Source organism: Microcebus murinus, chromosome 16 (assembly GCF_040939455.1).
Source record: "Microcebus murinus isolate Inina chromosome 16, M.murinus_Inina_mat1.0, whole genome shotgun sequence".
Lineage (NCBI taxonomy): Eukaryota > Metazoa > Chordata > Mammalia > Primates > Cheirogaleidae > Microcebus > Microcebus murinus.
Genome location: NC_134119.1, coordinates 49,669,502 through 49,794,718, shown reverse-complemented (window position 1 = coordinate 49,794,718; position 125,217 = coordinate 49,669,502). Strand labels below are relative to the sequence as shown.

Below are 125,217 nucleotides of genomic sequence, written 5' to 3'. Positions count from 1 at the left end.
TGTGGGGGGACTGCGAAGGGCTGGGCAGACTGAGGACCAGGGGCAGCCAGGGAGGGCGCCACAGGCTAGCAAGGATGGGAGGGGAGCGGAGGGAGTGGCAGGCAAGCCCTGGAGCCAACCTCAGCCAAGCCCTGGTGGCTGTGGCTGGGCCTGGAGGCCCCCAGGGGAGATTTTGAAGCCATGGCAAGCCAGCGCCAGCCGGGTGGGGAGGACATACAGGTGAGGGGCTGGTCTCTCCTGGGGCTGGCTGGGCCTCTACACCCACAAGCCTCAGCATGCTCCCCCAAGATGGGCAGAGTCGGGCACACAGCCGCCTGTGGAGCCCCAGTGGGGAGGTTGGGGAGGGAAGCACATGGCTTGAGCTGGCCTACAGGGGGCAGGCTGTCCCAGGCCCCTTCTGGAGTAAGGTCCCCAGGGCATCTCCTAGAAGCCTTTCCTGGGCCCAGGCCCAGGCACCTCCTTGCCCATCCTCTCCCCCAAGCCTGCCCAGCCCTTCCTGCCCCTTCTCCAAGGAGCCCATGGCCGGGAGGGAGGGGCAGATATCTCAAGCCTTCTGCTCAGGGGAGCCCAGTCACCCTACCCTGCTCTGGTGGGGACTATCTCTACCCCCACTCCTGAGCCCCCCTCCATGCACCCAAGCCCCCAGGACCTCCACCGTGCAGCCCTGCTGGACCAGCAACATGCCCCTCACTGCCCCATCCTCTAAGTCCCCAGCCCAGACTTAGACTCCCCCACCACCTGGAGTATTCTCCCTCACTGCCCTTTAGGGGAGCCCAGCCTCCCTGACCCTCCCTCCCCCCAGCCATGGGCTCCAGGAGAAGGGCAGGGCTTGAATCTAGAAGGGGCTTCCCCAGTTTGGGGTGGAAGGCCAGGGCTGGTAAGTCTTTCTTTTTGTTTTTTATTTTTTGAGACATAGTCTCACTTTGTTGCCCAGGCTAGAGTGCACTGCTGTCAGCCTAGCTCACAGCAACCTCAAACTGCTGGGCTTAGGCAATCCTCCTGCCTCAGCCTCCAGAGTAGCTGGGACTACAGGCATGCGCCACCATGCCTGGCTAAATTTTTCTATGTATTTTTAGTTGGCCAATTAATTTCTTTTTATTTTTAGTAGAGACGGGGTCTTACTCTTGCTCAGGCTGGTTTCCAACTCCTGACCTTGAGCGATCCACCCTCCTCAGCCTCCAAGAGTACTAGGATTATAGGCGAGAGCCACCGTGCCTGGCTCAAGGGCTGGTAAGTCTTTAGTCTGCCTGGACTTTCCCTTGCACCCCTGCCTGGGTTTTCCTCCCCCAGCCCCAGCCCTGCCTCATCTTCCCAAGCTGTAAAACAAGGTCTCTCCCTCCACGTCTGGGGGTACTAGGAGGATGGGATGAAGGATCCCTGGTTCGGCCTGGGAAAGGCTGCCTTACTTCCCTCCCCATGGGTGCTGTGAGGGTACTGACGGCCCTAAGGAGACCTGAGGGAAAGAAACCCCTGGAAGACTGCTTCCCCATCTTCCCTGCGCTCACTGAGCCCAACTTCCTTTCTCTGGACTCAGGATCACCAACCTCCCTGTTGCCATTGCACATGAATGTTGAGCACCCTGGTTCCGGAACACACCCTGTCCTCTCGGCCTATCTGAGGGCCTCAACACTCCACACTATGCCCCAAGGGTGGGGAGCTTGGTGAGGCCCACCCTCCTTCAGGGCCTGTTTCCCTGCACTGCCAGGATGCCTGGCGCCGGCCCCACCTCCTCTCTTGCCTTTGGCCTCTCCGGTCATTGGGGCAGATGCCCTGCAGCCTCGGCCCCCAGCCCACATTCTGGCCAGGAGGCTGCCCTGTGTGTCTCCTCCCCTGGCCTGAAGCGTGCCTCTCCTCAGACCCCAGGGGGTGGCCGCCTGGGCAGCTCCTTCAGGCAGGTCCTGGGGGACGGCCCCAGTCATCAGGCACTGGAGAGCCACAACTGGCCCCCTAGAAGCCTTGGCCTCCCTGCCCTGAGAGGCCTCCTTGTATGGGAACACCAGGGGGGACTCCTGGGGAGTTCTGTCAGGGGATCCCACCCTCAAAGACACCCTAGATTCTAGTCTGGCCATAAGAAGTTGAGCAACTCACTTAACCTCTCTGAACCTCAGTTTCCCTAGCTACAAAATGGGGGTGCAATGAGAATGCATGCAAAGCCCTGGGCTGCAGTGGGCTGGGCACAGGGGCTACCCAGGAAGTGGCAGGAACCTGAAAATCAGCCCCAAATCAACAAGTGCTTCTAGTGCACACAGGGCAATGGGGCCTCGGAGAGATGGGGCCTGCCCAGTCACAACTGGTTACAGCAGTCTCGGTCAGAACCTGGGGTGGGGCAAGGCTGCCCTGGCTGGCCAGCCGTGGGCACCAAGCCAGGCCTCCAAGCATTTGGGGGCCTTCCAAAAAGTTTAACACTCAGGAATACATCGTTTCCAGAATACGAAAAGAAGACAGCAAAATCAAAATAAATGAAGATGTAATTAAATATCTACATAATGTAATATCAGCATTTTTAAGCTTTAAATAAGAAACAGTTCATTATATTTGTGAACAATTAGTGGGGTAGACATTTTTCTCACTTTACAAACTTTTCTCTCTGTGCTGATGACCCTGGACAACCTAGACAATTGTAAATTAAATGAATTTCTTATAGCCAAAGTGTCCAAAAGCAGAAGAGTAAAATTTCCTTTCAAAAACTTTTACAGGGAAAAAAACATTATGAAGGAGGGTTGTGGGTACAGTTTAGACACTTGCCGTGGTGTCAGGGGTGGCCTCCCAAGTTGGTAGGGCCAGAGCCACTGACAGCTAGGCAGGCCTGGCTCAGGCCACCAGAGACAGAGGGGCCCAGCCTGGCGCTGCTGCTGCTCCATGCCCCCTGAGATGTGGAGGCCATGTCTTCTTCAGGCCTGGGGAGGACCAGCCTAGGGTAGAGAGCAAGTCTCCCTCCCACAGAATGGCAGGGGCTCTTCTGGGAGGAGGGGGGTGCTGCTATGGGATGCCTTCCTGGAAGAGGTGCATCTGGGTGGGCCTGGGAGCACCCCCAGGATTCTGGGGCATGGGGGTGGCATGGGGTGAGCACTTTGGGTCCTGCCTGCCCCCCTCAGCTCCCACTGCAGAGTCCAGGGAACAGGAAAAGCAAGGGCTGGGTGAGGCCGAAGCACTGGGCCCACACACAGGCAGAGCCGCCCATCCAGGGTGCTGTCAGCCATCAGCTCAAGCCTTCCCCAGCCTCCCCAAGCCCTTTGGGCATGGTCTGTCCTGCCTTTGGTCATTGCTGTGCCAGGCCTCTCTAGACCCTTCACCATCTGCAGGACCTTGAGAACGAGGGCCTAGCTACTGGGTCAGGCTGCGCTGGGGGCTCTGTTCAGACTTGGGGTGCCTGGCCATAGTGGGCAGCCCCTACATGGAAGGGTTCCAGGTGCCCCCAACGCAGCGGAACCCTGGCAGCCAGGCTCCCTAGAGGAGGCAGTGGGGTAGGGTGCCCCCTGGTGGCCCTTATAGGCTACAGCTCGACTCCCTGCTTCAGACGCACCTCCCCTTCCCCGCCCCCATCCCCGACTTGGCATCCATTGCCTTCATCACCAAGAAGGACACCTCTTGCATGCACGCCCACGCTGCCCCAGGGCCTTCTGCCCTGTGCTCCTGGCCTCCTCATCCTTGCTCAGCTCAGGAACCAGCACAGCTCAATGGTGTGGGCTGGGGAGACCTCGCTGCCTCCCAGACAGGACAGCTGGCTGCTGGCCTGGGGGCCCCCAGGGAAGGCAGGCCAGGCCACAGGCTGCTGTAGAGGTGAACCGTGGGGGACCACAGGGACAGTTCCAGAGGCCAGAGTGTGTGGGGCTGAGAGGGGTGCTCTGGAGCCGCCTCTGTGGTGGCCGAGCTGAGCCCACAGTGGAAGGAGCAGGACCCAGTGGGGCTTCCGCCTTCTCTACTTCGTGCCACCTCCCCAAGTTACAATGTGGCGATTTCTTCCCCAGGGCCTGCTCCTGAGCCCCTGGGACACCCGTTCTGTGACTTGTTGGCCTGTCCCTGGGAGCTGCAGGCTGCCTCTAGGGTCCTGAGCACCTGCGGGGTGGGCACAGCCCAGCCTCAGGCCCCTGCTTGTTCCTTGAAGCTGGGGTGGGGTGGGAGGTGCTGGGAACCAGAGAGGGTGGGAGGCGCCACCCTCAGGGCAGCCTCACCTCCCTCCAGCTGCCCCATGAGCAACCGGGTGGAGCCCCTGCCTCTCCAGACACCTCCCCTGGGAGTATTAATCCATCCAGGCTCCTCATGTCACAGGACGCTTCTGCTTCCACCTCTTGTGGAACCCTCCTAGAAACCCTCGACCCAGCTCTGCCACTTACTGACCTCTGTGAGCCTCAGTTTCCCCATCTATAACACAGGGATCCTGCTGCCTTGAGGGACTGTCATGGAAGCAGAGGGGACAGCATATGTGAAGCCAGGGAATGCAACATGCTCAGGAAACACCAGCAGAGAGGAACACGGTGGTGAGGATGGGGAAACTGAGGCTCAGGAATGCTGACCTGCATGTGGTCCTGAGGCTGGCCTGCAGGGGCTGACTCCAGATCCAGAGCCCTGGGCCCCCCCACCCCCACCACCAGCTCTCCCAGTCTGGAGCCCCAGCTCTTGGGCAGCAAGTCATCCCTTCTAGATCCTTTCTGAGCTGGATTCTGCCTGGGACCAGCCCTTCTCACCCCAGGTCCTGGCTCTGCTTTTATGGTAAGGATAGCCCCATAGTAGGGTAGGGTGACTGAACATCCTGAGTTTACTGTGCAACCCCAGAGTCCAGGAAACCCCTCATTTCTGTGTGAATGGGACAGTGGGCCACCTCGTGGGAGGGCTCCTGTGGCCCCAGGCCTTCCTGCAGGGCAGCTCAGGGAGGGGCTGCCCCCTTTTCCCTGGCCACATGCAGATCTTCCCATCTGCCACCCTGGGGCCCAGGCTCCACCCTCTGGGGGCAGACCCTCCTTCCTGGTCTCCACTCCCTCTCCCACCTCTGACTTGGTGGACAAGGAAGACCACCACCACATCTCAGGTGGCCTGTGTGGGTGCCTGTGAAGAGAGAGAGGGCCCACAGGGCAGATCCATGCAGGCTTCCCTGCGGGGGCAATTCCACTATGGCACAGCTGTCCAGTCAGTGACACAGGCCACAGCTGTCCACCAGAGTGGGGAGTGGGGAATGGGATGTAGGATGGGAAGGACCATGTCTCTGTGTGCTGTTCAGGTGTGGAGGGATGGTACCCAGCCTTGGGCAGCCAGAGACACTGAGGTTTCATGGATGCCCTCTCTTCTGCTCCCAAAGGCAGAGGAAGCCCCACATTCTAAAATGCTTTCTTACCAGACAGAAAGTGCCCCAGTCTCTGGCCCTCCAGTGCCCACCTCCAGGGGCTCAGGCCTATCACTGTGACAACCCTGTTCTCTCCAGGGCCCTCCAGAAGGCAGCTCCCAAGCTGCTGGGCAGCAAGGCCCTATGACCAGGGTCCCCAGGTGCGGTGGGCCCCAAGATGGCAAGAGCCAGGGGTCTGAGCTGAAGACGAGAAGAGGAACAAGGCAGGTGGGTAGGCAGCTGGGGCACGGAGACCTGAAGGCGTGGGGTGGGGCTTGCAGGGAGGCAGGGGGTGACCCCTCCTCCCCTGGGGGCTGACAGGGAGCCAAGGCCTGCCCTGCAGTTGTCCCAGGAGTGCAGAGGCCCCCAGCTTCCTAGGCAGAACGCACGTCAGCATGAGTACCGTCGCTTTCCAGACAGAGAAAAAAGAGTCGGTGTTCACAGAAAAAACAAAGAGTGTCTGCAATCCTTAAATAGATTTATGGAAATGGTTTTGAATTACAGCATTTAGAAAATAAATATAATCTCAATACATAATATTCTCTCCATTATATACTCTCCCCCCACAGAAGCCATTTTTCAGCATGTGTATTCCACTGTTAAGTAGTAATTGCATTTTATCCTATAAAAGAAGCAGTAGGTGTGTCATCTCTAAAAATAAAACTGCAATCATCATTGCAATGTGAAGCCTGAGATTTAAGCCTGAGGAGGTGTCCGTGCTGGGCCACTCTGCTGTGTCAGCTTGGGTCCAGGCTGCTCTAGGGTCTGAGGAAGTGGGCCAGGACCCCAGGGGGTACAGAGGGAAGGGGGTCATGGTGGCCATGTTGGCAGCCCCCACGGTCCTGGGATGCCTGGTGAGCCTGGGCCCAGGAACCTGAGCAACCTCCGCCTGTACAGGGTCTCTGCACTGCCCGGGCTCTGCCAGCAGGTGGACAGTGGAGGGGAGACACCAGGCCCCTGCTTGCCCAGAGGCCCACTGAGTGGCCTCCAGCACTTCCCCCGCCAAGAAGAAATGAGATGCATGAGGCAGGCCAGGGAGGGTGGGCACTGGGGAAGGCGGCGGGCGGCTGTGGGCAGGAAGGGACAGTCCGCTATTTCTGATTTGGTGGGCCCACGGGAAACCCTGCCGTGCCGGGGAGCCTGCCCAACTGCCCGTGCCTGCTTCTAGATTCACCGGACAGAAGAGGCCCTCAGGGAGGCCACTCTCCTGCATACGCCAGTTGTAGCAGAGCTCTTGTGGACAGCAGGAAAGCCTAGCCCACCTGCCAGGCCCCGTGCTACTGGGCTCCCTCCGTGGGTCAGGCTGATCTGTCACCCCACAGCCGGCCTGTGTCCCTGGGTGGCGTCCCAGGCCAGGGTGGGTGGGATGGAGGCTCTGAGCAATCTGGAAGTCTGGGCAGACCTAGGGTGCTGCAGCTGGATGAGACACAGGAAGACCCTCCTGTCCTGCCTGGGGGTCCTGCCTGGGGGTGGGGGCATGTGCCCTGGGCCGTGTCACAGGCCCGCCTTGTCACTGTAGAAGGGCGTGACGTGGAACATGTAGCAGTGCGTGCACACACGGACGGGCTTCACCTGCCCATAGCGGGGCAGCGGTGCTGAGTGTGAGGAGCAGCGGGAGCAGAAGATCTAGAACAGGGTGGGGGTGGCATGGGGGTTGGGGGAAGTGAGGGACGGGGCCTCGCCAGCCAGCCAGGCCCCTCCCATCCAGCCCCTGCAGGGCAGGTGGTGGGTCTGCCCCATCCCCAGCCCTACAGCTGTGGAGCTGGAACCTCCAGGAAACCCTGGCTAAGGCTTCAACCCTGAAGGCTGGGCTCTCTTAGGGGGTCTGGGCCCTGCACCAAGGCCACCAAGTCTCCTGTTCACCTTCGGTCTCCTCCCCGTCCCTGGCTCTCAAGTATCAGGGCTGGACATGAGCACCATGCAGACTCCAAGGGCCCGGACTTGGGGCCTCTTCACAGGAACCCAGAGACCTCACTACCCTCTCGGGGCATAGGTCCTGACTTCCAGAACCTCATGCTGCACCTGTGGACGGGTCCCTCCGTGACGCTGTTGGACCATCCTCTGGGGTGTGGTCCCACCTACCTTCCCGCAGCTACGGCAGTGGTGCTTTCGGCGGATGACAGTAAATGGAGCTTTGCAGGCAGTGCAGAAGCCGCAGGCCTCGTCTGGCACCCACTCAGGTGGGTCTGTCACAATGAGAGCCAGGGACATATGAGCAGTGGCAGAGCCAGGTGGGCAGGAGGCAGGGTCAGAGGCCTGGTGGGTGCAGGCACTGCTGATCCCTCTCCTCTTCTCTGTCTTCCCCTAGACCTCAGGTACTGGCTGTGATTTCAGGAAACTGATAGCATCACATGCACCGGTCACTCGTCACAGCTATTGGCAGTGCTGGGCCACCAAACCCCAGGCTGGGACACCTGCATTCGGGAAGCGCTGCAGGGAGCCTCCATCTGGGTGACCACACCCTGGTGGTGACCCTCACTTTTCTGAACTCTCCCTGACAGCTCTGTCCGTCCTGATAAGGCCTATCTGCTGGCATCTACTTTGGCACCTCTCCCAGATCTCCAGGGACCCACAGGCCTGTTTTCATATTCTGCCACCAGCCCCTTCCAAAGGTCGTGGGCAACTCCATCCCCACAAATGTGCTTCAGTGTCCCCCACCTACTCTGGACTCTCCTTCCTGACTGCCCAGCCACCTGGCCTCCAGCCGGCCTGCAGGCGAACAGGGAGTTGTCTCTTGCTGCACCTGCTCAAGTCCAGTGGCCTGAGGCCCTGCTCTCATGAAGAAGGCCCCCCTAACTCCCACGGCCCCCTCACAAGGAGGCCCTCCTGACTCCTGCAACCCCCTAGTGAGGAGGCGGCCCCCCACTGGTGTCCCGGGCAGTGTCTGGGGCTGGCTGTGTGTCCACCTGGGAGGGGAGGAGCGCTGCAGTGTGGGAGGCTACCCCATGGGAAGCCACACACCCAGACAGCCTCTGGGAGGGGCTGGGGTGGGGCAGAGAGGTAGAAATGTCCCGAGCAGGCTCCTGGGTGCTCCACCCAACATGCAGCATGCCATTCCTTGGCCCAGAGCCTCCCACACACCTTCGAAGTCCCCGTCTCGGGTCTTGGCTGCAAGTTCCGAGGATGACAGGGTCTCCTGGCACAATGCACAGTCCTCCAAGGCTGCACTCCGCAGGGTCTGGGTGACTGGCAGAAAAAGGGAGGCCATTGGGGGGTGGGGTGGGCGAGGTGATCGATGCATGGTCACCTGTCCCTGGTGGATATCCTGGGTGCCTCCAGCAGGGTCAGCTCCCCCAGACCCACCGACAGCCTCACAGCACACAGAGGGAGTGCCACAGCATGCTGATTCTGGCTGGGGCTCTTCCCTTCTGAGGTCCCTTGTGTGCACAGGGTGGTGGGCTCTGAGGCAGGTGGGTGTTCCTTCCTACACTGCACAAGTGTAGCCAGACCCCTCAGACTGCCAGTGTGAGTGCTCAGTCCAGGGCGTGGCCCCAGGGGCTCACAATCCCTGGGTGCAGAGCCAGTCTATGACACCACCTCTTCTGCAGTGAGATTTCCAGAGGGCAGCCCTGCTAAGAATCCCCTGGCAGAATGGTGTAGTGTGGGCCCCAAGGGGCAAGCTCAGTGGACACAAGGCTCCTCCCTGCTGGCAAGAACATGCCCTGCTGGGCCAAGGCTCCAGGACCAGGCAGGCTGTCCCGTGTGCCCAGACCACTGTGGTGAGGGGCAGCACCCCCAGAACAGGCACCTGAGCCCAGCACAAGGGGCTGGCGAGCAGGGGTTGAACCCCCTATCCCACTCCAGAATCCTGCAAGGGCCATGGGCCAAGCTCCCTGTGCCTAATCAGTCCTTGCTCAGATGCCTACTCCTTCACCAAATAACTGCTGTGTGCATGTGAGTGTATGTGCACATATGTGCAAGTATGTGTTGCATGCATGTGTGGTGCACTCATGTGCATATGTATGTGAGTGTGCACTTATGTGAGTGCATGTGTGTGTGCTTTGTGGGCATGTGTGTACACATGCTTGTGTGTGACTGGGTCTGAGAATGGACTCTTTTCCACTACCCCATAAGCAGTATGGCCCACATTCCCCCATGACTCTGTGCTGGCTTCTGCTGTGACAGACAGAATTCAGTGGAAGTGACGCTGTTCCAGCCTCTGTCGCAGTAAGAGTCAGGTTACCTTGCTACAGTGTGTGCAGGGGCCAGGAGCCACGCGTTGCTCACACAAGAACAGTGGGGCTGGCCTATCTGCAAACTTGCAGGGGTGGAGCCGCTTCTCTGGGCAGGTGGCCTCGCTGGGTGCTTCCCAGGCCCCACAGCTATGCACCCTTTGGTTGCACATTTGAACTGTGGCAGGTAAGCCAATCCTGGGTACAAGCTTGCCTTGAGGCCATGGCTAGGAGGGCTAGGGCTAGGAGGTGTGGTTTTCTCAGCATGCCCTCCCTGGGGGCAGTAGACACAGGTGGCTGGCGCAAGCTCAGAGCCCATTCTGAGTGGGCACTCACCCTTCCTTAACTTTTCCTTGTCATCCGATTCTGGCTTGGTGGCCATGACCTCAAACAGCGTCTTGAGAATACTTCTCAGGTCACTAGCATAGTTCGTCTGCAGCTGGTCAGCCACGCCTGGGGGAGGAAGACCGTGGTAAGAGTGACAGAGGGCGGATGCAAGGAACTTCAGAGGCCGGCGCTGCATGCCAGGTGGGCTGAGACCAGCATGTCCTCCACTCAATCAGGGAAAGAGGAGGCAGCCCAGCCCCGTGGGAGACAGCTCCTTTGACAGGAGTGAAAATGCAGGAGTCAGGAGAAGGCATGGGCAGGGCGGAGGGCCGCTGTGGCAGCTGCAGCACGAGGACTGCTATTTGTATTTGTTCATTTTATCCACAGGTCACAGCTGTCACTGCTAGGTGGTTCTGGCTGGGGGACACTCACAGAGCCCTGCACTGAGCCCACCCCTGGGCAGCTCCCCCAGCCCCATTTGCAGAGGTCCCTCTCCTCTACCTTCCTGTATTAGGTAGATCTGGCCCTCTCCAGGAAAAGGAGCAGACCGGGTGCTGTTTATAGCAACCTGGGGAGAGGCTGTGCACACCCCGCCAGAGCACCCATAAAGTGCACCCCACCTCCCACCTGGTGTCCTCAGCTGTCCAGGCCCAGACCTCGCACCTGAAATGCAGACAAACAGACGGTGGATCAGGTCGTGGCTGCCGTGGAACCTGGACCGGATCTTCTCTCTTGTGGTCACGGGGGTGACAGGTATGGCTGCCAGGGCCGCCTCTGGGCTGGTCTTGTCTGAGGAGCAGGAGCCAGTCATGGGGCCGCTGCATAGAGAAGGAGATACGGTGTATGGGGTGAGGGCACAGCGAGGGGCTCCTGGAGCCTAAAGGTCAGCAGGTTCAGACGAAAATCTGTGTCCTCGCAGGCCCCCATTCCACAGGGGTTGCATTGCCCAGACATATAGCGTTCCAGTAACTTAACTTTCAAATGCCACCTATGTAATACACGTGCACCCTTGAGCCAGGTGGTACAGCAGGGCTCTGGCCCAGCCCCTGCCCTGCCTTCAGCTGGGCAATCACATCCACGTCCTTCTGCTGGGTCCGCTGGAGGTGATGCTGGTATTGACTTAAAAGTCTTAGTTTAATATTATCTACTGACTTCCTCCTATTGGAGATTCACCCCTTCATGCCATTGCTAGTGGGCTGAGTGAAAGCCCTCCAAGAAGATATGTCCACCCCCTGACCCCCTGGAATCTCTGACCATGACCTTACTTGGAAAGAGGGTCTTTGCAGATGTCATTAAGTGAAGGATTGTGAAATGAGATCATCTTGGACCCCAATCAGCCCTAAATTCAATGACAAATGTCCTTATAAGAGACACAAGAGGAGATACAGAGACAGGGGAGAGAAGGCCATGTGACCACAGCGACAGAGAGTGGAGTGATGCAGCCACAAGCCAAGGGACCCCAGAGCCACCGGAAGCTGGAAGAGACAGAAAGGAGCCTCCCCTGGAGGCTCGGAGGGAACAGGGCCACATTCGGACCTCTGGCCTCCAGACTGCAAGACAGTCAATTCCTTTTGACTTAAGCCACCCAGTTCGTGGCACTTCCTTACAGCAGCCACAGGAAACTAACACATGGCCCTCCCCATAGCTTCCCTCTCCATCTCCTGGCAGCTGTATCCCAGTTTTTATCATAATACATTAGCTATTCAGGGGTTGCATTGTGACTATATAAATACCATTCACAGTCAAGCCTGTACCACCTCAAGGTATCTGCCTTGCCTCACTCCAGGCAGTGCATTCACTGGCCCTCCAATTTTAAAATAATTTATTTTCTATCTTCTCTTTGACTTATTGTCCCATGTTCTGGAAAATTTCCTCAACTTTTTCTTCCAATTTTACTCTGGACATTTTAATTTCTGCTATTAGGTTTTTAATTTCCTATTCTTACTGTTGTTTCATGGATGCAAAATCTTTTATTTATCTAGAAATATTCGTTACAATTTTTTAAAAGTTGCCATTGGCAGCCTGCACTGTCTCTGTTTTCCCTTTTTGGGGGGAGGTGGCTGTTCGGTCTGCTGCTCGTGCCAGAGGCTTGCCTCATGCTCAGGGCTCGGCTACATCCGTATTTAAGAGGATCGTGAGTGGGACAACAGGAACCTTCGCCTTGCTGGTGGGAGTGTAAATTGGTGCAACCACTTTGGAAAAATAATTTGGCACCATCTGAGTAGAACTGAGCTGCCTACACTCTGCAACCCAGTGACCAGTTGCAGCATGCACCCAAAACTCTCATCTTTGTACGTGGGCAGACACCACAGAATCTTCCAGGCAGCACTGGGCGTCCGTGACAATGGCACAGAAAGCCGGCTGGGTTCTAATCACGCCCAGCAGAGGGTGCCGCAGAAAAGGTGGCTGCAGCCCCTCGCTGATGTGAGCGGACCTCACGCGCTGGGGGAATGCACAGATCTGCCTGGCAGCTTATTTAGGGCTACAGCCCCATCATGTAGGACCGTTTGGAAGTATAGCGTCCTGCTCCAGTGGAGTGGGAGAGGACTGGAAGAGGCTGGAGGCTCACAGGTTCCCTTCCTTCAGCAGAGTGGGGTGCAGGAGGGTGTGCGTCACTATTCTGCTCTAACGGATAAATATACATCCGTGCGTGGCAAAGCAATGGGAGGCTGGGTGGCTGAGCCCGAGGGACTGGACCCTCTGCTGGGCCCTGATGGTGACCTGCCGCTCTTTCCTCCCAGGGGATCCAAAAAAAGCTTCTCATAGCAGGGATGGGCCTAGCTGCCCTCTGCCCTGGGAATTGGGTAAAGTGAGGGCATGGGGCCTTTACCATCTAGAGTGTCACCTTCCACTGGATACCCCCAGTCTCAGCTGACAGCCTCACCAAAGGAACTGAAAGCAGGGCTGAGACAGATGCTGGCACGCCCACGTTCACAGCAGCATGATTCACGACAGCCAAAAGCTGCAAGCAGCACATGTGTCCATCGGCAGAGCGGTGGATAAACAAAATGTGGTGTGTACAAACAGTGGAATGTTACTCAGCCTTAAAATGGAAGGAAGTTCTGACACCTGCTACAACACGAATGAACCTTGCAGAAGTGATGCTCAGTGAAATAGACACAAAAGGACAAATCCTGCATGATTCCACCCACGTGAGGGCCCTAGAGTAGTCAGGTTAGAGACAGAAAGAATAGTGGGTGCCGGGGCAAGGGGATGGGAGTTGGTGTTTAGTGGGCACAGAGCTTCAGTTTGGGAAGATGAAAATTCTAGAGATAGATGGCAAGGGCTGCACACACCGCAACTGTGCTTAATGCCGCAGAACTATATGCTCGACAGTGGTTAAACAGTCAATTTGTCATGAATTTTGCCAAAATTTTTTAAATGGAAAGAAAGAGAATCGAGACAGGGAAAGAACAGAGGAAAAGGTACTGAAGTGCCAAATATGTAGCAAAGAGGGTAAGGATTGGCATGGCATTCAATATGAAAGTTTCAGAGTGTCCACTATTTTTTTTATTTTTATTTTTTGAGACAGAGTCTCACTCTGTCACCCTAGCTAGAGTGCCATGGTGTCATCATAGATCACTGCAACCTCCAACTCCTGGGCTCAAGTGGTCTTCCCACCTCAGGCTCCTGAGTAGCTAGGACTAAGACACGTGCCACCACACCCGGCCCGGAATGTCCATTGCTAAAAACCATTGAACTGTACACTTGAAAAGGGGAGCTTTTAGTATGTATATTGTATATCAATAGAGATTTATTTTATAAATCATTTGTATTTAGATACGGTAGCAATAAAATCGAAATGAAACTGATAAAATGATCCTATTGACCATAGCATCCAAAAGATTAAAATACAAAAGAAGGTCCCCCGAGGTGGCTCACGTTTGTAATCCTAGCACTGTGGGAGGCCCAAGCGGGAGGATGGCTTAAGGCCAGGAGTTCAAGACCATCCTGAGCAAGAGTGAGACCCTGTCTCTGCTAAATATAGAAAGAAATTAGCCAGGTGTGGTGGCGCATGCCTGTAGTCCCAGCTACTCTGGAGCTGAGGCAGGAGGATCGCTTGAGCCCAGGAGTTTGAGGTTGCTGTTCCAACCTCAAACTCCTGGGCTCAAGCGATCCTGCTGCTAATCTCTGTTGCACTAGGGATTAAATTTCCAACACATGAACCGTGGGGGACGCAGCCATGGGCATGTTTGGACGCTGGGAGGCCCGGGAACGCTGTTTTGGGAAGGGTGGTGATCCTCCTGTGGGCAGTTGCTGGACAGACAGGGTGAGGCCATGGGGAGGCCCCAGGCATGAATCAGTTGAGTACGTCTGATTGCCGCCTGGGGGGTGTGTCCCCCAGAAGACTCGGGAACTGCACACTTTAACAAGACAGGCTGAGAGGCCGGCCAGTGTCCGGTGGGTCCATCTCCACAGTGAGGAGGGAGACAGTAAAGGTGAGATGTGGCCAGCACTCAGGACGCACAGGGACAACGAGCCATGAGAAGCAGCGCTGGAGGAGGAGGGGCAGCCATCCCACCAATGGCTTCCCATGCCTTGCCCTGGAGCCCAAACTTGTGTCACCAGCATGATTGACCCAGTGGACCGAGCTTACTTTAGCATGTGCACCTGGATGTCGAAAATCCAGCCACCTGCTGCAGCTGACAGACATTCCCGCTGCTGCCGCTCAATCCTGCTTCCCGACACTCCCTTTTCACAGAAGGCAGAGCAAATTCCCTGCAAGCGCTCCCCTTTGGCCCTTCGGCCAACTTCCCAAAGCGCACGCACGGTTCCCACAGCACATGTGGAGGACGACCACTGGATTTCATTGTTGGAGTGGAAAACGCGGTGAAGGGGCCTTTGAAATGTTGGGAACATTGGACTTATCTGGACTCAGCAATTTGATACAGCAGACAAGGGAGTTTTACTGAACTTGAAATTTCAATTACAATTGCCTTTTTAAAAAAGGACCATAGCAAAGCCCAAATGAATCTGATGCAGTAATGAATTTAGCAAGCATGAATTGTAGACAGAAAAAAGAACTTTGTCGGCTTAGACGTCTAGGAGTCTGTGAAGAGAGCACGTCAACTTGGAAGGACTGAGAGCATCACAAGATCCTTCTCACTATGACATCGGGTGGACTCATCTGTGAACACGACGCCCTTTGCAAAGGCCTAGTTAAGAGAAAAGCAGGACCAATAAGAGTGATTGACAGCTCCAGAGGCAAGGGTTAAGCGTGCCTGGATGTGGAGAACTGAAAGCTTGGACGTCAGCACAACCACACACCAACCCTGATGAGCCGCTGAGGGCCCTGAGACAGATGGTGGGCCGGGCGCCCCCTGCGTGTCACCCGCCCACCTGTCCTGCAGCATGCACTCAGCGCCAGCCACGGGCCAGGAGCTGCACAGCTCCGTGCTCAGGAGCTCACAGACTGACGGCAGAGTAGACAGGTGAGCTGGGACCTATCACGCAATATGGAAAGTGTGACAGGCATCATTATGGGAGGTCAGAGGAGGGCTCCTCCCTCAGGCTGCAGAGGGGTCCAGAGTGGTAGGGGACTTTCTGGAGGGAGCACCATGAGGACAGCTTTAGTGATGGCCAAGAGGCAGGAAGCAGCCCCCATATGTGGGGAACCCCCTCTGGTGACGCTGGAGAGGCCGGGGCGGAGACCCCAGGTAAGGCCTCATGAGTGTGCTCAGGGGCTTGGGCCTTGGCCTATTGGTCGGTGCTCAGCCTGCGGGGGTGGGGGGTATCAGGAGTGGGGATGGCCCAGGGCAGACTCATGAGGCAAAATTGCCCCAGGCCTCAGGGGAGCCCAGCACTCAGGCCCAGGCCCAGGAGCTGCAGCTCCTACAAGACCCCCTGGCAGGTCCGGGGCAGAGGAGCCTCTCAAACAAAAGTCAGAACACAGCTTCTTTGCACAAGGCCCCTATGCCCTGTCCCACTAACCTCCCCTCCCTGTCCCCTCCTGTCCCCCTCCTGTCCCCTCAACTCACTCCTCTCAGCCTCACTCCTTGCTGTCACAGATGAGCCAGGCATGCTGTGGCCACAGGGCCTTTGCACAGATGTCACCAAGTCCAGAATGCTCTTTATCTGGACACCCCCAGAACCCGCAGTTCTTTGGGGATCTGTTCCAATATCCTCCTCTCAGAGAGGCCTCTCCTGACCACTGGTCACAAACAGACCCCACCCCAGCCCTGCGTGCTTCCTGCCCCTACCCTGCATGACTGCTCCTCCAGCACTCATCTCCCGAACGCAGCGTGCGTCTCTCTCAGGAGAAAGCGAAGCCACCAGGGCAGCGCCTGCTGCCCGCTCTGCCCGCTGCAGCAGCCCTGAACCAAAGGCCGCTGCGGCACGTGCTAGCCTCGCCACATGTCTCTGCTGAGCAAACAGTAGGAAGTCATTAGACACAGGGAGATTGAGAAGTGGGCTCTCTGCAGGACGGAACGCGTTCTCCAGTGTTCTAATGCTAAGCAGGATTAGGGAGTGTCTCAGGCTTCGCCCCACTGACTCTTCCTCTCCTGCTGTGTCACATCTGCCCTAGTGGCTCTTCCAGGAGCAGGGAGGGCAGAGTGGCTGGAGGCACAGGACCCAAGCATCATGGGCCCCAAATGTGATATGTCCACATCAACACCAGGACCTGTGACTGGGACCTGTTCAGAAAAAGGTTCTTTGCGGATGTAATTAAGTTAAGGATCTCAAGGTGAGACCATCCTCAAGATTATCTGGGTGGACCTTAAATTCAATGTGCCCTTGTAAGAGACAGAAGAGGGGAAGACACAGTCTCAGGGAGGAGGCCACGTGAGATGGAGGCAGAAGTCGGAATTACCTGGCCACAAACCAAGGAAGTGCCAGGAGCCACCAGAGGCTGGAAGTGGCAGGACAGATCCTCCCCTAGAGCCTTCAGCTGGAGTGCCACCTGCCACACCTGACCTCAGACTTCTGGACAAGACTGAAAGAGAATCAATTTCTGTTGTTTTAGGCCTCCCAGTGTGGGGGTATTTGGTTACAGTGGCCCAGGACACTAATCTGGAATCAGAATCTGGAATCTGACCCTGAGCCCATCTCTCACCCATGGGTGATCCTGGGCAGGCTACTTGCCCCCTTTCCACAGAATGGGATTGGGAAATAGTGTTGATGGAATCAGGCAAGTAAGACCCACCCACGAGGTGCTGGTGCCTTGGGGGAGGCGGCGGCCCAGCAGGGAGCGGCAGCAGTTCATACTAGTAAAGTGTGTCTAAAGTATTCCAAAGAAACAGTTGTCCTCAACATAGAATTATGGCTTAAATCGTTTAAGGGTTTGTAAGTTTATAATCAATGTATAAACATGCAGGGAAAGTACTTTGCAAGGAGGTGTTTATTTGCTGAATTCCTGGGGGGCAGAAACAACCAGCCTATAATCTGAATCCCACTCGGACAGTCACTGTGCAGCAGGGGGAGTTTCCTGGAGGAGGCAGCCTGGCTGAGCAGAGGTGTGCCACACTTGTCCCTAAGTCCACAAAGGCCCTGGGGCCCACATCACCTCCCAGCTGTGGTCACTGAATGTGTGGCCTCCATCTCCTGGCCACAGAGCTGGCTCCCAGGAAGACCAGGAAGTGAGATTGGAACAGGGATCCCAGCTCTAACAAGGGCAAGTCCTGCTCTGTGGAGTGAGGGCATGGGTTAGGTGAGTATCTGCCATGGGCAAGGGGGACTCAGGCCCTGAGCTGGGTGATGGGGCCACAGTGGACCGGCATCACCTGCCTCCAGGGGTCCTGGGCTGTTGAAAGGAAGAGACCAAGGGGCTCTGGGCACATGGCTGCTGCTCCAGGGTGAGGCCCTGCCATCAGGAAGGGGTCCCAGGGCTGGACTGGGGAGTCACAGAAAGTTACACGGTATGGACTCAGGATCCTGGGCATCACCACCTAAGCCATCTGGCAGAGAGCTTAACCTCTCAGGGCCTCAGTTTGCCTGTCTGTAAAATGGGAAAGTGATACTGTCAAAGGCAGTGGAGGGGCAGGGCCGGTGGTGCTTGAGTCCTAATACAGAGAGGCCCTGTAACTCAGGGCTGATGCCCAGCCTCCCCAGACGGGTACGTGCGGCAGAGAGGCAGAGTCTGTGGGCCAAACCACAGGGCCACAGGCTCCCTCCACCTGCTGTTGTCAAAGAGGTCAGCCCTCCAAGGGTCAGGCAGGAGGTGGGCATTGCATCAGCCCTGCCCCAGAGTGCAACCCCATCACCCCCAAGCAGGGTCAACACTGTGACAGCAAACCCAGCCTCCTGGGGCCCTATGTCCCAGGCTCTGGGACAGTTGTGCACTCAGGGATCAGGATGTCCTGGAAATGTCTCTGGCCATCGCTACAGTGGCACAGCCAGGCACCAGAAGCCATGGGTCCTTCCTCACCCCAGGGACGAACTACATAGCCCTGAGGGACTGACTAGGTTCCAAGATGTGGGGAGGACCAATAGCAGACAGTGGACAGGCTTGAGGGAGCCCACTGTCCTGACACTGTCCTAGCCCGACAGCAGACAGACAGCACGGCCTCAGCAAGCCCTGAGAGACCCTGTGCAAGATCACTCTGGGAGGAAAGGCCGCCCATGCCGGTCTCCTGGGAGCCCAGAGAGTGCGAGCCACGCTCTAGGAGGGAGGTCCAGCAGCTCCCAGGCCTGCTGGCGCCCAGGAGACAGCCTCTCCTTGGATAAAATTGGGGCTCCAGGGGATCAGATGCAATGTTGCCTGGTGACCGACAGGTTGCAGGTCCTGGAGGTCACTTTCCAGGTTGCTATGGTGAACTGCCTCTGGATCCCACAGCCCTCCAATGGGACCTGTCTCAGTGAGGCACTGAGCCCACCCGCCCTGTCCAGCTCTGTCCATGCATGAGGCTACAACACTGCTTGCTGACAGCCCCAGGAGACGTGCCTCAAAGCCACAGGTCTGGGGGTGGGGGTGCAGCAGAGCCACACCTGACCTGCTGTGGGCCCCAGAGTAGTTGCTGACACCCATGGCTCACTGAGTTTTCAAGAAGTCAGCTCTTCCAGGCTGGCCTCACTCCTCTCCTGCTGCAGGCCTTGGGCCAGGCTAGGCATCACCTTGGGGTATTCACATGGCCCCGTAAGCCCCCCACTAAGGCCAGGCACAAATGCCTCCTCTCAGCCATAGAGTCAGGGGAGACGTAGAACCGATGGTCTGATTCCTCTGGGCCTAGCCCCACCTGGCCACGATGCAGGGCTCTGGGGACACAGCTGGGCACAGGCCTGGACACAGCCCAGCTCTTGAGAAGATCTCACAATGAGGGCATGGGAACCTAATCTCATACTCTTACTTCTTTACTTCTTTCTTTTTGGAGGGAGACAGACATCATCATAGCTCACTGCAACCTCAAACTACTGGGCTCATGTGATCCTCTTGTCTCAGCCTCCCAAGTAGCTGGGACTACAGGCACATGCCACCATGCCTGGCTAATTTTTTGTAGAGGTGGGGTCTTGCTATGTTGCCCAGGCTATTCTCAAATTCCTGGCTTCAAGGAATCCTCTTGCCTCAGCCTCTCCAAATGCAGGATTACAAGTGTGGGTGACTGCACCCAGTCACTATTACTTCTTAATTACATATGCAATACATGTATACTGTAAAAAAATTAAGAAATACAGATAAGCTAAAAGCATACACACACGTATGCATCCACATCACACCACATGAGGAGGGGAGACTTCAATCACCATTTTCATCTCACACATGCTGACCTTTTCTGGGCTTTTGTTACTTTTAAAAACTCTCAACAGAAGCTTCCACGGCTGGTGAATCTCAAGGCAGTGAGTGAAGTGGACTGAAGATGGCATCCTGGTCTCCCTCCTTGACTGTGGAGTCCCCAATGCCCAAAGGAACAGGGGGTTGGGGGTGTGTTGCCATGGTTCACAGTGACACCCCCTTGGAACACCTGCTGTGTGCCTCCCTGAGAACTGTCCAGAGGGCCGGGGCTGGGGGCTGGGCCTGCTCCAGGGATGGGGGAGGGGACAGACAGCTGTACCTCAAGGGGCAGCACTGCAGGCCTGGGCTCTGCTCAGCTCCTTCTTTTGGAAACCCCAAGATGGCAGCCCCCCCGAAGATCTACTGCTTCCACACACACCTGGCTGAGGATGTGGACCCTGCCTGAGGGGCCGACCGTGTCTGTGCCCGGGGAAGCCAGGGCTGGACTGTGACCAGCACATCCTTAGGCCTGCCCTAGGTGAGGGGCACCGGGCTGGGGCAGGGGCTTGAGCAGGCTGAGCTGCAGGGCAGGGGTTGGGGGCAGATTCCTGACTGGGACGTCTGCCACAATGGCCCCCGCTCCAGGACACCCTCGAGACCTTGCTCCTCCCCGCCCTTGGGGCCACCTCATTTTCACTGGCCCAAAGCCAGAGCTCCCCAAACCAAGGAGCCAGGCATGTCCCAGTGCTCTGGGGATGCGGCATGGGGAGCAGGGAGGACACTGCACCAGAGAACATGAGATGCCCAGGGTGGACTGGGGAGGGTCCTGCAGGTGGCTGGAAACCTGGGGTCAGATGGTGGGAAGGTGACTGTGGGACGCAACGAGGCCACACAGGCAGAGCTCCCACCTGCTTCTTCAAAGGCAGCAAGTGAGACTGAACTAGGGCTGCTCAGTGTAGAAGGGACAGGGACGGACAACACAGCAGGGGGGGACGATGGCCCAAAGAAGCCAATTGAGACCAGCAGGAAGAGAGCACAGGGCACATATAGAAGAGGCCACTGCAGGCATAAGGCCAGGAAGCCACCACTGGGAGAGGGGCTAGGTGAGCGGAGCCAAGTCCCGAGGGCAGAGGACAGGAAGCCCTGGAGAGTCCTGCCCGGAAGACCCTCTGGGAGCTCAGAGCACGCAGAAGAACCAAGGATCACGCAGCACAGCAGCACAGAAACTTGCCTGCTCGCTGAGCAGGAGATGGATACTCAAGCAGACCGCCAGTAAGCAAAGCATCGACCTTATAGTTAAAAATCTTCCCACAAAGAAAACTCAAGGCCCAGATGGCTTCACTGGTAAAGTCTAACATTTAAGGCAGAAATAATGAGAATTCTACACAAACTCTTCCAGAAAGTTGAAGAGGTGGGAATGCTCCCCAACTCATTCTAGGATCCCAGCACTACACTGATACCCAAACCGGAAAACGGCAATACAAGACAAGAAAACTACTGCCCAACATTCCTCACAAAATAGATGCAAAATTCTTAGCAAAAATATAGCAGGTTCACCCAAGATGGCAAGGTTGGCTGAACATATGAATATCAATCAATGTGATTTATCACATTAAACAGACTAAAACAGAAAAAACATACGGTTATCCCAAAAGATGCAGAAAAAGCATTTGAGAAAATCCAACATCTATTCTTGATAAAAAAAATTTTCAGCAGACTGGGACTAGAGAGAACTTCCTTTTTATATGGGCATCTGTGAAAATCCTACAGCTCACAGCACACTTTATGTTAGATACTGAATGCTCGGGAATAAGGCAAAATTTTCCTGTGTCATCACTCCCACTCAACACTGTACTGGAGGTTCTGGCAGGTTAAAAAAGCACAAGAGAAAGAAATAAGGGACATCCCATTGAAAGGAAGTAAAAGTGCCTTTATTGTCAGACAGTGTGATTGTCTATGAAGGAAAGCTGATGAAATCTTTAAAAAACCCACTATAATTAATGAAACAGGTATAGCAAGGTGGTAGGATAGAATATCAATGTACAAAAATCAATTATATTTCTATATGTTAGCAATGAATGATTATAAACTGAAATTACGAAACAATGCCATTTATAACAGTATCAAAAAATATAAATACTTAGGGATAAATATAATAAAAGATATTTAAGACCTATATAATAAAAACCATAAAACTTTGCTGAGAAAAATCAAAGACCTAAATATATAAAGAGATATACTGTGTTCATGAATCAGAAGACTTATCAGAAGATATTATTAAGATGTTAATTCTTCCCAAATTATATGTCGATTCTACATAATCCCTGGCAGGCATTTTTTTTTTTTTTTTTGGCAAAAATTGGCAACCTGATTCTAAAATTCACATGGAAACACAAAGGACACAGAATAGCCAAAACAACTTTGAAAAAGAAGAAAAAAGTTGGATACTTATACTACCTGACTTTAAGGCTTCTTATAAAGCTCCCGTATCAAGAGAGAGGTGTGGCACTGCCGACAATCTAGGCCAATCCATCAATGGAACACACTAGCAAGTTCATAAATAAACCCACCAGTATACGGTCAACTGAATTTTGATAATGATGAAAAGGCAAATCTGTGGAGAAAGGATAGCCTTTTCCAACAAATAACTCTGGAATAATTGACTTTATGTAAAACAAAACAAAACAAAAAAACTTTGATCCATGCCTCACACAATATATAAAAATTAGCTCCAAACAGAATACTGTATAGATCTAAATGTAAAACCTAAAAGCATAAAACTTCCAGAAGAAAACACAGGAAAATTTTTGTGACTTTGGGTTATGAAAATAATTCTTACATATGACACCAAAATCACAATCCAGAAAATAAAAATTAACAAACTGGACTTCATCAAAATTAAGAATTTTACTGTGGCTCATGCCTGTAATCCTAGCACTCTGGGAGGCTAAGCCGGGCAGATAGCTCGAGGTCAGGAGTTCGAAACCAGCCTGAGCAAGAGTGAGACCCCATCTCTACTATAAATAGAAAGAAATTAATTGGCCAACTAATATATATATAAAAAATTAGCCGGGCATGGTGGTGCATGCCTGTAGTCCCAGCTACTTGGGAGGCTGAGGCAGTAGGATTGCTTGAGCCCAGGAGTTTGAGGTTGCTGTGAGCTAGGTTGACGCCACAGCACTCACTGTAGCCTGGGCAACAAAGCGAGACTCTGTCTCAAAAAAAAAAGAATTTTACTCTTCAGAAGATAGTGTTAGAGTGAAAAGACAAGCCATAGATTGGAAGAAAATATTTGCAAATCCCATATCTGATAAAGGGCTTTTATCCAGAATACATAAAGGACTCTAAGAACTCAACAAGGAAACAAACAATCCAAAAAATGTGAACAGATGCTCCACCAAAGAAGGCAAATAGCCCGTAAAGATGTTCAACGACGCTGTTCCTTAGGAATATGCACATTAAAACCACAATGAGATACCATGGGACACCTATCAGAATGGCTAAAGTTAAAAAGGCTGACCACACCAAGTGCTGGGGAGGTTATGCAGGAACCGGAACTCAAATGCTGCCATTACTGTACACAATGTTTCATAAAGCTGTTAACAGCGATTTTTAAAATAGCAGACCGCTTTACCTCCATGTTTACCTGTTATTGCCTCTGACTCTGTTCCTGCCCACCCTTCCCCTCAAAGCTCTCTGGGTCCCTCCACCCCACCCCCTACCTGGGGCCCCTTCGCTCCACTCAGGCCTCGCATAGGCCATGCCTAGGCAGGCTGTCCGGCTTATCTCACTAAAGGAGCTGCCCCATTGCACCCTCCACCCCACCAAAGATCTGAATTTCTCCCTGGCACTGGCTGAAGTGCCACACGGCACAGGGGAGGAGCAAGGTGGGAGATGGTTTGGGTACAGTGCCAGAGGGGGAAGCCAGCGTCACCAGGGACCAGAGGGCTGGGGGACAGCTGAGGGGAGCTGCCGTGGCCACCCTGCGATTACCACCCACCCCTAGAGAGCACAGCCAGGCCAGGGCAGTCCCCTCGCTCCATGCTGGCTCTAGAACGGCGGCTCCTCCCGAGCTTCCCTGGCACAAGTGCGAGCGCTGTGCTAGGGCTCCGCGCGGGATTCCTGTGAGTCGAGCATCACTGTGCTCACTGAGATGGCATGGCCAGTGCCAGCGAGGGCCTCTGGCGGGAATCCAGCCCTGCCCTCTCACCCCAAGCCTGTGCTTGGGGCCCCAGCTCTGGTCTCGGGCCTGTCTCACTTCTGTTGGCCCATGAAGCCCCGTCACTTATGGATGATTGACTTGATGACAGCCGTTCCGCCTAATCTGCTTTTCAAGAGTCTGATGAATTCCAAGCCTCCTCACAGCCATTTTTAAACTGCTTATTCTTTTTTTTTTTTTTTTTTTTTGATACAGAGTCTCGCTTTGTTGCCCAGGATAGAGTGAGTGCCGTGGTGTCAGCCTAGCTCACAGCAACCTCAAACTCCTGGGCTCAGGCGATCCTCCAGCCTCAGCCTCTCAAGAATCTGGGACTACAGGCATGCACCACCACGCCCCGCTAATTTTTTCTATTCTTAGTAGAGACAGGGTCTCACTCTTGCTCAGGCTGGTCTTAAACTCCTGACCTCAAGCAATCCTCCCACCTCGGCCTCCCAGCGTGCTGGGATTACAGCCGTGAGCCACCGCGCCTGGCCAAAACTGCTTAATCTTATTTCTCGGTCCAAGGGTGTGGAGTGGGTGGGAGGCCTTGGTACTCCTTTCAGGGCCTCAGGACACTGGGCTCCCGGACCTGGCCCCGAACAGCTCGTATGCTCATATACCAGTGGGAACAGCAGGTATGCTCGTCCCAGCAGGGAGGGGCGAGGCCTGAGGGGCAGCACCTGCTGCCCAGGTTCACACGGCCCCACGGCGGGTTCCCGCCAAGCCCTGGCAGCCCTGCCAGGCCCCCTGTGCTCCCAATTGGAGGCTGCCGTGCCCCCCAAGCCTCAGGAGAGCCCAGTCATGGGGCCAGGCTAGAAACGTCTGCATCTCAGTCACTGAGTAACCAGTCAGCCAGGCAGCATGCTGTCCTCTCTGGTCCCACGCCTGGACTCAAGTTCCCTTACCTCTGGAGGGCCAGCTCTGGACTCACCCCAGGGCACCCCTGACTGCCCCGAGAGCTGGTGCCAGGAGTGTGGCACTGTTGCTGTGGAAATGGACTACCAGGGTGGAGCATGGCAGCGGCCCTTGGGAGAAGCTCCGCCAGGACAGGCTGGCCCAGGCATTGTGCAGCCGCCTGGTGACAGTGACTCACCACTTGGAGGCTCCTTCACTACCTTGCCAGCCTCATCCTGCCCTCCTGGGGCTGGGCACCGGGGACAGCTGAGGGCCACAAGGCCTTTTGTGGCATGGCCCGGAGAGACCAGGGGTCTCAAGCAGTTACCTCTGCAGGGAAGAGGGTCAGCTGGGCCTGGGGTAGTTGGAGCCGCCTCTGAGTCACACAGGCCTGGGCTCTTCTCTTCGGCCTCAGGGACCTGACACTTTGTGAGGATGGAGGACCTGTCTGGGATGACCCCAGGGCTGCAGTGTGGAGGAGGGGAGGAAGACGTGGCGCTCGGCCAGCCCCTCCTGCCTGTGGGTGCGACAGAGCCCGCTGGATGCTTGAAATCTCCTGAGCAGTCGTCCCGCTGCTGGGGAAGCTGAGGACAGTGGAAAGGAGTCTAGGAAACAGAAATGTGGAGGCGAAGTCAAGACTGATAACAGCACACAAGGCATGGAGCGAGTGACGGTGGTGAAGAGGGTGGTCAGGGGGAGTGCTGAGGAACAACAGTGAACTCTCCGTGTGCTGTGGCCTCTCTTTCCCTTCTCAAGCTGCCATGTGAGCTGGGGACTATTGTTAGCCCATCTTGCAGATGACAAAACTGAGGTTTAGGTCGAAAAGCCAGTCCTCAGGGCGCCGCCTTACCCCCATGCTAGCATAAGGAGCAGGACACTCCCCACAGTCACTCCAGCCCGGGAGCGGTCCTCCGAGAAGAGACACCCTCCCTGTCAACTGCCTGCCCCCACCATGCTCCACTCCAAGGAGGAAGCACACAGAGCACGTTCCATGGGTTTAGGGCAGAGGTTCAGCCCAAGGGCAGCCCTGTGAGGTTGCTGTCATTCTACCCCAAAGGACAGCCAGAGAGGCCTAGCGAGCATGTGACAGGGAGGGAGGGGTGTGCGGGTCACCAGCCGGACTCTCAAATGTAGTCACAGAGGTGAATAACACGGTGTAGGCCTGGCCTTCCAGTGAGACTCCCCAAGCCAGAGCCCAGGGTAATTGGGCCTGTGTGTCTGGATGGCCGCCCCGGCAGTCAGGCCCTGACACTTACAGACGCTCTGGGAAGGCAGGGTGGCCTGGACCGCTGGTGACGGTTCTGACGTGCAGCCTCATCTCTCACCAGGCATCAGGCTGCAGAGTTGATGGTAAAACATTTCTAAAACCAACCCAGGCAACCAGGAAATGAGGAGAGTCGTCCCTGGTCTTGGGGCACAGAGAAACGCACACATCACATGGGGTCAGCCAGAGGAAAGAGAAAGGCAGAACAAAACTGTCTCTAGAATTTCTATACACTCTGGGACATCCGTAAATCAAAAGACATCAAAGTCCAAGGGCAAAGACAGGTTGGAGAAAGCTGCCTGCGACAGACACACCAGCCAGACGGAACGTTTTCAAGTCAGCAAGAAAAACATGAAAACCCAATTGAAAGATAGGCAAAGGACGTGAACAGTCACTTTGCAGACGACACACAGGCACTGACAGGAAAGAGTGCCCACGTTACCGATCACCGGAGAAGAGCAAGCCGGGCGGCGAAGGGGCGTGCCTTCCCGCCTCGCGGCCGGGGCTGTCAGCGCAGCGACAGAGACCCTGTGTGAAGCAGCCGGACGGTAAGTGACAGAGCTTACAGGACGTCCCCTCTGCTGCAGCGATTCTACCTCTACGGACCTCGTCTAAAGAACGAATCCAAGAGACAGAGAACCATAGAGGAAACTGCTCACGAGGTTGGTTTAATAAAGGAAAAAATGTGGGAATGGGAAATGTAGAATAAGTTCTCATTTGTCCTTATGACAGAGTAACAACCAACTAAAATTGGGTTTTCAAAGAATGTTCTGGAGAAACAATCATATATTAATAACCATATCCAGTGAACAAAAAAGAATAAAACCGCTCATAAGATTTTTGGTGATTTTTATTTTCTCCTTTTATTCTTTTTGTGTTTTCCAAAGTTTCCACAACGAACAAGGACCATGTTTATAATTAGAGGAAAGGGAGTCAAGGTTGCTGTTCACAGAAGGCCGAGGCTGGCACACACTCTGGTATGTCCCTGGGAAGAACACGGGCCGGGCCTGAGCTATGGAGCCGCTTCCACAGTATGGAAGCCGCTTCCACAGTATGGAAGGTTTAGGATCAGTGAGGTGAGGCTAGATGAGGGAAAAGAAGCTTTTAAAAAGATGTGAACTTTTCTAAAAAAGGTTCACTGATCACTGAAAAGGTAGGAAAGCAGCCGATAAAATGGAAAGACCTGAAGAACACAGTTTGGAACATTCACAGAAGCAGAGTGGATGCATCCCCCAGCCTATGGCACTGGTAGAATCGGCCAGGACCTGAGAAAATGCCCCCGAGAGGGGCTTTTGCTGGCTGGGACCCTTGAACCAGGACGCCAGCGGGCCTGTGCCTATCTGCCCCTTGGCCTGTGTCAGGCAGCCCTACCCTTCCACCTGGAGGCTGTCCCCTACCTGACCAGAAACACACGCTCCAGGTGTCTCCTGGGAATCTGGCCTCACAGGCAGGCCCTTTGCCACAGCCCTACAACTTGTTGCACATAGAGGCCTGAGTGGCCCCGAGGACGGGAAGCCATAGCACAGGGCCATGCCTGCGGGTCACCGTGAGCCCTCCACGCCACACATGGGGGCTGCAGAGGCACCTGCCAGCATGTCTCATGGTCACATCAGGATGACAGCATGATGTCTGGGACACTGGCCTCCGAGCTAAGGCAAACACCAACCTCTTGGTCTCAGTCTTCAGCAGCAGAACGGGGAAGATGAGATGCCCACACCCACGTGTGAGACTGGCTGTCTCTTGGGAAGCCTTTCAAAAACATCACTTAACGCCAGCCAGACTTTCTGACATCGCACCATTTGAATTTTGTTGAACCTTCTGCTTGTGTGAAGGTGGTCTTTTGTTTTGAGAACACCTACTGCTTTATCACCTCTGTTCTGGTGTGAGATGACACTCCAAGAGGACAGGCCACCTCTCTCTGGCTCCTAAGTGGGCCTCCATTGGCTGGTCCAGCCACCCAGGAACGTGCATGAGACATGAATGAATAAGTGAACAAATGATGCTCCTAGTGTATGTACTGTCCATGGATGGGACAGGTGTGACCTGCTGCCTCCAGGCTGACTTGGCTCCCAGCTACCTCCAGGCACAGTTCTGGGCCCCGGCGCCACTGTCCAAGGTTCTGGACCAAACGCATGGCTGTCCCTGTCACCTGGCCTCCTGCCATGTGCTTTGTTTGTGGATCTTCTGCACCTTCTTGAAACACTTCCTCGGAAGATGGCATTGCCTTGTGAGGCCACCTTGCAGGTCCTCTTCCTCGTCTCAGCTGAGCGGCAGCGTGCGTGCTGAGCTGGCTGAGGCCTGAGCAGCTTGGCCGTGTGAAGAACTGTGTCCGCCGTGGGGCACAAATATCTCATCAGGAGGGTGGGGGGAGCTGCCAGACGGGCTGGGTGTCCACTGGTTGTCACCTGGAGAAATAAAAAAACAGCACAGGCCAAAACCTGAAAACTCCCCCTATCCTGTCAAAGAATTGACGGTTTCATATCAACTTTGGAGAAAAATGATTCACTTACCAATGAGCTGAGTCTGAGGCCCTGAAGAAGGCAGCCTTTGAGGCCCTCTGGCAGCCTTTAGGAACAAAATGTGTTCCGTGTGACATGCTCACGAAGCTTGGGCAGCATCTCAAAAATGGTCTTATTGAAAATGGGAGAGGATGTTCCCACGAGGCTGGGCTTTGTAGCACCGTCTGTAACAGCAAAAGTCCAGAGACGACCTCAAGGCCAGCAACAGAGCCTGACCGAGTGCACGCTGGGCCTGCCACGCAGAGGCCCTATTTGGCCACAAGGGACACTGAGGACAATCCCTGGACAGCACTAGGGAGAGGCTGTGGGAGGGAGGTCAGGAAGGCAAGGGGGGGTCTTTACCAAGCAGCAGGAGGGGCAAAATACACGTGGTGTGTATCTGCACATCTATCTATGTCTTTGCTGATATTTTTAAAAATTGAAGGATTAAAAAATTATAAACTGTTCCCTTTAGGGGTAGGGGGGAATAAGGCCCCTTTGAATAGACTTCTCTGGGTATATCTTATTTTGTAGATTTGACTGGGAACCAAGCAAGTATTTCACTCAATTATCAAACTGAATTACATGTGGCTGGCAATCTCTGTGCATCTGATGCTAAATGAAATAAATTAACCTGGCCGAGAGTAAAACTGGCAGCATAACCTCAGGCAAGCAATGATTTCAAGTGATGTTAAAGCAATCAGTTGACTGTATGTTCTAGTGGGATATGCCCTAAGGACAAGAAAAATCTGTTAAAACTGTTTTAAAAAATCTTAGCCAATAGCAAGTGTTAGTGAGGATGTGGAGAAACTGGAACCCTTGTGCAAGGCTGGTGGGATGTAAACTGCAGCTACTTTGAAAAACAGGTAGGCAGTTCCTCAAAAAGTTATCATAGGATTACCATATAATCCACCAGTTCCACTCCTAGGTACACATTCGAAAGAACTGAAAACATACGTCCACACAAACACATGTACACAAATTTCACAGCAGCATAATTCATAATAGCCAAAAAGTTAGAAACGACACACACATCCATCAACTGGCAAATGGTCAAAGGTGGTCTGTTCATACCGTGGGTATTATTCAGCCTCAAAAAGGAATGAAGACTGACTTATGGTCCAACACAGATGAACCTTAAAGACATTCTGCCTAGTAAAAGAAGCGGGACATGAAAGGTCACATAGTATAGATGTTCCTCGACCTGTGATGAGTTATGTCCTGACAAACCCACGGTAATTTGAAAATATCCTAAGTCAGAAATGCATTTAATACACCTAACCTTCCGCATTCAAAGTACAGTTTCCACTGAATGTGTGTGGCCTTCACACCCTCATAAGGCTAAAAATCACAATAGAACTATCTGTACATGATTCCGTTCATACGCAATGTCCAGAAGAGGCAAATCCATAGAGACAGAAGGTAGCTTCGGGTTGCCAGGGGCTGGGAGGGGCATGGGAGGGACTGCAGAAGCAGCGGTCGCTGACCCTAGGAGCCGGCACAGCCCAGGCTGCAGAGGCCATAGAGCTTTGCACAGGCAGCTCAAAGGAAGAACAGCCCTGAAAGCCACTGAGCACTGGCCCAGGCACACTGCCCTGGAGGACACAGCCGCATGATGCCCTGGGGGCGCCAAGGCTCAGGAGGAAGGAGCACCTGCCCTGCCCCCAGAACGCTCTCCCTTCCTGCACTGTGCCCCTCTCACCCTGGCCTGTGCCTCCCCTCTGTGCCCAGCTCTCATGGCTCCTGGGAGTGTTCCAGCCTCCAGCTGAGCCCCTCCCCTCCCTGTCCTTCCACCTCCTGCCTTGGTAGAGAGGCTGTGGACACGGCTGCAGCCGGGATAGGAGCCCTGAAAGGCAGGGTCCTGGTTACAGGCCCAGTCACCCTGACTATGTGGCCACGTGTGAACCAGCAGTGGTGGAGCCCAGCCCCTGCACTTCCCTCCCCATCTCCAATGCCGGGGCAGTAATCTGCTTTGCTCAGGATAAATCCAGGGGAGTGGGGGACAAGGAAAGAGGGAACAGCCTTGGGTCCAATGGGATGTGCCAGCACCAGGGTCCTGCAGACCCCACCCGGCCACATTCCCAGCCTCCTCCCTCCGAGGGGAGAAGAGGGCAGGGCATTGGGGGAGCAGAGGCTAAAGGGAAGTAGGGAAGGGGAAGGCCTGGGAATGCGGCCTGGGAACTGGCTGAGGGTGGTCTCAGGATCCCACCTGAGGCTCACACTAGGGTCAGGATGGGCCATGGCTATGAAAGGGGGTTCCCACGGCACCTGACAGGCACCTGCACCATCAAAACAGGAAGGTTGGGGCCCACTGGGCTCACTTCTTGGCTGCCTAACTTCCAGCAGGGTGGGCTCCTCCACAGCCAGCCCACTGCCTGCGCCCCAGCACAGACAACCACACCCGGGCTCAGCCCAGCACCTGCTGGAGGCCAGGAAGCCCTAGGCAGACACTTTCCGTACTTTTGAGACTCTGCCAGCACTGCAGAGAGGAGTCCAGTCCTCAGCCAGACCAGCTCTTACCTGGAGCCCAGCGGGTGCTGAGGCTCCTCTGGGGCCACAGGTGTCCTGCCCATCTGCTCTCTGGCCTCAGGCCCTTGCTGCTGACTGGTCACCTCGGCCTCTCCCCAAGACCCACTTGCTGTGTCCACTTGGGAACCTGAGGCGTGTGCCAGGCACTTGTTGGAAGTGGGGGCTTTGGGCTCCCCGCTGGCGGAGGTGTCTTCTGCCGGCAGGGGGCCCTCGGGGACAGGAGGGTCCTCATCCAGCCTCTCCGGGCCCTTGTTGCCAGCCCTGGCTAAGCCGGTGCCGTAAGAGGCACTGATAATGCTTTCCCGGCTGCACTTCTCCCGCAAATGCGCCACAGCGTCCTCCCTGCTGTCCCCACAACTCCCACAGCACACGCAAGAATGAAGGAGGCAGTTGGTAGCCGCAGTGCTGAGTTTGTGGGAGCTGTCCTCCACGCCCTTGGTCACAGCCCCTGAGGGGGAAATGCTGGGGCCCGGGGTTTCCTGGGGGGCGGCAGCAGAGTCTGAGGAGGTGGGCGATTTGGGATTGAAGATGACCGTGGCCGAGAGCTTCATGCCCCCCGTGCGGTGGGCGATCATCTCGGCCGTCTCAGCGTCGTCCGCACCCAGCCCCCAGCCGTCCAGGTACAACTGCGAGTCCAGGCAGCTGCAGGAGTTGGCACCCGAGAGGCTGGCCACCCGCACGTTGTCGTCCTCAGTGTTATTGTTGTTGCTCAAGTCCTGCTCCTTTTCTGTGGCAGGAGCGCTGACCTCTGCCTCTCTGCTCTGGCCCCCCAGCCCTCTCTCCTGGGGGTCGGCCCGGGCGCTGCCTGCCCACTCAAATGGACCTGGAGGGGACCTGGGCCTGGCGGGGGCTTCCACTGCACCCTCCACGTCATCCATGAAGAACACCCGCTCCTCCTCGTCACTGCCCGCCCGTAGGCGTGCTCTGCCTGGAGAGGCCTCCCTGTGGGGGCTGCCCTCGGCTCCAGGCCTATGTGCGGGGGACTGGCAGGCACTGGGCGGCGAGAGAAGAGAGGACATCTCGTCCCCAGCCCTGTGGACCATGCGGCTGAGCTGCTCCAACTCCTGGTCATCATATTGCATGGAGCAGGCCAGCTCTGCCTCCGAGTTTCTGGCCTTGGTTGAGAGTGGCTCCTCGGGGGGAAGGGGTACAGGAAAGGCGGGTGCCAGGGCAGTGGGCACCTGTGTGTCCACCCGGATGGGGAACTCCACATCCTGGGAAATGCAGAGGTTCCGTTCCAGCGTGTGCAGCTCCTCCTCGGTCAGTGTCTGCAGCAAATCCCTGCAAGGGTCAAGACAAAAAACGAGAGTGAGAATCCCAAAAGACACACCAGTCTCCTTGGCCAAAAGTGGACACAGCACCCTGGAGTCTGCACTAGCAGGAAAGCAACCAGGTGTTGAACACTTGCAACTCAAATCACATGGCACCAGGATGTTTCCTCTACTACAAAATGAGACACAGGTCCTGTAGGTCGGGACAACGGTATTCAGGGTGGCCAACTGTGATTCTAGGATGGTTCCTTTCCAAAAATGAGATTCTGGAACCTCTCGCTGAAAACAAAGAAGTCCTGATTCTTAGTGATGTGTTAATTGCATTAATAAAAACTCTAAGAAATGAAAAAAAAATGTGGGTTTACATATAAACTTTAATCCTTTTGTTCAACAAATATTATCGAGCACCAGGTACATGCCAGGCACTGGGTGCTGAGGACATACAGGAGGAAGGCAGGCCTGGTCCTTGAACTGGGAGCCTCCATTTGGGTGAGACAGATAACCAACAAGTATCTACATAAATAATGAATAAGGACAAAGGAGGGCACAGCAGGACACCTGGCTTAGACTGAGCAGGCTTTTCCTAGAGGATGTGGCACTGAAGCTGAGACCTGAAGGTGCAGTTAATTTAGTGACAAGGATCAGGAGGAGCCTGGAGCAGGTCCTACAGCCCGATAGCATGTTGCTCTCTACTGGGAAGAGCTCAAGCCATGCCGCCATCCTGGCACCAGGGACAGAGGTGGTCTCTCCTGCTTTCATTCTCTGGAAAAATGGGAACTTGCAGTCTATGCTTTCTTGTAGAAGGCTTTGTTTGGTGATATTATATTTGTGCAGAATCGCCTGATAAAATACAGGACGTCCAGTTAAATTTCAATTTCAGATGAACAACAAATATGTACCTTTTAAGTATACATATGAATAGTTTTTTAGTGTATGTCCCAAAGGGGGGCATTTGGACATACTTACAATAAAAAAAAGTATTCATTGTTTATCTAAAATTCAAATTGAATTGGGCTTTCTGCTGTTGTTGTAATGCTCGGTCTGGCAACCCTATTTAATAAGATTCATCCATAGTGATGCACATGGTCATAGATCATTCATTCTCATAGCTACACAGTCTTTCACTGTGTAAATATATCATAGTATATTTATTTATTTATCTGTTCTACACCTGATGGGTTTTGGCTGCTGTGACCCATCTCCTCTGGGCACCTCTCTTGAAGAACACCTGCACATTTCTGCTGAGTGCACACGCAGGGGCAGGACCCACTGCTGTGCCTGCCCACAGCCTTGGCTGACACCTCTGCTTGCCCCTGGTCCTCGTGACACTTGCTATTTTTAATTGTATCCTTTCTGGTGAATGTGTAATGCTATCTTACTGTGGCTTTAAGGTGCCTTAGCCTGATGACTTAAGTTGAACACCACTTTTTATGCTTACCAGCCCTTAAATATTCTCTATTGGAAGTGCCTGGTCAAGTCTTTTGCCCATTTTTAATTGGGTTGCCTGCCTTTTTCTTATTGATTGATAAGAGTTCTTTATATATTTTAGATTTGAGTTGTCTGTTGGATATATCTTTGCCAGACATATTCTCCAACTCTTGCCTTTTCATTCTTTTACTGGTGCTTTTGATGAACTAAAGCTTTTAATGTGAATAAAGTCCAATATGTCACATTTTTTATAGTTAGTGCTTTTGTGTCCTGTTTAAGAAACCTTCGCTCCAATGTCACAAATTCTCCTTGATTTTTCTCCTCTAAAAGCTTTATTATTTTATTTTTACACTTATGTCTGTACTGTACATGGAATTGATTTTTTTATACGATTGTGGTAGGACCCAAATACTAAAAGATATCTCATATGGATATCTCAGCCCATTTATTGGGAAAAAAACAACCATTCCCCACTGTCCTATAATGTCATAAATCAGGGAGCTAGCTGCATATGTGTTGGTCTGTTTCTAGACTTTCTAATCTATTCAATGAGTCAGAAGTCCATCCTTTGGCCAAGTGCAATGGCTCACACCTATAATCTAGCACTCTGGGAGGCCAAGGTAGGAGGATTGCTTGAGCTCAGGAGTTTGAGACCAGCCTGAGCAAGAGCGAGACCCCGTCTCTACTAAAAATAGAAAGAAATTAGCTGGACAACTAAAAATGTATAGAAAAAATTAGCCAGGCATGGTGGTACATGCCTGTAGTCCCAGCTACTCAGGAGGCTGAGGCAGGAGGATCGCTTAAGCCCAGGAGTTTGAGGTTGTAGTGAGCTATGGTACCACTACAGTATAGCCCAGGTGACAGAGTAAGATTCTGTCAAGGAAGGAAGGAAAGAAGGAAGGAAAGAAGGAAGGAAAGAAGGAAGGAAGGAAGGAAGGAAGGAAGGAAGGAAGGAAGGAAGGAAGGAAGGAAGGAAGGAAGGAAGGAGAGAAGGAGAGAAGGAGAGAAGGAGAGAAAGAAAGAGAGAAAGAGAGAAAGAGAGAAAGAGAGAAAGAGAGAAAGGGGAAGGGGGAAGGGGGAAGGGGGAAGGGGGAAGGGGAAGGGGAAGGGAAGGGAAAGGAAAGGAAAGGAAAGGAAAGGAAAGGAAAGGAAAGGAAAGGAAAGGAAAGGAAAGGAAAGGAAAGGAAAGGAAAGGAAAAGAAAGGAAAGGAAAGGAAAGAAGGGGAAGGGGAAGGGAAAGAGTAGATAAATAATGTTCTGCTCCTTCTTGGCTATTCCAGGCCCCTTGTATTTCCATATGAATTTCAGAATTAGTTTGTCAATTTCTGAAAAAAAAAAAAAAAAAAAAAAGCCCTCCTAGGATTCTGATTGAGATTGCATTGAATTCATAGATTAATTTGAGAATAACTGATATCTTTACAATATTAGGTTTTCCACTCCCTGAATGGAATTGTTCTCTAATTAGGGCCTTTGAAATTCATGTCAATAACATTTTATAACTTTCAGTGGGTGTCACAGACATCTTTAATTTGATCTATGCTTAAGTATTTGATATTTACTGATACTATCATAAATGGTATTTGCCATGGTTTGGATGTGGTTTGTCCCCATCAAAACTCATTTGAAATTTAATTCCCAGTGTGGCGGTATTGAGAGGTGGTACCTTTAAGAGGTGATTATGTCATTAAGAGCGATTAAAGTCTTTCTCATGAGACTGTATTAGTTCTCTAGGGACTGGATTAGTTACTGCAAGAGTAGGTTGTTATGAAGCTAGACTGCCTCTCACATTTGGTCTCATTGCATGTGCTTGCATCCCTTCCCACTTCTCCTCCATGTTATAGCACAGCACAAGGCCATCACCAGAAGCTGACCAAATGCAGCTGCCTGATCTTGGACCTCCCAGCCTCCAGAATCATGAGCCAAATAAACCTCCTTCCTTTATAAATTTTTATTTTCCTATTATTCTCACCTTATTGCAGTTTCTAGGCCACCAATATAATGTTAAATGGAGGTGGTGGATAGTAGACACCCTCATCTTGTTCACAATCTCAGGAATATTTGTTGTATATACATACATATACACATACAAATAGATACACATAGACTATATCTGTATCTATATATCTTTTATCAGATTAAGGAAATTCCCTTCTATTCCTAGTTTGCTAAGAGATGTTTTCATCATGAAATAGGTGTTAAATTTTTTCAAATGGTTTTTCTGTATCTTTCAAAATTACATGATTTTTCTTCCTCTTTGAAAAATTAATGTGGCAAAGAAAACTATAGGCCAATGTCTCTGATGAACACAGATGCAAAAATCCTGAACAAAATACTAACAGACTGAATTAAACACATTAAAAAGTTTTTATTCATCATAATCAAGTGGGATTCATCCCAGAGATGCAAGTGTGTTTCAAAATGCACAAGTCAGTCAATGTGACATCATATCAACAGAACAAAGGACAAAAACCATATGATCATTTCAACTGATGCTAAAAAAGCATTTTATAAAATTCAACATCCCTTCACATCAAAACTCTCAAAAAACTGGGTATAGAAAGAACTTACCTCAACATGATAAAAGCCATACAGAACAGCCCCACAGCTAATATCATACTGAATGGGGAAAAAACTGAAAGCCTTTCCTCTAAGATCTGGAGCAAGACAAGGATGCCCATGTTCACCATTATTATTCAATATAGTATGGGATGTTCTAGCTACAGCAATCAGACAAGAAAAAGAAATAAAGAACATCTAAATTGGAAAAAAAGAACCCAAATTATTCTTGTTTGCAGATGATATGATCTTATGTCTAAAGAAACCTAAAGACTCCAGTAAAAAAAACAAAACTGATATACAAATTCAGTAAAGTTGTAGGATACAAAATTAACATACAAAAATCTATAGCATTTCTATATGCCAATGGTAAACAATCTGAAAAAGAAACCAAGAAAGTAATCTCATTTATAATAGCTACAAATAAAATAAAATACCTAGGAATATACTTAACCAAAGACGTAAAAGGTCTCTATAATGAAAACTACAAAACATTGATGAAAGAATTTGAAGAGGACACACACAAAAAAGTGGAAGGATATTTCATGCTCATCGATTGAAAGAATAAATACTATTAAAATTCCATACTACCCAAAGAAATCTACAGATTCAATGCAATCCACATCAAAATGTCAATGACAAAAAAAAAAAAAATGTCAGTGACATTCTTCACAGAAATAGAAAAAATAATCCTAAAATTTATATGGAACCATAAAGACCCAGAATAGCCAAAGCCATCCTGAGCAAAAAGAACAAAACTGGAAGAATCACATTACCTGACTTCAAATTATATTACAGAGCTGTAGTAACCCAAAACAGCATGGTATTGGCATAAAATCAGACATATAGATCAATGTGACAGAATAGAGAACCTGGAAATAAATCCACACATCTATAGTGAGCTTATCTTCAACAAGGTTGCCAAGAACATACAGTGGGGAAAGAACAGTCTCTTCAATAAATGGTGCTGGGAAAACTAGATATCCATATGGAGAAGAATGAAAGTAGACCCTATCTCTTGCAATATACAAAAGCCAAATAAAATTGGATTAAAGACTTAAATCTAAGGCCTGAAACTATGAAACTACTAAAAAAACAAAAAACAAAGAAACACTGGGGAAATGCTTCAGGACATTGGTCTGGGCAAGGACTTCTTGAGTAATACCTCCATAGCACAGGCAACCAAAGCAAAATTGGACAAATGGGATCACAGCAACCTAAAAAGCTTCTGCACAACAAAGAAAACAATCAACAAAGTGAGGAGACAATCCACAGAATGGGAGAAAATATCTGCAAACTACCACTCTAACAAGAGATTAATAACTAGAATACATAAAGAGCTCCAACAACTCAATATGAAAAAATCAAATAATCCAGTTACAAAATGGGCAAAGGATCTGAATAGACATTTCTCAAAGGAAAACATACAAATGGCCAACAGGTATATGAAAAATGATCAACATTATTATTCATCAGAGAAATGCAAATCAAAATTAAAATGAGATATATCAACCCAGTTAAAATGGCTTTTATCAAAAAGATAGACAATAATGAATGCTGGTGAGGATGTGGAGAAAGGGGAACACTTGTACACTGTTGGTGGGAATGTAAATTAGTGCAACTACTATGGAGAACAGTATGGAAGTTCCTCCAAAATCTAAAAATAGAACTACCATATGAACCTGAAATCCCACTGCTGGGTATATATCCAAAAGAGGGGAATTCAGTATATCAAAAAGATATCTGCATTCTCATATTTATTGCAGCACTATTCACAATAGCCAAAATATGGAATCAACCTAAGTGTCCATCAACAGGTGAATGGATAAAGAAATTGTGGTACCAATATACAATGGAATATTATATAGCCATAAAATGAATGAAATCCTGCCTTTTGCAGCATGGATGGAACTGGAGAACATTATGTAAGTGAAATAAGCTAAGCACAGAAAGACAAATCTCACAGGATCTCACCCATATGTGAGAACTAAGTATTTTTAAAAATTGAACTCATGGAGACTAATAATAGAATAATGGTTACCAGACGCTGGGAAAGGTAGCGGGGAGTGGGGGATAAAGTGGGGATGGTTAATAGGTGCAAAAATATATTTAAGTAGTTAGATAGAATGAATAATATTTGACAGCACAACAAAGTGATTATAATCAACAATAAGTTAGGGTATACTTTAAATAATTAAAAGAGTAGAACTGAAATGTTCCTAAGACAAAGAAATGATAAATGCCTGAAGTGACAGATACCTCAATTATCCTTATTTGATTAATTCACATTATATGCGTGTATCATATGTACCCTATAAATACATACAAACTATTATGTGCCATAATTAAATTGTTTTAAATAAATTGCAAAAAAAGGGAAAAAATTAATGTGGCAAACATTGATTTCGTTTTCAAATGTTAAACCAATCTTGCAAACCTGGAATAAATTTCTCTTGGCCATAATATATTATCCTATTTATATATGGTTAAATTTTATTTGTCAGTATTTTCTTAAGGGTATTTGCATCAATGTGCATGAAAGATTGTTTCTGTAATTGTTGTTTCTTGTAATATCCTGATCAGGTTTTAGTGCCAAAATTATACTCTCACTTTTAAAAAAGAGTTAGAAAATGTCTCTTTTTCTATTCTTTGGAAGAGGTTGTATAAGATTAGTTTTATTGCTTCCTTAAATGTTTAGAAGAATATATAAGGAAAGTCATCTGTGCCTGATATTTTCTCTTTGTGGAAATGTTTTTAAATAATGGTTTCAGGGCAGGCATGGTGGCTCACACCTGCAATCCCAGCATTTGGGGAGGCCACATGAGGTCAGGAGTTTGAGACCAGCTTGGGCAACATAGTGAGATCTCATCGTTACAAAAAATTTTTTTGTAAAAAAATTAGCCAGATGTGGTGGCATGCACCTGTAGTCCCAGCTACTTTGAAAGCTGAGGCAGGAGAATTGCTTGAGCCAAGGAATTTGAGGCTGCAGTGAGCCATGATTGTGCCACTGCATTCCAGCCTGGGTGACAGAGCAAGACCCTGTCTCTAAAAATATAATAAATTATTTAATAATGGTTTCAATTTCTTTAATAGACCTTAGACCAAAAAAATTTTCAATTTCTTCTGTCAGCTTTGATTAATTGCTTTATTGAGGAATTTGTCCATTTCATTCAAATTGTCAAATTTATTAATATAAAGTTGTTTATAGTGTCCTCTTACTATCATTTTGATGTCTGTAAGGTCTGTAGTGATGCCCCCTTTCCATTCTTTTTATTGGTGATTTATGTTTTCTCTCTTTTCTCTTGACTAGTCTTGTTAGAATTTTGCAATTTTATTACAAAGTTGATTATTAAAATAATCAACTTTGGGGTTTGCTCATTTTTTTCTTTCTGTGCGTTTGTTTTCTATTTCATTGATATCTGTTCTTATTTTTATTATTACTTTCCTCTTGTTTTCATGAGGTATATAGACTTATTATTTTCTAGTTTCTTCAGATAAAATTTTACATAATTGAGTTTCATCCCTTCTTCTGTTCTAATTTATAGTATTTAGTGCTATAAATTTCCCTCAAAGCACTGCTTAAGAGTTTCATCTTATTTGTTAGGTACTAGAAATAAAAAAAAAAAAAAAGAGTTTCATCTTAAAAATTTTTGACATATCTTCATTATAATATAGTTCAAAGTTCTTCTATGACCAGTGAATTATTAGAATCGTATTACTTAAATTTCATGCAATTGGGGTTTTTTCAATATTTTTTGTTTTGTTTTAATGGCTGGCCTAATTCCATTGTGCTCAGAGGATACACTCTTAATAATTTCTGTCTTTTGAGGTTCATTATGGCTAGACCATTTTTCTATGGTCTAGCCATATGATCAATTTTCATAAATGGCCCATATGCTTTTCAGAAGAACATGAATTCTGGCAAATGTTGGGTGCTGTTTACATATGTCAATTAGGTCAAGTTTGTTAGTTTTGTTATTGAGATTTCTTACATCCTCAAGAAGTTTTTTTCTGCTAGTTCCATTAGCTATACAGAGGCAAATTAAAGTCTCCTGATGACTTTGGATTTGTCTATTTTACCTTATATTTCTGTTGTTTGCTTTATATAAGTTTTAAAGCTATGTTATTCAGCTAGTACATACTGATTTGGGATTATAATATCTTCTTATTGGATTATTTCTTTATCAGTATGAAATATTTCTCTTTATCTCTAATAATGTTTCTTGCCTTAAAGTTTACTTTGTCTGATATAGGTACAGCCACACCAATTGCATTTGATTTATGTTTGCATGTTTTTTTTTGCCATCCGTTTACTTTCAACCTTGCTTATATCCTTATATCTGGAATGTATCTCTTGTCGGCCAAATATAGTTGTTGTTTTAACCCAGACTGGTAATATTAGTTTTATATTTGAAATATTTAGTCCATTTGCATTTAATGCAATTACTGATATAATTGGGTTGCATCTACCTTCTTATTTTTTTTCTATTTGTTCCATTTGTTTCATGTTCTTCTTTCCCTCCATCTTTAACTATTATTTTAGTTTTATCCTAATATTATAACAAGCATCCTTGATTTATCACAGTCTAATATATTTTATCAAATTCTTCTCCAATACTGCTAGAACATTACAAACTTTAAATTCTATTTACCCCCTTTTTGTCTTTTCTGATTTTTCTATTGTGCATTTAGTGCTATGTATAAGTTAAATTCTACAAGACATTACAATTATTGTTTTGTACAGTTAGCATTCACTTACATTAATTTACATCATGTCTTTAGTTTCTCTTGTATTTTCACATTTCCATCCAAGATTACCTTTTCTTTTTCATGAAGAACTCCAATTAGTTTTTCTTTATGTGCATGCTGCTGACAACGAACTCCTTCAGCTCTGTGTTTCAAAATAATTCATTGTAATCATTCATGAAGGTGAAATATCACCTTCATTTTTGAAGGATACTTTTGCTGGTTATAAGATTCTGGTTGGCAGCTATTTTCTTTCATCACTTTAAATATATATTATTTCATTGCCTGCTGGCTTCCATTGTTTTTGTTTGTTTGCTTTTTAAGAAGACAGCTGCCTATCTTATATTCCTTTCAAAGTAGTATGTCCTTTTTCTCTTGCTGTTTTTAAGATTTTTTGTTTGTGTCAATTTCACTATGATACACCTAGGTATGTTTTGTGTTTATCTTTCTTGTAGTTTTCTTGAGCCTGCTGAATCTGTGGGTAGAGATTTTTCATCTTTTGGAAATTTGGAAAATTCTTGGCCGTGACTTTTTTGGGTATTGCTTTGCCCATCCTTTCTGTTCTCTCCTTCTGGGACTCCAATTATTTAAGTTTGACCTTTTGAGTAGGTTGCTCATGCATCTTATGCTCTGTTCTGGTTTTTGTTGTTGTTGTTGTTATTACTTGTTTGTTTTTCCCATTCTTTTTCTCTCTGTGCTTCAGTTTGGGTCTCTTCTATTGAGCTGTCCTCAAGTTCACTACTTCTGTGCTCTGCTTGGTCTAATCTGCTATTAACCCACCTACTGTGCCCTTATTTTCAGATTGTGAAATTGTTTTAGCTCTAGAATGTCCTTTGTTTCTTTTTCTCATATGTTCCAATTCTCTGTTTAAATTATCCGTCCTTTTATCTGATTTGCCCCCTTCTATTTCCTTTAACATACTAATCACAATTGTGTTCAAGTCCTTGTGCCTAATATCTGGATCATCAGCAGTCTGTATCAATTTTCTTACTCTTCTCTTAATTATCAATCATATTTTCTTGTCTCTTTACATTTTTAGCAATTTTTGATTATATGAAAGACACTGGATGTAAAAGAATCAAAGAGGTTACAGATGATGCTTTCTGCCCCCAGAGGGGATTTCCCTTTCTTCTGTTAGGCAGACGATGCGAGGCTCCATTATCCCATTCCCTTCAGAAATCGAGCAGGTTGGGGCTGGGCTGCAGCTTCAGTCTGGTTACTGCAGCTCTGAGACTGGGGGCTCAGCCTCCAGCCCCCCGGCCCCATGTAGATTCAAAATCTGACAAATGTCTCGTGCGGTGACTGGCAGTGTGCTTGAGACATGTTTGTCTCTTAAGCATCCCAGAACTGCAGGAAGCCTCTCCCTGCTGTTTAAGAGTGTTCTGCCCGGATTCCCTGCCTCCCCAGAACCCAGCAGGCATGATGCTTAAATGCCCCAAGTTTCTGACTTGTTCCACCAGCCTCTTACCATTAGGTCCTCTTTTCTTCAGTGAAGAGTCTCTGCCTGGGAAGCCTGAGCCCCGAGCAAGCCTGGGATCCTCGAATGCTCCCTGGGCAAAAACAGCTACAGAGACTGCCAGCTCACCTCCGAGACACTCTCCCCTCTCTGGAATTTTGGTTCATCCAATCCTCACTTCTATAGTTCAGTCACCTTTAAACATATGATTTTTCAATCTTATACAGTTTTTTTCTCATTGTTGCAGTTGGAGAATTGCCATGCTGTGACCTGAGGCATCCTGTCTGTCCCAAAGCAGAAGTCTTGTCCACATTTTGTGAAAAGATGTGAAGTTGCCTGGTTATGCCTACCCATATTTAATAGCATTCATTTATTAAAATATCCACTCACAAAATTCATCATATTCTTCAATTATTTTGCAACTGACTCCAAGTTCATTTTTTTTCATTTTTAGAGACAGAGTCTTGCTCTGTCTTCCAGGTTTGAGTGCAGTGGCGCAATCATAACTCACTGTAGCTTCCTAAGTAACTGGGACTACAGGTACATGCCACCAGTCCTGGCTAATTTTTCTATTTTTTCTAGATACGGGATCTCACTTTGTTGCTCAGAGTGGCCTCCAACTCCTGGCCTCAGTCCAAGTTCATTTTTAAGTACTCTATTTAGATATCTCTTTCTGGCTTTTCTTTCCCAGAGATGGCATATGACCCTGTGATGAAGGCTGCATTTCTGAAGCTCTGTTTGTAAGTACCAGACCACAGTGGACAATAGTGGATAAATAGGTCCCTGAACCCATCTTTGGAGGAGCCTCAGATTCACCTGTAGAGCCTCACTGCTTTCCATGTGGGGGGAGTACATGTAGTGATTCCGATTCCTTGGGGTGGCAGGCAGGGCTGGACTGGGATTGCACACCTGGGTCCTTGCCCCCATCCATGCATGAAGTTTCCCTGAGCCGGGGCCCCAGGGTTGGCTACAGAGTCTCGTTCCATCTATGCCAGCTTTGGGGGATAATATGTGACAAATGACATTTAACAAGGCCTGGGAATTTTAAATTGCTCATCCTTGATGGAAAAGGCTCCTGACTTCTGGCACTATAGGAGTCGCCCCCAACACCCAGCCTGCAGTCTCCTCGAGTCCGCCTCTCCGGCTGTACCTGCAGAACATTCTGCCTCCACACCTGCTCAGCTCCCAGCTTTCTCTCCACTGCTGCAGGTGGCAAGCCTGCTGGGATCACCACATGTGGCCTGGGCGCTCTCCCAGCCCCACATGACCCCATGAAGCTCCCTTCCCGTGCCCTCGGCCCCAGTGTCCACCCGCCCCATCTGTCCCTCATGTAAGACCTCTGTCTGCCCAGGATGCCCTGTGCCTTCCTGCCGACCCTGGGTCATCCCTCTCCTCTCCTCTTCCAGATGTCACCCAGGGAAGGTGGGACTATGGCCTCTGGGACCTGAGGTCATGACCTCCAGAGTGAGAGGGGAGCACCAACAGCCTCCACCAGATGGACCACAGGCTGGATCAAGTGCCCTACCCCCAACCACCCTGCCAAGGCCCCGGGAGCTCAAGACCCTGTTCTGTGTCACTTTCCACTGGACTAGCAGCACCTCTGGCTCCACATGGGGCAGAGTTATGTGCTCTCTGGGTCCCCAAAGGGAACCTGGTCCCCGAGTCCAGGGGCCTGGGTGTGGTAGGACACACCCAGGGGTCCAAGGCCACAGGGCCAGGGAGCTGCTTGGAGGACACAGGCCGCAGCCTCATACCGCCCCACCCTCCAGGTGGCCAGAACAGGGCTCTGTCTGTGCAGAGAGGCTACCCAGCAAAACACTTCGTCCACAGGAAGAAAGGTGTGGAGTTTTAAAAGAGGCTCCAGTGCATTGACACAAACACATACAAATAAAGAAAAAGACCAAAGTATGAGCACCACTGATAGAGGTAAACTCCAGGGCCTTTGGTGAACAAAGGGTACACAATTGTAAGGAACTATGAGGTTTACCACTCCCCAAAGCTCCACACACAAGAGCTCCCAACCCCACATGATACCCAGATGGCAAAAGCCAGACTGGGTTTGACCACCATGGGGCCATTTACAACCACGAGGAATATTACCAGCTGGCCCTTCCTCATGGGAAGAAGGAGACTTGGTGGTGGCTGAACACTTGATGGCACTCCTCCCTTTCCCTCCCCCACCCCTCCCCCCTCCTCCCCCAGCCCCCCACCTCCCCCCCACCTTATTTTCCGCAGTAACGTATGGAAGGGCCGGAACAGCTCAGACATGTCTTCCACCTTGCGGTCCAAGTTCAGGGGTCCATCTGCATAGACCACGAGGCCACTGCATTTGAGACACAAAAGCCGGTGTAGTTAGGCCCCATGGCCCTGCGTGCAAGCCTGGGACCTCCCCATTCAGACACCCGAGATGAGACGCACGGCTGCTGGGGCCCCATGGCATCGCCGTGCCCAGCGCAGTCGCTGGCTCATGCTTTGCCTCTTGTGAATGAATCTCAAATAAGCTTAGAAAAAGGCAATGAAAATTATATCCAGACTTTATCTTTTCATGTTGATTAGTTTATGTTCATTGGAGGTATCATAAAATAATCATAAAAATAAATCTGTGCAGAACAGTGTTGCAATCAGATAAATTAGCCTCAAAATTTGTTACTAAAATCTGCCTTATTTTTTTTTTTTGAGACAGAGTCTCGTTTTGTTGCCCAGGCTAGAGTGAGTGCCGTGGTGTCAGCCTAGCTCACAGCAACCTCAAACTCCTGAGCTCAAGCAATCCTCCTGCCTCAGCCTCCCGAGTAGCTGGGACTACAGACGTGTGCTACTATGCCCGGCTAATTTTTTCTATATATATTAGTTGGCCAATTAATTTGTTTCTATTTATAGTAGAGACGGGGTCTCGCTCTTGCTCAGGCTGGTTTTGAACTCCTGACCTCGAGCAATCCACCCGCCTCGGCCTCCCAGAGTATAAATCTGCCTTCTTGAAAATGGAAAAACTGGGTTTGTGGTTTAATTCATCTGTAGAGATTCATGAGAATTAGACTTGAAACCATCTACTCCCAAAGCCCATCAGAGCTGGAGGTGAGAACTGAGGTCCCACAGGGGTTCCCTCCCTGCAGTCTGGCCAATGCTCTGTCCCCCTTCTAGGCGGGAAACGGCTTCCCATCGCCCCCAGACGGGACCAACCCTCTCTCCAGGTGCTGCCACACGTCAAGAGGCCTCCCTCCCCAGGACTCCCATATGGCTGAGGTTGGCTTTCCTCACTGTGCCCATCTCTGCATCCAGCTCAATGCCTGCTAGAGGACAAGACTGCTTCGATACCAACCTCCGGCAGCCCCGTCCACAGGCCGACCACGCACTGTACGGCCTACCCAGCTCTGAGTGCGCCTCAGTCATCCACGCAGAGACCCATCTCTCCTCAAGATCACTCATCCCCAGAGGGCCCTTCTCTGGGTGCCTCCCTAGGTCTCTCGGGGCCAGACCACTTAGGCGTGTCTCAGGTCCCTAGGAAGCGTCCACCCATGAATGCACCACCTGTCCCCTATCTTCCTCAACTTAGCCAGGTGAGGGCCACGCAGGCTTGTTGCTTAAATGGATACTACTGGAATGTCTCTCTCTGCAAACACGATGGGGTCTTACTGGCAGGACTGGGGTGCAGTCTTCTTGTCTAACACGTCCAGTGAGAAAAACCGATAAGCAGAATTGAACAAAGGGGAAACGGAATTTCTTGTCTAATGGAGACAGAGTTTCAGTTTGGGATGACGGAAAAGGAGATGGATGGTGGTGATGGTTGCACAGCAATGTGAATGTACTGAATGCCACTGAACTGCGCCCTCAAGAAAGGGTTTAAATGGTAAAGTTTATGTTTTGTATATTTTACCACAAGAAAAAAAGAACATTTATTGCTTTGATTTCATTTACAAAAGTTTTACCTATCATATTAAGAAATTTTGTAAAACAGAGACATCCTATCTGATAATTTTCATACTTCATACACTGGGGATGTTTTTGCATGGCATTAGGAATTTTTCTCCAACATTATTTAAATGGCTAAAGCATCATTTTAAATCAATCCCTTTATTTTAGATATCCATCCTCCCTCAAATTTTTATAATTACAAGTAATACTATACAGATATTCTTTGTAAATATAATACATGTTTATGCCCTGTCAGATCAATTCAACAAAATTCTGCAAAAGTCCACTGTGCTGCCACATGCCAGGCACTAAGGGCACATGGATACAGAATGTGAACATCCCCGTCGTCCTGGTGGAAGACAGGGCCCAGTGGGGTCCTGGGCCGGCACCAGCGACCATGTCCATGCTGATGGGGACTAGGAAGTCCTAAAAGCACAACCAGGCTGTGGAGGAGTCTGAACCTGGTGGAGACACTGCCCCTAGAACACAGGTGGCTACCAGGGCCAAGGGACAACAGAGTCACTCCAGCTCCATCCCCACTGGCCAGTGGGAAAGGGCCAAACTTGCCAGGCCCCAGGCCTCAGCCAACTGCTGCCCCTGCCTGGGCAGGCCTCCCTGTGGCCTCACAACTAGAGTTTTCTGCTGCTTTTGTCACAGGCCAAATGCCGGCTCTGACCCATCAGCTGGACCTGGTCCTGCCACCTCCAGCTGCTGGCCTGAGCAGTGCCTTGTCCCTGGGAGCCCCTCAAAGCCATGGGGGCCTGGCACACAGTGAGTTCTGGCATACACAGTCATTGTTCTGTGACACCGTTTCCTGGGAGACCCTGGGGGGGCATCCTGCAACAGGGGAGTAAAGGGGAGGGGCCACAGAGAAGCCCCATGCTCTGCTCCCCACACCCTCTGCTCTGAGTGCTCCCAGGGGTCACCTGAGGGTCCCAGGACACCTACATCACACAATTACGATATGTGAGGGGGGGTTCCCAGGAATGCAGTCTGCCTGGGTCTCCAATCCATCACCCCTGCTGGCCAACATAAGGCCCTAACTCATGACAGCTTTGCCGTTTTGTTTTTTAAACAAAGGGAAGAGTAAGGACCCCAAATGCCCAGCATCTTCTTCAAAATGAGTTTGGCCACAGAGAGACACTGCTTGGAAAGAAAACAACATCACAAAATCCTGCGGCCCGCCGAGCGGGGGTCTGTGTGCCAGGACGCACTCTTCCAAGCCACCTTCACACTGGCCACTGAGGACATCCTGTCCTCCAACTCATACATCTCCAGGCCAGGGGAAATTTCCAAACACTAATGATGACAAGGATTTCAGAGTGTCCCCTCTCTGGTGTGATGCGACCCAGTCCCGCTCCTCTGTTTGCTGACTCTGAGAGGAGCCAGTGCTGAGAAACGAGGGAAGACAACAAAAGGAGCGAGGCTGGCACGGAGGCGCCGGGGACCTCTGGAGAAGCCCTGGGCCAGACGGCATCCAGAGACACCCCAGAGGCACCCCCATCCCTCAAGGCTGCTCCGGGACACAGGGAGCAGACGGCCAGGCCCAGAGCAGGGTCTGGACTCCCTCGCCCTGTCCCGAGGCTCCTGACTCCTGCCCGGTACTCGACTTATCTCCACAGTTGAAGAAAACACCCCTGTCCTCTGCGGGACCAGGGGGCTGGCTCTGTCCCAAGGCACTGCCACTGCCCCACACTCCCAACACTGCACCCCGTTTCCCATGGGGGGGTCTGTGCTTGCCCCTGCACACCGCTACGTGCGCCTGTGCTCCAGGTTCGCCCTCAGCAGGGCATCTCCATGCTGAGCCTGGGCCAGTCCTGGCCCCTGGGCCCACCCCACACTGCCCCCAGCCACTTTACATCTCCAACGGGCACCCATCCCGAGGATGCCCCATTCCCTGCGCCTGCCCAGCTCCACACCTGCAGCCCCACAGCCTCTGGTCGACCTCCCTGCTGCAAGCCCAGCGGGCCCACTCACCCACCCACCCCCCACCTTCGTGGCCGCCCAGCTGGCAGGAGGGAAGGGGCAGTCCCTGTCTGGACTCAGGCTATGCCTACATGGCAGTGAACCAAGCCCCAAAACGCCTGGGCTCTGACCTTGGTGCCCCAGCACTGCCCACCTCGGTGTATGTAAGGCCTAAAATTCCATGTCTTGACATCTTTGAGCCCCACAAGGCCCCAAAGCCTACCTGTGAGTTCCCCCCTCTCCCAGATATGCCCCCACTGCCAGCCAGCCCAGCTGCACCACACCTGGTCTTCAACCTAATAGGTGCCACCTCCTTGCCAGCCCTCAAAATTATTCAAACAGACCAGTCACATCCTCCTGCGGGAGGCAGGGCACTCCTCGTTACCACAGAGCCTGCCTCCCACAGCCCCTGCTCTGTCACTCTGTTCCCAAGTACACTCCATGTGGTCCTGCAACGCTACGAGTCTCTGTGATTAATAAGCTGCTGTCTACCTCACTCGTCCAGTGGTGGGTGCCTGGCCATCCACACGATTTAGCGTGGGAGGCCCCTCCCTTGCCAACAAGCTACATAGGAGGTGCTCGGAGCGCCTGGGTCCTCACCTGCCGAGGGCCGACGGCAGGCCTGCTGGCACCCATCTGGGCAGCTGAGCAGCGCCTGTCCGGGTGTGAGTACCATGCACCAACACCCAGCAGGGACCTGGAGCCAGACTTGACTGTTGTCCCAGCGGGAGGGGCACTCACCACACGATGGCCAGCCTCGGGATGGTGAACATGAGGGCCGGCTCGTAGTCGTCAATCATGTCTTGGGTCAGGTACCCGAAGTCCAGGGCCCTGTCCGAGGGGGAGACAGTGAGCAGGGCGGGCTGGCCCACCCACATCCCGGGTCAGACCGAAGCCGGGCAGGGGCAGCATGCTCACGCCGCGCCTGCAGCCGCGCTTAGCAGACACGTGCAGGGGGCAGCGCTGATCATCCTGAGGGCCGATCCTGGCAGGAGACCCACACGCTGAAGCTCAGCCTGCCCAGCTCTCCGTCTACCTGCCCCACCTCTGTCCCAGGAAGCTGGGACCGGGTAAAATGAGTGGGACAGCTGTGATGCCCAACAAAATAAGAAAAATAATCCAGTCAACAGCTTTGCTTAACCAGGAAATTGAAATAACTCAAGTGTCGAGAGTAAAAATGGAACAAAAATACTATCCCAAATAATTTAACACTTCCCTGAGAAACTGGATGTATTTCCATCCCCTGGGCATATACGAATGGGCCTCTTTCTATACCTGATGAGCAGGCCTGTTGACATAATGATTTTTCAAAATAAAAGTTTTCTCAGGCATCTTATTTTCTAGCAATTTGAAATATCTCTCAAAGCATAAATAGTGAATAGTCCATCTTTTAAAAACAACAAACTTACGATACAATATGAAGCAATTCCAAAACATATGTAACACCATAACACTAGTCAAATCACAGAAACATTCTACATTAAATCTTAACCCCCAAATCCATTCAGAAAATGTGCCTTTAATAATTGTAAAAGGCTGGATAGGAATACTGATGATTCACAAAACCTTATTCAGCAGACATGAAATCCAGCAAGAACCCCATCCTGGCCTATAGAATTAAGGAGGTAAATAAAGTGAGAGGTGGGGAGAGAGGAGTGAGAAAGTGAGGAGGCAAGGAGGTGAGGGGATGAGGAGATAAGGAGGTGAAGAGGGAGGAGGTGATGAGAGATGAGGTGAGGAGACGAGGAGGTGAGGGTGAGGATATGAGGAGTGAAGTGGTGAGGAGTGAGGAGGTGAAGAGGTGAGGAGTGAGGAGGTGAAGAGGTGAGGAGGAGTAAGGAGCTGAGGAGTGAGGAGGTAAGAAGTGAGAAGGCGAGGAGTGAGGAGGTGAGGAGTGAGTAGGTGAAGAGATGAGGAGTGTGGAGTAAGGTGGTGAGGAGGTGAGAAGTGAGGTGAGGAGTAAGGAGGCAAGGAGTGAAGAGGTGAGGAGAGGAGAAGTGAGGATATAAGGTGTGAGGAGGTGAGGAGTGATGAGTAAGGAGGTGAGGAGTGAAGAGGTGAGGTGAGAAGGTGAGGAGTGAAAAGATGAGGGGTGAGGAGGTAAGGAGTAAGGAGGTGAGAAGTGAGGAGGTGAGCAGTGAGTAGATAAAGAGTGAGGAGATGAGAAGTGAAGAGGTGAGGATTGAGAAGGTGAGGAAAAAAGAGGTGAGAAGTGAGCAGGTGAGGAGTAAGGAAATAAGGAGTGAGGAGTGAAAAATGAGGAATGAGGAGGTAAAGAGTGAAGAGGTGAGGAGTGAGGAGGTAAGGAGTAAGGAGATATGTAGTGAGGACTGAGCACTGAGGAGGTGAGGAATGAAGAAGAGATGAGGAGTGAGGAGGTGAAGAGTGAGGAGGTGAGGGGGGAGGCAAGGAGGTTGGGAAGTCCTCTCCACCATTATTGGTCCTCCCAGCCAGCTCTCCTCCTCTGAATGGTAACTTCGCCTGCAAGATCTACCCTTTGTGCAGCCGAGAGAAAAGTTACCATGAGGTGGAAGAAGGGGTGGCAGAGGGGAGCAGGGAGGCCTCCCGGCTCTGCCCAGCAGGGGGGGAAGCGCATGCGGTGCTGAAGCGCGGGCTGATGCCTTCCCATCTGGGCATGCCCTGGATGAGCTGCGTTCCCCCAAGCCTGGATCAGCAGAAAGGATCAGGGACTCGGGACACTCCACCCTAGCCCTCCTGTCCTCACCTCTCCACCGTCTCGCAGAACAGCACGATGACCTCCTGCTGCACGTAGTACTCCCTGGGAGACTTCACCGGCACCATGGCAGAAACATAGCTGCAAACACAGCAAGGAAGGTCAACGGTCAACGCAGCCCCCAGGCCACCCGTGGGCTTCTTCAAATCAAAGTGTGTGTTAAACTAAAACTGCGACACTGCCCCATTTCTACAGTTTCATAAATGCGCAACTCCCAGCTTTACAACTATTTTAAAACAAAGTTCCTGCCAGGGAAGGCCCAGTCCAGGGCTTCCTCAGGCCCCATTGCCCTGCTCTCTCAGCCCTGACAGCCCTGGAACTGTCACTGCCTACGCACAGGGACTGTCTCCCATGGCAGCACTGGCCTTATCAGCGAGCTAGTGAAGGAATGAATGAATGCATCCACGCCTGGGTGAGTGAACAGGTGAACACCTTGTGAGCTCTGCATGGGCAATGTCATGCTGTGGACGCCTTGGTGGCCCTGGAAGCCAGCCCAGGCCACACAGGCACTCATAGGAGGCTGGCTGAGTGGCTACAAGGACGTTAAGGTTTGTCCAACGATGCCCCGATGAAAATATTTTCTTTTTGTGTTTTTTTGTTTTGTTTTTCTTTTTTTGAGCCAGAGTCTCACTCTGTTGCCCAGGCTAGAGTGCAGTAGCATCATCATAGCTTACTGTAACCCCAAACTCCTGTGCTCAAGCAATCCTCCTGCCTCAGCCTCCTGAATAGCTTGGATTACAGGTACATGCCACCACGCTCAGCTAATTTTTCTATTTTTAGTAGAGACGGGGGTCTCGCTGTTGCTTAGACAGGTCTCAAACTCCTGGCCTCAAGTGATCCTCTCGCCTCAGCCTCCCAGAGTGCTAGGATTACAGGCGTGAGCCACCACACCCAGCCCAAGAACATTTTCTTTCCTTCTAAATCACTAACTGATTTTTTCTTATGAAAGCTTATTTAGCAAATCTGGGAAGACAGAAGAAAATGAAAGTCAGATGTCCCTGCTCTTACTTCCTAGAGAGCATAGGCTTTAACATGGTGGTAGGTTTCCTCCTAGAGTTTGACAGATGACAGGATGAACAGTTTTTACTAACTGGGACTACAGGGGACACGATGCTGCCTCCTCTTTATCTCATCTACTGCGAGCACTGTCACATCTGTGGACGTGCCTAGCCCCGGGGGCCTGACCCAAGTCCTCTGAGACCGAGGCCCATGCCAGCCAGACCCCCACTAGTCCCACCTGTGTCCCTTCCACTTGTCTCCCCTCCCTAGGAGGTTCCTCCCCTTCACCCCCACACTGTGCCCTCCGGAGTTAACTACACCAACAACGGCCCTGGGCTGGCCTAGCTCCTCCCTCTGTAGAATTTTCTAGCTTGAAATATCAGAGTGAGCTCCTGACAGCTGGCACCGCCCCGCTCCACTCACAAAGCAAAGGCCAGGTCCCCCAAGCCAACGGCCCACACAGGCAGCCCTCAATCACCTCAGCTCAAACTCTGCAAACAAGACGTCGAAGTGCCTCAGCGCCTCCCTCATCTTCTCCGTGTAGGTGTTGAGGTCCCGTAACGCCTGGTCGCGTAGGGCGCCCCGCACATCCTCCAGGCTGCGGGTCAGCTCCTTGGCCAGCGGGCGCATGGCCATGCTCTCAAGCTCCCGGTTCATGATGATGGACCCAGCGGCCAGGCACTGCAGGCGGGGCGACACAGTCAGGGAGAGGCCTGGGACGGAGGACAAGGCTCTCAGGAGTCACCCTGTCCCCGGGAAGCCCAGCTCTGCCGCACCCCGAGGTTTTAGTGCCCATATCCCCACTCTAGAGCAACCTGGTACCCCCTCAAGAGGCTTCTCTTAAGTTCAGGACACCAACCTTTCAAGGAAGTCAGACACCTCCTGTCAATACGTTCAGGCTCAATGCCAGCCTCCTGGGCAGGCAGGGAGGGCCTCTCCACACCCATGAACCCCCAAATCTGCCCTGGGCTGTGGGGACAGGCCCTGGCGTGTCAGTGACATGGGGTCCCACCAGCCACTCTGAGGGGCAGGGCCTGTGATGGGGGTGCTCGCCCACAGCCTGGCTCCACTGGGTTCAGGGCAGAACCAACCAACCAGCCAGTGAACGTGTCAGTGGTAATCAGACAAGCAGGACAAGAAGCCATTTCCCAGGTGACAGAGCCAGGGGTGGAGCGTTTCTCAGGGCCACCTGGAGGGAAGCGTGGAGCTTGCAAGCACCAGGACCACTCAGGAGCTGTTGGTGCCCTGAACGCCAGGTGCCCATCAAGCCAGCAGGTGCAAAGCCTGCCCCTCCTCACAACTCTTCACCCTTTGTCTGGGACCCAGAGGTAAAAACAGGCTGGGGCGGAGGGATAACCTGCCTGGGGGCCACCCACACCCTCACAGCTTTGGCGGAGGACACCATGACCAGACAGTTGAGAGGAGTCAGGCAGGCGCAGGGACCGGGGAAAACAGGGAGCGGATGGGCACATGGGCTGGGTAGTGTCATGTAAGGGCCCGGCTGTCCCAGGGATCAACTGAGAGGTAAGGCGGATGGGTAGGACAATAGAGGGGCCAGGTGTTAGGCTGCAGTCAGACCCCAGAGCATGGCCAAGGGGAGGAGTCTGGGGGGGTCATACAGTGGGGGCTAGGGAAGCCTGGCCTACCTCCTTGCAGGGAGCAGGGCACCTTCCTGTTGGTGCCTCAGTTTCCTCATTGGGAGCTGAAGATAAAGATCTGACCGGCTATCGTGAGATGCCCCAAGTGAGGTCTGCATAGCTCCCCAGCCCTGCTGCCACTCTCGCTGTAGGTGGGGGAGGGGATCTATAGGTTCTTGATATTGGTATTATTGCTATTAAGAATCACTTTTAGATCTTGGATGTCTAGGGGTCTGAGAACCTCAGAAAAAATCACATAGGAACTTCATTTGCATGTGCAGTTTTAGGGGGCCCAAGTTCATGTCTTTTCTAGACCCTCTTAGAGGCTTATGGCCTAAAAGGCTCAGACCGAGCCACGGAGGAGACACCAGGTCCCTGCACCAGCAGGTGCCCACAGACGAGGTTCACAGGGACAGAGTGGGATACCACCCAACGTGAGGCCATGGAACCCAGGTGGCCGCCCACTACCTCAGCGCCGAACCACAGCTGGCCAGCTAGGTTGTCGTGCCGTATCTCCTCGGGGAATTTGACACAGAAATCCCGAGGGGCGCGGTCCTGGGGGATGCACTCGTCCATGATCTGGTTAATGATGTTTAACACATTGTCCTGAAACAGAAACAGAGGACGCACATTAATCTCTAATTGCTAGAAAATATCCACAGTGCATTTACCTGCTTTTAGGATTACAAGTGATATGGTGCACATTCATGCTTGCTAAACTGTTGCTACAAAAAATTTGAATATTCCAGAATTATCTAGAGTAAACAGTGGAACTACTGCACCCCCCTCAACACCTATATATTGTCTAGAGCTGCAGCCCCCAACTTCTGGGCTGTGGACGGGTACCAGCCCAGGCCTGTTAGGAACTGGGCAGCACAGCAGGAGGTGAGCGGCAGGGAGCGAGCGAAGCTTCATCTGTATTTACAGCTGCTCCCCATCGCTCACATTGCTGCCTGCGCTCCACCTCCTGTCAGATCAGCAACAGCATTAGGTTTTCATAGGAGCTTGAACTCTACTATAAACTGTACATGCGTGGGATCTAGGCTGTCCATTCCTTATGAGAATAATGCCTGGTGATCTGAGGTGGAGCCAAGGTGGTGATGCTAGTGCTGGGGAGCAGCTGCAAATACAGGTTATCATTAGCAGAGAGGTTTGACTGCACCATAAATATAATGTGCTTGGATCATCCCAAAACCATCCCCCTTCTCCCAGTCTGTGGAAAAACTATCTTCCATGAAACCAGTCCCTGGTGCCAAAAAAGGCTGCGGACCACTGCTCTAGAGTATGTGCTGGCATGATGTCCATGTCCTATGCAGACGTCACATAACCCCTTGTAACAGCTGTATCAGATTCCTTATGGGAAGAGGGAACCCTCCCTCTACTGACTGACACCAGGCTCCCTGCAGGCTTGGCATGATGACTACCCCTGAGCATCTCTCTCTCTGAACACTGTATGAGTATTCCTTCCGACAGGGCTTGAGAAGTGGAATTGCTAGGTTGATAGACACACGTAAAAATTTGATTTTGCCGCCAAATTGTTGTGTTGCTGTTATTGAGATTCCAAGCCTGTGTCGTCCTAGGTTTTCACAACACTGCCAGGCAGCATCTGCTGTAGGGAGTGACAGCTAAAAGACAGTGTGAAACCTGCCCAGGACTCCAAGGCCTGTCCCTGAAATGGAGGGACAGGCCCGGTGAGAATAAAAGAGCCTCCTGCAACACCAGTGTCCAGAGGAGCTATGGGGTCAGTCCCCCAGCAAGCAGGGGACCTGGGCAAAGCCCTCGTACTCTCTGAACCTCAGTTCACTCCTCTGTAGTGTGAGGGGCACAGACCCATGTCTTAGGGTCAGATTAGCACGGCTGGGCCCTGCTGCCTCACACAGGGGCAACGTCCCCTCCCAACCTCCTCCGGAACCAGCACATCGGTAACACGGAAGAGGCTCCAGCTTCCGTGGCATGGAGACCCTGACTCCAGCCCTCATGGCTGTGCCACTGGGACAGGCCACCTCACTGCTCTGAGCAGCCGATCCTGTCTGTGAAACAAAGACAGCGATCCCCAGCTGCAGAGGGGACCGTGGAAGCTCAAGCCTGGAAAACCCTTGGCTCCATCTCGGCCCCTGGCCAGCCTCAATACACAGCAGCTTTTGTGTTAAAGACTCCTTTACTTTATTTCCTCGTGCTCAAAATACAAAGCACAACAGGCCGTTCTGAACACTTTCTGTGTGAAACAAGCCCATTTTATTGCATCTTAAATTATATTCCATCCTTTTCTTATAAATTGTCCTATTCTTTAGACATCAACCATTCATTTGGAAGAATTGAAGAACATTGAAAGCTTGATTTTTTTCCTTTAATTTGTTAAATATGAAGTTAATGCACAGTCATCATAGGAAAACTGGAAACAGTGGAAAAACATAAAAGCAGGAAAATGTCCCTAAGGAAATACTCCTACAGGTTGGGCATAGTTCCTTCATCTTTGTCTTCAAACAGTGCTGAGATCATCTTGTGAGTATAATTTGTACTCTGCAGCTGTCACTCACGGTTGGAACATGTTATGACAACTCTTCGCAAATCCAGCTTTTGATGGATGGCTGCATAAGGTTCCAGCATATAGGCCACCCCATCAGCCCGCTCCTCTCACTGCTGCGGGACACTTACGATGTTTCTAATTCTCCACACCGCATAATGCCACCACCACTACGGTGGTGCACAACACTCCAAGTTTTGGATTACTTCCTTAGGACCCACCAATTTCTAGAAATGGAATTACAAAGTCAAGAGTGTAAACTGTGGCCGGGCGCGGTGGCTCACGCCTGTAATCCTAGCTCTTGGAGGCCGAGGCGGGCGGATTGCTCAAGGTCAGGAGTTCAAAACCAGCCTGAGCAAGAGCGAGACCCCGTCTCTACTATAAATAGAAAGAAATTAATTGGCCAACTGATATATATATAAAAAATTAGCCGGGCATGGTGGCACATGCCTGTAGTCCCAGCTACTCGGGAGGCTGAGGCAGAAGGATCGCTCGAGCCCAGGAGTTTGAGGTTGCTGTGAGCTAGGCTGACGCCACGGCACTCACTCTAGCCTGGGCAACAAAGCGAGACTCTGTCTCAAAAAAAAAAAAAAAAAAAAAAAAAAAAAAAAAGAGTGTAAACTGCATTTATACGCTCTCATTACGTTCTGCCAAATTGCTTTCCAGAAAGATCACTCTAATTGACACTCTCACCCTCGGCAATTTTAAATCTCAACTTCCCTCCATTTTGCCCTCTGAGGCTTGAGTTTCATTTTTCTTAGGAAGCAGATATGAAAAAACACTGTAAGCAGGGAAGCCCAACCTTTCTAATCCAAGGAGTCAATATACACTAATCTCTGAAGAAAGTTCTACAATATAAAGCCTTTATAATACAAAAAATAAAAATAAAATTCAACCAACATCAAGTGGTAGTACTGTCATTTCTTCTTAAAAGGTTTTCTGGGGAGGAAGGTCCCTTACTCAAGATGCCACAAACTAATGAGCAAATAATGGTGATAACAACAGCAGGTAGTGCTCTGGAGGCACGGTTTGCCCAAAGTCGGGGAGCCTTCTAGGCGGTGCTTGGACCACTGCACACACTGCCTGCTCCGCCAGAACATCAGCTGCCTGAGGGAAGGGTCTTTTGTTATTTATTCTTGAGGCCAAGAGAGCAATGCCTAACACAAAGTACTCCACAACAAACGTTTGCTGGGACCTCTAATTCCAGCCAAGATGGAGTCGCAGGAACCCACTTTATCCACTGCAAACAACAATAGCAACGATTGTCAAGACACTGGACATCATGCAATGAAGGACAGTGATCCCTCAGTGGCAGGAAACAAATAAGGTGAGCCTCACAACTGCCCAGCTCACTGCCTTGAGGAAAGTTTCCAAACATGGCACAGGGACAGGGAACCCAGTGGAATCAAGGCAACTAGAATTCCGAGGACAGAGTTCAAGAGTATGAGAGAGGGGAGAGCTGCACAGAAAGAGAACTCTGGAGCTCTGGAGAGGGTGCCCTCAAGGATTCAGCAGAAAACTGATCAACACATGCCTGTGGGGAGACTACCTAAGCCTGGGAAAGAAGTGCGGGAAGGATTTGAGGGAGTGGTGACAAGGCCGTCCAAGGCCTGGAGCAATCAGAAAGCGGAGAGCACCGGGTAGAGTACCTAAAAGCATCTTGCCTAGTGTGGAGAATAGTTAGCTCTAGACTAAACACAGCTCTGATCCCGCCTACTATCTTAAAAAATAAGATCCAAAGGAGTAAAGTGTTTCTAAGTAACTAAACTGCATCACAGAACAAAGCTCAAAAATATTTATAGGAATACAAAAATAGCCCTAAGCAAGGTAAAATTCCCAATGTTAGACATCCAATAGAAAATTAACAGGCTTGCAAAGAATTGAGAAAACATGACTCATGACTATTAATAAAAGAAAAAGCAATTGATCAAAATCAACCCAGACTTGACACAGATGACAGAATTAGCAATCAGGGACATTAAGATAGTTGTTATAACTGATTTCCATGTGTTCAAAAAGTTTAGCAGAAACAATGACAAAATTAAAAGGACACACACTGATCTCTTAGAGATGAAAATTACAACATCTGCTAGACACAGTGGCTCGTGTTTGTAATCACAGCTACTCAGGACGCTGGCGTAGAAGGATTGCTTGAGCCCAGGAGTCCAAGAGCAGCCTGGGCAACATAGAAAGATTTCATCTCTAGAGATAAAAATGTAAAAAAAATTATAATGTCTAAGATGACAAAATGTACTGGATGAATTAACCTCAGTTTAAACATTTCAGAAGACAATAACAACAAACTTGAAGACATAGCAATTGAAACTATCCAAGTGAATCAGAGAAAATAATAATAATAGGATAGATCATCAGTGAGCTGTAGGACAACTTCAACAGGTTGAATATGCATGTAAGTCAAGTCCCAGAAGAAGAATTGGGGCAGAATCATTAAAAAAAGACAGAATACTTTAAAAATTATAAGACAGGAAATAATTGGAGCCACTTAATCAATAAGGAGGAAGAAAAATAGGAAAGAGGAAACAAAGAAGAGATGGGCCAGACAAGAAACAACTAGCAAGGTGACCGACTTAAGCCTAACTGTATCAAAGACATTTTTTTTTTTTGAGACAGAGTCTCACTTTGTTGCCCAGGGTAGAGTGAGTGCCGTGGCGTCAGCCTAGCTCACAGCAACCACAAACTCCTGGGCTCAAGCAATCCTCCTGCCTCAGCCTCCCGAGTAGCTGGGACTACAGGCATGCGCCACCATGCCCGGCTAATTTTTTCTATAAATATATTAGTTGGCCAATTACTTTGTTTCTATTTATAGTAGAGATGGGGGTCTCGGTCTTGCTCAGGCTGGTTTCGAACTCCTGACCTAGTGCAATCCGCCTGCCCCGGCCCCCCAGAGTGCTAGGATTACAGGCGTGAGCCACCACGCCCAGCCATGAAAGACATTTTAAACAAAAATGACCTAAATACCCAAACTAAAAGGCAGAAATTTTCAGATAGCATAATGAAGTGAGAACCAACCATAGGCTGCCTACAAGATACCCTCTTTATATACAAAGACACAAATAGGTTAAAAGTAAAAAGATAAAAAGAGCTTTACCATGTTCACACCAATCAAAAGAAAGCCAGAGGCCATGCGCGGTGGCTCACGCCTGTAATCCTAGCACTCTGGGAGGCCGAGGTGGGTGGATTGCTTGAGGTCAGGAGTTCGAAACCAGCCTGAGCAAGAGCGAGACCCTATCTCTACTATAAATAAAAAGAAATTAATTGGCCAACTAATATATATATATATATATATATATATATATTATTGCTTGAGGTCAAGAGTTCGAAACCAGCCTGAGCAAGAGCAAGACCCTATCTCTACTATAAATAAAAAGAAATTAATTGGCCAACTAATATATATATATAAATTAGCCGGGCATGGTGGCGCATGTCTGTAGTCCCAGCTACTTGGGAGGCTGAGGCAGAAGGATCGCTTGAGCCCAGGAGTTTGAGGTTGCTGTGAGCTAGGCTGACGCCATGGCACTCACTCTACCCTGGGCAACAAAGTGAGACTCTGTCTCAAAAAAAAAAAAAGAAAGCCAGAGTGGCTATATGGATATCAAAGTAGCTTTGAGAACAAAGAATACAATCAAGGATAAAGAAATTTATTTCATAATGATAAAGTGGTCAATTTGTTAGGAGCACATAACAATCCTTAACATTTATGAATCTAATTATAGAGCTTCAAATTGCATGAAGTAAGAAAATATAAACAAATCCACATTTACAGTCAGCAATTTTAATGCTCCTCTTTCTTTTCTTTTCTTTTCTTTTTTTTTGAGACAGAGTCTCACTCTCTTGCCTGGGCTAGAGTGCCATGGAGTCAGCCTAGCTCACAGCAACCTCAAACTCCTGGGCTCAAGCAATCCTTCTGCCTCAGCCTCCCAAGTAGCTGGGACTACAGGCATGCGTCACCATGCCCGGCTAATTTTTTATATATATTTTTAGTTGTCCAGCTAATTTTTTTCTATTTTTAGTACAGACAGGATCTTACTCTTGTTCAGGCTGGTCTCGAACTCCTGACCTTGAGGTATCCGCCCACCTCAGCCTCCCAGAGTCCTAGCCCCTCTTTCAATAATTGATAGGACACAGAAAGTAGACAGAAAATCAGCAAGGGTACAGTAAATTTTAACAATGCTATTAATCAACTTGACACGGTTGACATTTATAGAACACTCTACTCAACAACAGCAGAATACACATGCTTCTCAACTGTACGTGGAACATATACCAAGAAAGACCAAATTCTAGGCCATAAAACAAGCCTCAGTAAATTTAAAAATAATTCAAGTCATACAAAGTTTATGCTCTGACCACAGTGAAATTAAATTATATATCATTAACATAAATATCTTCAGAAAAATCTCTAAAGATTTGGAAACTAAATAATACACTTCTAAATAACTCACAAGTCAAAGAAGAAATCAAGGAGGAAATTGGAAAAAAATTTGAATGGAATGAAAGTGAAAATACAACACATCAAAATTTATGGAATGCCACTAAAGCAGCAATTAGGGAGAAATTTAAACATTAAATGTTTATATTAGAAAAGCAGAAAGTTCATTTTTCCCTGACCTCAGCTTCCACCTTAAGAAACTAGAAAGAAGAACAAATGAAACCCAAAAGGAAGCAGAAGAAAGGGAATAACAACAATCAGAACAGAAATTTAATGAAAGAGAAAAGAGAAAATCAATGAAGCCAAAAATAGTTCCTTTGAAAGATCAATAAAATTAATAAAATTCTACCAACATAGTTCAGGAAGAAAACAGAGAAGACACAACTTATCAATAATAGGAATGACAAAACCAGCCTGAGCAAGAGCGAGACCCCGTCTCTACTATAAATAGAAAATAAATTAATTGGCCAACTAATATATATATAGAAAAAATTAGCCGGGCATGGTGGTGCATGCCTGTGGTCCCAGCTACCCGGGAGGCTGAGGCAGAAGGATCACTCGAGCCCAGGAGTTTGAGGTTGCTGTGAGCTAGGCTGACGCCACGGCACTCACTCTAGCCTGGGCAACAAAGCGAGACTCTGTCTCAAAAAAAAAAAAAAAAAAAAAAAAAAAAAAAAAAAAAAATAATAGGAATGAGAGAAGTGACTTCACTCTGGATCCTATTTATATTGAAAGAATTATAAGGAAATATTAAAAATAACTTATACCAATAAATTCAGCAACTTAGATGAAATGTCTTGAAAGACAATCTCTCTCAAGAAGAAAAAGATAATCTTAAAAACCCTATATCTACTCAAGAAATTAAATTTGTTCTTAAAAATCTTTTATGAAGAAAACTCCAGGTCCCAATAGAGTCATAGTGAATTCCACCAAACATTTAGGAAGAAATAACACCAATTTTACACAAGCTCTTCCAAAAAACTGAAGAGAGGGCCGGATGTGGTGGCTCACACCTGTAATTCTAGCACTTTGGGAGGCTAAGGCCAGAGGATTGCCAGGAGTTCAAGACAAACCTGAGCAAAAGTGAGACCCTGTCTCTATAAAAATAGAAAAATTAGCCAGGCATGGTGGCACCTGTAGTCCCAGCTACTCAGGAGGCTGAGGCAGGAGGATGGCTTGAGCCCGGGAGTTTGAGGTTGCTGTGAGCTATGATGACACCACTGCGCTCTAGCACCTGGGACAGAGCAAGACCCTGCATCAAAAAAAAATTGTTTTTAAGAAAGAATAGTTCCCAACTCTTCTATGAGTATAACATTATCCTGATACCAAAATCAGAAAAAGACTATGGACCAACATCCCTCATGAAGATCGATCCAAAAATTCTTAACAAAATTTTAGGAAATTAAACTGAACAATACACAAAAAGAATAATGTATCATGAACAAGTCATTTATCCCAGGATCACAGAGGCAATTATTTTTTAACATTCAAAAATCACACAATGTATGCTGAGGTTCCTCCTGGACCACGTAGGCAGAATCTCTGGGACTAGGGCCTGGCATCTGTCTTCTGCTCAGTGAAGACTACAAGCTACTGATATGGCTTCCACATTTTCTCAGTATCGTAGCTGATCTCTTGTGTATTTTTTTTAAATCTATTTTCATTAACAGCAGGGCCAAATTCTGTCTTTGATCTTTTTGACATATTTGTGATACCCAGCTGGTTCTATTATCCTCTTTCTACCAGGGAACTAAAATAACGTGCCTTCTATCAGTCTCTGATACACCAAGAGTTCAAACCACCCTGACATTTTACTGCAATGGCATCTAGCAAATGACCCCTTGTTTTCTGTTTATTGCATATGATTATAGATGAGTCACCTAGTCTGAGTGGATTTAGTCTTCTAATTCATGAAATAAGAGAATTGGACTAGATGAGCCCAAAGTTTCTTTCAGTGACAGATAATTATAACTCTAAGAACAGCTATGGTGAGAAGCCTGAATGTATGCATTAACATGGGATTCAAACTTTGGTAGCTTGACACAGCTTACCACTGGTTTTGTGATGCCATAACTGCCATATACAACACATTGTACCAGATTTCTAGCCAGTGCAACAGAGAAAACACACACACACACACACACACACACACACACACACACACACACACACACACAACCAGATAGGAAAGGAAGAAGTGATGATATTTTTATTTATAAAAAACATGATCATCTATTGCCGGGCGCTGTGGCTCACGCCTGTAATCCTAGCTCTTGGGAGGCCGAGGCGGGCGGATTGCTCAAGGTCAGGAGTTCAAAACCAGCCTGAGCGAGACCCCGTCTCTACTATAAATAGAAAGAAATTAATTGGCCAACTGATATATATATAAAAAAAAAAAAAATTAGCCGGGCATGGTGGCGCATGCCTGTAGTCCCAGCTACCCGGGAGGCTGAGGCAGAAGGATCACTCGAGCCCAGGAGTTTGAGGTTGCTGTGAGCTAGGCTGACGCCACGGCACTCACTCTAGCCCGGGCAACAAAGCGAGACTCTGTCTCAAAAAAAAAAAAAAAAAAAAAAAAACATGATCATCTATGCAAAAAAATCTAATGGAATCTACAAAAAATACTGTCAGATAATAAGTAAACTTAGAAACTATGATGTTGTTGAATATATAGTTGGTCTTCTTCCCATTTCCTGGCACACAGTTCCTAAAAACCCTTGGAATCTCTGGAGTTATGAGTGTCTTCTGTATGGTAATATGATGACTGGTGACTGGTGACAGCTGGTCTCTCGAAAGACTTCCAGCCCTACCCCCCAACCTCTGGGGAGGGGAGAGGGGCTGAAGGTTGGTTTGATCACCAAGGGCCAAAGATGTATTCAATTGTACCTACTTAATGAAGCCTTCGTAAAAACCCAAAGGACTGGGTTCAGAGAGCTTCCAGGTTGGCGAACACACCTGCCTGCCAGGAGGGTGGTGTACCCCAGCTCCACAGGAAGAGAAGCTCCTGCCCTTGGGACCCTTCCAGACCTCACCCTGTGCCTCTCTTCTATCTGCCTATTCATCCATATCCTTTATTATTTTTTTTTTTATTTTTTTTTTTTGAGACAGAGTCTCACTTTGTTGCCCGGGCTAGAGTGAGTGCCGTGGCGTCAGCCTAGCTCACAGCAACCTCAAACTCCTGGGCTCGAGTGATCCTTCTGCCTCAGCCTCCCGGGTAGCTGGGACTACAGGCATGCGCCACCATGCCCGGCTAATTTTTTTTTTTTTATATATATATCAGTTGGCCAATTAATTTCTTTCTATTTATAGTAGAGACGGGGTCTCGCTCAGGCTGGTTTTGAACTCCTGACCTTCAGCAATCCGCCCGCCTCGGCCTCCCAAGAGCTAGGATTACAGGCGTGAGCCACAGCGCCCAGCCCATATCCTTTATTAATAAACTGATAAATATAAATAGCTTCCCTGATTTCTGTGAGCCGCTCTAGCCAATTAATCAAACCCCTGGAGGGGGTCATGGGAACCCCAACTTATAGCCAGTTGGTCAGAAACACAGACCACACCCAGGCCTTGTGACTGTGTTTGAAATGGAGGCAGGCTTGTGGGACTGAGCCCTCAGCCTCCAAGTAGACAGGGTCAGAACTGAGGTGAACTCAAGGATGTCCAGCTGGTGTCTGCTGGAGAATTGCTTGGTGTGTAGAAAACCCCCTACATCTGGTCACAGAGTGTTGAGTGATTGTGAGGGGAGAGAGTAGAAAAAGCTGCTTTTATCTATATTTCTACAGAAAGTTTCTGGATACAAGATCAATATACAAAAGTCAACTGTTTTTCCATGTATTAGCACCAAACAACTGAAAATTGAAATTTAAAAAGTAATGCCATTTATAACATCATGAAAAGACATGAAATATAGTCATCCCTAGGTACATGCAGGGGATGGTTCCAGGACCACCTGCATATACCCAAACCTGCCCACGCTTGAGTGCCACAGTCAGCCCTGCGGAACCGCACATAGCAAAAGTTGTCCCCCCCTGTACGTGGGTTTTACATCCCTTGAACTGTGTTAGGCTGGAAAAAATGCATGAATAAGTGGACCCTTGCAGTTCAAATCCAGTTCAACGGTCAACTGGACTAGGGTTAATTCTGGGCACATTGGGTCTGAGTGGCTGAGACATCCCCAGGGGAGCTGGGAGGAGTGCTGGGGAGCATGCTGGATCTGGGGGGAGGAGAGGCTGAGAGGGTCACCTGGGGTGGTCAGCACAGACGGTGCTCACAGCCAGGAGCAGTGGGAGGCTGCCACGGAGGGCACAGGCAGAGGGTGAGGACAAAAACGTAAGTGGGTAGGGAAGGAAGATCACAAAGGAGCCGGAGCAGAAGTGACCAGTGGGGCAGAAGGCAAGCAGGGGTGAGTCCTGGAGCTGAGTGGACAGAGAGCATCAAGGAAGAAGCAGCCACCCTGAGTCAGATGATGCCGAGTGGTCTGGCAATCTCGACGCACTCATGGTCCCTTCATAGAGCCCAGCAACAAGGAGATGAACGTGTGTACTTAAGTCACTCCCTTCCAGACCCTTCTCACAGGGCAGTTCTCAGTGTGAGCTCCTGGGCCCACGAGGCACCTGTGCCCAAGACGCTTGTTTTAACGTCTGAATAGACATGAGGCGGGGAGGCTGCCACTTAACTGCTTAAAAAAGAACCCAAAGCCTCAGATGGCCGGAGAGCCATCCTGGCCACAGACGGGTTCCTAACGCTGCTGAGGCCCCACTGGAGCAGAGCCAGGCCGGGCGCTGACAGCTCGGCCACCTTGAGGAGGCCGCAGAGGGTGGGACCCTTGGGACCACAGTGACACACGGTGGGCTCCCCTGTTGGGTGGGCGCGTGTCACCCTACCCCACCTCCCAGGGCAGCAAGGATCCAGCAAGACCTGTGGGCAGAATACATGGAGAACATTCTGGAACTTTGTAAAAAATCCCAATTATCACTTGACAAAATTCTGCAACTTGCTGTTGTGGGGGATATGCCTCACGAATGTTTGGTACGCTGAGAAGAAAAACTTGGCTGAGATATTTTTAGCAACAGCTTCCAGGGCCATCTCTGAATTATGCAGCAGAAGCCGGCAGCTCCGTGAGTCAGCAACAGAGCACGACCGCCGCGGCAAACCCAGCTGGGCACACAGAGCCCCGGGCAGGCCAGCCCTTCTCCTTGGCTCAGACACTGCCTGCTCCCAACCCCTTCTGCTCTCCTCCAGCCTGGCTCTCTACCACACCCTGTGCAGCCAGGATAGCCCTCCTCCTGGTCTGGTTTCTCCAGTGCCTAGCCTAGGTCAGCCCTGAGAACATCCCCACAGGATGTGGCCGGTGACAAAGCCTCCCTCTGTCAGTGAGGACAGACACTCTGTCCAAGCCCACCGGGCCTCCTGCCCTCCCAACGTTGCAGCTCACCTGGCAGGAGCGGAACTGGCTGACAAGTAGCGTGCACCGCTGGGGGTCCTTGCGCCCATCCAAGCTGTCCAGCTCCGCGGCCACCTGGTTCAGCTCCTCATCCGCATAGTAGAACCGGGCAAGCAGCTGTGGGTCCGACCTCTGCAGGAGAAAGGAGCTGGGAGTGTGAGTGGGCAGCCAGCCCGAGGGCAGCTGGAGTGGGTATCAGCGGTGGCCTGTCCCCAGACCTTGCACCCTGAGCAACAGTGGCTCTCCCAGCAGCTTTCCATGCTAGGACCTGTGGGGACACAGCTAAGGCTCGGCTGAGACCGCCTGCTTGCCCCCCGACCTGGTATCCCAGGTCCCTCTGTGTCCCACCCATGGCTGTACCCCCCCCCCATAGAAGGCTGCCCGAGGCTCTGGGGAAGCCAGACTGTTGGCTCCACCCCAAGGCTGAGGTCCTCCAACCCCCACTGGCGGAGAGCCCGCAGAAGAGAGCTCAGAAGCGTGGGTCCCAGCCCTCAGGATGGGGACATCAGCTCTAGGGAAGATGGTTTATTCACAAAACTAAACTTAGATAACAAAGACATCCAGCCACTAAAAGAAGCAGCCCAGAGTAACACAATGATATTTTATTCCATTTAAATGAAGAATGAAGAATGATTGATAATTTGCCATTCCCTATTCTCCAGAAACTTCTCAGCCCTCTGAGCCCAGTTTCCAAAATGCCAGGAAATGCCAGTGCTTTGTGGCAGAAACCTTAAACTCAGAGGCTCCCCTCCTACCAAATACACAGGGTGTTCCGATCCTGAGTCTTGAGGAGCAATCGCCACCCTCGGGCAGAGAATCCAGGCTCCCATGGCCCTTTCCTTCAGCCCATGGCCCACTCCCCCAGCCCACTCTGCCCCAGCCCCACTGCCTTCTCTGTCCACACCAAAAGGACACCCGCCTCAGGGCCTTTGCTTGTTCCCTTGGATATCAGTTCCAAAGAGTAAGAGAAGCCCACTGGAAAAGTGATAAAGCCCTCGAAAATATTTTTATAAAAAGGCACTTTTCATAATCACATGGAGAATGACAAAGGAGAGGGAAATACACCAGATCACGCACGAGTTCAAATTTGCTGGCAAAGTTACATGCACACATACAGCACAAAATCGCCACGATTCACCCTTGGTTCTACCTAAGAATTAGCACATGGTTGTGTTTATCACCTACGGTTTGTGAAATATAATAAGGGAGCTTCTTTTCATAATTTTCAGTTTCCCTTTTTCTTTCAATTGCCTGCTCAATCAAGCCTGTTTCCTCAACTCACTCTGGCCTCTGCCCCTCCATCTACACAACCTTGTACACAGTCACCAGAGTCCACCAGTCCTGACTCTCCTAGGCAGCTTGACATACTGGCCCAGAGGCCCGGGGCAGGGAGAGGAGACCCTGAAAGGCTGGGGGCTGCCCAGGCCCCGACAGTTCCCAGACAGATGGGGATAGCACAGGGCCTGCCACAGCGTCTTGCGGCCCAGCTCCGGTGACTGGCCAGGTGGACGTGTGACAGGCAGAGTCTGAGAGAAGCCCTCCTGGGACTTTTTCCAGGAGGCCAAGGCAGAGCACTCTGTTCATTCACTCATTCGCCCGATGGATGCTCAAAGCACCCACTCTGCCAGGAGCTGGCTAGACCAGGGACACGGCTGGGAGCGGGACAGACCCAGACCCCGACACTGCCTGGGAGGCTGTGTCCCAGCTGGACTGAGGCCCTCACAGTCCCTCCCGTGTATTCTGCAGCCCCAACCACTGCTTGCTGACAAGACACCATCTGGCCCAGCAAACAGGCCAGGCACTGAATTTAGGGCACCAAAGATGCTGCCACCAGGGACCTAAATCCCTGCTCTGAGAAAGAGGGCACATGAGGGCCATGCCCACACTCGCCCAGGGAGTAACTCAGAATCAGTCTTTGTCTTGGCACCAAAAACCTTGCCCCGTATAAATAGACCTCACATTCAAGTATTCACACCAAGGGCCCCCAGTCATCTAGGGCCCCCGCTTGGCTGGCAGAGGAGAGGGCTCAGCAATGCTGCAGGTGCATGAAAGGCTGACGGTGGCCGTGCAGCTATACATGAAGCCCTGCCCGTCACAGGCTCCAAGGCTGTGGACCACCCCACCATGGACCAAGGAGGGGACTGAGCCTCTGAGGACTTCACGCATGTTCCCTCAGCTCACCCACACATTCCCTCCTCCATGCTGTGGAGAGACTGCAAACAACTACTATGCGAGCACATGAGTGTGTATGTGTGTGAGTGTACACGTGTGCATGTATCTGTGTGCATGACTATGTGAGTGTGAATATGTACATTGTGCACATGCACATGTGTGTGCATGCATGTGCATGTAAGCATCTGTGTGTGTGCATGTGAGTATGTGTGAAAGCCAGGGTGTGCATGTGTGCATGGAGGTACATGTGTGTGTACACATGTGTGATCAGCCTGGGGCCTGTAGTGGGAAGTGTGGAGCAGGCTAGTGTCCCTCAGCCCTGGGGTCATGCTGCCCCGTACCCCACTCCCTGCATTCATGGTCCAAAGTAGGCCTATTTTCTGTCCTGGGGCCTCCTCAGAGCTTTAGGTCAGAAGCTGGGGAAGGGGCAAAGTCAGCCTGGACAAAAGGACCAGAAACTCTCTCTAACTGCCCCCAACCTGAGTGCAGGCTCATGCCTTTAGGGCCAGGCAGGCAGCAAAAAGGAGGAGGAAGACTGAGGGAGCAATAGGGCCAGTAGAGGACAGGAAAGGGGACGCCCACCCTGTGGAAGGGCTCAGGGAAGAAGAAAGAGAGCCCAGGACAAGCAAAGCCTGTCTGGGGGCCACATTCAGTCCTGTGGCCAGCCAAGGGCCATCCCACCGAAACGGCACCGCGTGGTTTTAAGCACACGCAGCTCTCCACCCAGCAGCGAGGGAGGCAGCAACACCACGGGAATGAAGCTGAGAGCCCAGCACCCAGGGCCGTGCTCCTCAAGTATAATCACGGAGGCATCGTTCGAACTTCTCCACCATCTCACTGAAGGAGACTTCATCCCTCGCAGGCTGTGCCCACCCCATCCTCTCTTAACTCCATGAAGACAGAATCATTAGAACCGGCGACTCTCGGCCGCTAACTGAGGCTACTAGTTGTAGCGCCAGCTGGAGGAAAGGTGCCACTCGGGAAAGGGGATTCCACCTTCTGCTCTAGAGCAGAAATCTCACAGGTTTGACCACCCGCTTGTAGGCAGGTGAGATGAAGGTGCCACGTCCTGCCGCCCCATGGAGAAGAGCCACCAAGGAACTGGTGTCTGCAATGGGATCAAACGCAGCTGTGCTTGTGGCCTACCACCTCCAGGCCCCCAGTGCTCAGGCAGGTGTCAGGTGTGATCACCCAAGCTCGGGTCCTCCTTGTGGTCTCAGCCACTGGGGTGGACGGCCTGCCACCGGACAGCGCTGAGCCTGCACCGCTCCAGCCACTCCCGTGCGGCTCGTGGCCCTGAGACAGCGGTGAGCTCATCTCAACCCAGGCCACACTCCTTCAACACCAGCCTCGCCTCCCTGCCCCACCTGCACAGAGCTGCCCACTGGAAAAGAACATTACCAAACACCCGGTAGCTAGGAGAGAAGGGTGCTCGTGCCACGAGGCTCCCAGGAAAGCACAAGCTCAGAGGCTGAAAACACTGGAGCTGCTCAGGGGTCCCAGGTGCCCATGGGGCCCAGGTTGTAGCCTTCACCTCACCCTCCGCATTAGAGCCTCCCCAACTACAGTCCACAGGGTTTGGTGGGGCCCTCGTAAGCTGAGGGTCACTGAGCGGATCACACTGTCCAGGCCTGCTTGCTGGTGGAGTTGGCTCGTGGGGCCAGATGGGGTGGATTCACTGTGCTCTTACTATGGACTAAACTGTGTCCCCCCAAATTCATACATTGAAGCCCTAACCCCATGACCTAAAAATGTGACTATATCTGGAGACAGGATCTTTAAAGAGGTTATATCATGAGAGTGGGCCCTAATTCAATACGCCTGGTGTCCTCAAAGGAGAGGAGATTGGGACACAGACACACACACAGAAGAACGACCGTGTGAGGACACAGGGAGAAGGCAGCGTCTGCAGGCAAGCGGAGAGTCTTGGAAGGAACCAGCCCTGCCCACACCTTAGTCTTAAGGCTTCAGGCTACTGTTTACTTTGCCCGGTCTGGGGTACTTTGTCACGACTGCCCGAGGAAGCGGGTGCAGACCTACTGCAGACCAGCCCGGAGCAGGCTGGAGCAGCCCTCACCTCAGACCCTGCGGCCGCCGCAGCAGCCGCTAAGGAGGCCCCAGGCGAGCAGACCCGGCCGTGGTGCCCATGTAGAGAAGCCGCTGAGTAAAACTGACATTACGGGTTTGTACAACTCTCAAGAGACTGCTCTCGGGGCTGGCTCGAGCCTCCCTAAAAGACCTTGTGGGCCCCCATCCACCCGAACAGTGCTCCCTTGGGCTCTGGGCCTGGGCACGGCAGCAGTGAACCACCTCTGAGCAAACGCTTAGCATTTACATGCCCTTCCGTGCCACTGTGTTCTCTCCGACTTGGGGAAAACTACTGTGACGTCCGTGACCTGTGGGCTCCGACAGGATGACTGCTTGACTGTTGGTGGGAAAGGGGCGTCCCAAACAGCAGGTCTGAAAGCAACCCCTCCCCCACCCTGGGAATGGGGCAGGCGCTAACATCCCCACCCCCCAACACCAACCCTGAGTGATAACATTCCCTAAACCTGCGTCACACTGTCCAGCGAGAGGGCACCTCGGCACAGCAGCCAGCCTGCTCAGCACCCCCGCTGGTGTGACCTCGATTTTGTTAACTTAAAGACCTTCAAACCAGACCTCCAAAGGTGGTGACCATTATTGAAGAGAGAGCTGTAATTGCACACACACACACACACACACACACACACACACACACATACACACAGAGCAGAAGAAATTAATAGAATTCAGGGAAAAGGAACAAGCATTGCTGAAACACAAAAGGCCTGCCCTGAGCTGCTTTCCAGCCTCTCAGGACATATTTCAGAGGGAAAAATTCAAAGTTCCTTGTGTGTCCCTCATGTTCTCCATCAAAAGCACCCCAGACCCCAGTGCCCTGAGAGGTGACACCTCCAGGCAAGGGTCCCAGGAAATGAATTAACATAACTCACAAAATCTAATTTTTCCTGATTAATAGAATCTGAAAGAAAAATTTTGGTACTGAATTTCCATCTCTAAATATGCAGAGTATGAAGCAAACAATTATAATCTCAACTTGCTTGTGACTTAGAGCTAAATTAACCCCTGTGAAAGGTGATGCTCCTGTGAAGCCAGACCCAGCCCTGGGGCGAGGCCGGTCACCCTCCTGAGGGCGAGGCAGCCCGTCATGCGTGGACCTGGGCTGCAGTGGGCATGGGGCCTTGGCTGTGGTGTTTGTTCTGCAAGCCAAGCCAAACACAATGCTTGGAGACAATTGAGCATCCAGCAAAGGGTTTTCAAAGGGAAAATCAATTTTCACATAAAACTCCCAATCAAGTACTGTCTATACAAATGATATGCCGTGAACACTGATTGCAGAAAATTGAACTGCAGCAGCTGCCGTGGAACAGAAAGAAACGACCGTCTGCATGGCTGTCCCATAACTGCACAGGACAGGAATCGGGGTCAAGGGAATAAACCCATATCTGACAGGTTTTTAAACTGCAGGAGATCTCATTTTTGAATTTCAGTAGGTTTAAAGATTCTTTAAAATACATTTTCTTTTTAGAACTGACTATTAAATAGCAAACTTGCTAGGATGACAATCAATTCCATCCCTATGGTGCTAGTGAGTGCCCTTGGGTGCTGCCTCTGGGAGCCCCCAGAGCCTCAGGGTCTGCCTGGCTGACAGCAATGAGGTGACGGGTTGCAGTCCTCTCTGTTCCTAAGGTGCATGGAAATCTGCCTGTGGGAAATAGACATTTAAACTGCTGATCTGTGAATTATCCCTCTCCTTCTCGAGGATTTGCTATAAGCCCATACATGAACTGAGCTTTTTCTTTAAACAGAGGAACAATTAATGGGCCCAGGGAGGGGCCCTAGGTTCTGGGCCTAGTGGATTTTTGCAGTTGGGTTATAATAGCCAGTCCAACTGCCCTGGTCTCTGCTGTGTTGGCTCAGGCTGGGGGCCCAGGAGTGTCCCGCACTCCCGGGCACATCAGCCCCACGGGGATGGGATGAAGTGTATTAGGAAAGGCCTGTCCATACCCAGAGGATCCTTGATCCTGGGTTGACCAGCCTGGGTCCTGAGGACATGAGGCTTAGGAAAGAACAGGGAATTCCAAGGAGTTTCCCACTGGGGAGGATCTAAAAGATGGGATGTCGCCAGAAACCCGCACTTAAGGAGGCTCCACTGGCTGTGGCAGGTGAAGATACTGCGAGCTTCTGGACCAGTTTCCCCTGTAGGACCTAGTGGATGTGGAAAGGCAGGGTGGTCGCTGCCTCTGCTAGTCACCAAGCCCCTCACTCAGACCCAGCACCCCACGCCCCACCCGGGCTGGCCAGTGGGTGCTGGTCCCGGAAGGTCTGTGGACCCTTAGCTCCAACAGGCCAGGACAGCAAGCCCAGCTGCCTTTCCCAAAAGAAAGTAATCTTCACTTTCTGAAACAGCAGTTTTATTGAGCTATAATTCACATCCTATCAAATTCTCCCAGTTAAAGTATGCCACTCAGCAGTTTTTAGTATATTCTCAGAGTTGTGCAACCATCATATGATCTAATTTCAGAGCTTTTCCTCACCCCCAGAAGAAACCCCATACCCATGAGCAATCGTCCTTCTAACAGCCACTAATCTACATTCTGTCTCCATGGATTTGCCTGTTCTGGATATTTCATGTAAATAGAATTACACAAGATGTGGCCTTTTGTGTCTTGTTTCTTTCACTGTTAATGTTTCCAAGGTTCATCCATGTTGTAGCACAAATTAGTCCTTTTTGTGTTCCACTGTATGGATATACCACATTTTGTTGATCCAGTCATCTGTTGATGGACATCTGGGTTGCTTCTGCCCTTTGGCTATTATGAATAGAGCTGCTATGAACAAGTTTTTGAAATATGTTTTCAACTCTCTGGGTATACACCTACAAGTGGAACTCATGGGTCATACAGTGATTTTATGTTTAGCTTTCTGAGGAACTGCCAGACTGTTTTCCAAAGAAGCTGTACCATTTACCAGTCATGTAACAGCAGTTAGTGTATGAGGGTTCTGATTTCTCTTCCTCCTCGCCAACACTTGCTATTCTCCTTTTGATTCTAACCATCCTAGTGGCTGTGGAGTGGTATCTCCTGGTGGTTTTGATTTTCATTTTCCTGATGACTAATGATGTTGAGCATCCTTTCACGTGCTTGTTGGCCATTTGCATATCTTCTTTGGAGACCTGTCTGCTGTGAGCAGGTGATGCTGAGAGGCACATTCCTGCCATCTTTCCTCACAGGAACACATGGGTTTGGAACACCAGGTTCTCTGGTCTGACCAGATCTGCTTTCCCACAGTCACGTAAATGCAGTCCAGACTGAGCCATTCTGTCTGCTGGGACGAGGGTCCCCTCTGCCACAGCCAAACTCCCTCATCAAAGCCGTGGACAGGTGTGTGCGGACGGGACAGTGTGGCACCTTTGTCATGATTAGGACCTAATTTGGCACAAGAGGAGGCCTTGGAACAAAGCAGAGATGCCCTCCGGGGCCTGCTCTGGGACCCCAGAAAGGGTTCCTACCCACCTCTAGTGGGTCAAACGGTGCTCCCCAGAAGTACACCCAGAATGTGTGAATATGGATTTTTGTGGAAAAATGGTCTTTACCAGTGGAAGAAAGGTAAGAATCTCAACATGAAACCATCCTGGATTATCTGGGTGGGCCCTACATGCAAAGATGAGAGTCCTTAGGGGAAGGACACCCAGAGGAGACAGCCGGATGGAGACAGAGGCAGAGACTGGGGGATGGACTGCCTGGAGTGGCAGAGCTAGAGGAGACAAGAGACAGAGCCTCTCTGGGAGCCTCCAAAAGAAACCAACCCTGCCAATGCCCTGATCTCAGACTTCCAGTCTCCTGAACTATGAGAGAACAGATTCTCATTGCTGTAAACCCCGCCCCCTTTGTGCTACTTGGTCACAGTGGCCACAGGAATGAAGACTCCTCTCCCACGTTTCATAAGGACCCGGATGTACCACAGTACAAGTGGGGAGTGAGAGGGAATGAGAAACCCCACACCAGCGCATTTATCCTACCTACTTGCTCCAAGCATCGTGTGGCCTGAGTCCTACTAAACACTCCGAGGGCCTGCAGAGCTTGCCTGGCTGCCCGGCCCACGGACGGGGGTGTCCTGGGCTCACATGCTCCCAGGACACACTTGAGGGCTGAGGGATTCCCTATGTGCCTCCCAGTGCCTCAGTAACAGGCATCACCTCACGTTCTGGGTGATCTCTTGACCAATCTTCCTTTGGTGCAGGTGAAACACTGGCAGGACAGAGGTGGCCCCAGACCTGAATCCTGTGGCCCAGAGCCCTGAACATGCCAGCAAGATGCAGGGATGGGGCTGGAGGAACCAACCTCTACCCTGCACTTTGCTGCACCTGGGGAGGTTTCCCACCCTACTGCCACCCCCCTCCTCCACCCTCCAGGCCATGGCACTGATTCCAGTCACCCCCTCTGACTGCCCTCAGGAAGGACAGGCACCCCCACATGAGGTAGGTGTAGCTTTGATCTTTCTGTGTAAAGCAGAGTTCCAGTGGCTCCGCCAAGAGGACATGGTGTCCACTGTCCACCAAAGTGACACAGAGGGAAGATGACAGAGTTTTGACATGAAACATGAAGGAAGGTACGTGCAGCACAGCCCTTGTCTGGAGCTGGGCTTGGCTCTTCTTGCTGCTCAAATGTTTGAGTTTCAGGTCCTACTCTTTAGGAGAAGTGGAGGAGTGGGCAGCTGAAGAGCCGTGTGGGGAGCTCATGTGGGGTCGAGTGGAGAAGGGGCAGGAATGACCACAGGGAGAGGGCAGAACAGTCCCTGGACAACGTGGGTCCAGTTTGCTTGCAGCCCCTCCAGGCTGCCCGGCCAGGGAGAGGCAGGGCTCACAGATTCATTCCCTGCACATCCTTCTTTCATAGTGTGGTTATTCTCCAAATGATCAAATAATGCAATAAAAGTCAGACATGTTTGACCTGTGCTGGTGCCTGTTACCGACAGCGTGGAGCAGAGAGACGACTAGGATGACTCCATCCTTCTTTAAAAATAGCTCTCCTGAAAGAACACCTGCTCTCACCAATGTGTCGCTTTATCAGAGGGTAAAATTATTTGCAAAATAGTCCAGCAAGAGCCTATACTTTGTTTTCATGCATTATTAGAGGAAAAATGTAGATGGGTGTTCTGGAGGCTCAACATATGGCAGAAAACAACCAAATGGGTGACTGCTCAGAAAAAAACAAGGAAAGGATCTGCAGAAAAGTAATTCAGACATAGAGTCTCAAGTCAGAGTTAAAAAAACAAGCAAATGAACAAAATAAAAATCAGAAAACAAAAGGACAGGCCGGGCGCTGTGGCTCACGCCTGTAATCCTAGCTCTTGGGAGGCCGAGGCGGGCGGATTGCTCAAGGTCAGGAGTTCAAAACCAGCCTGAGCAAGAGCGAGACCCCGTCTTTTAAAAAAAAAAAAAAAAGAAAAGAAAACAAAAGGACAGAGACTCCCTCCAATGAGAGTGGAAAATAATTAAAACTCTTCACGTGACGCCCCTGCAGCAGTAGCAGAGTTGGACACCCCATGGGCTCCTGGACCGAACTCAAACTCTCCTGGGCACCGCCCACCTCCCTGGGGACAGAGGCGGAAACCAACAGGGGCCAGGCAGCTTCTGCAAATGGGTTCTTCCGCCTGTCAGTTCCTGGCCACCTCCCGCCTCCAGACACTTCCTGAAGGTTGGGCAGGGGCTGGAGGTGGCGACCTGGGCAGGGCAGACCCCAAGTGCCAGGCCATCCTATAGCCAGACAGGACAGAGGGCCCAGGCCAGAACCTAGTCCACATCCACAAAGGAGCCCACCGCGGGGCTCTGGTGAGAAGAGGGCCAAGTCCAGCAGGAAAGGGGCATTGGAGCATCCCAAACAAAAAGAGCAAAAGTGGAATCCTTTCCCCTCTGATGCCTCAATGTTCTTCCTCAAGAGGCACAGTTTGTGTCATAAGACGGCGTATCCTTTTCTACAAGCGCTATCTCACTACCTGGTTATGTAATCCAACAGTGGAAAGGCTGTGCGTTGGGTTTCGGTTTTTAGAACTAACCCACAGTCAGTGCCCACCTAAGTGGGTGTTTGGGTTTATTCAGGGATGGTTTTGGTTGTCACGATGCCTGAGGAATGCCACAGAATAGGGAGTCCAGAAATAAACCCACACATACATGTCAACTGATTTTTGACAAGGGTGCCAAAGAAATTTGGTGGAGAAAGAAGACTCTTTTCACAAATAATGCTACAACAACTGGACATGTGCAAAAAAAGATCTTCAGGCCAGTGTGGTAGCAGAGTCTGTAGTCCAGCTGCTCCGGAGGCTGAGGCAGGAGGATCACCTGAGCCCAGGACTTCGAGGCTGCAGTGAGCTATGATGATGCCACTGCACTCCAGCCTGGGGAACAAAATCCTATTTCATATCATATACAAAAAAGGAAAAAAAAATTAAAACATTAACTCAAAACAGAAAAATCATAGTGACTTTGGGCTTGGCAAAGATTTCTTAAATCAGCACAAAAAGCATGAACTACAAAAGAGAAAAAAATCAATAAACTAGACTTCATCAATATTAAAAAGGTTGCTCTTCAAAGATCCTATTAGAAAATGAAAAAGTCAAGCCATAGACTAGGTATTTGCCAAACATGTATATTTCAAAGGACTTACTTACACCTAGAATATGTAAGGAACGCATATCTTACTACTCACTAAGAAGACAACTGAATCTAAAAATGGACAAAAGCTCACCTGGGAAGGCCGTGCTGGGGGCCCTGTCTTAACCCAACAAATGCTGGCAGTCCCTACCCTGCAGGTGTGGAAGCTGGGCCTGCTCAGTGACAGGATTAAGGTTGGGCTGCAGGGCCACTAGCAGATGGGCATGTGTCCTCCAGGGTCTAGGGGAGGAGGCCCTGCAGGGCTGAGCAGCCTGAGAGCAGTGGACCCTGACCAGGATGACAATGATGACAGAGCCAGGGGACGGCAGGGGTGAGAGACCAACCACAACCTTTGGGTCAACTCAGTGGAAGCCCAGAGGGGTCTATGGAGGAAGGAGTGTGGGTTCTGGGCGCAGCCTGTCTCCAGTGGGGACGTGACTTGTGAAGAGAAAGAAGCCCCAAGGGCATGTGGCCTCTGTGGACATCTGACAGTGCTGGATGGTGATTGTTGTAGTGTGTTAACATGACCAAGAGGAACCAAACAACTTTCCAAAGAACTGGAGATTTTGAGTCACATATAGCTGTCATATTCATAGATTCAGCCCCTTGAATCTGAAAAAAGCCCCAGGGGCAGTGGGGGTGACATTACACAGAAAGAACCAGAACTGCTGCAAAGATCTCTCTAAAAAACAAATAATAATACATCTTCAACTCAAGTTTTTAGAAGCTGAGAGCTGTTAAGACAGGGACAGACATCTGTCAGAAATCTGTTTTTAAGTCTTTGTGTGCTCATACAGAAAATGCCCAAAGTGTCTACAAAACAACTCGAAAATTTAAAATCTAACTCACATAAACCCAACATCAGACACAGAGGCTCCTGCCTCGTCTCCACTCACACCTGGGCAGATACTTCACACTCTTTCTGGCAAGGTTTGTAGGAATCGATTTGTACCCAGCCCCACACACCACATCGAGCTCATCATTGGCAGGTTCCGGCTCTAAAGTGTGTGACGCTGCGTCTGTCTGGTGCCTAAAGATGCTCTCAGACTTGGGGTGGCCAAGGAGGGAGCCCAGGCCTCCCACAGACAGTTCCCCTCCTGGTTCCCTGTCTGTATGCACTGCTTATAAAAAAGCAGACTCAAATTACATGGAAATCAGTTCAGATGACCAACATGAAGCTCCGATGGTGCAGTCACCTTTTGCAGGCCCTGTCCCCCATGCAAGCACCGGGGCCATGTCCCCGTCCCTGCCTACCACCCTGGCTCTTCAGAGAAAGCTCCTCTCCCAAAGCCTGCAGGAAGGTGGCTTTCTCTTCTTAATCCCAAGCACTCCATTATAGAAAATGTTATAATTAGGTCATTCCTACTCATTTTAAGCAACTTTGCATCAACTAGGGGGTTAAATTCTAACAAGGCCCAAGTGACCTGGGGCTGGTCACCCTGGCCAACCTGGAGGAAGGCACCCCTGGCACCTCCTATGGAGCCTGCCCAGGCTCTCCCCTGAGCTTGGCAGCAAATGGCTCACCCTGTGAACCCCGGGTGAAGTCATGACTTGGTGGCCATATTGAAGAACTCCTACCTGGGTCGAGACCCGGCCCCAGGCCAGCTCATACCCACCAACAAGAGTGAGTGGTGGCTAAGTTCATCAATCTGCTTACATTAAAGGGCTGTCTGAGGAGGTGAATAACCTGAACACTAAACCCTCAACTCTTCCATGAACAACGTGAATTGTAAATAATGCCCCGCCTGTCCTGGGGCTATGCCACCACCACCTGCTATCACGGGCAAGATGTACCTCCCCAAGCACAAGAGAACCCTGCTGCCAGCCTCCACCCACTTCTGATTCTGCTGCTCACGTCCCAGTGTCTGCAGCAGCAGCTACTGCACGTGGGGCCACGGAGCCTCTGAGGTGGAGCCATCCAAAGCAGGATGTGCCCCAGCGTAAAACACTCACCAGACTTCACAGGCTTTAGTATGAATGTACAAGATCTCATAGCTTTTATGTTGATTACAGTTGAAATAATTTTCTAGATCTAGTCAGCTAAATAAAATATATTAAAATGAATTTCACCTGTTTTACTTTTTTTTTTTAACATGCCTACTAAAAAATGTAAAATTGCATATGTGGCTGGCACCCAAGGCTCACATCCTATTTCTATTGGACAGCCCTGGTCTAGCGCTTTTCCTCTTTTTTAGCACACATAATTTCTTAAACAATTAATAGCTAAACTTGTTGACATTTTCCCATTTCCATCCTCACAGCTGTTTCTTTTATCTTCTCCTCTTCCTTTTGAGTTCCTTTTCCTCTTGGTTGGCATACACCCCATAATGATAACCCTTATGCTGAGCTTCCAGGATGGTTAAAGCTCCATTAGCCTGAAAAGCCTCTACTTTGTCCTCTGCCCTTCACTAGTAGTTCATCTGGGTATAAAATTCCAGGTTTCATGTACCTCCCCTCTGCACCTGAGCTCGTTCTCCTTTGTCTTATGGCACTTGGGGTTGTTGAGAAGAAATCTGCCAGGCTTTTTTCTTTTCTTTGTAGTTACTCTATCTTTTCTCCTAACTCTGAAGATTTTCTCTTCAATGTTCTGTGATCCTTCAATGATCCTCAATGTTCTGCAGTTTTACCATAGCATATCTCAGTGTGGATTTGCAGTTATGCATCCAATAATGACAGGGATATATTCTGAGAAAAGCATTCTCAGGTAATTTTGTTGTGCAAATATCAGAGTGTACTTACACAAACCCAGATGGTATAGCCTACTCCACACCTAGGCTATAAGGGACAGCCTGTTGCTCCTGGGCTACAAACCTGCACAGCATGTGACTGTACTGAACACTGCAGGCAACTGTAACACAATGATCAGTTTGCATAACTAAATATATCTAAACATGGGAAAGGCCAGGCGCGGTGGCTCACACCTGTAATCCTAGCACTCTGGGAGGCCGAGGTGGGCAGATTGCTTGAGGTCAGGAGTTCAAAACCAGCCTGAGCAAGAGCGAGACCCCGAGAAAGAAATTAATTGGCTAACTAATATATATAGAAAATAATAGCCAGGCATGGTGGCACGTGCCTGTAGTCCCAGCTACTCGGGAGGGTGAGGCAGTAGGATTGTTTGAGCCCAGGAGTTTGAGGTTGCTGTGAGCTAGGCTGACACCACGGCACTCTAGCCTGGGCAACAAAGTGAGACTCTGTCTCAAAAAAACAAAAATAAAAATAAAAAATAAATAAATAAACATGGGAAAGTTTCAGTAAAAATACAGTAGTATCATTTTTCCCACCAAAGATACTTGATCATTTTTTTCCTTTTTATTTTTTTCACCAAAGGCACTCTGATGGCATTATAATCTCATAGGACCACCATCATTATTGCGCAAAATATCATTATGTGGCGCATCACTGTATTTATTCTATTTGAAACTTGTAGCCTATTTTATCTCAGGACTAGTATTTTCAATGCTGGGAAACTCTCAGCTATTATTTCTTCAAACACTGCTTTTCCATCATTCTTTCCCCCCTACTCTCTGCCCATGGAACTCCTATAAGACACTTTTTGGAACCTCTCGACTGCACTTTCATACATTTTATTTCTATCTTAGGGAAGCCTCCTCCAACTCCAGGGCAGGGCTCCTCCCCATTATACATTCTCGGGAAGCACAATGTGGTTTCCTTTGTACTACTTTCCTGGATTGAAACTACCTGTTAACTTGTGGAATTGATCATGGGTTGTGCTCAGTTGACTGTAAGATCTGAGAGACAGGAACGTGTCCCTGTGCTCCCAGCTCTCATCCCAGGACCGGGTATGCTCCAGAGCTCAATGTGCATTCACAGACAAGCAAACCCACCCAACACCCACCAAACTCCTGTGGCTACCTCTCCGCCCCACTCCATCTCCTCACTCAACCATGAGTTCTGGAGCCAGCCCAAACGACTTCTTGTTTTACTTTCAGACCCTACACCCAGCATTTCACTCTCCCAAGGTTTGCCATAGCTCTTGATTATCCCAAAAGAAAGGATAGGATTCAGAGTCTACCTACCCCTCCTCAAGTACCCTACACTCTCACAGGGTGGGAGCCGGTGCTGGAGGTTCTGAGCAGAGGCGATTCCTCCACGGGGCAGGTCTGCACCTGGATGTCTGTGGGCTCCAGGGCACCCTATAGAGCCACTGGGAATGTGCCCATGGTGGCAGTCACCCAGGACCCCATGGGGCCCCACTTGCCTGGCTCACCCAGCAAGGCCTTGCCAGAGTGGGGAGGCTGCTGGGCCATCCAGTGAGGGCAGGGGCTGGGGGAGGGCTGGCCCCATGGACAGACAGCATCTTATCCCCCCAGCTGCACAATGCTGACAGCAGAACCTATGCCAGAGAACAAGCAGGTGTGGGGACAGGGAGGGACTTTCCCAGGTAGCGGCAGAGCCCTCAAAAATCAAAGAACAGCAATGGGCAGGACTTAGTTTCCTCACCTACCAAATAAAAGGAAATATCAGAACCCCAGCTTCTGTCCAGACCTGAGAGAGCAGGTAGTACAAGGATTCATGGCCTTTTGTCCAGACCTGAGAGAGCAGGTGGTACAAGGATTCGTGGCCCTCCAAGGCCAGGAGCCATCCCCCTACGCCAGGATCTCACATTTGAAACCCTATCCTCTTAAGAGAATCAGGAAAAACCAAGCTGACAGCATAAATGTTCAACTAAAGTTTACAAAATTGCAGAGGTTGGGATTGCCAGCATATTATACTTGTTGACTTAAGCAATAAAATTGGCCAATCGCTCCTGGACTCCAAATAGCTCCTGACTTGACTGCCCTCATCAATAGATGCAGCAGAACTCTTCCTGTGCAGAAATGAGGTCACATCCCCCTCCCCTGCCCTCCTGTCATTGCATCCTCATGGAATATATTTTTATTTCTATGCTTCAAACTCTTTTACTGATCACCCATCAAAGTTCTCTGCAACAACATATATATGTGGGGTCTTCAAAAAGCTCATGAAAAATGAACATTATGAAGAAACTATGCATGGATTTCAAATTGTTTTGCACCAAAATAAACTCATACTAACTTGTTATAATATGTCTGAACAGGATCTAGTTTGAGACACTCACAAGGATAAGACAGCAGTCTGAAAAGAGCCCCTACCAGAGAGACATGAGTTCTGGTGAAATTGAAGCAAGAACAAACATGAGATATATGGTGAAGCTTGCATGCAAGAATGGGGAAATCACTGATGCTTTACAAAAACGTTATGGAGACAAAGCCCCAAAGAAACCAGCAGTTTCCCAATGGATAACTCATTTTAAGAAGGGACAGGATAATATTGAGGATGAAGCCCACACCAATTTTCGAGGAAAGAATTAATCTTGTTCATGTCCCAATTGAGGAGGACTGACAACTAACAGCAGAAATAATAGACAAGACCCTAGACATCTCAACTGGTTCAGCTTACACAACTCTGACCAAAAACTTAAAGCTGAGCAAACTTTCCACTCAGGGGTCACCAAAACCATTGCACTCAGATCAGCTGCAGACAGACAAGAGCAGAGCTTTCAATGGAAATTTTAAACAAGTGGGATCAAGTCCTGAAGCATTTCTTTGAAGAACCGTATATTAGGAGATGGAACGTGGCTTCACCAGTACAATCCTGAAGACAAAGCACAAAGCAATGGCCACCAACAGGTGGATGTGTCCAGTCAAAGCCAAAGCAGACAAGTCAAAAAGCAAAGGTCAGGGCAAGTTTTGTTTGTTTTTTGTGAGACAAGGTCTCACTCTGTCACCCAGGCTACAGTGCAGTGGTGTCATCATAGCTCACTGCAGCCTCCAACTCCTGGGCTCAAGCAATCCTACTGCCTTAGCCTCCTGATACCTGGGACTATAGGCATACAACACTACGCCCCCCTAATTTTTTTATATTTTGTAGAAATATAAAAAACATAGCAGGGTCTCACTATGTTGCTCAGCAGGCTGGTCTTGAACTCCTGGCCTCAAGGGATTCTCCTGCCTCAGCCTCCCAAAACTCTGGGATTACAGGTGTGAGCCACTGTGCCTTGTGTAGAAATGCATTTCTTTTCTTTTTTTTTTTTTTTTGAGACAGAGTCTCACTTGTTGCCCAGGCTAGAGTGAGTGCCGTGGCGTCAGCCTAGCTCACAGCAACCTCAAACTCCTGGGCTCAAGCGATCCTCCTGCCTCAGCCTCCCGAGTAGCTGGGACTACAGGCATGCGCCACCATGCCCGGCTAATTTTTTTCTATATATATTAGTTGGCCAATTAATTTCTTTCTATTTATAGTAGAGACGAGGTCTCGCTCTTGCTCAGGCTGGTTTCGAACTCCTGACCTTGAGCAATCCGCCCGTCTCGGCCTCCCAGAGAGCTAGGATTACAGGCGTGAGCCACCACGCCCGGCCGAGAAATGCATTTCTTAATGGGGTGGATGCATCTGGAGTTTTCTGACTAGTCAATGTCACTGGTAAATCACTCATTGCCTGAGTGACTGGCTTCAGCTGCAAGGCTCTTGCTACTTTCTGATTTAAGTGAGCACCAAGAAACCCGTCTCATGGCTGAGGCAGCTGAATCGGAAGACCAGGAGGGTGTTGGAAGAACCTTTCCCCATTCTGAATTATAGGCCAAGAATCACTTTATGACCAGAAGTCATTCTTAATGACCTGTCAGCTAGAGCTAAATGAAGTCCTCCTTCATTTTTATTGAAATCAAAGAGGCAGAAATCAGATGGTTTGCAGAAGAATTTGTCATTGGAATTGTTGCTTCTTTACCCCAGTGCCAGGAAGGATGGGGGAAACTGAGTACTGCTCATGTCCCCTTTGCTGATATGGTATCTGTTAAAATGCCTTTCCCTTTTCATAGCTGGCTTCACAGACCTCTCGCCAAAGCCTTGGCATCATCAATAGAGTGAGTGATGCAGACCATACAGCTGGCTCTAGGCCATGCAGAAGGAGGGGCCGTGCCTCACCCAGTAGGCCTTCTGCAGATCTGGAATGTTCTGTCTCTAAAAGACACTGAGAGACAAGGCTGGGGACCCTTCTCTGAGTTTGGAGCCTACAAGAGAGTCATCATGGCCCTCGCTGGCGTGTGTCATGGACACTCGGCTCTCCCATGACCATGCTGGGAACCAGCTGTTCATTCAGACAGCACAGAAAGCGAGACCGTCACGCAAAATGTCATCACTCACTGTCACTTTCAATATCTGAATTCAGAACATCTCACCAGAGACAGAATACTCCATTTCTCATTCCTGAGTCCAGAGCAGAAATATGGCTGGGATGGTGGGATGGAGCCTGGCCACAGAAGTATGAGGCCTTGACCTAAGATGCCCTCATCATCCCCTTATCCTCAAAGGTGTCTCCACCGTCCTCCTGTATCCACAGGCCTTGTGGGAGAGAGGCAAGAAGGCAGGTGCTGTGGCCTGCACACCCCACCAGGCAGAGCAATTTCTGGAGGGCGCACGTAGCATGGACGCAGAGTCAGGTGCCCACCTGCCACCCCACAGGGAAGCAGCTACCAGGACTGGCAAACGAAAGCCACACCTTGGAGAAACAAACTGAGACTGCACTGTTGACTGAAGGAACTTTCTAGAAGGAATCCCCTTTATTCGAGGAAGCTGGCTTTGTGGGAAAGTATGAGGGCTTCTGGACTGGCTTCTGGACTGAGAGTTATCCAGGAAGGGTCAGAGGAAAGTGGCCACCTGCGAAGGGAGTGCACAGGTGCTCTGGGCTGCCCAGGGCCATCCCAGCTCCCTGGTTTCCCAGGTGAGGACTGAGCCTGGCTGCTGAAGGGGACACACAAAGGTCACATGCCCATGGTGAGCGCAGTCTGGGAGCAGAGGCAGGCTCCAGCCAGAGCAGAAGGAGGGGAGTCCAGCAGGGCGCACCACCCAGGAAGCTCCTGAAAGTGCCGGATGAGGGGGAGTCAGGAGCAGAGACGCAGCCCCTTCGGGTGTGACAGGAAACAGCCTTCCTGAGAGGGCCACAGGGGAGCTGGAAAGACCACACCCAAGATTGTGAACAAATATATGACTGAAATAATTTTAAACAGATTTTCTTAATTCAGCAGAGACAAGGGGGACAAAGGCCCGGATCCACCTCACTCACCTGGGACATGAGACACCTGCCCAAGCTGACCCCACTCTGCACCAAGACTCACACAGAAATCTGGCTTTTCAAGATGTGACAGAGACAAGACCAGGTCCTAGAACCCCTGACTACCTGGGGTGTGGGGATCTGTCCTGATTTTAAGGATTGTCATAAACATACCAATCCTGCACGTGCCCAGGGGGTGGATAAAAAGAGAAAAGAGAGAGTTTCTAAAAGGCCCTGCCTTTACAGCCACACAGAAAACTGTCCAGGCAAACCTAGCTGGCCTCACCGCCCCAGGACTTGTGAGAAGGGGAACTAGCCCAGCCGGGCAAGCCACACAGGGACCCACAGGTGCACCCATCAAGTCTGCAGAGGTTGCCCAAGAACACGCCCCAGGGCTGTCCCCATCCAGCCAGCAGCTTCAGGACAGACACAGACCATGGCCTCTCTGGTGACACCTAAAGGTGAGGACATGGGCTTGGAACAGCAGCAGGAGGGGTGAGACCGACCTTAATGAGGTGGCACACCTAAGCCTGCAGTCTGAGATCGGGCTCCACACCACGCCCTGAGTGGGCCCTGAGCGCCACCGCCCAGGCAGGCTGCAGGCTCCCTTTGCTTCCGAGGCAGTTCGGCTCCCGGCAGTACCAGGGTGGCCCACATGGCCTCCAGCAGGCTCCTTGAGCCTTCAAAGGCCCTGGCTTGGCAAGGACCTGTCTCCCCTGTTACGAGGGAACAAGAGAGGGACAGGCTCCACCTGTAGCTGCCCCCCCCCCCCCAGCACTCTGGCAAAGAGCCCTCCAGCCCTGCTGTCCCGCCTCCCTAAGGACATCCTGGGGCAGACTTCCCCTTCTCCTCACAAACAAAAACACAGGGCTTCCAAGTGGAGACTAGGCCCCTGCCTGCCCTCCCAGTGCTCCAGTCTTGTCTGAGCAGAACCCACTCCCGGCCACGGCCCTCTGAAGCCCAAGTCACAGTGGAGCACATGCCACAGACTAAGCCCAGAGGAGGCTACCCAGCAGAACCAGGCCAGCTGGGCACCCACACTGGACACAGGAGAGCAGGGCCCAGGGAGGGCACTCTGGAGGAGAGTGGGCAGGGCTCTTCTGAGCACACAGGTGGGGGCAAAGCCTGGATGAAGAAGGATGCAGACATCCATGCACCTCCCTGTAGGCAGGGCTGGCCTCCACTACCTAGAGCCTCAGCACAGCCCAGGGGCGTGGGGGGTGGGGGGCAGGGCAGAGCGACATCTAGCTGCCCCCAGGCCTCCTGGCCCCTTCTGCCTACCTGCTGCCATGCCCCCTCCCAACAAGTCTGCCCACCTCAGGGCCTGCCCCCACACATCCCTCTTGAGGCCAGCCCTCCAGATCTCCCAGCTGTGTGTTCTGTGAAGATGGGACTGTCTGTCTGTCTTGTAGGTGGCACCCCCTGGGGCAAGCAGTTGGGGGATGCAGGGACATGGCACCTGGGGCAGCACCATCCCTGCAAGGTGAGCCCAGAGGAGGCCTGGGACACACAGCAGGGACCTTCGGGAAAGCTTGGCTGACATGCCAAGGCCCAAAGGGATCATCCTCTTGCACACCTGGATGTCAGAGGTACATGGAGAGGGAGGTTCTAGAAGGTTCTGAAATACTGAAGAGGTCGCCTGTTGAACAAGTGTCCTGCACTTCTCCTGCCAAGAGAACATCTAACAAAAAGGAGGAGGTCATTGGCCAGGAAAAAGGCTGAAATCTTAACTATGAGTGTCCATTGTGATGGGCCATTGCATCAGGGTCACCTGGCCCCCACCCCTCAGTCTTACAGAGATTTTAACCCAAAACTGCCCAAGAAGGAACTGGGGATCTTGGCTTCACAGCAAGGTAGTTGCTGACCGAGGGCTGTCGGGCAGCAGAACCCACGAGCCCAGGAAGCCCTGAAGGCCACAGGAAAGGCCCATAAACATTTGCTGCCCAGGCCCGGATCTGCCGTCCTGCATCTGGGGCTGCCACCCGAGCACAGGCCAGACCGGCCCTATGAGGCACCCACTGGCCGGACAGAGGCTCCCAGCACACAACACTCAGCCTGGGGAGGGGACGCAGCAGTCCTCCCTCCTGCCAGCTCCACGAGGGCCTTACTATCCCACATGCTGCTCCCCATGAATTCTCTTCAAAGCCTAGGCATAAATTTAAGACATCTAGTCACATAAAAACTGGCAATTACGACCATATTAAACAGGGATCCCATCAGGAGAAGCAAATTAAAAGCTTTCACAATGTCAATTCCCAATTAGCTCCTCAAGGTTACTCCTAATGATGTCGACCCGGAGCACAATTAGCCCATGGAAAAAATCCTAGAGGCAAAGACAAAGGTCACAGACTACCAATGGGGACAGCGAAGGCTCCCACCGCTGCTTGGAAATCTCCTTTTTCCACACTGCAGGCCTTCTCCCACCTACTGCCATACAGGCATGGAAGAGGTGGGGGTTCCTGGAGCCCCCAGGAAGGTGTCACCCCAGAGCCCTGAGACCCACCCTGCTGGCGTCCTTCCCTCTTCCCCCTTCCTGCTGACTTAGGCTTGGGAAGAAGGAACATAGGAAAGTGGGGAGAACACAGTCCGATGACAACAGTAAGTGGGGTTGCTATAGATGCTGACTCAGGACTCCACTTCCCCGAGGTGGAGCCAAGAGGGTCCCTCAGCTCCCAGCCGATCACGCACAAGACCAAGCAGCAAGGACAGGGTCAGGGACCAGACTGCCCAGATGCTTTCCTGCCAACTGGAGGAGTCACTCTGATGGGAAGCAGAGAGGAGGGAGCTTAATGATCTGAACCCAAAGCTTAGAAAGTCTTACCCTTTAGAAATATACACTGACAGCCAAGAAAGAGTACTGCCCACGAGGGGCAGTGGCGGAGGCATGCCGAGTGCCCCACCTCCACAGGCTGCTTCTGGTTTTTCACCTCTATCATTCTCCCTCCTGGGGGGTGAAGAACCTGGCAGGCCAGGAATCCCTCCTTTAGAGACCCCAGCCCTCCCCTTTCTCCGGCCAGCCCTGTCCTCTCCCTCAGAGCACGGTGCCTGCCCTGGATTCACCCCATCCCGCCACGGCCCGATGGCCAAGGCCGACCCACTCACACCCATAGCCAGTGGGGCCAGCCAGCCAGGGGGTGTTGTGGCCTCCAGGGGTCTGGAGGACCCGGGGCCACCTTGTCTCACACCAGACTGCCTGAGCCCCCCATCCTGCCTGGCTATGTCCTGGGCCTCAGCATCCACCACGTGGGAGGCTCAGCCCACTAGGGCCCCATGATCTCCGACGGCCCAACTCAAGGCCAGAAGAAGCTGCAGATGGCTTCCTGCTACACTCGGGCAGACATCTTTTGACACAGTGAAGATGCTGCCTCAAGCCAAAGCCGTGAGGCAGGGAGGCGACCTGGCCAGGTTTGTGTTCCAAAAATATCCCCAGAATACTCCACTTCTATAAATTATACATAATCAGGAATATATAAACAGGAAGATCTGGAAAAAACACCAAAAGATCAATACAGTTTTCTTCTGAGTGGGTTTACCCTCTGAGCTATCTGAACTTTGAGTTTATTTTACAATGAGCATGTATTATTTTTTAGATGTTACTACAACAATCAGAAAATAATTAAATTGTTTTGCTTTTTATAAGAAAACAACGCCTGTCGCTGGCCAGGCTGTGTGGGCAGGGCCCTCGTGCTGAGCACTGCTATGGCCCTAGGACGCCCCATTGAGGAACTCACATGCAGACAGAGTCCTCCCGCTGGACTCTCTCTGCCACCAAGAACATGTCTTCGGCAATGATGCTCAAAGCTGAAAGTCACTTCGTGGGAAGCTGACCCTGGGCATGGGGAGTGAGATGCCATGCCTCGGCCACACAGCCTCACCTGACCCTGCACGCTCCTGAGTGACCCACAGGGGTCCACAGGACACCTCAGCCCCCTTCTGTTTCCCAGCTGTCCAGCTGCTCCCGTCCCTGCCGTTTTCAGGGCTGAGCACATTTCTGCAACTCCATCTCATCCCACTGTCGGCTTCTGAGCTGCTCCTTCATGTCGTGGTGGCTGCCCTGAGGCCCACAGCCCCCTTTGAGCTCTCACCACCCACGTTCACATGGCAGCGGGCTCCGTGGGTGGTGTGAGCCGCACATCCATGGACCCCGTTCCTGCCCTGCTGTCCCTGGGCCATTGTCGTCACACATTGACTTCTACGTACATCACAAATCCCCAAATGCAAGGGTACCATTTTAGGTCAGTATCATTTAGGAAGTCAATTACCTTTTTTTATTGTGGTAAAGTGCACATAACAGAAAATTTGCCATTTTAACTATCTTTAAGTGTATAGTTGAGGGGCATGAAGTACATTCACACTCACCATCACCACCACCCGTCTCCGGAATTCTCTCATCTTCCCAAACTGCAGCTCTGTCCTCAGTGAGTGTCAGCTCCTCATCCCCTCTCCCAGTCCCTGGCAGCCACCATTCTTCTCTGCCTCTATGAATTTGTCTACTCTAGGGACCTCATATAAGTCCGTCCGTTCTGTTGTAAAGAAATTTAAGACAGGAAAATCGTCTTTCGTGTTCACCCACAGCCTGTCTGCAGGGACCCTAGGCCTGTAGAAGGAGCTTCCAGGCAAGACCCTGGCCTGGACCTGGGGCTCCCAGAGATTTCACGCTGTCACACCTGGGTTTCTTGTTTCCCTCTTCCCACTTTCACAGCAGCAACCCCGTCACCTGTGCTCTGCCAAATGTGAGCTGTCCATGAGGAACTCAGCTCACCTGTTGCCCTGTGTATCCATATTCCATGCTAACAGTTTATCCCAATCTGGTGGCTTGAAAGGACACCTGTTTGTTAGCTCACAGTTCTGTGGGTCAGACGTGTGGCATGGCATGGTTGGGCTCTCTGCTCAGGCTCTCACGGGGCTGGGATCAAGGGGTCGGCCTGGGGGTGCCGTGGGGAGAAATGGTTCCCACACGCATTCAGGTAGCTGCAGAATCCAGTTCCTTGAGGGCACACATCTGAGGCCCCCTTCCCTCGCCGGCCATAGGCCAGAGCTCCTGAGGCCACCTACATCCCTTGGCATGTGGCCCCTCCACCCTTGAGCCAGCAGCAGTGCATGAAGCCCTCCTCCTACTTCAGCTCTGCCTTCTGCCACCAGCCAGAAGAAGGTCCTGCTTCCAAGGGCTCCTGTGACCAGACCAGGCCCACACAGACAACTGCATGTGAGGTCTCCATGCCACAGTCTCAGAAAGGAACCCCAACATAGGACAGAGACTAGGACACTAGGACACAGAATCTTAGGGGACCATTTTTAGACCCACCCTGTGACCTCAGCTCTCCCGGTGAGCCCCCAATTTGCAGGCCATAGGCATTTCGTCCTTGTCAGGGTGGACACAGTGGTTCCTTGGGTTCGCCCATATCTCAGTGAAAGCAATAGTCCTCCCACACCAATTAGGATTCTCAAGTTTACTGTGATTTTAACTTATTTACAAAGGAGCAGCACGTTTGTCTTCAGCATTGAAGGTTCTAATCATAACACCTCACATTCTTGGAGGTACACCTCAGACGCTGCACACTTTGCTAGGTTCCCTGGGCACCTGCAGAGGGTCAGGCTCCATCCTCTATGCTCTGCAAGTATCATCTCATCTCCTCTCCCACAGCCCTATGCGGTGATGCTACCACCAGCCTCATCTGATGGACAGGAAACTAAGGCACAAAAAGGCTGCACCACTGGTCAAGGTCACACAGCTGGCACGTGGGCTTCAGGGGGCAGGTGCAGGCCCCAGCTCTCAGCCCCGGCCACACTGTTTGCTCTGGGGCTGTTCACCTTCCTGCACCCTAAATATGCTAATAGTGATGAGTCATTATAAAACTAAATTTAATCATTTGAAGCTGCTCCTTGTGTGCTTTCAAAGGCAGATTGGTGGTTGGGGGGGGGCTGCTTAATGGGTATGAGGCTTCCTTGTGACGGGATGAAAATGTCTTGGAACTAGATAGAGGTGGTGGTTGCACAGATACTGTGAATGTACCAAATGCCCCTAAATTATTCACTTTAAAATGGTTAATTTTTCCCAGGTGACGGTGTTATGGGAAAAATAAAATAAAATGGTTAATTTTATGTTATTTGAGTTCCACTTAATTTTTTTAAATGTCCTGGGGAAAAACAGCAGCTCCTTGGGCTGGTGCATGCCAGGGAGAAGCCACCCCTCCAGCCAGCCTGGCTCAGTGGCACCCACTCACATCCTGTGGACCTCCAGCTGCTCTCCCGAACAAGTTGGACAAGTAATCACTTTCTTTCTTTCTTTCTTTTTTTTTTTTTTGAGACAGAGTCTCGCTTTGTTGCCCAGGCTAGAGTGAGTGCCGTGGCGTCAGCCTAGCTCACAGCAACCTCAAACTCCTGGGCTCAAGCAATCCTTCTGCCTCAGCCTCCCGAGTAGCTGGGACTACAGGCATGCCCCACCATGCCCGGCTAATTTTTTCTACATATATTAGTTGGCCAATTAATTTATTTCTATTTATAGTAGAGACAGGGTCTTGCTCTTGCTCAGGCTGGTTTCAAATTCCCGACCTTGAGCAATCCTCCCGCCTCAGCCTCCCAGAGTGCTAGGATTACAGGCGTCAGCCACTGCACCCAGCCAGTAATCACTTTCTAGCCATATCAAGAGTCCAATGCCTATGTATACTCTATATTAGAAACAAAAATGATAGCTAAAACCAGACCAAAAAGTATAAAATAGGCAGGGCTCTCTAAAAAAAAAAAAAAAAAAAAATCAGTGTTACATTAGTTTTTTTCACCTTCCCTTACCAAGGTGTAATCTGAGAGAGAGGTCATATAAAACCAGTGTTGACAAGCAGGTCTGGGTAGATTTATCCTTCAGAGTGAGTGAGAATAAATTAAGGGCCGTTAGCAGGACCCACCCTGTGCATCGGACTGATGCTTATCTGATGATCATCTAAAATTATTTAAATACAACAAAATTTTCCAGCTCACAGTGAATTGTTTATATCCTTTCTTCTCATCACTTAATTCTTCACATAACTGAAAGGAAAAGTTATCAAAGGAAACATTATGTTCTCTTAATCTTTTGTCAAACTCCCACCTCCCACCTCTTCCCATACCCAGCATTTAAACTGACATCACTTGAGAAGCTTAGCTTTGGCCCGTGTGTAATGACACGCGCGCTTCTCACATCTCAGCCGTAAGGAATCTACAAAGATGCAGCTAAATATGCCCACGGAGAATCAATCCTGCAGTTACAAGAAAAAAGCTTTTATCCCTTCCCAGATTCAGGCAAATAAAGAGGATCTTTTGCTCCTATCTTGGAAGGAAGCAAATTTACAAAACCTCCCCTAAAAGCACGGCAGGCTGTGTCCTCCCGCCCACCCGAGAGTCTTACTGATCACAGCAGTCGATTCCTCCCCAATGCCCCCAGCCGGACCGCAGAGCTCAGAGTGCAGGTTGTGGGAAGGCGCCGGAATCTCACACAGCGCACCCACACCGAGTGAGAGGCCACCCCATTCACCTTTTCCTTTTCTGGAAACAGAACACTTGCCTTCCTCTTGTTAAATGCGGAAAAATTCAACTTCCTGGAAAGCTTGCTGTTTTACACATAAGGAAGGATACAGGCAATGATAATTTAAAACTCCTGGGCTGGGAATTCCCTGGAAGGCCACACCGCCTGGAACACAGCTATTTCTCAGCACGCAGAAAAGCTGAAGGGCAGACTGGTTATTTCTGATCATGCAGGGAGCCCCCCCACCCACATGCAGATAGCACCTGGTCATCCCTCCTCGCCCCTCCCGGCAAGCCAAGCCCACCAGAGCCCAAGCCTCACGGCCCCTCCCACACAGCCAGCGTGTTGCCATATGTAGTTCTAGAAGGTATTTTTGGTTGTTTTTAACTCTAAAAAAAGGACACTGTGTGTGTGTGATATTCTGAGCCTGGTTTTTTTCACTGAACATCATGCTGCCAAGACCCCCATCCCAGCCCCTCCTCCTGTGGCTGTTGCAAGGGAAGGAGCCCAGCACCGCCAGCCCAGCACCGCCAGCCTCCCCCCAGCCCTCCGCCCCGTGCTGCCATGGCTGGGGATGGGGGAGATGTCACAGTGGTCATCACTTGGAAACTTTTTACTATTTTTATTATAAATTACAATAATATCCAAATAATAAAATCTACCATTTTAACCATTTTTAAGTACACAGCTCAACAGCATTAAGTGCTTTCACATTGTTGCGCAGGAATAGGCAGGAGTGAGACCCAGGCACTTGGGGGGTGGGACCCAGCACATAGGGGGTAGGACCCAGTGTACAGGGACTGCCAAGATGCACCAACAACCCCTCAACCACCACTCATCTCTGGAATTCTTTTTTTTTTTTTTTTGGAGACAGAGTCTCATTTTTTTTTTTTTTTTTGAGACAGAGTCTCGCTTTGTTGCCCAGGCTAGAGTGAGTGCCGTGGCATCAGCCCAGCAACCTCAAACTCCTGGCTCAAGCAATCCTCCTGCCTCAGCCTCCCGAGTAGCTGGGACTACAGGCATTCGCCACCATGCCCGGCTAATTTTTTGTATATGTATTAGTTGGCCAATTAATTTCTTTCTGTTTATAGTAGAGACGGGGTCTCGCTCTTGCTCAGGCTGGTTTTGAACTCCTGACCTTGAGCAATCCGCCCGCCTCGGCCTCCCAGAGAGCTAGGATTACAGTCGTGAGCCACCGCGCCCGGCCTCAGAGTCTCACTTTATTGCCCAGACTGGAGTGAGTGCCGTGGCATCAGCCTAGCTCACAGCAACCTCAAACTCCTGGGCTCAAGCAATCCTTCTGCCTCAGCCTCCCAAGTGGCTGGGACTACAGGCATGCGCCACCTTGCCCGGATAATTTTATATATATATATTAGTTGGCCAATTAATTTCTTTCTATCATTAGTAGAGACGGGGTCTTGCTCTTGCTCAGGCTGGTTTCGAACTCCTGACCTAGAGCAATCCGCCCGTCTCAGCCTCCCAGAGTGCTAGGATTACAGGCGTGAGCCACCGCGCCTGGCCCTCTGGAACTTTTTGATCTTCCCAAGCTAAGCTCTCCGTCCCCATGAAACACTAGCTCCCCATCCCCCTCCCCCAGCCCCGGCACCCACCATTCTCCTGTCTCTATGAATGTGACGATTCTAGAGACCTCCTGTAAGTGGAATCCCACAGGATTTCTCCTTCTGTGACCAGCTGATTTTACAGAGCATCACGTCTTCAAGGTTCATTCATGTGCTAGCATGTGTCAGAATTTCCTCCCTTTTTAATACTGAATAATATTCCATTGTACGTACAGACTGTATTTTGCTTATCCACGCATGCCCTGGTGCACACCATGGGGAGTAACCTGCTGTGGGCATGGGTGTGTCCTACTTGGGAAGCTGAGGTAGGAGGATCGCTTGAGCCCAAGAGTTTGATGCCATTGCACTCCATCCCAGGTGACAGAGTGAGACTCTATCTCAAAAAGAGAAAAAAAAAGACAGGGTAGTGGGGAGCCCATGAGGCTGTGCCCAGACAGCCCCTTAAGGACTTCTGCCCAAAGGAGGCTCTAGGAGTTATAGAGTCACAGCTCGAGAGACCTCCACTCAAAAGCAGCTGCTCCATGGCTGGTGCTGTAGAAACAGGAGAAGTCACAGGAGGTCTTCACCTCTATGGGATTCATCCAGAAGACTGGGAAGACCAGCACAGGAGGCAGGGTACCACACTGCAAGGGAGCCCTGGAATAGGCAGGAGTGAGACCCAGGCACTTGGGGGGTGGGACCCAGTATACAGGGACTGCCAAGATGCACCAACAACCCCTCAACCCCATGTGTTCATGCTTCTTCTCCCATCCAGAGTGAAGTCTCTTCCTTCTCTTCTTGGATCTGGACTGGACTGTGACTTACTCAGACCAAGAGGACGCAACCAGTGTTTTCGCAAGTGACTACTGGCCAGACCCAGGAGCTCCCTTGGACCACTCTGACTCTCTTTTTTTTTTTTTTTTGAGACAGAGTCTCACTTTGTTGCCCAGGCTAGAGTGAGTGCCGTGGCGTCAGCCTAGCTCACAGCAACCTCACACTCCTGGCTCAAGCAATCCTCCTGCCTCAGCCTCCCGAGTAGCTGGGACTACAGGCATGCACCACCATGCCCGGCTAATTTTTCTATACATATTAGTTGTCCAATTAATTTCTTTCTATTTATAGTAGAGACGGGGTCTCGCTCTTGCTCAGGCTGGTCTCGAACTCCTGACCTCAAGCAATCCGCCCGCCTCGGCCTCCCAGAGTGCTGAGATTACAGGTGTGAGCCACCGCGCCCGGCCCACTCTGACTCTCTTGGACCACTTGCACCACCGCAGAAAGAAGCCCAGTCCAGGGTGCTCAAAGATGGGAAACCATGTGAGAGAGGGGCTTGGCCACCCCAGTGGGGGCTCCGAAACACCACACCCAGACTAGGACTTCCAAGATCTGCCCCAAAGGAGCCTATGCCACTTTAAGCTGGGAACAAAATCACTTAACAACTGTAACATCAACAGTCCACATTAGTCAGCTTGGGCTGTTATAACTAAAGGCCATAGACTAGGGGCTTCAGTGAGAGAAATTTATCTTCTCACAGTCTGGAGGCTAAAAGTCCAAAATCAAGGTGCCGACCAATTCAGTTCCGTGGTGAGGGCCCCTTCCTGGTTTATAAACAGCTTTTTCTCACAGCTGTCCTCACATGGCAGAGAGAAAGCAAGCTCTCTGGTACCTCGTAAGGGTACTAATCCTAACCAGGGTATGACCTTGTGACCTCATTTAATCGTAATCACTCTGTCTCCAAATAGTCACACGGCGAGTCAGGGCTTCCACATGTGAATTCTGAGGGAACACATTCAGGCCCTAACACTCTCCTTAACCTCATCCTGCTGCTTAAAGGACTTTCTAGACGCTCCTTTTGTTGCATAATCCAAGTCTCAGCAACTCCAGGCATTTGGCCTCCCCGTGGCAGCACTGGGAGTTCCGGTTTCCCTTAGTTATATGTCCTTCCTTTTTCAATAGAAAGTTTTAACTCATCTATGGCAGAAGGCATAGCAGTCTTAGTCTGAAGATGGGGGCAGGGGAGTGGTGGAGAGAGGAGGTGGGAGAGAACACAGAGGGGCCCAAGACAGATTTAGGGGTGATAATTATGTTCATGATCTTGTAGTGGTGATGGTTTCACGGGTGTATACATATGCTGGAACTTACTAGACTGTCCTCTTTAAATATGTGCAGTTTACTGCATGCCAATTATACCTCAATAAAGTTGTTTAAAGGTTAGGTTTCTTAATTTTTTAATTTTTAGGTAATTGTAGATTCACATGCAGTTGTAAGAAATAACATAAAGGGATCCTTCACCCCAGTTCTCTCAATGAGAAAATCTTGCAAACTATAGTGCAATATCATAACTGGGACACGGATAGAGCTACAGCCCACCGATATTCAGATCTCACCAGTTTGCCCGCGTGTGCTCAGGTTCACGAAATTGTGTTACATGTGTAGGTTCGTGTATCCACCACAGACAAGACACAGAACATTCCATCACCACAAGGATCCCTCCTGTAGTTTTTTAAATATATTTTTTAAATTGTGGTTAAATGGCCATAACATAAAATTTACCATCATAACCATTTCTAAGTGTACAGTTCAGTGGTATTAAGTACTTTTATATCTCAATAAAGCTATTTAAAAGGTTTAAAAAAAAAAGTTTTTTAAAACCCAGAGGGAGCTCGGTGAGTAGGTACCAGCTCTGCCTGTGGGGTCCTCAGTCAGCGCCCCTCTGCCATCCCCACAGAATCAGGAGACTGCTGGTCGTGCCAGAGAAGCAGCATCCTGGGGCCAGTGTTCCCTGAACAGTGACTCTGGGAGGCCAGACCTACAGGGCATCTGTGACACACTGAGTTCCACACTCTGACCATCCATGCAGGCCCTCTCCCTGCAGGACAGTTTCAGGAAGCCGAGTGTCTCAGTCCAGACCTCCCTGTTCACCTGTGTCTTGCGGGCCGGGGAGCCAGAGAGCGCACTTGGAGGTGGCTCTTGGCGATTCCAACCTCCAGAGAGATGAAGCGTTGGGAAGGCAAATTGAGATCCCAGCAGGCTCACTGGAGGGTACCAGCAAGCAGCTTTCAGGGCACTCAAGTCTCCCCCACCACACCCCTCTAACCATGCTGCCCCCCCCTCACTCCCCAAACCCAGCTTTACCCCCTGCAAGAAAGTCCCCCGTGAGGGCAGGGCCTCTGCTGTCTTGTTCTCTGCCGAGTCCCAAGCTCAGCGTCTGGCACATAGTACATAGCCAGTTAATGTTTGTTGAATAAATAAATGACTACCTTAACCCCGAGTCTGTTTTGTGATGGTCAGGGAGGGGCTCACCACTTCCTTCTATTGCACCAGGTAGTTAACAGGGAAACTGCCTGCCCCACCCCCAAGCAGTGAGACTTGGATCCCAAGTGCATGGACATCTGGGGAGGGGAGCAGAATCAAGAGCAGAGGCCTCTTACTTGGAACAGAGCTCGGAGCAGGGCCCAGGCCATCATCTGAGCCCAAACCCAGCTGGACGTGAGCCACACTTCATGTGGGCCACTTGGGGCTGGGTCCCCTGTCACCAGCATCAAAGCTTCCTCAGCAAAGGGTAGAGGAAGCAGGCAGGGCTGCCCATCCACTGAGAGGCACCACCTTCTACGGCATCCTCAGAAAAGGGAGTCCGAGGAAAGTGTTCACAGCACAACTGACAGGGCTCGGGGACAGCCCACCACTGGCAGCTTCAAGTGTTCATTTTCTACACACAGCATCCTTCCCTGGGGAGGCCTTGGGAGTCTTGGGACTTGTTGACTCCCCAGGGTGGGCACCAGCCCTGACCCTCTACGGCGTCAGTGCCAGTAACGTCAAGAACCCCTAAATGCTCTGGGGAAGCCCAGGTTAAGGCGAACACTTTTTTTTTAACTTGATTGAACTTGATTCATCTACATGAAAGGTCTTCAGGGTAAGTATTTTTATACATCATTGGTCCACTGCAGAATGTTTGGAAATGCCGAGTGACATCAAGCGATGTTCGTTAACTGCATGATTATCCACACACAAACCGATCTCTTCACACATTATCAGCTTGGGCTCTCAAAGCACAGGCATTTGAGTAGCAGCGATTCCACAGCAACCCGGTACCCCAAACCACCTCAGGAGTGAGTGTCCTAGGGGCCCCCAACCTCCCAAGTGCACCAGAGTGAGAAGCTCCAGAGCGATAGATCAAAGCCATTTATCTTGACTGATTTATGATTTAGGCTCAGTTTTGTCCACAAAGGACTGGAGGTGGTGGGTGTCACACACCCCGAGAATGTGGCCCAGACAGGCGGTCCTCCGCTCCTTTGTGAGAGGCAGGTGTGGGATCAAATGTGCCCCTCCCCAGTCCCCAGGTGATGCACTGGCTCCCAAGCTCAGAACTCCCATGGAATTTAAGGGGCACGCAGCGGGGATGGCCAACGGGAGGTGAGGGCAAGAGCTACTCCACAGGCACTGCCACCACAAGGGGCTGCGCGTCCTCGGCTGCTCGCGCAGGCACGGCTGGAGGCAGCTGATGGTTAGCAAATGGCCCAAGGAGAAGACACCCATTCAAGTCCCAAGCAGGACCTCGCACAGAGCTGCCCTAAGGATGCTTCTGGTCACCAGAAAGGGCCGCAGGCAGGAGCCCAGGTGCCCGAGTCACACTTCATACAAGTGCCGTGAGCAGGCCCCACACACCTGGGCCACAGAGACACACCCAGCAGTGTGGGCCGGTGTGTTCAGAAACCTCCAAGCAGCACAGGTGGCTTTCGTGGAACACTACATGATGGTAACGCCCACCCGGCCCCATGTCCCCGCTTGACCACCTCCAGAGGGATTTTCAGAGGATAAAATTGCCTTTTCAGCCAAAGTGAAAAGGAAACCAAAGTGAGTGCCTCATTGCAACCCCATCTTCCCCCACATGGCCCGGCCACCCTTACTGCCAACTCCATCATAACCTTTTGTCAGCCAGCAACAAAACCCCAGGGGTCCCAAGGTGGCTCCTGAGGCACCCAAGCCAGGGTCTGTGTCCTCCCCTCACCCTAGTCTAATGAGAAAGATTGTTCAGACAAAACCAGCGCCCTATGGCCCTGTCACTATTCCCTGAAAGCATAGGTGTGCCCCAGGTGAGAGCCAGCTGGGGGGCTGGGGGGTGGGCAGCTCACAGTGACCCCAGGTCTCTTTCTGTTCTGCCATCTCTTTGCCATCAAGAGAAACAGAGGAACGAATCCAGTTCTCACAAGCCACCGTGAGGAGAACCACATTAGCTTCTGAAGTCCTTGCCCTGGTGCCAGAGGAGGGACTTACCTGGCTGGCAGGTATGACTGTGCACTGTGGAGCCTGCAACAGCAGGTGGCCCAAGGCATCACTCCTCCATGCTAAAGTGCTACCTCAGTGGGGGCCAGGGGGTACCCCACAGAGATAGCGCCTGGCATCCGTGAACTCGTTTCACCCTGGGGACAGCCCCTGCAGGGTGGGTGGGGTCTCCCCAGAGGTCAGCTACTCCAGGCTTGGATTGGGACTGCCTCCAGGGACAGGGTCTCCCCTCTGCCAAGCGTGGCTGGGACTGCCCCCACCAAGGGACACCACCCCCACCACCCAACAGAGCAGAAAGAGGGTAAAGGGCTGTCTCCTGCAGCCTCTGCTTAGCGACAGTCACCAAAACTCCTGGAGGGTCAGCCAGAGCTGAATGAAGCAGAACAGGCAGAAATAGCAAAAACGGGCAAAGAAACCCTCGAGCCAGGCTGTTCAAGAGGAAACAGCTCCAGCATCAGGATTTGAGAACTAGATCTGCAAAGCCTGTCAGAAGGTGGCCCACAGGAAGACAGCTATGAAGCAACAGAGAAAAGGGAGAAAGCAGGCGGAATGTGTCAAACAGTCACAGAGCAGCACTATTTAAGACAATGTCAATAAAAAGGATTAGAAGTGAATGTTAAAAATTATAGCAGTGAAGTATTAAGTTTATGGTGCATTTCATCTCTATTTACCAATATCTAATGATATACCAATTCTACAATTTAAGCTCATTCTACTTTCAATCAGCCTTTTATTATATAAAAATCAGGTCAGGTCCCCAAGTGGTCCCTGTAGGGTCAGGCCTGCCCCTCCAGCAAGGCCCCTTCGCCTGGCTCAGACCTCACTGCCCTGACCAGCCCAGTCTGCCAACACCTGCGTGGTCTTCACGGGACCCCTCATCCAGCCAGCACTCTCAGGAACGGGATCCCCGCTTGGCATCCTCCACGAGGCTGGCATGTCGTTAGCATGTTTGAGGAAGGTTGAAATACACTGCTGACCCCTGTGACTCCTCCAGGCACAGAACAAATCAAGTCCTTTCCCTGCAGCTTCTGGATGGCCCAGCTGGGCTGTGGCCCAGGAATGCATGCAGCCCCAGCTGCTTCCTCCTCCTTAGCTGCCAAGGCTGCCCCGGCCCCGGCTCCTAAGAGATGGCCCCCACACCCCAGAGCTACGGCCCAGGAGGGAATGAAGCCTCTCCCCCAACACCAGGCCTGCAGAGGGATCCGAGACAGCCAAAGGATTTGGGGGCCTGGGGGACTTTGTCACTGCCCTTTGAGTGGGGCTATGGGAACCATATGGGACCTCCTATTGAGAGAAAGATACAGTCACAGAGAAGAGTGTCAACACATGCAATAAAGACTCTGCCAGAATTCACAGAACATGGCTCCAGCCAGTCCTGGAGTATGAGGGGAAGACACAGACCCATCCTGGAAGACCTCCCCAGACCTGTAGTCTCGAGGAGTCTGTCTTGGTTGACAAGCACAGGAGAAGTGGGGAGTTCTATCAGAACACCCCACTCACAAGGGCTGGGAGGCCCAAAGCCATGGCACATGGTCAGGTGGCCACAGATTCCCCTGGGCACCACACAGCACACGAAGACCCCACCCTCCTCCACAACCCTCCCTCCATTTGTTGAGAACCACAAGGGGAAAACAGCCAGCAATTCCTCAGAGAGTTAGACATGGAGTGACCACATGACATAGAATTCCATTCCTTTCAATTTCCCCAAGAGAATAAAGAAAAACATCCACACAAAGACTTGTACACAAATGTTCATGGCAGCATTATTCATAATAGCCAAAAAATAAAAACAACCCAAATGTCCACAAACAAGTGAATGGATAAACAAAAGGTGGTCTATCCACATGATGGAATATTATGCAGCCATAAAAATGAAATCTGACACATGCTATGACATGGATGAAACTGGAAAGTGAAAGAAGCCAGACACAAAAGGCCCCATAGTATAGAATTCCTTTCATATAAAATGTCCAGGCCGGGCGTGGTGGCTCACGCCTGTAATCCTAGCTCTCTGGGAGGCCGAGGTGGGCGGATTGCTCAAGGTCAGGAGTTCGAAACCAGCCTGAGCAAGAGCGAGACCCCGTCTCTACTATAAATAGAAAGAAATTAATTGGCCAACTAATATATATATATATATATAAAAAAAAAAAAATTAGCCGGGCATGGTGGCGCATGCCTGTAGTCCCAGCTACTTGGGAGGCTGAGGCAGAAGGATTGCTTGAGCCAGGAGATTGAGGTTGCTGTGAGCTAGGCTGACGCCATGGCACTCACTCTAGCCTAGGCAACAAAGTGAGACTCTGTCTCACAAAAAAAAAAAAAAAATGTCCAGAACAAGCAAATCTGCAGACAGAAAGCAGATGAGAGGTTCCCAGAGGCTGGGAGAAAGGAATGGGCAGTGACTGCATAATGGATACAGGTGTCTACATGGGAGCATGAAAAAGTTTTAAAACTAGAGAAAGCTGATGGTTGCAGAACATTGTGAATACACTAAACACCACCGAACTGTTCACTTTAAAATAATTAACTATGTTCTATGAATTTCTCTTCAATTTCCTAAAGAATAAAATATATTTACATATGTAGTAACAACAAAAAAGAACCATAACAAGCCCCGTCAACAGGCAGAATTTGTGCCTGAGGTGAGCCCCAGATACCTCTAGAGAGTGGCCCTGCGGCCAGGGGTGCTGGGCCATGGGCACAGGTCCCAGCCAGGTCTGGGTCCTTCTGGGGAGAAGCCTTTGGCGCCCCAGCGTCTCACGCACAGTGCTGTGAAGGGAAGGTGGATGACTTTACCCATGTGGCACTGCCGCCTACTTTTCAGTCTTCTCCCCATGGTGAGCATCTTGGCAGGGGTTCCAACCCAACAGTCCTTGGCTGTTCTAGAATAGCCTGGAGCACACCAATTGGACCAAGTTTGAGAAGACAAATGGGACGTCCTCAGAGTTCAAACACTATGGGAGGCTGTATACCGACCATTGATCAGTCTATTGATAGGTGAACTCTGTGTCCTTGCAGTTTCCTGTCATTCACGGTGACCTTGGGTGTGAGGCCAAGCAGGTTGGGGTGTGGGGTCTGAAGAGGCCCTGGAAATGCGTCCCTCCCCCAGCCACACGGCTGAGCTGTAACTTTGGGTGGGCTGGGTCAGGCTCTGAGATCAGCAGGCCGGAGAAGCCCTACAGGTCTTGGTCAGAGGGGCCAGTGCCCAGAAGCACAGTCCCAGCGCCCACTGTCCCTGAGACCTGCTGACTTGGAGGGTTAAGGAAGGGACTAGATGGTGCTGACCACCAGGGCTGGCCAGCAGTGATCACTTGTGTCACAGACCCTCAGGGCTCTCTTGGTTCTTTCAACATAATTTCAAAACACCCACTGTGAATGGCTGCCAGAGATCTCGTCCGACTGTGATGGGGGCTCAAGAAAGAGGGACAGTAGGGCCAGGAGCCGCCAGCATGTGGGAGGCTTGGCCATCTCACTAGTTATTCATTCTGGCTGTTATCCTAGTGTTTACCCTGTGCTAAGTCACACTCTTAACGCATGATCTGAAGTCAGCCACCATTTTAAGCCTCATCCCAAACCATCAAAGATCTCAGAACCAACTCTGACCACTCCAGTAATACCTCCAGGTATCTCCACTCACCTGTCTTTGAGGCCATTCTTGCAGGGGAGTAACTTTTTGCTGTGGACTCCACTGATTCCCACCACTCTGTGCAGTGGCTGTGATTCCATCTGCCCACACACTTGCTGACTTCTTTACCCACCATCGCTTCTTCCCTCCCACTCCTTCCTTCTGACTTCGATTTTCCTTTTGGAGTACATTTCCCAGTACTTCTTCAGCAAGGATTTGGGGGCGGTTACTTCTTTGTCTAAAAGTGTCTTCCATTTTGCCCTCCTCTGCAAATGATAGCTTAGCCAAACCACAACTGTGCTTCGAGTCTGCTCCACAGTCCCTGGCCTCGAGTCTCAGCCAGGCCATACGTCATCCCCGTGAGGCTGTGGCCTTTTCCCTCGGCCCCTGAGATGCTTGCTGTGTTCTGCAGTTTCACACTGATGAGTCCAGCTGCACCACTGATCCCATTTAGGACTTTGGCTTACTGAACCCAATCATTCCACTCAGGAAAATTCTCAGCCATGAGCTAAAAACAACCTCTTCTTTCTCTCTGCTCACTCTCCTCAAGTCCCGTTAGATGCACCTTGAACTTTTTCACCCATCCTCCGAATCTCAGAACCTCTCACAATTCTGCTTTTTCTCCCTGTGCTGCATGTCAGGAGATGAGAATCCACCTTCCAAATCACCAATTACCCCTTCAGCTGTCTAACCCGTTCACTGGGATGGCTTTTGTTTTGTTTCTTAATTCAGTAACTATCTTTTTCATTTCTGGAAGTTCCATTTGTCTCGTGTTTAAAAGGGGTCTTGGGTTTGCCTTGGTTTCTGTCCTCTTGTCTCTTGGATTGGTTTAAGCTTATGCACCTTAGAGTTGCTCTGTCACTTTGGTTCCTATTACCCTGTTGTTTGCTGATCCTTAATTGGAGAAAACCACTTTTTCATGCGTTTTGTAACTTTTGCTGCAGGATTGCTCCTCCAGGACAGTTTGAGTTTTATTCTACCAGGCACCCCTTAGCACCAACCTGGAGTGCAGTGGGCTGCAGAGCTTCATGTCTGACCGTCCCTCCCACCAGCCCCCAGCTGAAGATCAATGCCTCATCCAGCCCTAGACCGACATGACCCCTCCCCCAACCATGCAGCATGCCCTGGGCCACCACCATGACCATCAGGGCGGGATACAGCCTTCCAAACCACAGCTGCAGCACATGCCCTTTGAGATGTGACTTTGTTGCTCTCCCCACCGAGAGAGAAGCCAAGGTGACAGCCCCTCCCTATAATGGGGGCTAACCATATGGATGGTGTGGAGGTGACCCAGTGTAACTGGGCCTAAGCACCCTGCCACCTCTGCTCGGCTGCCCTGTGACACGTCCAGTCAAGTCTTGACTCAGCCTCCTGGAGGACTAGAGAACATGCAGAGCAACTCAACGGACACCAACACCGCAGGCCCAGTGGGTAGCGAGGTCCCCCAATCCGCTAGTCCCACCGAGCCCCGCCCACCGAGCCCCACCCCTGAGCTCTGCCCAGCTGAAGTCCCACCCCTGGGCCCCACCCCGGAGCCCGCCCTGCGCAACCAACTGAATCAATCCTGGGCAAGTGGGAGGCGGTGATGGTCTAAAGCTCTCAGTCCCGAGTGGTTTCTAAGTGTACCCTCCCATGCTCTCAGCTTTAGGTTTTGGTTCCCTCATTTCTGGCACGGAGGGCTTACGCCTTCTCTCTTGCCTGCTTAGTACTTTTGAAAATGATTTTGTGCCTTTTACCCAACATTTCTGGGAACCTGCAGCGGGGCGGACAGCCTTTGGCAGAAACCCGCTCGGCCGACATTCAGCCTGCACCTCGAACTCCCCACCCCCCAGCTCCTCCCTGAGTACCCCATTCCCGAACAGCGCTCCCTCACCCTCCCCTTCCCCACCGGCCCCCCAGTCTTGCCCAGGCCCCTCCCCCACAGGCCTGGGTCCATGCACTTTCTCCCTCCAGAGTCACCCGCTGCCTCCTCTCCCTGGACTTATCCGCCTGTCCCGGCTTCCTGTCTCGCCCCTCCCCCAGAAGGCCAGGAGGGGCCCCCAATAGCAGAGCTGACCCCATCATGCCCCCACCTTCCTCACCTATGACCCAGCCCCAGCCCACCCCCCCAATCCCACCTGCACAGCGACCCCACCACCTTCCCGGTGCCCCAGGTGCACAGAGCACCGCCCCCATTCACAGCCACATCTTAGCTGCGCCCTCCGCCCTCACTCTGCTGACCCCCAGCCTGCTGCCCACTGTCCCTCCGACCCTTGGCAAAGGCCCCGCCCCAACCCTGCAAAGGCACAGGACCTATGAGCCCCGGCACAGCCTGCGAACTCTCGCGCTCAGCAGCGCCTTGGGAGAGTTGGTTTTAGAGAGTTGGTGGGATTAACCAACAATGATCAATCCCAGACCCAGAATTCCTTCATCTCTGCCTTCCAGAATCCCCAGGACAAAGGCCCTGGCAGCAGCCCAGGTGGCAGGAGAGGCCAAGCAGGAGTGTGAGGCTCCATCTTCAGAGCACGGAAGATGCCCAGCCAGGTGGCTCTCTTCTGTGCGGCTGGGCTGGCTGGTGGCTTAGAGCCTTGAGTCAGCTGCCCGGGCCCCAGAGTGCCTAACGCCTTGCTGCTCAGGTGCAAAATGTCTTTTCCCTTAACTATATATTAACCTCCAAAAAGTGCTACAATTTCTTTTTTTTAAATTAAGTGCTGGGCGCACTGGCTCACGCCTGTAATCCTAGCACTCTGGGAGGCCAAGGCGGGCAGATTGCTCGAGGTCAGGAGTTCGAAACCAGCCTGAGCAAGAGCGAGACCCCATCTCTACAATAAATAGAAAGAAATTAATTGGCCAACTAACACATATATATATATACATATATATATAATTAGCCAAGCATGATGGCACATGCCTGTAGTCCCAGCTACTTGGGAGGCTGAGGCAGAAGGATCACTTGACCCCAGGAGTTTGAGGTTGCTGTGAGCTAGGCTGATGCCACGGCACTCACTCTAGCATGGGCAACAAAGCAAGACTCTGTCTCGAAAAAGAAAAAATGAAGTGAAATCCACATAACATACAATCATCCATTTTAAAGTGTACAATTCATTGGCATTTGCTGTATTCACAATGTTGTCCAATCATCACCTCTCTGTAGTACCAAAACCTTTTCATTACCCCAAAAGGAAACCCCATATCCTTTGAGTAATCACTGCTCCTTCCCACCCCAGCCTCTGGCAACCACCAACCTGATTTCTATGTCAATGGATCTGCCTCTTCTGGACATTTTATATAAGCCCCTGCTGCCTTCTCAGAGGCTCCCAGCCATGGCACTCAACAAAGATGTGGCTTCTTGTGACTGCCTTCTTTGACTGAGCATAATGTTTTCAAGGCTCACCTGTGTTGTAGCATGTGTCAAAATGCCCTTCCTTTTTAGGGCTGAATAGTATTCCATTGTATGGATTGACTGCATTTTGTTCATCTATTCATGTTTTGATGACATTTCGGTTGCTTGCTCCTTTGGGCTACTATAAATAGAGCTGCTAGGAACACAGGTATACAATTCTTAAATGTAGCTGACATTTAAGTAGTCGATTCTGTTTTCAGTCATCTTTTATAATCACAGTAGCCCTAAATATAATTGGAAACATTCTCAAAAACTGGAATCCAAAGAAAAGAATTAAGGACACCATCCTATACGAGGTGTGTTAGCCCAGTCAACCTGAGAAGCCAGTGTAAAACACCACCCCTCTGGCTGGGGGAAATCAGGGAGCAGCTCAGGGGAGCAAAACCCCACCCACAGCAAACTCAAAGGCCAGCCACACAACACAGGACCCTCTGCACCGGAGCTGTGACAGGAACCCCACTTAAAGTGTCCCTACACCTCCCACCTCCATCCAGCAGGAAAACAATGAGAAATGGAAGAGCTTCAAAATACTTACTGTAAGAAGGGAAAAAATCACTCCATTTATCTTATCCAACTGCTCTACATAAATTACCATAATATCAAATGTTCTATTCTACTTCTGCTTAATCTATTCAGACCAGTTTTTTTTAAAAAATCATTCATTTTTGTCTTACTCTTTCAAACACTTGAATTGCCCATCAATATCTAAGTTTTTTTGCAATCCAACTGTGAAAAGTACAAAAGTAATCATTTCACCAAATGGGGCTCCTATAAAAACTGATGACAGGTACAGATCCTCTCTGCAGAAAATAAGACTGCCTGACCCATACATTCGAGCTGTGGGACCCAAAAGACCTGAGTTCAAATCCCAGCTCTGCCTTCTCCTGGCTGTGAAGACTCCCGTAAATTAACTTGTCCTCTCTGAGACCTGATTTGTAAGACAGGGTGCATTAGGATAGTTTAAACATTAACAACCCCCAAAACCTCAGTGCCTTGGCCAACAGAAGTTTAGCTGAGCATGGGGCGGTGGGATGGAAAAAGGGTGCATCCCAAGATCCCACACTGTCATTCATGACAGCATCCCTTCTTGCTCCCCCTCATGCCATGGCCCTGGAGTCCTCTACTAGATCCTGTGCATGTAGCCAACAAACAGAGGACACAGGCCACGGAAGGATGGCTTAAGGGGTTTAGGGGCCAGGCTGACGTGCTGGGCCCCACTGCTGCCCACCTGGCTGCAATTCAGTCCTGGCCCTGCCAACAACAGGCTGTAGAAGAGCACTCAGCAGTATCTCTGCCCCAGCAGAGTGCAGGGGGCAGTGGCAGCATGAGTACCATTCATCATTATGGTTACTTGTGCCCTGAGTCAGGATCTGTTCCCAGCAACCAAGCACCTGTCATGCCACCAGAAACAAGTTGAAAGGGCAGCATGCACCTGTTGAGACCTTTTCAATCTCAGAATGATCTGGTAGAAGCAACTGACAGCCATGATGGCCTCTGGGAATCCATGAAATACTGACATTAAACCCTAAATAACTAAACATTGGTCCTGTAATAAGCCCACACCCTCTTACCTACCTGTGAGTTCTGCTGGTATTGACAGTAGTCATTTGTTGATCTACTATGAGCCTTTGACAGAGATGGTCTCAGAGGGTCTCAACAACTCCAAAAGGAAGGTTCAATCATCCCTACCTCACAGCTAGGGAAACCAAGGCACAAGACTGGGAGGGACGTTGGAGGATTCCCACCCAGGCACTGCAGCAGAAGCCCCTGCTGCCCTGTTAGAGGCTCTTAGCCACGGCACTCAACAAGGACTTAAGACAATTAAAAAAAATAGGAGAAATACTTAAAGCCCACAGCCTTCTAGATATTTATTTTTCTTTAAACTGGGATCAGCTCACCATTTTTCACCTTTGCAGGTGCCCACAACACCCAACTTAAAAACTGCAGCTATGCAAGGCTGTCAACAAAGCAAAACCATGTGGGCTCTTAGATGTGCATTTTCACACATTCAAAGCAAGCATATCTGGTATTCTGGGAATTCTAGCTGGCTCAAACCAGGCACTAAGGCTGCTTAAATTACCCATCTCTCCTCTTAAGGCCGAAATAGACTACCCAAAAGGCTTCCTGTTTAGAGTGTGGGGCAGGCGCTGAGGCCCTGGCTTTCCTCCCTCCCCCACTGGATCCAAACATCCATTACACAGAGCTTCTGACTCCCTGCCCCTTGAGCATTTAACAGAAACCCAACCACACACTTCCAGCAAACGGTCCTGCTCTGAATGGGCAGCACGGAGCCCCAAGTGATACAGCACAGAGGCTGATGCCCGCCTGTGTCTGCAGCTCAGCCCCTCCCTCACCCTGCAAACCCGGCTGGTTCAGGGCAAGGCACTAAGGCCCCGCTCCCCCACCATAAGCAGAAACCTCAGCAAAGCCTCGGAAGTGAGATGTGAGCTGCCCTCGGACAGTCATTTCCTGGGAGACCAGGGTGTAGTTCTACAAAGCCACCTTAAAGAGGCAGATGGACCTCAGGCCCTCCAGAGCCGGTTGACCACAGCCTGAGGTGCTGGTACCTCTGCTGCCAGAGGAAGGCTCCCCAGTAGGGAAGGCCAGAGATGCACAGGGAGGGAGGAGCCCCAGGGCCTTCTGAATTCGGGGAGCACCTGGGCAACACAGAGGGGTTTGCAGGGCCAGCCCCACTGCTGCAACCCTCCCAGGACTTCTCAGTCCCACTCGGTACCAGGCGCTCACCAAGAGAGGGAGACCAGCCCTGGCACCGCCTGTGCAGCGTCCAGAATGCTGACTTTCCAATAGCTCACCTTGGAGAGAAACATGCTACGCCAAGGACAACCCCAGGCACAGTTAGGCACTTAAACTTTATGGGCTGAAAAAAACTAATCAATTAGCAGCCTGGCTAGAAATGAACACTCAAATCCCAAACACCTAGAAGAGTATCTATGCCTGGCACAGAGCATTGACACAGTACTACAGGGACAGCAGCTCGTTTGCCAGGTGAAGCAGAGTGGGGAAATCAAGGCACGTGCTGGTGGCTGCCTTTCACAGGTCACACTCCTGTCCAGACCCCAGGGCAGACAGGACCCAGGTTGTGGGAAGACCACATGTCTCACCTGCCTCCAACAAGACCCTCCCATAGGGCTCCAAGCCTCAGGTTTGCTCGCACCAGGGCTGTATGTCTGTCATCTGTGTCATCACCCCTCACCCTTGGCCACCATTTGGAAGCCCTGAAAGGAGGACTGAGCTACACCTCATCTATGCACATTGAGGACTGGACAGATACAAACCCAGGACTTTGCCCACCACCCTGCCCTGGGACCTGCCCCCATCTGCCACTGCACTTCTAGAGTGCCACCCCCATCAGCCAAGTGGTCAAGGTACAGAGGCCTGACCACCAACAAGCAGCTCTACTCAAGGGCTGGTGGCTAGGTGGGATGGGACTCTGGACCCAGAGGGACTCTGGGTATGGATCCAGACCCCCTGGGTTAACTCAACAGCCAAAGGCAGGCAGTCCCATGCTTAGCACTACTTAGTCCTGCCAGGTTTCCACAAAACATGCTGTCGGGGGTTGGCACTGACTTTACAAAGCTCAACAGGCTCTCCTTTTATTAAGCACATGTACCCAGCAAGTCACTCAGACTTCTCTCGGCAAAGGCCACTTCATTTCCAATCTGAACCCAGAATATTTATAGAAAGCTGCCAGATAAACATCACTCAATAAAGCAGATTTATAAAGAATGTTCCCCTATAAAGAAGGGGAAAAAGAAGGTTAACAGCCCCCACCCCCAGAAGAGGTTTAGGGTTGCAGATGAGAGCACTCTTGTCAGGGTACATGGCTGAGCATGGTGACTAGTCAGCACGAAGCTAACCTCCTCCACCCAGCCAGCATAACCCACCCGATGATCAATTCCTCCTCAAAGATAGAAAACACAGATTCATCCCAAATGATCCTTAACATGCTCTTTGATGATGGCCAAGAAATCCTGGCCAGGTCCAGGTCGGATCCCTTTCTCCTATGCCAGGATTTATCCCCTCCTGGTGACCAGGGATCTCCAGCCAGGAAATCAAAAGGAAATTATAACCAAGCAATAAACATAAGCTCTGATGCTTTTGTCTCAAATGAGGACACCAGCTATGCTAAAATGGTTCACCTTTTTAAAATATCAACTCTTTCTTGGAAAGGCTTTCCCCTAAAGAAAAGCAAAAATATATTTCACCAACATCAATAAAAAAGAATAGGCTAAGTTTTCCTGCACACTGCCTTTTCCATGTAGTGTTTAAAGTCAGGACAATACAAAACCTGAACACTTTACATAAAGAAAAATCATACTGGTGTTTAAAAGACTAATTTAAAGAAAAATAGATAATAATTTGCAAATGTCACTTTAATGTTAAATATTATATTCTTCATTAGGTATTTTTTTCATTCAACTTAAGCGGTTATTAATGATTCATATATCAAAATTGTAAGGGTCATATAAAAAGATTTTTAAGCATTGCCAGTTGCTTTTTAGAACTATAGGAATAATGAATGATATCTTTATTTCAGAATATTTTCCACTACATCATAATGAACAAGAAGCTCAGTGTTCAGTTTTAAGCCAAAGGAGGGGCCGGACATGACGGCTCATGCCTGTAATTCCAGCACTTTGGGAGGCTGGGGTGGGAGGATCACTTGAACCCAGGAGTTTCAGACCAGCATGGGCAACATAGCAAGACCCCATCTCCACAAAAAATACAAAAATTAGCTGGGCATGGTGGTCTGCACCTATAGTCCCTGCTACTTCGGAGGCTGAGGCAGGAGGATCGCTTGAGGACAGGAATTTGAGGTCACAATGAGCTATGATGATGCCACTACACTCAAGCCTGGGCAACAGAGCAAGGTCCTGTCTCAAAAAAATAAGCAAACAACAACAAAAAAGCAGGGATTAAATTAAAAATGCAATTTGAATTGTATATCTATCTATATTTTTTTGTGAGACAGAGTCTCACTGTGTTGGCTAGGCTAGAGTGCGGTGGTGTCAGCCTAGCTCACAGCAACCTCAAACTCCTGGGCTCAAGTGATCCTTCTGCCTCAGCCTCCCAAGTAGCTGGGACTACAGGCATGCGCCACCATGCCCGGCTAATTTTTTCTATATATATATATTTTTTTTTTTTTTAAGTTGGCCAATTAATTTCTTTCTATTTTTAGTAGGGACGGGGTCTCGCTCAGGCTGGTTTTGAACTTCTAACCTTGAGCAATCCTCCCGCCTCAGCCTCCCAGAGTGCTAGGATTACAGGTGTGAGCCACCAAGCCCGGCCTGTATATCTATCTAAATACAAAAGTGAAAAAAGCATCCTAACTGCAGGCAACATTACCCAGACTCATCCTCTTACAGCTAAAATTTAACATTTCAACTCTTCCAGGCCCAGAATCTACCCAGAACTGACTTTGTGTTTACTTTTGCCAAAGTGTATTAAATTAGGAAGGAAAAGCATAAACTTTAATTCATAATCCAAGGCAAAAATCTGAACTTTGGTTTAAAAAATGAAAATCTATTAGCTGATACACCATACTCCAATCCTTTAGACAAGCAACATATCTAACCCCAAAGACAGATCCCAAACAAAAAACAGACTAAGGGCCAGGCGTGGTGGCTCACGCCTGTAATCCTAGCACTCTGGGAGGCCGAGGCTGAGGTCAGGAGTTCAAAACCAGCCTGAGCAAGAGCAAGACTCCGTCTCTACTATAAATAGAAAGAAATTAATTAACCAACTAACATATATAGAAAAAATTAGCCGGGCATGGTTGTGTATGCCTATAGTCCCAGCTACTTGGGAGGCTGAGGCAGAAGGATTGCTTGAGCCCAGGAGTTTGAGGTTGCTGTGAGCGAGGCTGATGCCATGGCACTCTCTCTACCCTGGGCAACAAAATGAGACTCTGTCTCAAAAAAAAAAAAAACAAAAAAAAAATTCCATCCAAGTTGTTACAAAAAAAAAAAAAAAACAACAACAACAACAAAAAAAAACAGCCTAAGTTCAAACTGACTGCAGGACACTAGCTCCCAGCAAACTCCGTGGCCAGAAACAGAGACCTGAGATAGAGACATGTCTCAAGTCCAGGGCTCAGGAACTATTATCAGACAGCAGGATAAGACATGACAACGAATAAAAGGAAAGGTCTGGACTTAAACATTATTCCCTCCCTTCTCCTAAAACACACAACTCAGGGCCTCATCACCAGGATTGGTAAATTCACCAACTCTTCCCTTTGCCCTGGGCACCCCTGGAGCTTGCCTGGAAGGGCAGCTGCTCAAGGGAAAGTTAGGGACACAATTCTTAACACAGAGGCACAACCTCAAGGGTAGTATCATTTTCCACTTTTAAAGTCTTTACCCTAAATTGAAATAGGCAAGGCCACTCTGAAATGATTCAGCTACTAATGAAATAGAAAGCCTGCAATTACTTTTCCTTCCCTTCCAACAATGTAGAGGGTGATCCTGGAAACAGGCCTCCTCCACGTCCATGACTGGAAAGGGCATCCCTGGGGCCCCAAGTGCCCCTGACAAGTGTTTTCAGAGACACCAGAATGTTATTTGACCTAAGGGACATTTCCCTGTCTGCTCCTGCCATTTGTCATTGAAAAAAAATAATGCTGCCAACCACCCCCAAAATGACCTTTTCACAAGTGGACTTAGTTTTTAACTGGTGACAGAAAGTCACTCATGAAAAGCCACTCCTTGTACAGATAGATATGCAGTGCAGAGGCCTCCACCCTCCCCTGCCGACCCATATAGTGACAGCAGGCAAGGCTAAGAGCAGTCCTGGAGGGACCACAGCAGGGAGGGCTGGGCACAGAAGGCGGCCAAGGGCAGGTGAGGCCCCAACCACACCCGGCACCCGGAAGCACCAGGTTTCGAGGCTGAGCTAGTGGCAGCTACCAGGCAGGGAGCAGGAAGCAGGGAGCAGGGAGAGCTATTACATTGGGCACCAGGCAAGCCTGAGTCCCCCTGGGCCAGGCCAGGGCCAACTAGGGGCAGTCTGTAAGCGCCCAACCCAATACTTCCAAACCCAAGTGGAACTCCCTGACCTCAAAGCCCACGAAACACGAGCCCTTCCGGTCCCTAAGCTCGCCCCCAAACCTCGGGTGCAGGTCTTCCAAGCCGACCTGCCACCTCCCAGAAATGCGTGTACGGGGTGGCGGGGAGGGAGGCACAAACAGACTTAAGGAAACCCTCATCGGGAGCGATCACCCACCACAGAGGAGGGGGCTGGGGATGCCGCACCAGAAAAGTGGTCAGCGCGGGGGAGGGAGGTCCGTTCCCTGAGTTGGTCGGTAGCACCTTGGCCTCGGATGTCCGCGCTGCGGGAATGCGGTGGCCGGCCACGCTCCTGCCCTGAGTCGCTGCGGTGGCCCCACCCTAGCCATGACCTCCCCCAACACCCCAGCGCCTGGGACCTCCCGCTGCTGCCCCCAGCGCGCAGCCCAGACACCCATTGTCCCCCCAGGACAATGCACCTGGGTCCCGAGCACCGCCACCCCTCGACCCTGCACAGCGCACCCGGCCCTGCTCCGGCCACCGTGGGCACGAGCCCCAGGCAGGCGGCGGGGACGCAGCGCCCGCAGTGCGACTGGCGCAGCCGCCGAGGCGCAGGGCGCGCAGCCGGGACCCCGACCCCGCGGCGCTGGGAGGGCGGCGCGGGGAGGGCTGGCGGCACCGGTGGGGAGCCGCACCCCCGGCGGCGCGGAGGCTGCTGGCCCAGGAGCGCTCCCCCGCGGGCCGGGTGCCGGGCGGAAGACCTGTCCCGGATTCGAGAGAACGCGGGTGGGGAGGAGATAAGGATGGGGACGTGAACTGGGCTGAGGTATGGAGCAAGCCAGGTTCGGGAAGAGAGGGCTGGGGCACTGGCACGAGGATCCTCTTCGGACACAGGGAAGGAGGGGTCTGTCCGGGCCCCGGGACCAGGAAATGGGGGTTCCCTCTAGAACATGGGGAAGTGGGGCGAGGGTCAGTTCTGAGCGCCGAGGAGAGCTGGGGAGGTCCACTCCCAGCCCAGGACAATGGGGGAAGGGAGTGGGCAGGAGGGGACGAGGGAGGCACCCTCGGTGCAGGGAGGGGAACCAAGAAACAGTGAGGAGGGGGCCCACAAGGTGCAAGAAGGGACCATCCAGGACACGGATGAGGAGCGGGGCCGTTCTGGCCGCGGGCAGCGAGAGAAGGAAAGTGCGCCCGAGAGTAAGAGCAAGAGGATGAGTCTTGGACCAGGGCTGGGGCGTGGGGGTCGGACCCGCCCCAGAGGTAGGGCGACGAAGGTCTGTCCAAGACGCGGAGTAGAGGGAAGGGGAGTCGGGCAGCCCGAAAGAGGGCTCTTCATGCACAGGTAAAGGGGGGCTGTCTCCGCAGGGGGACCGGCAGGAGGTCAGTACGGGGGACGAGGGGACAACGATGCGGGGGGCGTCTAGCCCAGGGCGGGGGCCGCTCACCTTGGGTTTATACAGCCACTTTCGGAACCTGTTCATCATCGCCGTGCCGGCCCCAGCCGGGCTCCGGGCGGCCTCCGCCCTCCGCAGCGCTGCGGCCGGGCCCGGCTGCGGCGCGGGGCGGACGCGGAGGGAAAACCGAGCCGGGGCCCCCGCGCGGTCCCGGGGCGGCTGGGTTCTAGCGGAGCCTGGAACGTCAGCAGGAAACTGGCAGGTGCGCGGGGTAGGTGCGCGGCCAGGAGGATGCTCTGCCAGCGGCGCCGGGGAGGACCCTCAGAACGGCGGGCGGCGTGTGGGCGCACCGGCTGACCGACAGGCGCAGCTCGGGGGCGCGCGGCTCCTCCTGGCTCGCCGGCACCCAGCGCCTCAGTGGTCACAGCGCTGCACATGCGCCGAGGGCGCCGCGAGCCCCCGGCCCGCCGAGAACAGCGGGCGGGGCCGGCCGGAGGAGGCTGCCCAATCCCCGCGTCCGCGCCGCGCCCCGCCCCCGGCGAGGCCACCCTACGCGCCCGCGGGCCCGAGAAACTACAAGTCCCGATGGACATTGCAAGAGGCGGTGCCCTAGCCGCGGCGCCCTTCGCCGTGCGGCGGGCGATGTGCATTATGGGGGTTGTAGTCTTCGCGCCGACGGCGCCGGAGCGTGCTGCAGGTTGCTAGGTGACGGCGCCCAAACGGAGTCCCCGCCGCGTCCGCCCCCTTCCCTGGTGGCTGCCGGGGTCTTGGCGCACCCGGAGTGAAGACAGGGACCGGCTGCGATTGCCAAGATAACTGCGGGGCAGGTGGAGGCGCGAAGGGACAGTTCGGAGGTCCCCAGCACCTGCGGAGCTGTCAGACAGGTGCCGGCTACAGGTATTCGGCACAGGTACAGGTGCGGAGCGGGAGATCCGGAAGGGAGGAGGGCGAGGCACGCTGCCCACCTCATCAGCATCTTCTCACCGACAACTTTCCGTTATCTGCAGGCCAGTTCTCATCTCCTTGTTTCACATCTTGCTTTCGCTAACCACCTTTTTGGTCTTTTTCTGTGTTCCCTGATTAAAGTTAACGGTGCTTTTTTTCTTTTTCTTTTCTTTTTTTTTTTTATCGCCACAATAAACGGTGCTTTTTAAAAACATTTTCTCCCGCACTCACTACTTCCCCCAACAGTGCCCTAATTTGGATCTATAAAAAGGCTGCCCAAACTCTGAGTATCTATTATGTGCCAAGCAGAAAAACAAATATGTGGTCTCACTTAAAATTCCCATTTAGAGTTGAAGACACTGAGGCACAAAGAGGCCGACATGACTTGGCTGTAGTGTGTGGATCCTGGTCAGTGGCAGGTGTGCCTGCCTCCGGCAGCGTGCTTTTCTCTGGCATGCTCTGAAATGTGCAGATTTAAGACAGGAGAGGGAAGTAATGTCTTCCTTGGTATAGAATTAAGAAGCTCCCCCACTCCTTTTCATGACTTGCCCAATGTCCTGGTGCTCAGATGGTTCCGTGCACTCCCTGACCACTCTCAGCCGTTAAACTCAATTTGAATCTAGGCATGGTGACATCTGAGATTTCCCATATGTGGTGGCAGTAGTCTGTGTTTATTTTTGGCACCTGATTTTCCCTGCTCTCCTTTATTTTTTTTTTTTATTTTTTCATTTTTTTTGAGACAGAGTCTCACTTTGTTGCCCAGGCTAGAGTGAGTGCCGTGGCATCAGCCTAGCTCACAGCAACCTCAAACTCCTGGGCTCAAGCAATCCTGCTGCCTCAGCCTCCCGAGTAGCTGGGACTACAAGTATGCGCCACCATGCCCGGGTAATTTTTTCTATATATATTAGTTGGCCAATTAATTTCTTTCTATTTTTAGTAGAGACAGGGTCTCGCTCTTGCTCAGGCTGGTTTCGAACTCCTGACCCCGAGCAATCTGCCCGCCTCGGCCTCCCAGAGTGCTAGGATTACAGGCATGAGCCACTTCGCCCGGCCCCTGCTCCCCTTTAGCTACCACCCAGTCACTGCTCCCTAAAGAGAAAAATCCCCCAGAGTAGCACTTTATCTCTAAGTCCTTTCCACCTGTTCTTTCTTGAACTTACTCCAATCATATTTTCACCCAACCACTCCTTTGAAGCTCTTTATCAAAGTCTTCCTTGACCTTGATGTTGTTAAATCCAATAATCAGGGCTCAGCTCTCATCTCCTCCCTTGAACCGTCAGCAGCAGGTTACCAGCTCCGTGTGCTCACTTGGCAGGAACAAATCACACTCTACTTATCTTTCTCTCCCTGGCCACCCATCGTCAGTGTCCTTGGCTGGGCACTTCCTCTGCTCCCCAACCTCCACACTGGAGACCCAGACTCAGTCCTTGGAGGCTACTTTATCCACCCCCTCGCTGGGTGATTTCTTACAGTCACATGGTTTTATAAACAACCATTTTCTCTCCAGCCTTTCCAGATCTTATGTCTCCAGCCTGAACCCTGCAACTTCAGGCCTGTTTATCTGTTTTTCACCATTTGGACATCTAACAGATCACTTCAAATTTGACTGAGTCTCCAAAACTGTGCTCTCAGTGCCCCCCTATAAAACATGATCCTCCCAAAGCCACCATTTCCTCAGCACAAGAACTCCAAGTAGAGACTCAATGGACTTGCCCAGTGAGTGAGTGAATGATTGTTCTCTGTGGGTCTGTCCTTAGCCAACTCCAAGGCCTGGGGCTGCCGCTGCTCAGAGGCTCCCTTCCTGTGCTTCACGGTTTGAAATCATGCTCCAGATGAAGGCTGACCTCATGAAAGTGGGTATATCAGTTAGGATTAGGTATCAGCTGCATGTAATGAGAAATCCTAACATCATAGTGGCCCAAACAAGAAGGTTATTCATGTTTACATGAAAGAGGTCCATGGGGAGGCAATCCTAGTTGGTATGGCAGCCCCAGTACCATCAGGGATCAGATTTTCTAGCTGCCATCCTTACCATGTTTCCTCATGATCCAGGGTGACTGCCCAGGTTCCTGCTGTCACCTCTAAGCCAGGTGGAAAAGAGTAGAAGGAAGGTATGCCCCTCTTATTCAGGGAGACTTTCTAGAAGTCTCACACTCTTCCACTTCTTGATTGTGGAAGAACTTAGCCACATGACCACATTCAGATGCCAGGGAGATTAGGAAATGTCATCCTTCAGTTGGGCAGCAATAGGCCCAACTAAAAATCAGAGTTTTGTTACCTGGGAGGAAAGGGAGTATAGAGATTGAAAAGCAGCTAGCAAAATCTGCCACACAGGGCTACGCTTCAAGCACAAGCCATAGGGGCATGAGGTGGCAGCAATCCTTAGGAGACTAGCTTGAATCATGGGAAAAGAATGTATTTTAATTAACATATATCTGGGATCTTGTGTAAATGAGGCCTTTCTAGTGGTTGAGAGTTTTGAACTTGTGTCTGCTGGAATGTAAACCTCCTCAGAAATCTCATTTTTTGTTTGTTTGGTTTTTAAATTTTTATTTTTTTAAGGCTGGTCAAGTGGAGCAGTGGGAGTGGAGAAGGAACAAAGGAATCTGTAACTCGTTGTGATCAAATAGTTGTAAACACCACTGCACTCAGGCCAACCAGAAATCTCATTTTTATCTAGAAAGGATTCACTAAGAAAAGGAGAAGCTTTGGTCCAGCCTACCAAGTTGCCTTAAATATGAGATAGTCAAGTCCTGATTAGTGGAATTAAAATCAATATGAGAAAAAATTCAATAAGCTCGGGAATTAAATCACACTTCCCATATAGATGGTTTTTCACCATTAAAATAAAGCTAAATCCAGGCATGATGGTGGGTCTCTGTAGTCCCAACTACTTGGGAGGCTGAGGCAGGATAGCTGGAGCCCAAGAGTTTGAATCCAGTCCTGGCAACATAGCAAGGCTCGTCTGTATAAAAAATAGAATAAAGCTGAGAATGAATGAATACAGCTGAGATGCTAAAAGCATGCATCAGAATTGGATGAACTTTAATACTTGTTTCTTACCCAAAGATGGGATTGCTTTGATGAAGTTCATAGCACAATTCCAGGGGGATTCAGAATTCAAAAATCTCTTTCCCCCACACCCACCTTCACAGCACACCTGCTCTGTGCCAGATGTGGGGGTGCAGAGCCCATGTTCCAGGAACCATAAGGCCCAATAGGGAACTAGAGCTGCAGGGCAGGACAGTTTAGTCAGACCAGGCTCCAAAGGGGCTCTTCTCTCCCATCCCTGCCTTCAACCTGGTCCATGCAGTCATTTCTTCCAGTTTATTCCATCCAGGCTCATCTTAGATTGGGTTGGGGAGGTGGAATTGGCATGCTTCTCTTCCACCAAAGGGTGCCTTGGATCATCCTTTCTTCAGAATATTCCAGGCTTCAGAACAGGAGGGGAGGACAGGGAAACCACCCTATTCTGGGAGCAGTTCCCACACAGACCACTCCCTCTCACCACCCATGTCGGGCACAGGAAGGAGTCCTTTTTCTGGATGTATCCCCAGTTCCTCCAGGCAAGGCTGTGTCCAGAGGAGATTCGGGAAGGCTGGGGGTGTGGGGGCCCCATCCTGGGGCAGCCCAACCTTCAACATGACTGGGGGGAGCAAGAAAACTCATTAAATTGTTTCTATAAAAATAGACTTCTTGGCCAGGCGCGGTGGCTCACACCTGTAATCCTAGCACTCTGGGAGGCCAAGGCGGGCAGATTACTTGAGATCAGGAGTTCAAAACCAGCCTGAGCAAGAGCGAGACCCATCTCTACTAAAAATAGAAAGAAATTAATAGGCCAACTAATATATATGGAAAAAATTAGACGGGCATGGTGGCACATGCCTGTAGTCCCAGCTACTCGGGAGGCTGAGGCAGAAGGATTGCTTGAGCCCAGGAGTTTGAGGTTGCTGTGAGCTAGGCTGACACCATGGCACTCACTCTAGCCTGGGCAACAAAGTGAGACTCTGTCTCAAAATAATAATAATAATAAAATAAAAATAAATAAAAAAATAAAAATAGACTTCTTACCTAGGTTATATTTTTCCTTGTGAGTCCTGGAATGTGTGAGTGTTATTTTCCTTCATTATGTTGACAGGATGCCTCTTTCACACAGTTGTGTCTCATTCAGAGAGGTTACCAGGAAGCAGGCCAAGGACTTTAGAACTCAGCCTGGGCCTCAGGGGACTCTCACAGGCAGAAATCCCCTTAGGGACAGGAGGCTGGACCCCCCTCCAATCCCAGCTCAGTATGGGGGGGGGGCGGGGGGGGTTTGTTGTTTGTTTTTTGTTTTCGAGACGGAGTCTCACCCTGTCGCCCCAGGTAGAATGCAGTGGTGTCATCACAGCTCAATGCAACCTCAAACTCCTGGGCTCAAAAAATCCTCTTGAGTAGCTGGGACTACAGGCACAAACACACCCAGCTAATTTTTCTATTTTTTGTAGAGATGGGGTCTCACTCTTGCTTAGGCTGGTCTTGAACTCTTGAACTCAAGGTATCCTCCCACCTCAGCCTCCCAGAGTGCTAGGATTACAGCAACGATCCACAACCTTTTTGTCACCAGCGACTGGTTTCATGGAAGACAATTTTTCCACAGACCAGGGGGTTGGGGTGAGGAGGCAGAGCTTAGGTGGTGATGTGAGTAATGAGGAGCAGCTGTAAATACAGATGAAGCTTCGCTCACCCGCCTGCTACTCATCTCCTGCTGTGTGGCTGGGTTCCTAACAGGCCGGGACTAGTAATGGTCCACAGCCCGGGTATTGGGATCCGCAGGATTGCAGGCATGAGCCGCCGTGCTCATGTTGTCTTATTTGCTTAGAAAAAATTATTGTGGCATCTATTATTTTCCAATTAAATGAGACAATAAAACTGAACTCTGGGGCCGGGTACGGTGGCTCATGCCTGTAATCCTAGCACTCTGGGAGGCCAAGGCGGGCGGATTGCTCGAGGTCAGGAGTTTGAAACCAGCCTGAGCGAGAGCGAGACCCCATCTCTACTGTAAATAGAAAGAAATTAATTGGCCAACTAATATATATAGAAAAAATCAGCTGGGCATGGTGGCGCATGCGTGTAGTCCCAGCTACTTGGGAGGCTGAGGCAGGAGGATTGCTTGAGCCCAGGAGTTTGAGGTTGCTATGAGCTAGGCCGACGCCACGGCACTTACCCTAGCCTGGGCAACAAAGCAAAACTCTGTCTCAAAAAAGAACAACAAAAAAACCCCACAAAAACTGAACTTGGTTGCACTACAGGATCCATGTAAGTAAAAGTTCCAAAAAGCAGCTACAAAAAAAAAAAGCCTGCATGATCTTTGGATAGGTCTTATCTCTGGATATCAGAGCCATGTTTCAGATTAAAGAGCACAGTTTGGGGTATTTGATCCTTTTTATGTTTTTACACTCAGCCATTCATTCCACAGACATATTTGAGGCACTTCCTAGGTGTCAGCTCTGAGCCAGGGGCCCAGGACTCAGAAGTAATGAAGCAGAGCCCTACCCAATGTGCTCAGCAATTTTGTGGAAGTTTGGGTGATGACAGAGGAAGCAGAGAAGGAAAGAGCTAGGGCGAGGAAGGAAGGCTTCACAAGTGGTGATGTTTGAATTGGGTGTTGAGGGATGCCTAGGAGCTCATCAAGGGAGGAGCCATCTCTGCAGGAACTTCTAAACCAGTGAGAATCCCAAGTGGACAGAGCTGGGGTACAGGGGAGGGAGAAGGAGGAAGAACTCAGGGACTGCTGACCTCAGGCTGTGATGGGGTTAGGACCTGCTGAGGGGACTCCACTGGTCCCGCAGCAGCCAAGAGCCTGGGGGGATTTGTTAGTGACCCCCCACGCACATACTATCCGCCTCAGATCAGGTCAGAAGCCTCGGTCCTCCTGCCTTCTCCCAAACTGTCTAGGCCTCGGGAACACCTGCCTCTTGCTGGTGGGGTGGGAGGGGCCAGGTCTGGGAGAACTGCTGAATGGGCTTCTGGCCAGGTGGTATAGCTAACCTGGGTGGCCCTCACCTGGAAATGTCCCTTGCCATCTCAGCCGAGAAGCCCAGGGAAAAGCACTCCTAGGAACACAAGTAACCGATGGAAGGTTGCTGCTAGGAGGAGCCCCAGGGCAGCCTGAGCACATGACCCCTAGCTCCTACCCCACCCTCCTGCAAAGCCTCTGTCTCTGGAGGAGGGACAGTAGGTGCATTATGCTCGCTAGATGGAGGAGATCTCGCCAGGGCACAGACTACAAACCATTGAAATGAGTGTCTTTTCCAGTGCTTCTTCCAGAGCTGGTGTCCTCTCCAGGGCTCCCTATGCCTGCGGCAATGGCACTGTTTGCCCCTAGGTGGAAAACTAGGACACCCAGGGACCCTGGGAATATACTGTTCCCTGGAGCCCAGGCCCACGGTGCTGCCTTTGGCCTGGAGATTCCTGGAGTGTCTGGGATTGTTTTCCATTTAGGCACTAGCTGGCTAGCAGAGGTGGAACAAAGAGCCCCCAGAGTGGAGCCAGCAAGTGAGGGCTGGTGATGCCAGGTCCCAAGTAGGGGGAGGGAGGGAGGGCAGTGGATCTTAGCAGGATGGGACCAATAGAACTGGGGATGGGGGAAGGGCAGGAGCCCCCATGCAGCCGCAGCATCAGGAATCAGGTCTCAGCCGTCCCACCTGGTCAGGGGACCAGGCACCAGGGTTCCTGCCATGGCAGGTACTGGTCTCAGGGAGGGACTGTGGCCCTGGCCCCTGGTACCTGGTCACCTCACCTAGTTCACCTTCACTGATTCCTCCCAAACTGCCACCTCATCCCTTTGAGCATATAGGCTTCTCTTGCTATCCTCAACCCAAGGGACACCTTCCACCCTGTGCCTTCCCACCCACATTTCCTCCCCATCCTGCAGAACCCCGGGCCACAGAGGCTAAACCACTTGTCCTCGATTGCTCAGCAGACCCAGGACTGCAGCCTACCTGCTGAGGCAGTGCTCACCTCCTGCAGGCCCCACCTGCCCTGCCCTGAGTCACAGGATGAGGACAACCCCACCTCCTTGAGCCACAGACAAGGGCCCGCTCCTGTAGCAAAAAACAGTGCATTCCCTGCTCTGCAGATGGCCCTGTCCCACTCCTGAGGGCAAAACCTGGAAGAACCCACTCAGTGAGTGCATTCACACTCCTGCTCACCATCAGTAATGCTGTGCTGTCACCTCGGTGCCAGGGCCCATGCCACCACATGCACTCTCCAGGAGGGTAGCAGGCCACTGCCCCCCACTGCACCCCAGAGACCTCAGTTATGCTATGGAAATTTTTTTGGTTTTTCTTTCTACCCACATAATTCACTTGGGCATCTGTGAAGTTTTAAAAAACACCTCAATGTGGGTGACCCTGGTAAAGATGGGGACCAGGGTCCATGAGCCTCCAAGCTCACCCCCATCTCTGTGCCTACAGGGGAGCCCCATAGCTCTCAGCAATGTCTTCAGTGAAAGCCACAGGCCCCCTCCCCACTGAGCAGTGCCCCAGAAAAGTGCTTCCCACCCCCAGGAGCCTAGCTGTTGCCCCTCCTTGCTGTGTCACAGCTGCCTGGACCTACCCATGTCCAGGCTGGCTGGGCCCATGGCTAGGTCCCCCTCTGAGTCACCGGACCCCCAACCCATCCCTGCCATACCGGGTGCCTGGCTGTCTGGACCCTCCCAGGGAGAGGGTGCTGCATTCAGAGAGCAGCCAAAACAGCAACTGGTGGCCGGGCGCGGTGGCACACACCTGTAATCCTAGCACTCTGGGAGACCGAGGCGGGCAGATTGATCAAGGTCAGGAGTTCAAAACCAGCCTGAGCAAGAGCGAGACCCCGTCTCTACTATAAATAGAAAGAAATTAATTGGCCAACTAATATATATAGAAAAAATTATCTGGGCATGGTGTCACATGCCTGTAGTCCCAGCTACTCGGGAGGCTGAGGCAGCAGGATTGCTTAAGCCTGAGAGATTGAGGTTGCTGTGAGCTAAGCTGACGCCACGGCACTCACTCTAGCCTGGGCAACAAAGCGAGACTCTGTCTCAACAAAAACAAAAACAAAAACAAAACAAAACAGCAACTGGTGCAAAGCCGTCACAAGTTGAGGCCCTGCTCTGAATGGAGCTACTCTGGGTGGCCACAGGTGCTGGCTGGGTCTCCTGAGGATTTCTGCTCACAGCCGTTAAGGTCCCAGAACCCCAGAAGACAGCTAGCTAGAGTGATTCCAGCGATCAGACGACAGTGAGAGGATGGGTGGCAGGGGGTGACCTCTAGGTGGAAGTTCTCCAGAGAGGTGGGCTGTGGGGCAATGGAGGGAGCCAGCCAGGATTTAGGACAGCCTCCCATGCAAATCTCTCTGGTCTTGCCTGGGGCCAAGCCTGGCTAGAGTCCACATCTCAGCATCTGTGGATTTGCATGTTTAATGACTTTTAATGTGGCGCCATCCAGGCACTGTCCCTCCTTGGCTTCATCAGGACCCAGACATGGGGGGAAGGAGCAGGGTGTCTGCCAACATGGCAGGCCAAGCTTGGGCTCAAGGCAGCCTCCAGGGCAGTGACGGCGTCCTGGTCGTGCCTGTGGTGAGCTTACTCAGTACCAATGGGCCACGTTCACTTCATTTTCTGTGACTTGGTCTCCAGGGCCTGTCCTCAGCACCACGGCTTCAAGCCAGTTCCAACAGATTTCCAAATTGTAAGAGGCCTTTCTTCTGGCCTTTCTGGGTTTTTTGGGTTGTGGTGGTGAGGTTTTTCTTTTTGAGACAGGGTCTCATTCTGTCACCATAACTAGAGTGCAGTTGTGTTATCAGTCATTGTAGCTCACTGCGGCCTCAAACTCCTGAGCTCAAGTGAGCAGCTGTGACTACCGATGTGCGCCACCCCACCTGGCTAATATTTCTATTTTTTGTAGAGCCAGGGTCTTGCTCTTGTTCAGGCCAGTCTCAAACTCTGAGCTGAAGTGATCCTCTGGCCTTGGTCTCCCAGAGTGAGCCGCCGCACCTCTCCTGGCCTTACTAGACAGAGGCTCCTGCTGGCTTTGGTGTTGATGCACAGCCAGGACTGGGCTCTGATGCAGCTGCTGCAGAGGCTTCCTTCCCGTTGTCCCTGGCCAGGACAGGCGTCTCAGCCTCTTTCCATAGCACTCAGAGAACGTGCCAGGTGTGGCTCCTCTTAGAGACAGCTCCCTGGAGCCCCTGCCCTGTCCTGCCACCCATTGGCCCCTGGGATTGCATCACCTTCCCAGAAATCCCCCAGGAGATGCTCCGTGGGGTTCAACCCCTGCTTCTCAGACCCACATCTGCCCCTCGCTGGGCTCTCTCCCAGAGGATGGCACAGGGCCTTCTGGGCTGGAGGTGGGTCCCCAAGAGCTAGAAGGTATTTCTCTGGCTCCTCAGTTGCCCCAAGGCCAAGGCTGCTCTGCACCCCTGACTCCCACACTGAAAGTGTTCCGAGGTATCCCCAGCTCTGAAATTTCATGATTCATTCATTGTGCTGAGCTCAGGGCGCCTGTCCACCTGGAAAACCACATCCTTCAATTCTGGGGCATTTTCTCATTTTACTGTTCTCTTCCGTCTTTTCTGGAACT

General features: G+C 50.8%; 1 protein-coding gene across 2 annotated transcripts; it reads right to left on the bottom strand.

Moving 5' to 3' along the window:
• Positions 1–3,593: 3,593 nt before the first annotated feature.
• On the bottom strand, positions 3,594–115,106 carry ZFYVE28 (zinc finger FYVE-type containing 28). 2 transcript variants are annotated; one of them, XM_012737408.3, is made up of 13 exons: positions 114,725–115,106; positions 65,952–66,092; positions 54,015–54,152; positions 52,388–52,590; positions 50,902–50,991; positions 48,918–49,007; positions 44,524–44,625; positions 30,837–32,126; positions 10,480–10,634; positions 9,826–9,942; positions 8,399–8,503; positions 7,400–7,503; positions 3,595–6,943 (listed from the first exon to the last, which is right to left on the bottom strand). In XM_012737408.3, exons 1-13 carry the CDS (start codon positions 114,761–114,763, stop codon positions 6,812–6,814), a joined length of 2,706 nt encoding a protein of 901 aa, XP_012592862.2. In that variant the 5' UTR covers positions 114,764–115,106; the 3' UTR covers positions 3,595–6,811. The 2 variants fall into 2 exon arrangements, with proteins under 2 accessions (XP_012592864.2, XP_012592862.2); XM_012737410.3 differs by lacking the exon at positions 44,524–44,625 and having other exon boundaries at positions 3,594–6,943.
• Positions 115,107–125,217: the final 10,111 nt, after the last annotated feature.

Excerpts from the sequence above, each read along its gene's own strand:
- ZFYVE28 (XM_012737408.3), bottom strand. The coding sequence starts at position 114,763 with ATGATGAACAGGTTCCGAAAGTGGCTGTATAAACCCAAG. Across the intron at positions 50,992-52,387 it reads TTTGCAGAGTTTGAGCTGAG|CTATGTTTCTGCCATGGTGC; the intron begins GTGATTGAGGGC and ends CTGTGTTTGCAG. Across the intron at positions 49,008-50,901 it reads TTCTGCGAGACGGTGGAGAG|GGCCCTGGACTTCGGGTACC; the intron begins GTGAGGACAGGA and ends CCCCTCGGACAG.